The sequence below is a fragment of the Brienomyrus brachyistius genome, chromosome 1 (genome assembly GCF_023856365.1).
Source record: "Brienomyrus brachyistius isolate T26 chromosome 1, BBRACH_0.4, whole genome shotgun sequence".
Taxonomy (NCBI): Eukaryota; Metazoa; Chordata; class Actinopteri; order Osteoglossiformes; family Mormyridae; genus Brienomyrus; species Brienomyrus brachyistius.
Genome location: NC_064533.1, coordinates 6,427,893 through 6,572,071, shown reverse-complemented (window position 1 = coordinate 6,572,071; position 144,179 = coordinate 6,427,893). Strand labels below are relative to the sequence as shown.

Below are 144,179 nucleotides of genomic sequence, written 5' to 3'. Positions count from 1 at the left end.
AGTACACCAAAACAGTCTTTGGGCAGGAAGGCTTGTCCCCGGCAGTGGACGTGACACACCCATTTCTGTCTGGTCGTGGCCGGGTCTTGAGGTTCCTTGACTAGCCCGTACATGGTACACGCGCACTGCTGAAGCTGGATCGGATAGTCCAGTCGTGGTGCCGCTGGCAGCTCCGGCTTAGAGGCCGAGCCAAACACCAGCAGTTCATGGCCAAATGTGAGGGTGGCGGGGGTGTCGCTAATGCTCTCCTGCACTGTTGTGTGATAAGTACAGGGGAAGGACCAAGGGAAGGAGGGCGTCCCAGTCACACTGGTGCTGGTCGACAAGGATCACCGTTTGTGCAGCTAGGGTACGGTGGAAATGCTCTAGTAGCTTGTCCCTCTAAGGATGAAGGTGGGCAGTGCCAGTGTTAGGTGTCAACACCTCTGCCAACACCACACCCAGAACTTGCGGCTTGAAATTCCTCCTCTGGTTGCTGGCCATCTTCACTGGGGTCTTGAAGTGGTGGAAAATCTGCTGTAGAAGTTTCATTGTTGTGGTGGTGGCGCAGTGGTCTGGAACTGCATGTACCTTGGGCCACAAGTCCATGACCATGAGTATGTAGCGGTTCCAGGCATCGGTGCAGGGAAGGGTGTCCAGGATGTCCGCCCCCATATGCTCCATGGGGGTGCCCACTAGGTACAGCTGTAGGGGAGCACAGGACTGCCAGCTAGGACCCTTCCAAGCCATACAAGCATAACAGCAATGCATTAACAGCCTGGTGTCCTGCCAGCAGCCAGGCCAGTAGAAGTGCTGCAGCAGCTTCCCCAGTGTCTTCTTCACCCCAGAGTGCCTGGCTCTGGTGGTTCCATGCACTGACTTCAGCATGATGGGACACTGACTCCAGAGCACCAGCAGCTGCAGCAGTTCCCCTGCACCATCTTGCAACCAGCAAGTCCTTATGCGCCTCCACAGTGCCCCATTGGGAGTGGTAGGCTTTGGTCTCAAGGCAGAGGATAAGATCGCCTCACAGGCTGGTTACCTGCCCTCGTTTTGCCATTCCCTCAACCTAGCCAACACGGGGTCACTGCACTGCTCTGTAATGCGTATATGGGATTGATGCCCTGGCATCCTTGTCTGGGGCTGTGCAGGCAGCAGCTGCTGCTGTGGCAGGCTGGTTCCACTTCTCTGCTAAGCAGCAGTAGTGACAGGTGATGCTAGAACTTGAAGTTGAACTCCCCAGTGCCTCTAACCAGCCAGCAAGTAGTCCCTCTGGATTGCGGAAGCTCAGGAGCCAGTTAATGGATGCATGGTCCATCCATAACCAGACTTGTTGGGTGCAGAGGTAGGGACAGAAGTTCTTGCAGGTCTGCACCACAGTCTGCAGCTTCTAGGCACCTGCCTGCCACCAGGGGCAGCCGGTGCAGATGCAGAGGGATGGGCTCAGGCATCTCCCATATCAATGTTATGTTGCACGAGGGCACTGGGCCGGGAATCTTCATTCCTGGCAGTGAAGATGTCCTGAAAGAAACTCCACAGCGTGTTGAGATAGTTCAAGGTTACTTTATTGTCATCAGCAGCTTCATACATGTACAAAGAATGATGAAACAACGTTTCTCCATGGCCTCGGTGCAACATATAATAACATATAGTACACTGAACATCACAGTAACAGGGCGTGCAAGGTGCAAACAGACAGTAAATAAATAGTGCAAAGATAATAAATAGCGCAGAGATGTAAACTTCATATGATTTGTGCAGTCGCGCAACGCAGTTGGCGGGATTTACCCCAACATGAGACACTACATCGTCCCGCTACTCCACCGTCGATTTCTGACTGCTGTACTGCCACAGTCTATGCTGTCTGAGGAGACGGTCCCGCCGCGGTGCTACTGTTCCCTGCTGTCCTGGCTGGAGTTGTGGCTGTGTTGCTGGTGGAGGCTTGGCAGGGGGTCCTGTCCACCAGGCCGTCAACATACAGGCTGCAGGCCTCACCAATCCGTGGGATTGAACTGCAGCGTAGCTCCACCTGCCTGGCATTTCTCAGCTGCTCTTCTGGGTGAGGGCATGCTGCTTTAGCGAGGCAGTTGCAGGTGATGTAAGTGTGGAGGACCAGCTCCTCCTCATGCACTACCTGGGTGGAAGTGAAGGTAGATGTACCACATGCAGTCCCCATACTTTTTCTGGTGTGCTTCATCTTCCCCTCAGACTATCGCCGGCCATACTGCCGCTTCAGTGGGTTGATCAGGGCCTCACAGTCAACTTGTTCCCTGGCAGAGAGGCTTAGGACACAGTACCTCCCCTTTTGTGACTTCACCAGGTCCCGGTTCCAGGGGCCCTTTCCTGTCATAGCCCTTCAGTTTTATGGGGGTCTTAGCCGCGATTTGATGTTTCCCCGCGTCATGTTGTTCCTGACTGTGGCGCTGTCGCTCGGGCAGGTAGGGGGCGGTAGTGCCATCAGGTCACCCCAGGAAGGGGTAGTGCTCAGTTCCTAGAGGTCTCCTCAGGTTCACTGCACCCCTCAGCAGCAGGTTTCCAGAAGCTCAACAGTTTTCTTGCTGAGCTCCTCTACGTTCTGTCAGGGTCAGTGCCCGTCCGACCCTGTCCTATGTGTCTCGTCCCTTTTGGCCAGCAGACATTGCTGGTCATCCTGTTTTCCTCCACTCTGTCTCATAACCCTTCAGTTCAGTCTGTTTTCCCTGATTCCTGGGCCACCATGTAGCTCAATGGATTGAGCGTATGGCTCAGAGACTGTTCCCCTCCAGTCATGATCACAGTTGTGTAATTTGTAATTGGGTTTTCCTTATTATCTGTTCCGGTTTATCTTTATGTCTTTGTTTTGGCTTACTCTGCTTGTGCCTTTCTTTTTGCTTGTACTTTTGTTCTTAGTCTTTCCTGGTTTCGTTAGTCTCTGTGTTAAGGTTCCATAATTACTGTGCTCTTAACTGTAAGTTACTCCACCTGTTGCTTATTGTGCAATGCATGTGCTGATTGTTTTATTTTTTTTGGTTATGCTTCGCACCTGCCCGTTGTAATCTGTGTAGACTTAAGTGCCCATCCTCATTCTATCATAGTTATCGTTACTCCATGTTAGTAGCCGTGGTTATCTCTCAGTCTAGCTCCCAGTTTTACTCTGTATTAAAGTCTGTTACTCTGTGACAGATTTTTATAAAATTGAGTCAAAGATACAAGTTTTATCACATTTGGTCCCCACAATGTAATGTATATCTGACCTACTGTACACACACACACACACACACATTATCTACAACATTAAATACTACACATGACATTACCATATGGCACAATATCAACACAATACACACCAAATATGCACAATTATTTATATTATGTGCACTTGGCCGCCACGTTGTCCGATGCGCATCCCCAGTGCTACAATACCATTTTCATTGTTCATCACACTGCAGAAAATAATACATTTTGCAGCATGTAATCATCTCTTCAACTGGAAACGTGATTCCTCTCCTAGCAATATTTACCTTTTCACTTTGCCTACAGTAGGTGGGAAATGTCCAGCAATGTCTTTTACAGGCAGTTTATGCTGCTTTTCTGTGGTAATGTGAATAATTCTCTACACGCCGCAAAATTAATTGTTTGCTGCATTTATAATGCAGAATAGACCTATTGAGTTGAACCAGCTTGTAAAAAATACTGAGGAAAACAAATAAAAAAATGGTGGGGTGGGGGGGGGGGGGGAGCACATGACAAACCAGCGAGTCATGACGTCTTCATCAGCATTTTAAAAATAAACATGAAAAGCAGCAAGTGGTCATAGGCAAAGCCTATTGCCAGAGGTAGCTGTAATGCAAAATCAAAATGATAAAATTCATGTTAAGCTGTTTTTGTCTTAATAGAAAAACATGTAACCATACTATGAAAAACAGTGATACAAGAAAACTACAACATTTCTCTCAAATAATGTTTCTCTCGCATTTCAGAAACCTAATTTCAAATTCACATTTTGAACATAGTTTGGTGATATAGCCTGTTTCACTTACACTGATTCATGTGGGGGTGGCATGGTGGTGCAGTGGTTAACACTGTTGCCTCACACCTCTGGGACCCGGGTTCGAGTCTCCGCCTGGGTCACATATGTAGAGTTTGCATGTTCTCCCCATGTCATTGTGGGAGCTCTTCCAGGTACTCCGGTTTCCCCCCACAGTCCAAAAACATGCTGAGACTAACTGGAGATGCTAAATTGCCTGTAGGTGTGCATGTGTGAGTGAATGGTGTGTGAGTGTGCCCAGTGATAGGCTGGCCCCCCCTCCTGGATTGTTCCCTGCCTCGTGCCCATTGCTTCCAGGATAGGTTCCGGACCCCCCGCAACCCAGTAGGATAAGTGGTTTGGAAAATGGATGGATGGATGATTTGTGTGGCACATACTATTAAATTTTTTCAGTTTCTGTGGAAGAATTAATGGTTAAGGGGTCTGTCTTTGAGTATTAGCATGGAAATATGTTATTGACATCTTGTGTTTTTGTGTGTATCTTGTAAATTGTCTATAAAATTTAATTACAGTTTTCTGCATTTGAAAACAGTGTTTAAGACCCGCAAAGTATGAGAGAGGTTTGGTTTCCTTAAATTGTTGTTTCGGACATTGAGCTACATTAAGCACTTTTCCACATTAAGCATTTTTACTCCAATATAGGCTTAGGACAGTTTTCATGGCACTTTTGCTGCATCCTTTGCTGTGGCAGTTAGCAATGTAGTAAGTACACTATACTTCCAAAAGTATTGGGACACCTGCCTTTACATACACATGAACTTTTATGACGTCCCATTTGTAATACACAGGCCTTAATATGGAGTTGGCCCACCCTTTGCAGCTATAACAACTTCAGCTCTTCTGGGAAGGCTGTCCTCAAGGTTTAGGAGTGTGTTTATGGGAATTTCTGACCATTCTTCAAGGAGAGCATTTGTGACCCATCACTGCGAAATGAGTCTTATGGGTGCAGTTCTACCAGTGTGACTTAAGACTCATTTCGTGGCGACGGGTCACATTTGTGAGGTCAGGCACTGATGTTGGACGAGGAGGCCTGGCTTGAAATCTCCGCTCTAAATCATCCCAAAAGTGTTCTATCGGGTTGAGGTCGGGGTTCTGTGCAGGCAAGTCAAGTTCCTCCACACCAGACTCGCTCATCCATGTCCTTATGGACCTTGCTTTGTGCACTGGGGCGCAGTCATTGTCATGGTTCCGGGCGGGTTTTGAGTGGGGACGAGGCATAGTGCAGGTTGGAACAGAAATGGACGACCCACTGACGGCTCACATGACAAACAGGAACATATTAAACAAAACGGAACACAGTAAGAACACTACAAAAAACCAAAAGGACCACAAGGGGTCAAAAAACTAAAAGGGGGTAAACAAAGACTAAATTTACAAAGGGAATCAGGAATCAAGTAGGCAACAAACCATCACAGCAATCAGGGAAACACACAAGGTCAGGCACAAGAACGGGCAACAGGTGACACAGATTAATTCAGGGAACTGAACAGGGAAACTAAGAACTAACCAAGAAAACAGGGAAACAGAAACTAACAGTGTAGAGTATCAGACAGGTAGAAACACAAGCACGGGCAGAAAGAATTTAACCAAAACCAAATACAAAGTCACCAGACATGGGAGCTAGAAAGTCATACTGTACAAAAGAAACACTAGGGAACAAAATACAAAAAAAGGAGAAGGCAGGATTTGAAGACAGAACAAAGGGATTTGCAACTCGCCACATGCTCAACACGTTCAGCCATCTGGCTGACAGGAAGCTGAGGACACACAAGGACTGACAACACGAGGGACGGGATGACCAGCAATGCCTGCTGGCCAAACAGGGAAGGGACACGGGGTGGAACAATCGGAGTTGACCCTGACAGCCATGTTGGAACAGGAAGGGCTGCCGTCCCCAAGCTGTTCTCAGAAAGTTGGGAGCATGAAATTGTCCAAATGGCTTTGAATGCTGCAGCATTAAGAGTCCCTTTCACTGAAACTAAGGGGCCAAGCCCAACCCCTGAAAAACAACCCCACACCATAATTCAAGACTGGACTTATTGCACGGGTGGCATCCTATCACGGTACCAGGTTTGAATTCACTGAGCTCCTGAGAGCGACCCATTCTTTCTCAAATGTTTGTAGAAGCAGTCTGCACATGAATTCAATGATTTGGAGGGCTGTCCCAATACTTTTCACAGTATAGTGTATAATACTGGTAGCATATGATTCCGGTGTGTTCGGTTTGCTTAAATCAACATCATTAAGTAAACCTTTATGCTGTTAATCTCGCAAAAGTCAACATAATTATTTAGGAGCTGCAGCATTTTTTTGAACAAGTACAACAATCAGCGAACATCTGCGGGACTGAACAGACAGTATTTAGGTTAATGTGAGTACATTGGTCTTCCTGGACATACAATGCCAAATGAGAAACACCTGCGTAAACGGACTGCCTGTATCCCCCTGCAGCCCAGAGCTGGGCATCCGTATCTGGGATGGGGTGCTTTGATTCCCCCTGCACCCACGGGGTCCAGCGTCCCTATCCAGGATGCCGTGTCTCTACAGTAGGTCCGGCACCGTTATTTCGTGTCAGGACAGCCAGTCTCTGTAAATTGGATACGGAATTTTAGTCAAGCAACTGATTCGTGTAGGCTACACTGCAATATTTTTACTGATTTATGTTTCATGGAACTGGGGGAAACCGCAAAGCCATGGATTTCGTGGGGATTTTGCCAAGCATTGCCTTCAATGGTTTTACAAACACAAACGTGTTTTCTTTTCTTTAATTGCATGCACATGCGATCACGAGGTTAAACAACAGCTCGCAGGCAAGGGGTCCATAATAGTTTGGGGTTGCACAGTGACAGAATTGAAACCACACCATGATTTCACCTGGTTTGCAATAGAATCTGTTAAGTCAGTCAGACGTTAAAATAACAAGTGATCAAAAGGTTATTTGACTTATAGATTGGGCAATGAAATTAAGTACAGCTCAAAGCCACATTTATTTTCTTTGCTTTGGTGACGAGAGAAATGTTATTAAAAACGTGTCTTAGCATTTTTAAGGAGGTGGAATTTGTACAAGTGTCCAGATTTATTTGTACGTGTGTTATACATTTGAACAGGTCTCACTTTATCTACAGTTCAGTCAGAGCTTCATTAAACATGCTTTGGTCATTTCTGAACTTTAGTGCCAGGTTACACCAGCTTCAGTAGGTGAAAGTGGTTCTGGCCAGCAGCCCATCTACTTATCCATTTAAGATGTACAGTAGAAGGTCATAGGTTTGGTTTCAACATTGGGTGGCATCAAATCAGCCCCCTTAACACACATGGTACTTTCACAAGTACTTTGACACCCACATCCCTACCATCTACACCCAAATCTGCTCCCTTGGATGCTTCACACCTGCGTTTGTGTGACAGCTTGTCTAGAGGCTTCCTCGTCCCCCACTCCGCATGTCCGACGTGGTCCTGATCTTCCTTAAATGTTTAGAAGCTGAGGCCATTTGCCTAGCAGGGGAAAGGGAAGGAGAGCTGTCACGTGAGGCGAGGTGACAGCAGAAAGATGCAGCTCTTACGGTTACTGTTGATATGAATGATTTCCTGCACATTATTAAGCCAAAGCAAACGTTTCTATTATTTTGGAATAATGAACTGTTAAAGATCTCGCTTAAGATCTTGACGAGGTCCAGATCTCATGCTGTATCACGTCTTATAAATGAAGGCGACAGCCAGTCTTGATGTTTTCTGGACAATGTTAAATGACACAAAGCCATGGAGTGTTTATTCTATTTGTCGGGCATGGGAGAAATTTGGGGGGGGGGGCAGTGCCCCCCTAGTTGCCTGATTCGAAATTGCAATTAATTGCCAATTTAGATATCTTTTGCTACATTCACACTGTTATGTATTCAAATTAAAATGATCTAAATCCCTACGTCGTTTTCGAAACTACTTCCATCCACACTGTTTGAAATGAGTAAAAACGTCGTAGCTGTTAGCCTACACTGGGCGTGCAGAAATCCAGTCAGTGACCAGTATATTAGTGTCTTTTTGTGCAAATACAGCATGTACACTGTGTATCGTCGTCTTTAGCTGCATGTATGTCAGCAACAGGGAAAGTACTTCATATTCACCATGTTGGAATACTGTTTACTTCTGTGTAGGTTGACTAAATGATCAGTTACACTATGGGTGTTTCTCAATACCAAGAATGCAAAGATCATAGCTGTACCTGTTTTATGTCATTTTCCATTGCCGAAGACCAGTTCCAATACTAAGAACATAAGTACTGAGGACGGTAAAATTCCCCAGATGTTGGTCTTGTTCCGCCCCAAATATCAAGGATACGAGACCAATCCCATGACTCATTGCGCCCCATGTTCATTCTTTGAAGGCAAGTTAGCAAGACCGGTCTTGCCAAGACCACAAGTAGTCTTTGCATTCTTGGTATTGAGATTCACCCCATACTTTCGGTCTTGTGAACCTGCCTGCAAAGAACGATTTTGAGTTGCATGGGCAGTAACGACACCCATGGATATTTTACCATCCTCTGTGCTTCTGTTCTTTGTATTTGGAATTGGTAAGGGTGGGGCTACGTGTCAGGGTGCGTGTGGGTGCGATCGCTCAGGCTAGCGAGCAAGGAGCAGGCAGGCGGAATACGGGGATAAACTGGGGATTTATTAGAGTAGCGGGTAGGGCAAGACGAAACAACAGCTCGAACATCGACTAACATCAGTGACGGACAATCAACTCAGGCAAGACAGGGACTGAAATAGACAGGACTGGGCAAAAATAATCGGACACAGCTGGGTACGATCGGGGAAGCACACGTGGGTAATCAGGGGGGCGTGGCACACACGAGGATCGTACGAGCTGGGCGTGACACTAAGGGTGCAGGTTTGGCAGATGGTCTGCGGTCCTTTATTACTTGAATAGTTGTAATTCCAGGGATGGGAACAAGTCACTGCTTTGCGAGTCAGTGTCAAGTCTCGAGTCAAATCATTCCAAGTTCGAGTCAAGTCTCAAGGCATGTGCTCTCAAGTCCAAGAATTTCCATCGTCTTTGTTTTCGAGGCACAAGTCATCAAATTTGTGACTCAAGTCCAGTTGTGAGTCATGAAACTTCAGTCCCTGCCTATGTCAGTTTTATTTACCTTCAGTGATTAATACTTGCTGCAACAAAAACCCGCCGCAGTACATTTTTGGTTAAGACCATCATAAGCAGAAACTGAAAATAGAGCCTCCACTCTATCCCGGTTTTCCTCACAGTGTTTGTATGTCTGTGTATATGCAGAAAGTGATGCATCCTTTCCAATGATCTCAGGAGACCTTGCATTCAGCCATATGAAAATGCAGACAGCAGAGAATTAATACACACTGAAATTATAAAATTTACGTTGTGGTATCCAGAGGGGAGACTATAACCTCAGGTCTTTCCATCAGTTTTGCCAAGTCAAGTTCCAAGTCATCAGATTTGTGACTCAAGTCCATGTCGAGTTGCGAGTCAGTGACTTGTGTCCCCTCCTTTGTTTAATACTGCAATAATTTAACAGTTGACCCTGTAGTGACAGTGTGGACAAAACCTGAAAATGGCAAATGTAATATCGGCATTTTTAAACCAAAATATAGTGTGGAAGTAAAACTGGACATTGGTAGGCCCGGGAGGTTGGCATATTGGGTCTGTTATGTCTTAGGCCTTAGGCAAGAAGAGATTGTTTTGAATACTGTGTGACCTCGCTTCGCGATAGCTGCCTGCAGTAAGTTCCGCAGACCCAGAGGAAAGCTCGAGCCTTGGAGAGGCAGACAGCGGAACAAAGGGGGAGGGGGAGAAACCACTTGCAGGAAGAGATTCGAAGCTGCCCCAACTGGTGCACAGCGAGTTATAGCTTTATAGAATAGTTGTGGCAGACAATATATAGCAAGCTATGCGGTAGTGCAAATGTATAAGTAATCATGTTAATCATATTAATCATATGTTAACCATGTATTGGCAGTGATTCAATGACTATATGTCAATACGTTAATCATTAATCAAAGGACAACCAAGTATTTACAGTGATTCAATGTCATGTAATCAATATCTATATTCATATCTCAAGTAGGAGCCTAGCAGTCGTGACATGTTCTGGTAAACTGAGCAAAATGAGTGGATTTTACCTTGCCACCAAGGTGAACCAATAGAATTTTAGAATTGTGTTTGTTATACGTTTGAGCTTGGTTCATTGGTGTTTTGTGACCAATCAGGATTTAGACACCCGTATTGGGAATTGGAAGTTATGGTTTATCAACTGGTTGCTCTGTGAGCTCCGGGCAATTTGGTACCGAATACCAAAGTGTGATGAGAGTGCTTTGCTGGAATGCTGGAATAAAAGAGATTTCCTTTACCTCATCAAACTGAGAGGTTTGAGACTTTCATTCTAAGTGTTATATTTAAAATTTTTCTACCACAATAGCAGTCTGGATATAACCAATACCAGTCAGAGAAAGGAAGACTTCTGCATCACATAAATTGCATTTTAAGTGTTTTACCTGGCCAGCTAACAGAAGGTATTATGCACGGATTTAGCAGTTGTTTGTTTTGGTAAGATTTTCGGATGAAGTTGTTTACTGTCAAGTCTCAGTAAGTCAACGGTGTTGTAACGGTGTTGTCAGGTTATAATTGTATTCAATCTTGGCACTTTGTTGGTACCCAGTAGGCAAACAAGGTAATAGGTTTTGTATGTTATCAGATATGTGATTTAATACATAGGGTAAGCAATATGTGTTCCATCCCCCCTTCAGTGCATACTCCAAATTTCACCATGTTGTCATGGTACTCCAATTCTGCAAAAGCAATCTGCGGTAATAGCATGTTTGCATTAGTCTTATAAAGATAGGCTTTGTTTTGGTTTTAGGAAACCACAAGCCACTTGGAATATCGGAGAATCTACAGTATTAACTGCTTTTATCACAGAAGTGAAAGTTCTTTTGCATCCGAGTCCAAATGTTACTGCGCTGAAAGGGGGTCAGGGAGGGGGTGTGGGTAAATCAAATGTGTGCAGTGAAAATTACTGGCTTGGAAAGCGATTTCTAAAAGGACCTCCAGTGAGACCGTGGCTCAGACCGCGTCCAAGGCAGCACAGCAGTTCGCGACACAGCCGCCAGAGCCTGCGGTTAAAATCCGGCCGAACATCGCAGGGCCAGCCAGAGGCAGATTATAGTGTGTTAAGTCTGCTGGTCGACCACTTTGATTATACCCTTAAATGAAATGTGCGCAGTTATCCAGAGCTACTGTTAAGACTCTCTAGTGAGACATTTTAGCAGACACTTTTGTCCATAGTGACGTATAAGTGAGGCAGACAGCACATTACAAACATATGACTGTCAGGGTGTTGATTAGACATAAGTGCAGTTAGGCTGAGCTTCCAGTGGGTGCCCAGTGCCAGTGTAAGCAGTGGTCCACTGCTATTCCGTCATTATTGTATTATATTCTACTCTATTAGAGCAAAAGCTGCACAGCATCGTCCAAACAAAGCAAGAACCTAACAAGACTGCTATTACAATCAGCAGGAAGTGCGAAAGGCCATTCAGTGAACATTAAGCATATAGCATTTTCAAACGAGAAAGCATCAGCTTCCTTCTGAGCCTAAGCTTTTGAAATATACTGTATGTATATGTTAATATCTAATTACTCTATTTGTGACATTGATTTGGAATAAGAACCAGATGTGCGTATTGGTTTTCAATCCCTAAAAACCTTTCTGTGCTCTAAGCAATTTATAGCCATGTGGATTGTAAATGAGCAAATGGAGTCTGTGTCAATGTGTAGTTTGATTTAAATAAATAATTAAAACCTTAAAAACTAAATTTATTAGAAACATAGGCAGTTACTTGTGGATACGCTTGTAAAGTTCCCAGGCTTGCAGTGCAAAGACTGAGCATTAAATTATAGACCAGGTACAACTATATCCTACAAGTCATGTACAGTATGAATGACCAAGATGACCGTAAATGAGTTTGCACTTGTGTTCGCTATACTGGCAAATATCTAGAACTAACTTGCCTCTAAGTCTAAATGAAAGACAGCTTGAAACACAGCAGAAAAAAATGAAACGTTCATACTGTAAGTAGCCATTCAATACAGCTTCACAAGGTTTTTCTTGGTAAACAGACTTGGCAGGGGGTATGCAACTGGCAGATGCTCTTACTGGGATTCAGGTCGGGCCGCTGGTACTGACCACTCGTGTCTGAACAGGCACGATGATTTTAACTCTTTCCTGAGTCACCCCGCCAAAGTCTGCCATCTCACTGTTTTGGCTATGGCAGGTGGGAGCAGAGCAGTAGATGTTAGATCTTGCTCCAAGATCTAGCTAAAATCTTAAAGGACATCAGCCTCGTCTCAGCTTTGTCTGCAGTCTGAAGATCGCATTCGTTTTTCAGCCTCGGAAACCCGTGTGATCTTAGTCCTGCGCTTCCTGTCTGAGGTCACCGTCCTCTCCTCTGTAGTTGTGTTCACGCATTTGTCCTTGCCGTCACAGCTCATAAGCACACTGACAGTGAATCTGGCTGCTCAACGCGCTGCAAATGCGACGTGAAAGGTGCCGACGGCCGCAATTATGATCTCACACTTTAAAAGGAGCATAGAGCACTTTATGCTGGATGGCCCTTAATGATTGCTGATTGTTTCTGACAGTAGGGATTTTGCAATATAAATTGGTTTCTCCTCTGAACCTCATGCCTGGTATCTGATTCCGGAGCTGCAGATTTAAAGCGGCCTTCATTAGACGTGCTTTGTTTTTCTGCAGGAACGGGCAAAGTCATTCTGGTACAGTTACGGGCTGTTGTTCATGTCCTGGCTTTGGTGAATGTCCTGTATGCAACTGACAAAAAGTCTACGCACTGTACTGCGATGGGCCGGGATAACAAGAAATCGGATCAGTTTGTCCAGTATTTAGAGTCTGGGAGGTCAACTCATAAGCATTGTCTGACGTCAGAGCATCAGCGATTACGTGCGGCAGTAATGATTTTCGTGTGTGTCGTAACTATCTTCCCTGTTGTCTCTGTCTTGAAGTGATAAAGTGTAGCATCGATATAATCGTAATATAAAACATTTTTTTTGTTAAAATATTATTTTTTTTACCTTTTTCTAACATGAAAAGCAGTGTGTTTGCATACTAAAGGGCAAATGCCTTGTTGACTGAGGAATGTGCTTTTACTTTTTTACTTAATTAGCCTCCAACTGAGTGAAGGACTTTCTCTGGTCATTAGGTTCACTAATACAAAGCAAACTCCACTAATTTCACCTGGTGCAGATGTGCATTCGGTCTCCAGGGGGAGGTACTAGATATTACACACAAACACAAGCCTTTCTTATGGTTTGTTTAGTTTTTTTTTTTTTAACTAGATGATGTCTTGAAGACCATCTGCTGTAGGGCTACTCAGCATCGTCTTATAACAGCCTGCGCTCGAGGCTCGTAAATAGCGCCGCGGAACTGAAACACGTTTGCCGACGTGCGGCTGAGTTGCATTGTGGGCCGATGCGCAGCATGTAATCGCTCCACGCGCCGTAACTGCCCACATCAGGAATGAAACCCAGTGTTTCACACAACGCTCTGGTGACTTTGTCTGCATGTATGTGGCCGTCTTACTAAAGCTGAAATAAAAGCTTCAGACTTTGTCCCAATATTATGATCTTAATTTAAAATATAGTACCCGTCCTTTTTTCTCGCCTTGAGGTTAAGAAATGTTCTCGGATGTTCTGTGAGGAACGTCATTTCATTGATTCCCCAAATGTCTCCAATTGTGTAACTGTTGTTACTTTCACAAAAATTCAAGTAAGCAGACTGTACATTTGCGTGGACAAAATGTCATGACGTGTGAACATCATACAAAACCGAAGATGTGTGCTTTAGGAAAACTGCCTATATATGTATGATAGCTTATATGACATATTGATAATTTAGGTATTAGAAGGACATGCAAATTGCCATCAGCCTCACCGGGAGAAGTGATGTGAAGATGGATTTTGTTTAATTTTAAGTGGAACCAAATGTGGACATAAAAGAAAATTCAGGAATTGTGCGATTCGGTAACCATAGGCACCGTGCATATCCCTTTAAGCTTAAATCCGGGGGGGGGGGGGGGGGGGGGGGGGGCACCACACTGAGCTGCATTTTCACAATAACGAAAAAGTACTTGATCTATTCCTGTCATGTTGAAGGTTTGACAGAATCCCATGTTTAATGTTCCTTTGTTCTTTAATATATATTCTTGATTATGACTTTGACACTCTTTAATTATGAGGTATAAAACGTGTCTGTTAACACCACCATATACATGAAGGCTAGACTGGGGAATCCCGGACAGGGGGTGTGTCCCCCCCCCCCCACTGCATCAGGAGATGCCCCCGCTCCGAAACGTCCCCTGGAGCCCAATGAGGAGACGAAGGAGATGCTGCACTGGCTTTAAACGTGGGGGCTGAACATGTGGGAGGGGGTGGGGGTGTTGGTGGCCCTGAACCTCCCTCTGTAGTGCAGGGTGGTGGTCTTGTGTGCATGGACCCTCCCCACCCCTTCTCTGAGGTCAAAGGTTTACTCCCCCCCCAGCACTCTGAAAGCAGGGCATTTGCAATGTGGGTGTGACAGTCGCTGACTGACGCGTGGAGGGCTAGCAGCCAAGCGGGAGGGGCCCTGGAATGCACACCCCCCCCCCCCAGCCTCCCGCCCTCCGGAGTGTCAGGAGAAGCCGGCAAGGGCTGATTCACAGTATTTGGAGAGAGGCTGACAGTTACTGGAAACAGATCCATCGGGAGACTGCATCTCACCCCCCTCAGCCACCTTCTCCTCTGCGCCTCCTCAGAGGTCCAACCATCGCCAGGGCGACTCCCGCCGTACGGACAGCTGGCACCTGGCAAGACGCTCCCCTCCTCAGGTGGACACTAATCGCAATCCACGCCGACTGGATGGAACCGATCCACCCCAGGAATTGAGCCCAGATCTCCAGAAAACGAGCGTCTCACTCTCTGAAGTGACCGGAACGTCGTGATGTCGGTCCCGGGGCATCTATGCGCTTCCCTTCTGCTGCTGGTGGGGATGATCTTGCGGAGTACGACCCCGGCGTTTGGAAGCAGCTCCCCCAGACTGAGGCTGTCCCACAAAGGTAGGTGACACTGGGGGGTAGCACAAGAAGGGCACTTGGCGTGAGGATGAGGTGACCTCCTAAAACTAAGTCAGAGAGATATTTGTTCAAATCCCACAGCATTCCGTGCAGTGTGTGTCTTTGGTATCCACTTGTTTATGTCTGTTTATATCTAATAAACGTTGTCTGTAATCCTCAGTGGTGTGTACTGTCTCGCAATCTCAACCCTGTAATTACAGTTAAAAAAGACCTGGAATTTTCCATGTTTAAGTGTTAAGTAGGCAGTTGGTTTGAAGGCAGGAATGGTGTTTGGAAATGCTGCCCTAACTTGGAAACAAGTTAACACTCGTGGAAAGGTGTGCACGACGCGAGACGAGAGCTGCTTTGTTCTGGTGTCTGTCGCAACTGATGGGGCATGAGACAGGTGTTAGTATGGTCGTGTTATCTTTACCTATCACCTCCATCGTATCCCTGCATGTGCAGGGCATCTCTGGGAGTAACAACATTCTTTTAGTCTAGCAAAAGTATTCGTAAGTGAGTGAAATGTTTGCTCTGAAAGGTTGGGGAGTTTCACTTGGATATGTGCTTGAGATGTGGCACGGTGCCCTTTACCCCAAGAAATGGGGCACTTCATAGATAAGGTAGCGTTGTTGTGGTAAGGTGCCCCCCCGACAGCGCACATCAAAACAGAGCAGCACGACAAGTGCAGTTTTAGTGTCACTGTCCGATCGGCAATCAGAAACGCCTGTTGTTGAAATCGTCTGAGAATACGAGCCTGTTTCATTATTTACAGCTGGTAAAACTTTGTACACAAAAAAATTGCACCAAAAATTTGAAGGGCTTGTTCTGTAAGTCCATAGGATGAATCTGAGCTTAGCCTAAAGCGAGGCAGTATGTGTTTCCTGGATGATCTGTAGATTCATCTAACATTTCCCAAAATGCATAATCATTAATGATTAAGAGATAAAAAAAAGTGAATCACCGATTCACATCCTTGGGTAAGGAGAAGTATGTATGATTTCTGTGTCTGACTTTGAGTCAGAGTTCCTGACACTTATAATGAATGATCTTCGCGGAGGTTTGCATGCATCTTTAGGTTTCATATGGCCTAATGTGCTGCCTAAATTCTTATAGCGTGCTAAGTTTCAGTTGTTGGAAAGAATGGTTATGAAGGGTGGCTTCTCTTGTTGTGTGTTCTCCGGGAATATGAGGGGTTCTCTCCCTGTACGTGCTCAAGCAAGCCAAGACCAATTCTCTTTAGTTAATACGGCTACCAGGACCCCCACACCCCTCTTCTGATACATGCTAATCTTGGAATGTGCCTTAATTGCCTTTAAGTATAATGCTGTTTTGGTGTATAACTGTGTGTATACAGTAACTTCCCATTAATGCGAACGGTCTGCTCCCCCCAAACAGCCAATCATATGACTGCAAATGAATACATCCGTCACACAGACAGGGTGTATGAGGTTTTGAACGTGGTGTGATTGTTGGGCCTGCGTGTGATGGTTCCAGCAACTCCGGAGCAGGGACCCATCCGGAGAATCCATACACTGTGAGAGAGGTGAATAGAGTAAGGCCAGACTCGTTAAAACTAACAGAAAAGCCACAAGTGCAATAACTGCTCGGTTCAACAGTGGTGTGCAGAGAGAATTCTCGGAAGGTACTTGTTAACCTTTGAAGCGACCCTGGAGACAAAAGGGATCCTATTGGGCACGACACCAGGCTACCTAATAAAGTGGCCACTGAGAGTATGTATTAATTTACCAGAAGTCCTTTACTTATTTTTTGCTGTTTACGTAGCTAAAGCTACTCCGGTCAAGTTGCTTAAGGGCCCAACAGCAGCGATCCACTATGAGCATGAACCTGAAATGTTTCAGTACCTGTTGATATATCTAGCATGTGTTTGTATGTTAGGGTTTCATTTCTGTATTGATTTAAGAGGTCAGTAACAGAAAACAGGCCAGTTATATTCTGTCAGCGAGCCAATATGTGAAATGGAATCTCACTGGGATTTCTGGTACGTCATACATTAAGGTCTTGGCAGGTCCACACCTAGAAGGGAATCCATCTGCAGCAACAGGCACAAACCTTACGGTCGGTAATGCTTGGTAGCGGTGCCAGCATATTTTGGTTGTGTTGCAACCCCCGGCATGAAGGCGTTTCTCTGTGATGTAACAGTTGAGATTAATGCCTCCGTTTGGACATTATAGAGTTAGTTACGTTGCTCTATCAGCTCACAGCTGGAACAACAGCAGGTGGACAATGCAGTGAAGTTATTACCCTACTACTGACAGCCGGCTTTGAGTACATACGCAACACGCGTATTGAATTATTCTGGTTCCCCAGGACATCTTTTCCACACCCTGAAGGGTGTTGGTTCAGGTGGAGGGTGAAGCATTTCGCTGACAGGCTCAGATGCCTGTGATTTCATAATGATAGGATCCGACCCAGAAGTCCATTTCTGCTCCATCTAGCAGGGTAGATTGTTATCAGTCTGGACACGTAAGCCTCTGCAGCACAGTTAATCCTCTCTAAATGCCTGTGATGAGTCCATTCTACCATCCAAACTTCTTCACTGAGTCGAACGGCCTTTGCAGTGCCCATGATCAAACACATATGAGATTAAACTGTATTGTTTTCAAAATAATTAGTCCAAAGGATGTTCTGACAGGAGAAATGCAAATTATAATTCAGTAACGATCCGTCGCTTATTTTGAAGGACCCCAAACACGCTTCTAGTCTCAATCACCCTCATCTTCAGGAATGGTTTGGCAACAACGATCCCATGATGGTCCTGTAGAAAGCAATGATCTCGTTCACACAAATTCAGATTTCCTGCATATACACTGTAGGAGTGCAGAGCATGCTCTCGGTTAGGCAGCATCTCTGCAGAGCAAAACGAAGTCCTACAATATGGAGATATTTAAAAAACAATACAGACGTAACATTTATGTCATTTCATGAACTCCCAGCCTTGCGGGTGTTGTTGGGTATTTACGTTGCCATTGTCTATTAAGGGGGAGATACGCTACATCTTGTCCAGCGCCGAATGTCAGATCTGTTCGCCTTCAGGACAATGAACGGGCAGTCAGTGAGGTGCCTCCTAACCCCAGGCGACTCCAGCAGGAAAGGCTGGTTTATGGAAAAGCTGCTCCCATCCAGAACCACCGACTGAATCTCCCTGGACAGTTCTCCCTCGCCGCTCAGAGAGACCCCAGCATGGCTTTGGCCAAAACCAGTTTTATGTTCCCAGTGGTCATAGTCCCATGGTGAGCTGTTTATATTAAGGTTTTTTTTTCGTGCTGTCAGCTTATTTTCCTGCGGTGTTAGGCTTCCCTTAAATGAAAAGTGACCTTTGATAATCATTCCCCTGCTCTTATGCATTTTTAAATGACCAAGAGGAAGTTCATGCCATCCCAATACCAATTAACCTTTTTATAGAATGATCTCACATCTGTTTCTCTTAATATTACTGGCGGCGTCCAGATAATGCTTCACTTCAGCGGCTTGAATTTGAGGAGCGGGTTCTGTATCACTGCCGGTTTCACACTTCCTGCCGTGTTCCTTGAAAAAATAAATCCCAGGGCTCTCTTAATGCGGACCACGGGTTCAGAGCCGCTCCCGCGGTAAGAGAGCAACCATTGTCTGCTGAGAATGACAAAAATGAACTAGGCTGAAAGGTGAAGGAGTTTATCCATGCCTGAGGAATCACACTCTGTAACTCTTGGGATGCCTGCCAGACAATCAGAGATGAATGGAGTGATGGATGGATACGTGGTTGGAAATATGAATATTTATTTTTTTACAGGGAAGCTATTCCTGGCAGACTCGACAGTGTAGATTCTTCAGTCTAAGACATTCGAATTGTCGCATAGCTTTTCTGAGGTCTCGTACGACGCAGCTCCGTGTGTTGAAGACACATCCCTTGGTCTCATTTTAAATTCTTTATGCTTTGCTTGATGATAAACTGTCCGGTAGCAGGTGCCCATCGATTGCTGTTTTAAGTGTAGCTTCACGTACAGAACCTTGAAACCATCCAGCACAAGTGATCGGTCTGGTCGCACCTGAAGTCGCAGTGCAGGGCCAATCAGAAGTGACAGTGCAGGCCCAATCAGAAGTCACACTGCAGGGCCAATCAGAAGTCACAGTGCAGGGCCAATCAGAGGTCACAGTGCAGGGCCAATCAGAAGGCCCATATGCCTCCACAACCTGTTTTCAAATTACAGATGCTCTGCAAGGTAAGAGAACCGCTGTATTAAATTAGCGACACTTGATCCTGCAAACGTCATTAACCTCTTCCACATTTTGCCTGCTGGCCAAAGAAAGCCTGCTGTGACATAATGATGTTTTGATAAAAACGGTCTCCGTCATAATTAAGTTGTACAAACAAACCATCTTTCTCCTAAAAGAAAAGAATGTGACTTCCAAAAGTTCTGCAAGAAGCTTTTAAAGCCCATCTTGTGTCCTCCTCCAAGACTCAAAGCGGTTAACCACTGTTTATTTTCAAGGGTTTTCCACATATGTAAAATGTCAAGCTTTGCGTTTCTTTAAACCTCTTTTACACACTTAAACCCTGCCCATAAGTACAAGAAAATGTGACATATTTTGCTACTTCACTGTTGCTTAAATATCAAAACTCTCAAGAGTGATTCCTCTCAAAGCCGAAGTGTTCCCTCGAAGTTCTCAAAGATATTTCTGGTCCATGGTCCAACACTGAACAGTTACAAAGCTGCAGGGGTTTATTTGAAAGACTGCTTCACTGTTTTAAACCATCGGGACTGGACAGTAGCAAGATTTCTGATTTCAGTCTTGGTGTTTACTTTGAAAGGATACTATTACGACTAGACCAGTCTTGGTTTCAGGTAGTAATTACACGTGTGCCAGTTTTTCAGTAAATTTCTGTTATTTTATACTGAGATACAAAAACAGTATTTTGCCTGGCTCTTAAATGATTCAAGGTTAGTATTGTACTGTTCACCAGCCAAGTTTAATCTGAGAATGGCTTCAATACACAACCTCTATTACCGACAATGAATCCCCAATTTAACAATATATAGTATTTAATGGTGCATGAACAATTTTTATAATTTCCCATGTATCAGGACTATGCACCCTTATTTCCAGAGGCTAGATATATTTGAGAGCCCCACCCTGATTATAGATTTCCCCCAGTTAAGTGCTTTTTAGACGAAGCATGGGCTTAACGTACAAGTGCATGAATGGGGGGTGTCCGGTCTCACAGATCAGGCTTCTCCCCAGGCTTAAACAGCCCCTAATATACCAGCAGCAGGCGGTCAGACGCTAACGTGGCGAAATGATCTCCCCTTGACTTCGGGGATTTTAACGTTTTTACACGTTTTTGTAATTATAGCCCAGAATGGAAAACACTAGACTGCGGACCCCCGCTGCATAGTCAGCCCCGGCGATGTGTGGCGATTATATTTCTGCAATTCTGTCGTTTCCCCGATGGTTCGCCTGAAGGTTTCTGCCCAAAACCATGTGGCTCGCAGTCGGTCCCCGACACTTGCTGCTGCTGCTGTAATCGCTGCAGCCCATCCTCATCATAACCATCTTGATCTTAACACTCGCATTCTCAAGTATTAAAGCGGCAACGCAGTTCGGCATATTTTAAAATAGCCCCAAGTGTGCATATAATATGGAAACTTCGGATTTAGAATCATATCCTGCCCTTTCGCGGGTCGCGGGTTCATATGCAGACGTTTACCCGAGTCCGCATTTAATAATCCCAAGCGTGTTCTCCAGCAACCAAACACTCGTTCTGCAACAAAAATGACCCATAAATCTTTACAGATACGGGTCGTAGGATATTGTATATTTGAATAAGTTATTTAATTAGAGGAGTTTTAATTTCACAAACAGGCAGTGGACTCTGACATTAGCGCCAAACCAAATAAACGTACTAAGGATCTATATTCTTAGTCTTAACCGTAACAAGCAGCTTTTTAAATGCACTAGGGAGGATAATATGCAAATTTATAAATGTGTTGGCCATTACTTGCACGGCTCAGATTTTGTTTTCTTTGTCTATTCGGATTTTTTTCCCCATTGGGGATATTTTCATCCGGTTTTGTATGGCTTCGTGCCTTAATAGAACCTCTACCGTACCGCAGGGTTCGTCGTGAATTTGTTGTTCTCTGTTAGTCGAATCGCCTGATGATGTTGCTTGTTTTGCTGGTATGTTGTTCCAATCCTTGCATATCCTGTGTTTTTTATAATCTTCCAAAGGGTTTCTTTTTTGTGTGCTTGCTGCTTTTTCAGAGCCCACCTTGGCTTTCAGCTAAACATTTACCTTGACAGGTCCAGGCTGTGTTTGGAAAATGCAATGCTTGCAAGTTCAGTTTTAAGGTAGTGTTTACTGTGCTTTCTGGTTTTACCTGCGGCTGATTCAGCTACAGTATGCAGGGACCTAATTACACAACCACTTAATAAATGCTATTCGATGTTTTGGACTTAACTAATAAAGTTGACCTGATGGTCTCATGTCTGTGTTGGCCTGTAAGGCAGGATTTGCCAATTCCGGTCCTGGAGGGCCAATTTGCAACACAGTTTTGCAGATTTCCTTGCTCAGACAAACCTGCTACACCTGGTAAATGGGTGCATAGGATGAGTTTGAGTAGGGAAATCTGTGACCTGTGTTGAATTTCTGCCCCCATTTTATCACGTATGCTGTTTGAAGTTCTCCATCCATCTGTCCAACTTCTAACAGTTAGCGGTCAGTAGTTAGTGGCCAGATGTAACTCCAAATAGCTAGAAAGAGCACATAGGTAACAGTTTCTACTGAATCATATTATTCGCATGTCAAGTGTTAATATGAATCAGTATTGATTGGATTAATGAAAGTAAGAGTGAAAAAAAATGTGTGTTCGTGTGTGTATGTATATGTATATCAGTCTTTAGTGAAGTCTGCATTGTTTAAGCGTTCATGTTTATTCTCTTAGTTTAAGTCATTTGGTTTTAAGTCTGTTTTCAAGTGAGTTTGCTAAAGAGCACAAGTTTGTTAACTGAAGACTTTGTAAACCCGCAAGTGTTGATGGGCATTTGCAAACTGAGATACAACTTCTTGCGATCTCTCAGCGGGTTTAGATGGAGGATTCTTGCCACTTTTCTCTTTCTCCCTGGGGTTTGCGATTCACTCTCACTACAAACACTCTTGAGATTTTAGCGTGATTAAAGGTGAGTGTTTGTTTTCTTGGCTTTTTGTTCAGTTTCTTCTAGCATCCCTCAGTGCATCAGGCCGCAGTGTCGAAACGTGAGGGTTGGGGGGTGGGGGGGGGGGGGGGGGGTGTCGCTTAACCCGCTGCACCGTTTCCATTGAAATAGGGCCCTATTTTTTACATTAACGGTCCAGCAGGAGAAACCTACAGAGCAGTTATTCCCATAAATCCTGACTCAGTTGTCTGAATCCCTGCAACCTTTAACCTCTGTATTTTAATACTGAACAGTGAAAATGATGAATATATTAGTTCATATGTGTATTTTCAGAATGATGTAATCATTTACTGGCTTAGTTAATCGTTTATCCAGTTGTTTATAATTATTAATATTGTTAGTTTTCTTTAAGTTTTCGTAATTGATAATGGATGGAATGTGGATTGATGAGGAAACTGGTAAAGTTACCTTTAGATGATAAGCAGCTGGCCATTTTGAAGATGTTTATGCAAAATTCCTTGACCTGAAAATAAATAGCATTTCCCCATCTGACAGAAGCATGATCAATCTTTGGATGTGACCCTTAAAGTTCTCCAGATGCTGTCTTGTACGGAGCAGAGATCCGCTGTCTTTATTTACATCACAGTGTCTGAGTGTAACTCTCATCACGTGTGGCATTATTTCACTAGTCTACAAATAAAATTGAAGTTTAGTGTGGGGAGCTGTGCAGGAACCTGTAAACCTTCTCGTGATGGTCTCCTGGTGACTGTTCCCAGGTTTGTTGAAGCTGCTGTTTTCTGTAGCTTGTCGAGATTCATCAACAGGTCTTTGGAGACGGGATCGAGCCATTGAATGCGAGAAGGTCTTATTGGAGATCCCCCCTCCCCCCTTGGTTGATACAAATCTGTAACGTATCAAAAAAAAAAAACTTCACAAAATCACAAAACTTCGTCCTCTCCTTCCATATCCAGGCATGTCTGCCTGCCACTCGATGGGTCCCTCTGACATTTAAAGACTGTCCCAGTTCCTTAGCATTTGGAGAATGTTTCCTGTTTTTCTTCTCTCTCAAACTGCAGTTTGGGACAACAAGCTTTTTTTTTTTAATTGATGTTTTTGCCCCCCCGGGGTATTGTTGATCCCCTTCCAAATTCCACTGGTGCGTACATATGCAGAGCTTCTCTGCCCAGTCGTCACTCTTCATTGCCCCGGGGCTGGGAGTTAGTGTCTTACTGTCTAGTGCCAAACAGGTTTGCTGAATGTGAACTTTCATTTGCTGCTGGTTATCCCTCCTCCTCGCATGCGGCGTCGCGTCTGACGGTTTGTCCTTGGCGAGGTCACAGGTGTTTCGCCTACAGTTCAGACTGTGCAATTGTTCCAGATCTCTCTCGTCATTTTCAATGTTTTTTCTCAGTTTAAAATCACTTTACAATTACAGTCTGCTCCCTGAGATTGTTTTACCTTCCAAACTTGGTTACTGGTGTTACCAGTTTGGCAATGCTAAAAACAAGGATTAAACCTCGCTGGCCACTACTTACATCTGCAAGACTGAAATCGGCACATCCTGACCCCACAGCTTCCCTTGAGTTCCGGAGTCTTCCAGAGGAAATATTCTCAAGTAATATACCTGAACCGCTAGCGCCCTTCGCTAGCTGATGATGTCAACCCCAAATTAAGTTAAGGACAAGAATTGAATACGTTTTCCAAATATTATTCTTTGTCAGAATAAATATTTAAAGTTAAATGAGTTATACATGATGGAAATCTTGATAAGTTAATTCAATTTAATTTCCATTCACTTTATTTTTATATAGCGCCCCTTTCACAACACATCCGCCCGTCAGCACCAATTCACCCATGACAAGAGTGTGTGGCAGTACACTACTGCATCATTTGTACATTAATTGTTACTAATAATGTATTTACACTGTAAGGAATCTTCACTAACTGAGCTAAATTCTCTGACCATAAATATGGAGATATATTGTTTGGATAGTAACTGTAGAATTCTTTTATGAGTTGATTTTTTCACAGATGTCATGTATGGATGGATGTAAAGCATTATTTAATATTTATGAGGCGCACAGCAAGCAAAAAATACCTGAATCGATGTGAAATACTAACATTTTGTACCTTTTTTCAGATACATAAGGTCACCTTAGAATATGTGCATATGCACATTAGCTTGAGTGATATGCTTACACAGTGTCTCCCCTGTCAGATAAAGCCGGCCTCACGCGTGAACCACACCTCCCCGTTATTCTGTGTGTGACTCCATATGTGTAATACACATGACCACAGTCAAACCCAAAGTCATTCCCTTCCACCCTCCAGAGCACCGACCCTTGTCAGCTGAAGAATAAATTTGCCATTTTATGAGTGAGCGTAGAACCCATGTAATTATCGTCTTCCAGCACCCCGTGCACTTTGTGACTCAACGGTTCTGACTCTCTTGAGCCCTTTGAGATCCAAAGTGTCATTGCCCTTTGCTAGCTGACATTTACGGACCTTTTCGAGTGAGTGCCGAGGCCTGACTCATACTCACGCGCACTTACCCAACTCCGGAAGTAGGATCTCTTTGGTACGTGTGGCAGATGGTAATTGGTGCTGATGGGTACAGGCCAACATGGGACCACACCCTCCTCCCCCAAAAATGTGGACTCAGATCGCTGGGTCCAGTTTCCCTCTATACTCTTTTCCCACACAGTGAATGACATCAGTCCTTCCTCCAAACTTGTTTATATGTCAGACTTTGTAACGTTGACAGAGGAAACGCTGTCAACTTGTTGCTCTGAATGCATCTTGTTCGTATGGGTGCAAGACTCTGTAATGCTCTTAACTTTTTTTATATAATATGTTGTCCACATGTTCTACACACCATGACTAAATACTGTTTACATGTTGTCATCTAATTATCGCAACATAGCCATACGTAATGGAGACCCTCAGGGGGGAGCACAGAAAATGGGAGATATGCTCTGTTTTCGATTTTGTTATTCTGTTCTGCTTGAATGACGTTACTGGAGCCTTAAGTTCTGTACTGGGTTTATCATTTGAGAGTCATTCTGTGACAGTTGTCAGATCTGTGAAAGGATTTCACCCTCCCACGCGGTAAAATGCCGCTCAAAGACAAAAGAATAGGAACGAATCAAAGCGCAGACAATTAGCAAATCATGCCAAACGCGTGGTGTCTTTCCATTGTCTTCATCATGACTTCCAGCCATTTCTATCCTGACAATAAATTCCCCTTCTTCCTCGTTGAGCGCAAATTTGTAACCCGATAATGTTAGTGAAATAGCCTTAAGCCATGCAGTATTATTGTTCAAAGTTTGTCTTAGATCCCCTTTTCATGCAACACTAGTACCGACAGGTTCGTGTCCAGGGATGCAAGACCAAAGGTCACAAATGAGTCCGATTAGAAGCAGGCAGACCTGTTTACAGTATCGGCCGCGCTGCAGATTCATGGAGTGCTGTGACCCCTTTGATGGCGTGACAGAGTGAGAGTTCCCAGACCACCTAATTACAGTTTGCCTCACAGGTTTGCTTTTGGGGCTGCTATCTGCTAATATTCCTCTGTGGATTCAACAGACCGAAGATTCATGACTGATCTGGTAGATTTTAAGGGGGGGGGGGGGGTGCCAGCAGATCCCGGCTCTGTGATGCTGACAGAGTTTGGCCCTTATGGGGAAATAGTTGGGGACCCCTGGTCGATTGTCACATATACAGTCAGTCACATGACACAAAGAGAATGATGCTCTGCGGTGAACACAAATAAAACACAATTCCATCCATCCATTTTCTATACCCCCCCCCCCCCCCCCCCATGCAGAGTTACGGGGGTTTAGAGCCTATCCTGGAAGCTATGGGCTCAAGGCAGGGAATAACCAACCCATCGTAGGGCACACACAACATTCATGAACACATCCACACAAATATAAACTAAGATGCCTCAATAATACAATAAATATGAGCACAATTACAAGAACAATTATGACAACAGATAATTGGCTAGTCCTGTATTTGACTTGATATGCACTACCTGTGTGTCTTGGGGGATTTTATGGTTCCTATGGCTGGACGACACGACAGAACGATGGGGGAATGCCTCAGTCTCATTGCCTGCGAGTAATCCCATGTGCTTTGGTAATCAGCAGTATTTTATAAGGATTCTTTGATGTTCTGCGGGAGCCCTGATGGGTATGTCCCCATCAAATCCCGCTAAGACGTGCCTGGTTCAGACAGAGTCTGTGATTGGTTATTGAAGTGGCCTTGAGGAGATTGGTGATCCCGGACAGCGAGCGAGCGGGAGGACGGTGCCGAGGTGATGGCCGTGGGTCGGCGTGGAGCCCCTGAAATCGCAAACACATTGCCGATGGTCCTTGTATGATAAGACCGTCGGAGGAAATGAAGGATCCCCAGTGTTTTCTTGGCACTTCAGACACATGCTGTCAATATGAGAGGAAATTCCTCTTTATTCGGTTATGCAGTACATATCTGTTTGCTTGCACATGGCAGACACCGTTTTAGCGAAATGAATAGCAGATGAATCAGAGTTTTAACGAAGTGAACAGCGGATGAATCAGAGTTTTAACAAAAGAAAAAGAAGACAGTTTCAACAAACTGATACACGGTGAGTTTGTATATTTGCTACACTTCTACTATTTTTCCATCCAGAGATCTTTGTCTCTCCGACAGAGCTATGGCATCTGAACAGGACCTGGGCATTTGACAGCCCCCAGGGGCCCCTGAGCCCTCGGACCATGCTGCTGGATGAGCACGAGGAACGGCTGTTTGTCGGGGGCCGGGACGGCCTGTTTTCGCTGAGCCTGGAGCGGGTTAACAGCAAGCACAGAGAGGTACTAAACCGCCACACCCCCTTCCAGGCTGACGTCTTGCGTATGCATGTGACTCTTTGAACTTCTCATTTGCTGATGACCTCATCGCGGCTCCGCACCACCCTGTGAAATATATCGCGTAGTGGACACAGGACGCCAGCCATTTTGAAAACAAAATCACTGGCTCCTCTTCGGCAGAATTCCACCCGAGGAGGGCGGCCCTGATATTAAGAAACTTCCACTGACTGATGAATAATAATAATGATAATAACAATAATAATAACAGTAATAGAAGCAGTGCTGTATCTTTCCAGTATTGTTCTTTCACCAATCGAGGAACAGAGCTGAAGTAAAAGGGATTTAAAAATGAACACCTTCAGTGTTAAATTCAGTGGTTAAATACTGTGTCAGATAAGTGGTTTAGCTTGTTCTAATAAAAATACAACTGGATATATATCAAATGGTGTTAACGTTGCTATAACAGTGTGGGAAGGGAATGGAAGCTACGTGGAATGCACGGACCCTGAAACGCTGAAAGATGGTACATTCCCAGTGAATGCTTATAAATAAGGGCTCCTCGAATTCTCCTCTTTTAAAGGGGTGGGGGTTTTCATTGATGTGCGTTGTATGAGTTTCAGACCCATTTTGTCTTTTATGCCTCTGGGGCTTCGTGGTTTCGACCCGCCACAGCCCATCCCGTTTACCTCGCAGGACCCCCCCTTCCGGAACTTGCTTCTTCCCCACTGCGGTGGTAGGAGGAGCCGCTGTGTCGTGTTCCTTGCCAAGCCTCTGTCTCTTGAGGGCCCTTCATGCTCAGGCCCGTTTTCTTGACTAAATGAAAATATAAGTCAAATAGAACAAGTTTCCTTTATAACACGGAAAGAGTGTGTAACAGTGCATGTCTGACACCCTATTAACTGGTGATAGGGTGATGGCCCAGTCACACTACTGCATGACTTTTAATGCACTAGCTAACTGTCCCATCCCATGAAACGGAACAGTATTTAATGTCCCTTGCAGAAAGAATGTCTCAATTGTTTTTCTGCTGTTATGACCGCTAGAGGAGGCTACTTCGATGAAACAAAGATATGACTTTCTTTTACCTAATAAAGGAACTCAGTGGTGAACATATGGTGAACATTTACTTGATAGAAAAGAATATTGAGTGTATTTTTAGTAAAAGTGAGTAACATGCAAATGTCGAAAATCTGTGTGTGCAAAAGCTTTTGACTGGTAGTGTAAGTCAGATTTACCTTCTCATGCCTTATACCAAAAACACAAAAACTATAAACTAAAATATACTAGTAATACATACCAGAGAACACATTCAATAAAAGAAGAAATAGATTTACTTTTGGTTGTGTGTCGCATTTGGTGTCATCGCTTCTGTAAACCCTGTGTGCCTCGGATATATTTTTTCCGTAATCAGGATCTACTTCAGCCATTTTTCTGCATCCAGGAGCTCCCTGTACTGTGTGTGCCAAGTTTACGTTCAACTTTATTTTCTCCATGGGGAAATTTGGCTTGGGAGTAATGCATGGCTGCTTTATACAAAAACACATTTACAGAACATCACAAGAAAGTGTATATAGTCTGTGAATTAAATTGCCTTTTGGTAAGTGCTAAAAGAGCTAGCATATTTACAGTAGAGCCAGTCTACTATTGCACATTTAAAAAAAAAAATAAGTATGGGAAAAAAACGTAGCATGAATGTATGTCGTGTGTGTCTCACTGCAGATTTCCTGGGCCAGCACAGCAGGACAAGTGGATGAGTGCTTAATGAAGGGGAGAGAGAAGGTGAGATTCCCGAAAAGGCTTCCCGTCGTCTTTATGGGAGGGGAGCACTGTTTATTGGAAGCTTAGACCTAATAATAGTTTGGCCCCGAGTGCTTTGCGACAGTCACAGCTTCTCCTATCGAGGGTCACGGTGCAAACTAAACAGCTCAGAGGATAATTTTGTGCAATTAATGAATTATTAGCTGTTATCCTGTGCAAGGTGTCCCCTGTGTGGCCTGGCATAGGTAGTTGTGGGAGATAGATGAGTGGGTTATCAAATATTATGCCAAGCTTAAGATCACCTCATTAGCCGTGACTCAGAGCCTGAAGATGAAGGATGGAAAGTTTGCTACTGGAAAAGGACAGATAAACTCGGGGGATGAAGCTCTTGTTGATGCTGTGGGAAATTCAAGTGGGGGGGGGGGGGGGGTGAATATAGAAAGGCCCCAAAAATTAGATGTGGACATGGGTCTGTGTCGCATCAACGGGCAGTTTGTACGTTACAAGGTTGTGCCGAGTAATAACTGTGGAACACCTGGTGTCAAGGAGCGATGAGAAGAATTTAGGGGGGGGGGGACGCGTCTGCTTTCCTGCGTTTGGAGACAAGGAACCTCTCGCTCCTACAGTACGCTTTAGTTTATAAATTGATAAATTTGGTTTACACAGTGTAAACTGTTAGCTAAAAACCTGATCTTATCAGTGTAACGCCATACCTAGACTTTATAAAGGAGACTTTATAAAATACTTAGGGCTGAAACTTTGGAGTAGCATGTTTGACGTTTGGGTATAAAAATGTGACTAATCTGAAAGTAATGCTCACAAGTCAAGTGGTTCTGCGAAAGAGAGAGAGTCAGGTGAGGATTCCAGCCCGGTTTTTAAAGGGAATCCAAGGTTTAAAATGTTTAAGGTGTTAAAGTGTGTAGCCTCAGGGCTGAAAAAGCACTTGCTTCTTCATCAGGCGTGAAGGCATCTCACCTTAACGCTGCCTCACCGCATATGACAGCTGATAATTCTCTTCTGAAAGCCTTCCCTAATTTTTAGCAGCCCGGCTAAGTGTATCTCTGTCCGTCAGTCTCAGTAGAGGTGATCTTCGAGGTGTTTGGCGGGCAGTGAGGTAATGAGGTAATGAAGCCCCCCAGGGATGGAAGCCCTGCAGATGTGAGGCCATTTCCATAACCTGGCAGTTGCTGCCCCTGTTTACCAAATTTCATTAAAATATCTTGCTACAACAGTGATTGTCTTTGGTAGGAGAGTCAGCTCAGAAGCGTAATATGAAAAAATAGATAATAAATAGTCTTCATTCACATCATTCTGGTGAGCATCCCACTGTCTTGATTAGTCAGTAAAACATTTTCTACGAAATGCTAAATAGGTTCAGATCAGCGGCTGAACCTCTGGAGCGTTGACTGTGGATTCCCTTTATCGCCCTCTCTTGGTGGAGGGTGGTGTTACACCCTGATTTCTGTTAAAATTCATGCTTTGATGTTACAGCCTTTAAAAAAACGATCAATTAGTCTTTTTTTCTGAGCAGAACAGCTGTTACGCAGCATGGAAATTCTTTGGAGCTCTTTTTATGAATCCCACTTTCAGGGTGGTGTCCTGGTAGCCTGTCCAGCCCCCCCCCCCCCCCCCAGTGTTCTGTGCCCCCCCCACCAGATTAGGATGCTTAGAAGATAGATTAATGGATGGATGGATGTTTCCTTCTTCCTGGTTGTACAAGTAGCTATGATTCAACTCGATTCATCATCTTGCCCTTACATCCCATAATGTAACTGTCGCCTGCCCTTGCCTTTTGATACATGGAACGCATCACTGGTGTCCTCTAAGGATTTTTCCGGAATACGGACAATGTATTTTCCTAGTCTTTTGTAAGAATCGGATCGCAAAGAAACATAAGCCTGTAAACATACTGTATGACAGGCCTTTGCCTTCTTTTTAAAGCCTATAATTTATCCAGTTGACTCATTTTTCTCTGTAAGAGGATAAAATATTTAGGAAGTATGTTGGACAGCTGGCCCTGGAGTTTTATTGTTTCATTGTTTTGACCACATTTGAATTTAATCTTTTTAACGACACGTTAACAGTGCCTGTACTGTCCGTGCTGTTATTTCCCTGCAAGGCAGACCTCAGTTAATTGGTTGTCAGGTGTCACGCTGAAGAAACGTTACAAGTACTTTTTTAATTCCATGGATAAATAAGAAGAGAAGAATAAGATGAGGCAGCTATCAGGGGAGATTCTCCTCAGGCTAAGATCGACAAACTTTAAGAAAGAAACCAGCCTCTTGCTGCATCCTTTTCTGGGTTTTGCTTGAAAGGCTTGTTTTTTTGTGTGAAGTTTTTTCCCCCAGCTAAAACAATGACCCCACAAGCACTGAGACAGCCCTGCTGCCTCGAACAAACACGATTCCCTCGGATTTCACGGCATCGACGGAACCATGCTGCTCTTTATACAAACATTAGGATCAGATCGAAGCTCTTAGAAACCTCGCAAACCACGGCTGGTCGATCTAATGCAGCTTTTCTCCTTACAGGCTGAATGTGCCAATTATGTAAAGGTCCTTCATCAATACAACAGGACCCATCTTCTGGCATGTGGAACAGGGGCCTTCGATCCCATCTGTGCCTTTGTCAACGTGGGACGTTGGGCGGAGGTAGGAGGACGCATGGAGCCGTTTCTGCCTTTTCCATTCCTGTCATCTGTAGCCAGGCCGGGAATTTGAACTATTTGCTCGATTTTTGCCCCTAATCTGCTTTCTTTAGAAGTTAATCATTTGAGTTTTGCTCCTCTAGTGGCCAGTGTTTGTAAATATCAGTCTGCAGGGAAGAGGCTGTAATCGAAAGTTAAATTTGCCTCTGGTTCGGAATCCATATGAACCTCGTTCTGGATACTTTACCCTCAGACGATCTCGCTCGGACTGAGGCGGAAGGCCTGTTCACAAAAGCATTCTAAGGAGGATATATTTCCTCTTACGCCCTTAGAAAATGCATTTTTTTAATCCTTCCTGGTCTAAAATACCAGCTACTCCTGGTGATTTTTTTAGCTTCTGTAGCGGATGCATAATCTTCAGCGTGATTGCCTCTGTTCTCGGATGGGGGGGGCGGCCACTTCTGTTGGCCTTCACATCTCATCATTTAGGGGTGAGGATCTGCATCAACAAGGAATGACAGCATGCATTCTTCGAGCCCTGGAGACGGTCACAGAGGCCGCAGACAGCGGCGAGCGGCTCACCTCCGTCACTTTTTGTTGAAGCCTCTCTGCTCGATCATTTCTGGGAAGCGACAGGCGTCCGAAGCTGTCCGTGTGCATCATTTTATATGCAGAGTAGCATTGTTTTGGGGCGGTTGGGTGCTGCCGCGGTGACAGAGCATACAAAGACTGTGGGCTCCTTTCCTGTTATTCATTATCCCGGGGGACAGAGTGTAAATGGCAGCCAAGCCACTCTGTGTGGTGCCAGACCCATGTTCCGACTAGTGGGGGTGAGACCAAACCGCCCTCTACTGCGCCGGTCAGCCATGGGAGTGAGAGGCAAGGGCCAGCAGGGACCAGAAAGTCAGCTTCAGGCAGCTTAGCACGAAGCAGAGGCCAAGCCTCCTGGTTGAGGACCTGCCGGCCCTTCCCAGATTCAGGTGTTCCTCTCGGTCGCATCCCTCGCCGAATTCCCAGCCCTGCCTTCACGTTGGGACGGCTGGCTCATCTTTACATTCTCCTGATGTCCGCGCTGGTCCTCCTAAATCAGAACCACATTGGGTTGAAGGGCTTTTGGGGGGAATCGAGGGAATTGGAGTTGAGTTCTCGCCTCAAACCTCTAGAATTAAAGAGCAGAGGGAAAACCTGGTTTTCGTATGACAATGTAACATGCTTAAAATCCATCATGTTTCCCTTATGTCTGTCGTCTTCTGGTCCTCAGACCTTTAAGATCATGATTACTTGACATACATTTTCTGCCTCTAATATATCACTTGCAGTAGCGTTTGTCCTGTGTCACTGAGAGAGCTTAAACAGATACATGCTGGGTATTCCTAACCACAGAAAAGAAAATTAAAATTCAGCCTATCTGGACTCTGAATGACGAACTGCAGTGAGAGTAGATCAGACACAGATCACAGCTAATGAAAGCTGTTTGGTTATGGTGGGCGATGACCCAGTGCCTTCCTGTAGCCATCCCGACATCTCCAGGGTCGTCCATTTGTCATGATCCCCCTTGTGTTCGATTTCCTTGTGAGCTTCCTGTATCAGAGGTGAAGCCATGCTGTGATTTTTAGGCCAGATATTTATCAGTGCGCAGAGGGGTTTTTGTAACTGTACCTAAAACGAGATCAAAAGCTACACGGAACAGAGCTGTTTTGCTTTGTTGTGCGTTCAAATCTTCGAACGTATCGTATGCGATTCCGCGAAGGTCACATGGTCAGCCGTCATACTTTGGGTCTAGGATCACATGGGAAGTAGCAGCCAGCCACTTGGCTAATTACTTACCAAGACACATGTGGGCTGCAAGGTGACTTCAGGGTCCTTGGCGCTCTGCCTCGTGAGATAATTCATGTCTCGGAAAGTTAGAGAGGAGGCTGTGAGGGGTAGGAGGGAGTGGGGGGGCCAATCAACATCCTGTGTGATTTCAGTGCCTCAGGAGACGACAGGCTGGTCACCTCTGTGGTTTTCGGTCAGTGCCCCCACTTCCCTCCCCCGAGTCTCTGTGTAATAGTATCCCCTGTATTTACATTTGAGGTTAGCCAGACCTACCTGCCATTTTCCCTGGAATATTTATACCTTTTCCGACGGTCCCAGGTGCAGGAACGTCCTGTCTGCATGGCCTAATAAGCTGATTCTGCTGGAGAAAGACGCTTTTAATTTTGGACCCGTAAGGTGTTTTTGGTTAACGGTCTCTGCCTTCTTCCTGATTTATCGGGAGGCCTGTTAGCTGGACCCCCCTTTCTGGGAGGGGGGTACGATGAGTTACAAAACGATGCTCCTCCTTCTCCTGCAGGATGGTCTGTTTGAACTGGAGGCCAGTCACATCATGGGCGGCAGAGGAAGGTGCCCGTTTGACCCCAACAGCTCATGTACCTCCATCTTCTCCAGTAAGTCTCTCCGTCCTTTATGTGAACCCCCCTCCCCTCACCCCTGCCCCCCACAAGCCACCACAGAGGAACGCAAACACTGTCCAGCTCACCTGCGCCTCCCTGTTCGTCCGACACCTCCACTCATGGCTGGCCCCGTATTCGGTCCAGAGTGTGGCCTTGCTTAATTTCTCTCGTCATTCCTTCATACCAGCCACTCTCTCCAAACCATGATTGAAAAATATACCCCCTCCTTGAGATCTGGGTGGGGGGAGGGTGATGAGGTAATGAGTACCTCTCATAACCTGAAACGGGAGCAATATTAATCATATCACGTGAAGCGGGGTGAGGGCAGTTCATTAAATGTCTTTCTAGGAGACATACTCAAGCATGTCTATTTATAGCACAGTCATTTAATGCTTCATGTGAAATAAATCTGAGTCCCATCTTCAAGGTTGGGGGTGTTTTTGAGATATATTTTTTGCATCGGTGGTTGTGTCATGTGTGCCCCCCCCCCCCCCCCCCACCATGACTGTTTCACACTCGTACCTTAATTGATTGACCTGGTTTGTAGTCGTATGAGGGTCCGTCAGCCAAGATCTCAGAGGGCGTCCCCCCCTACAGGAATAGGTACAGATGTCGAGCTATCAGACGCAAGCTGGATAGAGCCTGTTTACTTATAACCGAAAATAAACCGAGCGGCGAATCGACCGTTCCTGCCATATTGGAAAATCTCTCAGGGATTGCGTCGGGTCCCAAGGGCCCTGAATGCTTTTCTCGAATGTTGTTGTGTTAATGGCTACTGAGATGTGAAGGTATGGAAAGAGGCTGCCCAGTGATATGAGCTTAAAGGGCTTTTGATTTGATTATAGGAACCCTATACTGGATAAGCAAAATCTTAAAGAGAAATCAATGAGTTTGAAATGAGTTTTGGGTATAAGGCTGCCCCCTTGTGGAGGCATCGGTTACATGTTTGTGTTAAGTTGGCGTAAAAGGTGTCTTAGATGTTATTTCTTTTTAGCAGAACCTTTTGTCCAAAGCAATGTATTTTTTTGTGAACAAAGCAGGGTCTGACGATTCCTGGAGCCATTAATGGCCTTGCCCAGGAGCCCAATGGTGGAATAACTCCTAGTCTGACATTTGGAGCAGTGACCTTACGATCAGAGGCACAGTGTCCAAGCCGCACTTCGCCCTCTTAGACCACTTACTGAGGGGGTTTGTGTGCATTACTGCAGCTGGTCGCTGTTGTTCTGCGTGGATCGGCAGGAATTCTGATGACTGTCCTTCCTCCATATCCCACTTTATCAGAAGGACAACTGTACGTGGGCCTCTACACAGACTACTGGGAGAATGACGCGGCGCTCTGTCGCCACGGTGATGCCAGCTTCACCCGGACCGAGCAGAACCACAGGCAGCAGCTGAACGGTAGGGCGCCGGGAGGATAAGAGGCCGAGATCGCGAGTCGGCTGGGTGCGACTGCTGTCCACTCAGCTTTAGCGAAATACCATCCTGCTGGTCGAAAAAGCTTTTAGTGACTATGCCACCTGCTGGCTTTCTGGCAGCTCGAGTGAACATTACTGGGTTACTGAGTTTTTTAAATGGCTTTTCCCAGTATGTGTAGCAGTACACTGTGGTATGCCAGAGTGATGATACTATCCCAGATCTTCGTCGCCCCTCTCTGGTTAGCCAACGTGGGTGCGCTTTCAGAGCCGTGGGAGAGCAGATCATGCTGTCAGCAGGTGTGGTTCTTTAGACAGAACACCTACTGCTCGCATAAATCACCAGATCTGCTGGGTCGTTCGTTCAGACCACCCTTGGCCAACAAATGAGCCACCAAATCTTTTGCAAATATGTACTGAAGCAGGACCTCAGGGCATTATGGGAGATTGACAGAGGACGACATCACCCCTGAGCAGAAACAAAGTACCGGTGGTCCGCTTTTAGCTACAAGGCTCCCAAGGCCAGCTGGTGCACAGGATGTAAATATTATGAAAGGCAGATCATCAAGATGGGAGGGTCCTCTTGTAGAGTCACAGAATCAATTCATCAGGAGCCGAACCTGAGCTGCTCTGTGGGGTCTAAAGTGATTAATGATTAATAGATGGGATGGAGACATGACTCTCCCAGGATTAATAGATATAAACTCTGGGCGTTTTTTTGTTGTCCAAATGTGACGGTAAAATTACATCAGCCCGCTGTGTTTATGTTTACCTTCATCTTCCAGAGCCAAAGTTTGTAGGATCTGTCATCATCCCCGACAACGATGACCCGGACGATGACAAGGTGTACTTCTTCTTCATGGAAAAGGCCGCCGACACCGAAGATGGTAACAGCGTGGTTTACAGCAGAATCGGCAGGGTGTGCGCGGTAAGGTCGCGTAAACACACGTGGGTGATATCTGCTGAACGAGAAGCCTTGATACTCCTTTGACATGTTGCTGCTTTACATTTCGCACTTGTATGAAAATGCTTCCAGCGCAGGTCCAGTGTGTTCATTCTGAATCTGAAACACACTGGCCTTCATCCTTCAGTGCACAAGATTACCCCCCCTCTCTGACTTTAATTCCACCCCCATCATTTTACCCCAACAGAATGACCTGGGAGGACAGAGGATGCTGGTGAACAAGTGGACCTCATTCACCAAGGCTCGCTTGGTCTGTTCCGTGCCTGGGTCTGACGGAATGAACACGCATTTTGACGAGCTCGGTAAGGAGCCTAGATGAGGGGGGTTAGTGTGGGGACCCCTCACCAACCCCCCCCCCCCACCACCACCACCACCTGCAAGTGTCCCGGCCCCCACCCACTGCTTCATACACACCCCAGCCACCCGGCACTGTCTCACACCACACGCAAAGTGATACTTCAATATATTTATTTCTCCTTGGCAAATGGGTGTTAAATGACAGAGATAAACAGTCAAATCTCATGATGAAGTGCCGGAAAATTCCGGCCATAGCCTCTACAGAACATGTATTGTGCTCTGGGGTGAATTTCCCACCGCATCTCTGACTGGGGGGAGAGCTGGATGTTGGAGCGTGAGAAACACTAGAAATGTAGAGACCCACTGTGGGCTCTGGGAGCACCATTTGGGGGGGGGCTCTGGGATCTTCCCCTCCTGTGAGCTAACCCCGGTGATGGGGGGCTGGGATCCTCCCCTCCTGTGAACCAGCCGCTGATCCCACTTGGAGGGGGAAGGGGGGGCTGGGATCCTCCTCTCCGGTGAACTAACCGCTGATCCCACCCTGGTGGCGGGGGACTGGGATCCTCCCCTCCTGTGAGCTAACCGCTGATTCCAACCTGGTGGCGGGGGACTGGGATCCTCCCCTCCTGTGAGCTAACCGTTGACCCCAACCTGGTGGCGGGGGGCTGGGATCCTCCTCTCCTGTGAGCTAACCGCTGATCCTACCTTCGTGGCAGGGTGCTGGGATCGTCCTCTCCTGTGAGCTAGCCGTTGATCCCACTCTTTTTCCTTTCAGTGGACGTGTTTGTGCTGAAGAGGAAGGATGACAAGAAGCCAGAGATCTTCGGCCTGTTCAGCACAACCAGGTCAGTGTCACAGGAGGCCTGCAGGGGGGCGCTAACATGATGGTGCAGTGCATCTGCCGTCACCAGCAGCTGGAATTAGCACCTTCCTCATTTTAGCAGACCTTCAGGTTCCTTGTGATAAACCTGCTTGCTTCGGGTTTAACTGTCACCGATGATCTGTTGATGCCCCATGATCTGGAACCCTGGACCAAACAGGGGGTGTTATGCTGTGTTGGGTAGAATGCTCACCATTACTAAACCAGTCAACAAAACCATTTCTGTCCATCTGGATGATTTTAGGTTTTCTTTTAGGACCCGGGTTCAAGTCTCCACCTGGGTCACATGTGTGTGAAGTTTGCATGTTCTCCCCATGTCGTCGTGGGGTTTCCTCCAGGTACTCCGGTTTCCCCCCACAGTCCAAAAACATGCTGAGGCTAATTGGAGTTGCTAAATTGCCCATAGGCGTGCATGTGAGAGTGACTGGTGTGTGAGTGTGCCCTGCAATGGGCTGGCCCCCCGTCCTGGGTTTTTCCCTGCCTCATGCCCATTGCTTCCGGGATAGGCTCCGGACCCCCCGCGACCCAGTAGGATAAGCGGTTTGGAAAATGGATGGATGGATGGTTTTCTTTTAGGTGTTTTCCACCTTTGCCTAGTCGTCATAAATAGAAGGTTAATTACAGAAATCACTGAGTGGCAGATATCATGCTGTCCACACTCACTGTTTCTCTGACGCTTTTCTGCCTGTCCTCCCTGCACAGCAACATCTTCAAAGGCTACGCCGTGTGTGTCTACAGCATGGACGAGGTCCGCGCCGCCTTCAATGGGCCGTATGCACACAAGGAGCGCCCCGACCACCACTGGGCCGCCTTTCAGGGGAGGGTCCCATTCCCAAGACCTGGATCAGTATGTCGGCTGCCTTAGAGGCACATTGATTTGTTTGCTATGATATACAGATCTCCAGCACGTGCAAATATTCTCCAACAAATGTCAGGAAAGATCAAGAAAAGCTTTACCGAAATGCAGAACAAATATATTCATCTCTGCGTAAACAGTAAAGCCCATTTTTTATTTTAAGGAGCACAGCTGAACAGCAGAACATCATTCCAGGGCCTGGTTTGATGTGCAGATATGCTGTGCAGAGTAAAAGCCGTGTGTGTTTGAATACAATATCCAATGGTGGAACAGGTGTTTGGGAAAATGCTGTTTTAGAGAACACAGCCTCTAGGGGGTTCTCTTTAAATTAACTCACATGTGCACAGATTAATTAGTGGTAAATGCTGATTATATTCCTTTGGCTGGAAGCTGGTGCTGATCAGGACCACACAAGCATTGTTTAGTTAAGGACTCTTCCTGCTAAGGAAGGACCAATCAGGCCTTAGTTAAGGACTCTCACTGCTGTTTAAGGACCAAACAGGCTTTAGTTAAGGACTCTCACTGCTGTTTAAGGACCAAACAGGCTTTAGTTAAGGACTCTCCCTGCTGTTTAAGGACCAAACAGGCTTTAGTTAAGGACTCTCCCTGCTGTTTAAGGACCAAACAGGCTTTAGTTAAGGGCTCTCCCTGCTGATTAAGGACCAAACAGGCCTTAGTTAAGGACTCTTCCTGCTAAGGAAGGATCAATCAGGCCTTAGTTAAGGACTCTCCCTGCTGATTAAGGACTAGACAGGCCTTAGTTAAGGACTCTCCCTGCTGATTAAGGACCAAACAGGCCTTAGTTAATGATTCTTACTGCTGGCTAAGGAAGCCAAAGGTTGTGTTCATTACTTTCTTCTCAGCGCTAACCGGTGCTAGCCTGTGCTAACCATCATTAGCCCATGCTAACCAGTGCCAATGCTCTCCTTCCCAGTGTGCCAGCCAGATGAACGGAGGCCAGTTTTCCAGCTCCAGGGAGTACCCGGATGAGGTGCTGCGCTTCATCCGGACCCACCCAGTCATGTTCCAGCCTGTCCAACCTGTCCATCGCCGGCCCATCCTGATCAGAACTGACGCCGAGCAAAGGTTCACACAAATTGCGGTTGACCGGGTGGAGGCTGAGGATGGACACTACGATGTGCTCTTCATCAGCACAGGTGATGGGTCATGAGGGGCCTGCCAGTTGCCTGAAAGGGCCTTCAGGAGACTGACCCTACACATCAACCACAACACTCATTAGCTTAATACGTCTGCCTAAATACACTGGCATGCTGTTCAGGGTGTCCCCCCGCTTTGTGTTTGCTGGGATTGGCTCGGGGGTTTCTATCACCCTTTGCCGGATAAGCGATTGAATGGATGGATGGATATTTGTGAATGACTATCCATCTGTCATTCCTGACCACTAATCAGGCCGTGGTGACAATGGATCACATCCCAGTGAGCATAAAATAACATTCTGGATGGGATGCCAGTCCATCACAGGGCACACACACACCATGGGCAATTACGGGCGATTCCTGTAGCTGCATGTTTTTGGAATGTGGAATTCCGTGAGGGAAACCATTCCCAGGCACAGGGAGACCACAGACACAAAGACCTGTGGGCGGGATTCGAACCCACAGCCTTGCGGGTGCCAGGCTACACTCCCGGCCCTGGGGTTTCTGTAAGCCCTCCCTCTGTGGATGTGCACCGATTGGCCTGGATGGCTGACTTTTCCCAAATGGTATGAATAAGATCATCCGTTCTTTTTGTACAGGCTTTCCATCATATCCGTCTGTGATAAATTACATTGTGATATTGTGTTTTTAAGCCAAGGCTAAATATTCAGCACCCCACCTGCTGTGAGCACCTGCTCGGATTCTGCTTCCCAGATCCTCCAGGGTATTTTAATCTGTGTAGGAAAACGCACACAGACTGAGGCGAGCAGACTGAGTAGGTCCATTCGCGGGATTATACTGGTGCCGTAACCATGGTTACTGTGTCAAATGTAAATAAACATGTGATCTCTGTAGCCCCAGTAAGATCCATTTATTCTTGCAAGGGTTTAAATTGTTCTCAGCAAATATGACATGGGACCAAATCTCAAGAGCTCGATTTGACGTTGGTCTAAATGTTTATAATTAAAAAGTGCATTTGACTGTTACCTAACCCATGATTTGTGACTGGAGTCTTTTTCCTTCAGACAACTCCGTGGTGTTGAAGGTGATCACCATCCACAATAAAGAGACCAACATCATCGAGGAAGTTGTTCTGGAAGAACTCCACGTTTTCAAGGTATTTGTCAGCGATGGGATTTCACTTTCCAGGCTGTGTGCTCATTCTCGCCATTTTCCCGGGGTTAATTACTGGGATTAGTGGTTAATTTTGCATACCAAAGTGTTTTCTCGTACTGACAGGCAGCAACATTCCCAGGATTTTTAAACGCACTTTATCATTTCGTTAATCTCCTGTTCATGATGATGAAGATGATGTTGACGTTTGGCTTTTTCTCTCTTTTTTTCTCATATATTTGCAGGTTCCTGTGCCAATCACTGAAATCCTGATTTCCTCGAAAAGGGTAAGTTTCTTTTCATTTCGACTCAGTGAGCTGGTCTCTCAAACTGCACACTCTCGACCACTAGATGGCTGCGTCGAGCAAGAATTCTGAAAAACGCAACAGACTTTAAGTTCCTCTTTATTTTGCTTTAAAATGTTCGACCCCTAGAACGGTGTATGTCCTTTCACTTGATTGAACAATCAGACGCAGATTCTGAAATTTTCCTGCTTCCCCGCTGCGATGTGATTTTCCTTCGCGATCAGTCACCAGCGTGCTGCGAACGGATAAAAGTGACGTCGTACGTTATTCGTGTGTGCCGTAGGCCGTCTGTGATTGGGACCGCGGGGGGCTCCCTCTCACAGATCCCTGGGTAAATTCAGTCTGCCTCACAGCCCTCCCAGTTTCCAACAGGACCACGGTACAGCTGATGAGATTTTAACGCCCTCCGCTGTCAGCAAAGGGACGGAAGCAGAACACAGTGCAGGAAACATTTCATCCCTCATTATGCTGTAAATCATGAATTTCAACTGTTCTGGATTTAGCTTTAGTTGAATATAAACTTGTTCCCAGAATAGGCAACCTGTAGTTAATCACTGCTACAAAACACACCGTTTGCGGACCTAAACAGGTCCCTTGTAGACCGCTTGGTTCACTACTGTCTCATTTTCCTTCCTGCTCCCTTCTTGTTAAACCCGGATCTCACGTGACTACATCCTCATTGATCAGAATCTTTCGGACGTGTCTCTGTATGGCAGGGTTCTGCAGTGGGCAGGCCTCACCAAAACGTGCCACATGCGTCAGTGAGGTTTAGCTAAGCCAGCGTTGCCATCCGCCCACCCCACCCGATTTGTCAAATTTTATGATCAGCGCCCAACCCGACCCCCTTCATGGGCATAACGGAGCAATAACACGGCCGGTGGTCCTTGGCTTTGTGCTGATGATAGAATATGACCCCCCCAGTGCATGTTGTCGTGCTCATCGCTCCTGCGTTAATGACCCACAGCAGCGGCTGTTCGTCGGCTCGGAGCTGGGTGTGGCCCAGGTGCGGGTCCATCAGTGTCGCCTGTACGGCTCGGCCTGCGCCGACTGCTGTTTGGCTCGCGACCCCTACTGTGCCTGGGATGGCGCGACCTGCTCCCGTTACCTTCCCGCCGGAATCTCCATGAAGCGGTGAGTTGACCGCTGCCTTTTCATCTGACACATTTCTTCCCTGCACGTTCGTGCCGCAGTGAAGGCAGCCTGGCGATGCGAGCCGCCCCCTGTTTCTGGTGGTTCGGATCCTCCATCCTCACCTCTCAGTTCGGGAATTGTGTGACGCTCCCTTACTCCGTCATCGTACATCCGTAGGGAAGGCTCTTACTCATACCTTCCTCGGCTATGTGTGTGGGGGTGAGGGGGGCATGCTGAATAAAAAAGGGCTTCGGTGAATCATTCGGGGGGGGGGGTGGGGGCAGACTGCCTGTTCTTCCATGCGGGACCCCGTTTCTTTTGTGTGTTTCCACAGTACTGGTGACCAAAGCCCTGCCAGAGGCTTAAATGGATGCAGAAAAGAATGGAGTTTAATGTGGGGCTAATTAGTTTCTCCTGATTAATCCGCTTAATTCTGTAATGGAGGGCCAGGTGACCCTGCCCCAGGCCGTCAGACCATTCCGGATGACTGACACGGGGCACCGTAAAGGGGCGAGTGCAGGCAGGCGTTAAGGGACGCCCCTCCCCCAGCCGGCTGCACTTCCCAGAAGGCTGTGTGGCAGACTAGGCTGGAACTGGCAGTGATTTGCTTCCAAAACAAAATGATCGCTTGCAGTACAGCAGCTAGGAGTGTGGTCTGATTTGCACCTGTACGCGGAAGGAGAATTCCTTTCATCCATCCATCCATCCATCCATCCATTTGCTTATCTAGTACTGCGTCACAGTGAGCATGGAGCCTATCCTAGGGGGCGCCCTTAACAAGATGTCAGTCCATCGCAGGGCACAAGGCACGGGCCATCCTGAATGAGATGCCAGTCCATCGCAGGGCACAAGGCAGGGGACACACTGAATGAGATGCCAGTCCATCACAGGGCACAAAGCACGGGCCATCCTGAATGAGATTCCAGTCCATCGCAGGGCACAAGGCACGGGCCATCCTGAATGAGATGCCAGTCCATCGCAGGGCACAAGGCAGGGGACACACTGAATGAGATGCCAGTCCATCACAGGGCACAAAGCACGGGCCATCCTGAATGAGATTCCAGTCCATCGCAGGGCACAAGGCAGAGGGCGCCCTGAATGAGATGCCAGTCCATCGCAGGGCACAAGGCAGGGGACACCCTGAATGAGATGCCAGTCCATCGCAGGGCACAAGGCAGGGGACACCCTGAATGAGATGCCAGTCCATCGCAGGGCACAAGGCAGGGGGCACCCTGAATGAGATGCCAGTCTATCACAGGGCACAAGGCAGGGGGCACCCTGAATGAGATGCCAGTCCATCGCAGGGCACAAGGCAGGGGACACCCTGAATGAGATGCCAGTTCATCGCAGGGCAGACATTCATACACACTGAGAAGCCAGCAAATACCATGCAAAGAGCCAGGGGTGGGGTTGAGCCCCCTGCATGGGAGGTGTGAGGCCACATCAGGGGCATTGCCACAAGGTGGTTGGGGGGAAGGCAGTAGGGCCAGACCCCCTCATTCAGACAAGTGTCACTCCCCCCCCCAGTTGACAACTCTTACCATTACCAACACCCCCCCCGCCCCCCCCCCCCCCCGTTCCACATTTTTCATCATTCACACTGCCCCCTCCCCCATGAACATCGGGGGTCCACCCTAGCACTGCATTGTTACGCATTTAGCTGCCACTCTGCCAAAACTGCACACAGGCACTAATTACCAAGATGCTTAGAATGCATTTTTGAGCAGCTAAGTGCGGTTCTGTTAAGGCGGCTAAATAAACAAAGGGGAAGACTGGGGAAAAACCTGTGTAGAGCAAGAGCATTCAGATGACTGCCGTCTTTAAATCGTTACCCCCACCCTCCCATCATACTGCTAAAAGTACCCCTCGTCGTCCATCAATGTCCATCTGCACTTCTGTGACACTCTCGTGGTTAATGATTTATATATATGGCAGTTTCCAGAAGCTTCTGCCCTCCAGCATTTATTCTGGGCCTGTCTTCTGACAGACAGCCTTCACGCTGGCATATCTTCCCGACCCTCGCAATCTCTCTATCGCTAAAGAGGTAGGGCAGGAAGTTGCTCGATCGTGGCCAGGGTTATTAAGCACGCAGCAGCTGAACAGCCTGGAGGATGGCAAGATGCCCAGCTACCTTTGTGTCGATTGTGCTGTGCACTTTGGGAACTGAAGGGCGCTTCAGAATGGGAGCACATGAAGCTCCAGCTTATTTGACTCTTGCCTTCTGATCCATGTCGTTTACCTCTTATCTTCGGTTCTGTGCTTATTTACTTCCAGTCTAGGTCTGGTCTGAGGACTTATTTAGACCTAGTCTTTAGCTTAGGACTTATATAGTCCTAGTCTTTATCCACCCATCCATTGTACGAAGCCACTTGTCTTTTCCAGGGTCACAGGGGGTCCAGAGCCTACCTAGTCTTTATTTTGGGATGTACTTAGTTCTAGTCTTCAGCTCAGGACTTATTTAATTCTAGTCTTCAACATGGGACTTATTTAGTTGTAGTCTTTAATCCAGGCCTTATTTAATTCTAGGCTTCAGTTCAGGACTTATTTAGTTCTAGTCTTCAGCTCGAAACTTATTTAATTCTAGTCTTCTGCTCAGGCCTTATTTAATTCCTGTGTACAGCTCGGGACTTATTTAGGTCTAGTCTTCATCTCTGTTTAGCTCCATTCTTAAACTCCACTTCCAGGCTGTATCTCAGGGCCTAGTTACCTCCAGTCTTCACCTAAGATGTTTCTTAGATCCAGTCACAGCTTGTGTACTTCATTTTTTCTCAGTTCTTCCTCTGTGTTCTTCAGGCGCGTCAGGCGGCAAGACGTTCGCCATGGAAACGCCATTCAGCAGTGCAACGGGATGCAGATAAATGGTACGTGTCTAAAATGAAAAGAGCGGCATTTATGTTGCATTTTAGAGCATCTGAATCTGACTGAGTGAGGGAGTGAGAGCAAAGACAGCCTGCTTTAAAAGCATTTAAACAAGCAGAGAATAACAACAGTCAAAGTTACCATCCTGACAGTGTGAGATACAGGGGCATCAAGACTCTTCACTGTTTTTAACAGAATTGGAGTAAACAGAGGAGAACTGCTAGCTTCGGGAAAACTTGCTGAAGATTTTAGGATGTGGGTTTACAGTACACATGCCATTCTGTTACTTCAAAATTAAACATCAGCCTAGATTATTCCTGCAGAAATATAAAATATACATAATATATATAGAAATAGTGTATCGAATATATGCTTTGTCTACTGTAATCTAGTCCAAATGAATTGGGATTGTGTAACTGTCTGTTACAGTTTGGCTCTTGGTCTTTATTTTCCACCTCTGTTCCTTCACCGGAATAAACCGGACATGTGGTCATTACTGATAGCAGTACAGCATCATGAGTAACATGTGAACAGAGTGAAAAATAGGTTAAAATGCGCGTGGGAGACATGACGTGAAATAAGGGCGAGGTTGGCAGGTTAGGGAGGTCGAGAGCTGATGTTCCTGGAGAAACAGCCGGAGTGCCTTTAAATGTCAAACGCCATGATCGCATTTGGAATATACAGGTTTTTTTTCTTGCTAGGTCAACGCCTTGCGACTCGGTTAAGTGAAATGAAATGTTAAGACGTGATAGGAAACAAGCTGGGGACCCCAGGGGTGATCTTTCTGGTTTCAATACTCCCGACGACATGTTTAGGCACCCTTGGCTGTGTAGTTCGACACAGCCGAGGGTAAGGGCTCGAGCCCACCATCAGCTGGTCCCTGCGGGCCGTATGTCATCACTAGAGGACTCCATAATGATCCATATCTTGGAAAAAGCAAAAATGAAAGCTCGGCTGTGCATACACACAGATCATCGGTAGACTGTAGTGTCAGAGGGGCATGGATACCCTGGCAGATTCGGGGGGCTCAGCTCTTAATAGGGTCCCCAAAGTCTCACAGACCCTAAGTCAGGGCAGACAAAATGGCCACTGGTGGGGGTGGATTTACTGCAGGAGCATTCGGAGCTGCTAGCAGAAGCGTATTTCCTCCACGCAGCCCTTCACACCTCAGGTTCTGTGTGTCCTCCAGATCGACATGCACGCTCTCGTACAGAATCATCGTCCTGTGGGCCATCCTTCATGCCATCGGATCATCCACCCGTTCAAATTCCGTGCTCGTTTTTAGAATGTGGGATCGCAGTTTGACTGGAGCTGAATCTGTGAAGCGCAGGGCACTGAACCAGAGACAGGGGACGCCGTGTCACATAACTACCAGTTTTTGGACTGCAGCAAACTGGAGTGACCAGAGGAAACACACCCAAACACAAGGAGAACATGAAAACATCCTTCGCAAAGAGCAAGGGGCGGGAACCGAACACGCAATCCTGATTGGCTCCTGTGTTAGCCTATAAGCCGGCACCCTGCCATCATCCAGTGAAACAATCTAATTATATCACCCAGTATTTGCCTAATGTATTATAGCCCCTGGCATTATAAAATCCTGGAATGGCCCCTTGGTCCCGTCTCTTGTCGGGGAGGTTCAGGCTGTTTGCTCCCACAGGAGGGCAGCTGGAGAAGCCCGAGGAGAAGCTGGTGTACGGCGTGGAGGGAAACGGCACGTTGCTGGAATGCAGCCCGAGATCACTGCGGGCCAACGTGGTGTGGCTGGCCCAGAGGGGGCTGGACACGGATAAGGTAGGGCTCCGGGGCACACAGCGTGTGGACAAGCGCCCCCTGCTGGGGTGACCTGCACTCTAACGATACACCTAAATAAAAACAAAGTACATTTTTATGTCCCTCTCCCAAAACATTTCTACCCATTTGTGTACAATGGTTGATGATGCTCTTTGTCAGTCTTAAAAATCCTGCCAAACTAATATTAAACTTCCGCTATTTGTATTTGAGAAAACTGCACTGCATTGTGGTATATAACAGTTAATCATTACCGAAGTTAACAAACACATTAGACAATCAGTTTCACCTCTGGCAATTAATCACATAAACAATTTTGTTGCAATACCATTAAAAAAAAGATTTTAGTCTGTTTATCCAGTTCAGAAATTAAATTCTGGCAGCAGAACACTGACCTCCACTAGGGGGACCTATACTGTGGGGCCGGAAATCACATGACCTCCAGATGTGGTCCGGACATGATGTTATGCAAACTTCGGGAACAGAGGCAGTACCTCCAATAGGAAGCTTGAAATATTTTTAACCTCCACACTAACACTGCATATGACCCAAGTGCAGCATTTGAAACTGATTTTAATCATCTTATTTAAAATATATATTTGTTTTTTTCGGTGATATTAATGCAAAATCGGGAACTGACGTTACTCTCATGTAAATCTACGGGAACGGATGTCAATAGTCTATTTTAAATTTGTCACTTTGGTGTGAAATTCTCACCTTTACGTACCTTATGATATGAGAAATATCCAACTTCATAATTTTAAAGGAAACAAGGTGCGAACAGTAGTTGCTCAGTTCTCTTCACTAATGGCCAGGTGTGGAAATCAAGTGATTTCTGGTCCCACATTGGAGATCCCCCAGGGTTTGCAGCCTGACCCTTCTCGGGTGTGTACGGGAGGTGCATTAACGGCTGGGTGTTTCCCCACGTGTCCCCAGGTGAAGGTCGACAGCAGGCTGGCTCAGACCCCTCACGGCCTTCTGTTCCTCCAGCTGCGTCGGACAGACTCTGGGGTCTATCTGTGCCAAACAGAGGAGCGAGGATTCATCCACACTGTGGCCAGGATCTCCCTGGAGGTACTAGAGGAAGAACGTGTCGAAGAGCTGCTCCACCAAGAGGGGGAGCCCAGGGGAGAGGCCCAGCACCGGACCCCCTGCCCCCTCCCAGGGGCCCCACATGGCTCCACCCCCAGGCTTTGGTACAAGGAGTTCCTGCAGCTGATTGGCTACAGCAACGTCCACAAGGTGGAGGAGTACTGCGAAAGGGTGTGGTGTTCCAACAGGGGGCGCAAGAAGCTGAAGTCCTTGAACTCCAAGTGGAAGCTGTCGCAGGCACAGGAGAGGCGGGGCAGGACACGCGTGGACCACCAGCGCTCACCCAGGCACGCTCCGGCCACCTGAAGGGCGGCGATGTTGCATAAACCTGCCGGAACCAGCAAAGCGCTTAGAAAGAAGCAGACAGAGGGACAGATCGGGACGCGAACACAGACTCAGCACTTAAAAAGTGCCAGCTGTACATGTTCAATACGACGTTTTGTGCACATTTTTTTTGAGTCCCTGTTTCTTTAAATTATTACCGTATTGTACATGTATGATGTAACTGAGGTAGATTAGATGTGCTTTCATAAGTTAAACTGGAAAGCCTACTGCTGTATTCATATTTTAGCCGTTCGTTTGTGTTATTTAATGATTTTCATTTTTTGAGTGTGTAAATATGAACATCACTTTGTATTTCACAAAGCATTGACCCTGCGATGAGCGTGATTGTTAGAAACGCAGAATAAGATTGATCAGCAAATACATTCTGTCTGAATTCTGAATAAACTCTCTTTCCGCTTTATACCAGCCCATGCTCTCCACATGTTTTTACAGAATCTCCTTTGCGATGATCCAGTCCCCTGTGCCGTATGTAGATAACTTAATGATGGTTTTGTGTTTGGGCACTTGAGATGTGTGATGATGTTTTTTTCCATAGTTCAAAAATTAAAAAGTGACATGGTTCCTGTTTGTTGTGGAAATATTTGTATAAACTGACTAAAGATTCAGGAGCTGTTTCACTCTTGAATACCATGTTACAGTGAGATGTAACCTTGTGTGGTTTTATTACTGTGTGTCTGATCAAGGTGCTTTTAATTCTTCTTGTGACTATTTTCCTGTTTGTCTGGCTGGCAGGTTTTTGTGAATGTGTGCATTTCTCAGTGATGTTCTGGCATGTTCTCCAGGCAGAACTACAGTAATTGTACCCTGAGACCAAACTCCCTCCCATCTTGCTGCCGTCCCCATGACCTTGCTGCTCAGCTCCAAACAATTGGTGAGGAGGACAGACCCCGAGACCTGAAACCAGACCCACCAAATCAGGTCTTTCAGGGTAAATTTAGTCCATCATTTATGTGCAGGAATGATGAAGCCTGCAGGTCGTTTACTTTAATTGCGGTGAGCGCCGGCGACTCAAAGCACCTCCATCACCTGTGCATTCAATGCGGCCGTGCACATAAAAATCCCTCTGTGCATCACCGACAGCAGCTAGGCAAGTGGCTACTATATGAGCCTCGCATGCAGTGGTGCACTCGCTCTGCGTTGGAGTTGTTTTATGGTGGTGGAATAACTGAGAGAATAGACCGGATGTCGGTCTCTTGCCACTCAAGTTACATAATGCGCTAAGTCTCGCATGTCGAATTCTACGGCGTGCAGAATCATCTGGATGTGGGGCATGAGCTTCAGGGTTTACGCCGAGATACCTGCATAATTACACATGCCTGCTAAACACAAAATCTGATCGGACGTAGATCCAGCCACTTATAATGCTTCTGATAATCTTCATAATTACAAATATTGCTCAAATTCCCTAAAAACAAGTGCTGCCTGTGAAGTTCAAGGAACATCTTTTCCTCTCTGTCCCTGAACGTCTCCTTAAAGCATTTCCTGCCACATCCAAAAAGCTGCCGCGGTGAGATAACTGGGGGAAACCAGCGTAAGACCCGCAAACCCGCGTAAGTGTCACTCTCCCACCACGCAGCTGGAGGACACCTCTGCGGATTATTACGGAAATAAGGGAGATTCTTAGCTTTTGGCAGCAAACAATCTGGCATGTTTCACGCTGCTGTACACTGTGGCTCACAGACTACTAAAGCCTTTTAAAAACCCTTTACAGGGACCTGCTTGCCACATATGGCAGTGTGAGGCTCAGTGGGTTAGGGCTCATGTCTGTGATCAGAAGGTCGCTGGTTCAAATCCCAGAGTTGGCAGAGTGATGTCACTGTTGGGCCCCTGAGCAAGGCCCTTAACCCCCAAATGCCCTAAGGACTGACTAACCCTGTCTTCTCAATGGTGTGCTGTCTTGACTAAACACATCTATTAAATAAAATATAAATATATAAATCTATAGGCAACAAAGGCTTTGCTCCTTAAGCAAACATTTTTATCTAGCTATTTATAAAGTCATGTATTTAGTGTTCATGCCTTAACAAGACTAACGCAGTCACTGAAATTTAATATGAAATAACAAATAATATAGTGTTTTGACTTCCCGAATCATGCTGTTTATTGACAACGGCTGGGCATACACAGAAATAGCGGACTGAGAGATTATCTGTCCAGATTTCTCCTTCCCAAAGTAGTTTCCGGCATGTTCTGCTGTTGATCCAGCGGGATCTGATGTAATTTGATTCGATGGTTTATTGAATGGAAGACTCAAAAGATAGAGGAGATGTACTCCAATGAAATACTGTAGATTTTTTAGTGTTCATCGGTACTATATAAAGCGTTTTAGTGCAGTTTTTATAGCCTATGATAGTCACAGATATTGTGTGTATGTGTGTCTGTGTTTGCCTAGATAGATCTGCACAGACTAAGTACCCAGAACTCTCTCTGTAATCACCATGGTGACCGCTAGCCAGCCGCTGCCTTAGCTCAGTGTCTCCCATGGCGACCGCGTGACTTGGGGGGCGGGGCATGTGTGTCTCTGCTGACATTCACCAGGGAAGACCATCGAAGGGGGACACGCCAAGATGTCCGTGTGGCCCTTGTGTTGGGCCCGATGGGGGGTTGTGGCTCAGTCATGGGAGACAACCCCCCCCCCGAAGGGAAGACAACCCTTCTGTTCCCATCAGCCACTTCCCTCAGCCCGCCACGCTTCTTCCAACGGCCCTCCGGTAAACTTGCGCCTTTTAACACTCCCCCGGTGATTAAACGGAGCTTTGTTTGTGCTCAGGAGGCTGACGTCAGCCGTGCAGGTTGTACCCTGCCGGTAGTGGTGGGGGTGGGGGTGGGCCCCACAAACACAAGACGGGAAGGTGGCTGAGCAGGGGCAGGATTTACGATGGCTGCGGGTTTGATGTCGGTCCTGATTCTGCCCTATTATATGTGAGGAAAACGAGGAAGTATTAGTTCATCTAAACCTGGAAACATCCACATAAATAAGATGTGTATATACCATCCATGATTCTGTGCTGGATAAGTGCTGATGGATGGATGGATGGATGGATGGATGGATGGATGGATGAATGGATGGATGGATGCAAATACTACTACTACTACTACTACTACTACTACTACTACTACTACTAATAATAATAATAATAATAATAATAATAATAATGAACCTGCCAGGATATGTACATCTTCAATGAGCATTAATATTTCATATTCACTGGGCTGCACTTTATATAGTCTTTTCCTGCAAGGACTGGTTGTGACTTTTATGGCAAATTAACACCAACAGACTCTTGCTTTCAGACTCTTGTCACAAAACAGCACTGCACTGGGCCCGTATTGTGTCAGGCGTCGATGATTGTTCGGAGGCACAAATTCACCCGGTGAAGTTTCCGCGGCCTTGTGGGCTTTTTTATCGACCCCCCGGCTGGATGGCAGCCCCTCCGGGACCCATCCTAACACTGATCACGTCTCCCAGGTGACCAGGCACCTCGCCGCCTCTGTATTCCTTTATCTCGCCCCGTTCTTTTTTGCATAGACATGGCTGGAAGGTGGAGAAACGCGTCGTGACATATCCAGCATCGGGAGCGGACATTGGCAGTTTTCTTTAAAGGACAATTTACGAGATCTGACTGTAACGGCAGCCTTATTCGGCACTTATTTGGTCTTTAGCAGTTCAGTGTGGGCGGGATTAGCATCAGCTGCCAATCACATCACTGGCTTAAATCAATGGAAACAGATAAGGTGTCCAGCAGTAACAGTCAGTGAGTAAGAACAATGGCATCTAAAAATTCTTCAGAGCAGAAAGGGGCGGGGTTATAATTGTGCTTCTGTTCCTTTGCCGGCTATACGATGACCTCATAAATTATAAGCAATTTTTTTTTTGCCTATCCTTCTACCCATAAGCCTTCAAATAGCCGTGTCTCCTGCTAAGGGGGTGTCCCAGGAACAGCGACAATGGAAGCCATGGAAGAGGACCATCTTTATAAGATGCCTAATCCAACCACCGCTGGCTCCTCTAGATCCAGAACAGCTACAGTCCTACTTTAATGGTAATCCTAGCAGCTGCAGCATCCTGAAGCTGTTCCAAATATCCCCAAACAGCAATTTAGACAGAAACAATTCAATTAAGCTAATAGGTGGAACCCAATTCTCTATAATGTTTAAAGGGGAATGCTAGCAAATCAGAAGAAAACTATCCATCCATCCATACATCCAATTTGTATACCCGCTTGCTCTTTTCAGGGCCACGGGTCAGGAGCCTCCCCCAGAGGCAGGGAATGATCCAGGACGGGGCACCGACCATCACAGTCAAACGAAAACTAAAACTGTCAAATATGCTAATTAAATTCAGTGAAATCTGGATTCAGGGAATGGAAATCATGTTGAGTTCATCATATATCTATGTTAAGACTGCTACTGACGGAACGTTATGGAAGGTTTTCGAAAGGTTCTGTTAGGATGGATTATTGTGTTGCTAATCGCTAATGAATTGATCCTGCCTCCCGGTTCCCGGTGGTATCTCGCCGGGCAACACATCATCGTTCCCACCTTGGCTTTCAAAATCATATTTCTCAGTTCGCTGCGTTCTGTAGTACTAGGACGCCTTAAATTTCGAGGTGCGGTTTTCCTTCACTTGCACAAACATCAACAGCTGATTAGGGTCAATCATTTCTTTGTATTGATCAGATCAATTGTAGGAAGAGCTAATGGCTGTGGGAGCTCTGACAGGGTAAAGGTGAAATACTTCCTGTCCTTTACCTTTGATTGTTCAGTGAAGCGACTCTTAGAACTGCAGAATGACGTAACACATTCATGTCGCGCACGGTTCAGCCAGATAGCCATGTTTGTTAAGTATAATCCGTCACTGTAGTGCATTGAAGGGGTGTAAAACAAAGAAGGATGTGTGATTTTGCCATGAACACCTTATCCTTTCTGTAAGGCTGCCCTGTAGTACTGACTAACACTGTGTCAACATATTTGATATAGGACAAGATCAGCTAAAGCAGGATACACTTGGCCTTTGTGTAACCTCTTGGCTTCCTGTTATCTGGGATATTGATGACCCAGAAGTAGCACACCCAGAAATCTTGGTGACATACATGCTAATGTCATCAGGAGCCGGTGAAGATGATTATTGATGTGTATCTTCCCCAAGCTGAAAGCCACACCAGAAACCGATGCCTCTATTGTTTATGTTGGGTTTCGTGTTGAATAATTACTATGGACTTCTCAGATCCTCCATGACCTCATGCATGAAGTCAAGGACGTTGCAGGTTCTGATAGGTTAATCAATGTCTCTGCAGGTGCTCGGGCAAGGTAAAAGTCTCACAGTGTTGTCTGGTAGTTAGGTGTCTAAATCCCCTAGAAAATACCTGGAATGCAGTCACATGAGAAGCTGTGGTTTCCTAACGATATGTGTGAGGACATATTGGGGGGGGGGGGGCCGTCCATCATTTCCCAGGAGCCCCAGGACAGTGGCTGTGGCGGCTTGCAGTGATTCATTCCACCCGCTCCTCTTACTTATAAAACTCGGCGGAGGTGTTGCTGGGCACCTATCCGTCAGACCTAGACGTAGAAAAATCCCAATTTCCACGAAGAAGCAGGACTCTTATATTGTGTTTTATCACATTATATCTCCAGTTATTCCATAACTCATCCTGTTCTACACGTGGAATCACATAAATCTTACTGCTGCCTTTCTCTGGAAGAAACTCAAAGCAGGAGGACAACCGAATGCTGCTTTAGGCAAAGTCTACCTAACAATAGTTATACATTTTTCCAGGCCAGATAATATATTAAAGAGTAGACCTGCGTTTAATGCATTTGTCTCTATTTTAGCTATGTTATTCATGTTATAGGAAAAAGCCTCAAGGCAGTGATGTAATACATATCAAATATCGTCGTCACCACGTTTTTTTTAAGATTTTTGACTCTTTAAAATAGCCCCTTTATGCTTCGATGACAGCATTGCAGATTCTTGGCATTCTCTCAGCAAGATGTAGTCGCCTGAAATGCTTCTCCAACAATCCTGAAGGAGTTTCCACAAGTTGACTGGGCGCAAGTTAACTACCCAACTCACAGCACTCCATCTCCTTGCTTGTTCACAAGATAATACTTGCTATATAACTGTGAGGTGTGCTTAGGGTCGTTATGTTATGGAAAACCAAACGATTTTTCTGCAGGTGTGTCCAAACTTTTGACGGTCTGCTTGTAGTTTACTAAAACATACTAAAATTACCAATAATATTATTTAGTCTTTAAAATTGTGTCTTTTAGAAAATCCAGGGTTTACACTGAATATCTAGTCTACAACTGGTCTCAGCAGTAGCATTTTTTTCCCCAGTTGAACCTGCCTTGTTCAGTTTTAAGAAAATAGCCTGAGATGTTCGATTTATTTTGGGCAATGCTGTGTCCTCTGGGTATCTGTAGTTGAGGGGTAGAACTTCATTAGGAGGTCTTGTTTTGGGCTGCGGCTATTCGAGTTGGAGATTGAAACTACAGCACGGCAGCCCTCCGGAAAAAAAGCTCACTCTGTCTCTATCAAACGAACTCGGAATTCTGACTGCAATCTTGGTCGAACGAGGCGTAGCCAGCTAACCGACTGCATGCGTCAGGTACCTATGAAAGAGAGAGACGATTGTGTTTTTTTTTTCTGAATCAGCAGCTGGCTGAGTCACAGTGTTCGTGACGTGGCTCCCGTCAGTAAGCGTGCTTTACACACCTCCGGAGTCACTGTTTTTCATCATTTTAAAAGGTGCTTGAGGACACGACAGCCTGGCTGAGCATGTGACCGCCTTTCACACGTTTTAATGAGACTCTCCACCTCTCGGTGTGCTCCGGGAGAATCCCGGCCTAAATGAATTCACTGAGAAGACCCCACCCTTTCGGAATATCGCCTTCATTCAGGCATCTAGAGAAATGATTTTGCCATCATTGCCCGGCATATTAATATCCTTCAAAACTTGACACAATGAATACCTGTCTTTATCCTCTGCTTGGGATTTTCTGGCACAGACAAATGACACATAAACCTAAAGTCTCCTGGAGGTGGTACCTAAGTGGGTGAATTATGGATTTTTCTATCGTTTTATGGCCATCTGATGTTTCAACCCCCATTTCTAACACACACACTCAATTACTCACCGACAGGAATTTACATAAACTACTTTAGTCAGCATTTTGACAATCTTACTGCAAAATCAAAAGATTTAACGATTTTTTACTTCATTTTTTAACATCATCCAACTCATTCTGTCAAGCTTGCTGGTAATTAATGCTGACATCATATGTACTGGTAACTGGTGTTTCCATAATGCCGTATTATAGTTACCGCGGAATGTCGAATGAAATGTGATGGTTGCTTATCTGGCTTTTGCTGAATTCTTCTCATAATCTATTTATAAACACACTGAATAAACCATATATAGGATTAATCCTGAATATACTATAAATGGTGCATATTTTGAGTAAATTGAATTTCAACCCTTGTGCATTTCTCAGTCAGCACAGGGGGGAAAAAATGAGTTCATGTCTCATTTAATAGCGGGTGGAGGATGGTTCATGGCATGGAGGGGCAATTTAAATGCATTGTATTCTTCTTCCAGGCTCTCGATTGGCTGGTCCGCAGAAAGCACCCTAGGGGTGGCTACTGATAGGAGTCGTCTCCTGGGACTTCACAGAGGGCGGTAAGGGACACTGTCCCTTTAAGGGTATTTTTAGTTCGACAGTTATCTCTGGTCACTGGTCAGGAAAATACGTTAAACCCAGTATTAGACCTGCAGACCTCTAATAAGGATGTATAGGGTTTGAGCAGCTAAAACAGCACAACTGAAACAGTGGTTTGCAACCATAGACTGGAGCTGCCTCACTGTGGACTTAGCATGTGTCGGACAGGAAGAAGGCTGCTGTGGAGACCATCTGAAGGTATGCAGCTTTCATTCAAATTACAAACAGTTGTGATTTCATGCTCCCTCTCATTCACTATCTATGTGTCTGCATGCGTGCGCGTGTGAGGGTGTGTGCATGCACCATTAGTTTTTATCTGGTAAAAGATGATGTGGGGATCTGTGATGTGTAACCACCAATGAAATGTCCTTTTTCTTTTAAAAAAAAAAAAAAAGCATTGCAGATTATGCAGCCTATATCTTGTCCATTTTTATATGTTTTTTATTCATTTATATTTGGCTGCTATATATGTCTGTATATTTATCATTTTTATGCTAAAGTTCATTACCCATAGTTTCTCACAGGGATATTTAAAATTAATGAATCCGGCACAGCCTGTGTGATCAAGTTACCATATTCATTACCTCCCAAAGGTGCAGGCGCTGTCACAAAAAATGGGACTATGGGATATATCCCACCCCCCAGTCCTGTAGTTTATGGTCACACAGCACTTCCCACACAGTAACAAAGACCAAACACAGGAAATCTGGGTTAAAAAGAGATTACCTTTTATTTATTTATTTTTCATTTTTGTTCATTTTATATAATTTTTTTGTCATTCTTTTTTAATATGGTCATTTTTTTTCACCAAGGAGTGGAAAATTGCTTAAAAAAAATTATTGCTGGCTGTGAGTTTGCCTGTGAGCGTGAGAGTGTAAATCCTTTTTGCATCACGGGGTTTTATTTTTTTTTTTTTAAAAAAGCAAACAAATAATTCTTCTTGCTTGGCTGACCAGCACAAGGGGTGTGAGTCCAAGAGCCCGATGTGATGATTCATCAGCAAAGACATCCAAAATGCACTTGATCTGATTTCTTTTTAAGAGAGCTCAGTGAAGATAGTGTACACCTCAAAAGATGAAAGAATACCACACTAGATCTTCTAGTATATGAAAGGCTTCATGGAAGAAGTTATCACAACGTGCAGTGGAATATTTAAAATATGTATTTTCTGCTTAAAGTCTTTTGGCTAGCTTTCTGATCCTGCCCACACATTAAACACCGGGGAGACACCACAAGGCTGTCCGTGACCCGCCCTGCTGCAGACAAGGTGGGGTGCCATCATCCAGATGTGGAGTGTGAGTGAGTGGATATCATGCCCCATAGGGCATGTGAGAGTCGGGGGTGCAGGGCCCGGTTCTCAAGCCCCGGGTGAAAGCCTGCGAGGCTCAGAGTACAATCTGTCAGGCCGGGTGTAGCTCCAGGTCTCCCGCAAGCTTCACAACAGGTATGATGCAATTCAAGGCCACGCCCCCCCTGACTCATTCCATCCACGCAGAGGGGAAGGAGGACAAATCCGCCCTGCCCCCAACCCGCTCCTTCAGAGTGTTATCTCAGCCGAAGCAGATGAAGGGGATTTAGCGAGCTGTCGCAGGTCGTGTTTTCCCCTGCGGGGGCACTGTTTTCAGAGAGAAATGCTAGTCACGGTGGCTGAGCCACTCAATGGCGGCCTTTGTTTACATGGCTCGCCCCACGACTTGGCAACTTGCTGAGCGGCAGCGGCACCGATGGTGGCGTGACTTAAAGACGACTGGCAGCTGTCGACTCTCTTGAGCAAGTTTTACTTCTGCGGTTACTTTACGGATGGAACCAGATGCATCTAAGGACGCGTGGCGATCTTATTCACCTTGTATGATATCAGGAGTATAGAAGGCATAATAAATGGGTTGATGTTGCCGAAAATTATGTGTTGATTCTTATTACAGTGCTGGTTGAATTGATAGGGTGAAACTACCTTTGTGATATTGTGCTATGCCCTGTCTGAGACAAAGTGAAATTAGCTTGCTAAGTCAGTGCCCCCCAGAAGGTGGCGCCCTAGACAGCTGCCTCTCTCACTTAATGGGTTGACCAGCACTGATAATACCATTATATACGGGACCACCAAAAAGGGGGAGGTTCCCTGTCTCTGGCTAAGTGCCTGTCTCCTTTGTGAGCCTTGTGTCTTAGAAACTCATGCAGATATTGCTACTTCAGATAGCTATTTATCCATCCATCCATTTTCTGTAACCAGTTGTCCTATTCAGGGTTGCGGAGGACCGGAGCCTGTCCCAGAGGCTATGGGCCCAAGGCGGGGGACAACCCCGGATGGGGTGCTGACATGCAGGCCACACTCACGCACCTTCCACTCACGCACCTTCCACTCACACACCTTCCACTCACACACCTTCTACTCACGCACCTTCCACTCATACACCTTCCACTCACGCACCTTTCACTCATACACCTTCCACTCACACACCTTCTACTCACACACCTTCCACTCATACACCTTTCACTCACACACCTTCCACTCACGCACCTTCCACTCACGCACCTTCCACTCACACACCTTCCACTCACACACCTTCCACTCACACACCTTTCACTCACACACCTTCCACTCACGCACCTTCCACTCACACACCTTCCACTCACACACCTTCCACTCACACACCTTCCACTCACACACCTTCCACTCACGCACCTTCCACTCACACACCTTCCACTCACACACCTTCCACTCACGCACCTTCCACTCACGCACCTTCCACTCACACACCTTCCACTCACACACCTTCCACTCACACACCTTTCACTCACACACCTTCCACTCACGCACCTTCCACTCACGCACCTTCCACTCACACACCTTCCACTCACACACCTTTCACTCACACACCTTCCACTCACGCACCTTCCACTCACGCACCTTCCACTCACGCACCTTCCACTCACACACCTTCCACTCACACACCTTCCACTCACGCACCTTCCACTCACGCACCTTCCACTCACACACCTTCCACTCACACACCTTCCACTCACGCACCTTCCACTCACACACCTTCCACTCACACACCTTCCACTCACACACCTTTCACTCACACACCTTCCACTCACGCACCTTCCACTCACGCACCTTCCACTCACACACCTTCCACTCACACACCTTTCACTCATACATGCACACCTGCAGGTAACTCTAAATAACCTCAGCATTTTTTGGACTGTGGGGGGGAAAACCTAGAATGCCTGGAGGAAACCCCACGATGACACAGGGAGAACATGCAAATTCCACACACATGGAACCCTGGCAGAAATCCAAACCTTCATCCCCTATCTATCTATCTATCTATCTATCTATCTATCTATCTATCTATCTATCTATCTATCTATCTGATTTTTTTATATATTGATTTTCTGTTACTGGTCTTTAGAAACACACCGCCCACACAGTGTGGGACTATGGGGAGCTAAAGCTATGAATGACTCAGTCCACTCTATAGCACTGGGAATTATTATGGGATGCCAGCTCTGTGTGATTCACAAGAAATACCCAATCATTAGAGGCATTTGTTTTTTTTATATCTTAAAACCAGTGAACAGGCAGTATGCATATCCCCAATGTAATAATGTTTTGGTGAAAAATCTTAATCAGTAATAATTAGTCTTCCAATGCTTAGAAAGTATTTATCATATGATTCTAAATTAAAATGTAAATGTACACAGAAAGTTCTAACGGCGCCAGTGACTGCTTTGGGCGGCAGTGAGAAATCTGCTTTTCTCGTTAAGTAAATTGGACAGCAATTGCTAGAGATTAGACTGATAGCCAGGTAGGAATTTGTCCAGCGGGGAGAGAGAGATGGAGAGAGCGGAGTGACAGGGTTATAAATTCACCACAGTCACTATATCCATTGTGTATCAATTCTGCTAGAGAAAAAAAAGTAATAAATTATATGTTCTAGCCACTGTCTACTAGTCTTAGCTAAAAGGGTATATCAGGGAAAAAGCTTATGCTTTCTGGACCAGTCTGAAGGCAATCAGTTCTCTGTAGTGCTGCGTACAGCAAGCAGGCGACAAGAAAAGCGACGCCAGCCAGGGGCCGACGAACGATCGGGCCCTTTTGGCTCCCATTGATTGTGAAATATTTTACTGAAACAGGGGCGGCATGGTGGTGCAGTGGTTAGCACTGTTACCTCACACCTCTGGGACCCGGGTTCAAGTCTCCGCCTGGGTCACATGTGTGTGGAGTTTGCATGTTCTCCCCATGTCGTTGTGGGGTTTCCTCCAGGTACTCCGGTTTCCCCCCACAGTCCAAAAACATGCTGAGGCTAATTGGAGCTGCTAAATTGCTCGTAGGTGAGCATGTGAGAGTGAATGGTGTATGAGTGTTCCCTGCGATGGGCTGGCCCTCCATCCTGGGTTGTTCCCTGCCTCGTGCCCATTGCTTCCGGGATAGGCTCTGGACCCCCCGCGACCCAGTAGGATAAGCGGTTTGGAAAATGGATGGATGGATGTACTGAAACACACCAGCGTAACTAGAGGTGATGGCTGACATACGGTACCAGCCAAGAGTCTGGACACACCTGCTTTTATTGCACTTAGTTATGTTATTCACCTTACAGTGAAAGGCCTCAAGGCAGTGAGGTGATACATATCATACAAAACTGTAACGACCAAGACAAATGTTCATCATCTCAAAATTGTCTCAAATTTTAGACTATTAAAAGTAGCTCCCTTTTGCTTGGATGACAGCATTGCAGCCTCGTGACATTCTCTCAGCCAGCTTCCAGATGTAGCCGCCTGGAACGCTTCTCCAACGCTTCTCCAACGGTCCTCCAACGGTCCTGAAGGAGTTTCCACAAGTTAACTACCCAACTCATCCCAAACCAGCTGTGTAAGCTGTAGGTCGGGGGGCGTGTGGGGGCCAGGTCTCCTGTCACAGCACTCCATCTCTTTGCTTCTTCACAAGATAATATTTACTACATAAGCTCGGGGTGTGTCGCTATCCTGTTGAAAAACAACTGTTTTTCAGTAGGCGTGTTCAGACTTTTGACTGGTACCGTATAGTCCAGTGAGAGAACTCAGTTTCACTGACTATCTCCAATGTTGATTCAACATGTGAAATGAGCCAAACAGCACCGACACAGACCAATCGTTTCCAACCGTGCCACACATCCTGGCTTGACAGGTAGTTGCCACCTCTCATTGGGAGCCTGACAGCTTCCAACGGCCAAAAACTAGTTTGCCGTGTTACAGGATTAGAGTGTCTTTTTCAAACAAGGCGCTAGGTAACCATAATGCATGTGGAGCTCATTGACCAGCACTGCTGTCTCGGTACATCACCGTGCCGAGGATCAGCATTTTTTCCCTACGTTGATGGAGCAACCTTTGACGACCCTCAGTTGTACGCTTGATACACAGGATTACTTGGGCTCGGTCATTTGGCTGAAAACAAGCATTTTAGCAGAATTAATTTGGAAAGTCGTGCTGGACCTGGCAACGGATTGGAGAGATTATCAGAATGAGCCAGGAGAAGCTTTTGCCCAGAAGCCTCATCTTTCATGCGTTGGGTAGCCGTGGTTTACGTGGTTTGTCACAGGAGGGTGACAGACTTTTGCTGGAACAGATGATCTGTTGATATGGATAACAATAAGTGTGACCTGCGTCTGAATCAAAAGATGAGTGGATGGATGTAGCCTCATGATATGTTGATAAAGAGCTTAAAATAGAGATGTCTTTTGTGCAGAAATAACGGTTTATTTGGCATAACAAAGTCTGTACCACAGAACATGCATGCAAAACAACACGTTGAGCTTTACGTACATTGAATCACATAACCATTCTGTAAGTAAATATTAAACTAGTGTAAACTGTAAACTTTTCGAACTTTTTTTTTTTTTTTAAGAAATGTGTCCTGCACGTGAAGATGACATTAAAAATGTGCTTCACGGTGCGCCTTGAGCATGCTGCCCCGCTTCTGTGTACATTTGCTAGCCTTCACGGTCGCGTTTCCGAGCGGCGTGTCTCTTTAAATCCTGAATTCGTGCTGCGATGTGCGGTGATCGCCTTGTCAGGGGCGGAACATGCGCCGTGGATGCGGGGAAAGTAGGGGGGGGGCGTCGAGTAGCTCGGCAGACCTCCATGCCCAGCAGAAGGGATGCGAGGGATCAACAAAGGCTGCCCAGGAAAGATGGAGGGCTAACCTGCATGCTCAACAAGCGGAGAAGCCGTACTGGCACGGCGGCGTTTTGATACGGGGGTGGAGGAGGGAAAAAAGCACCACCTTCTGTGTAAATCTTACTTAATTTCGGAGGGGGGTCGAACATGGGGAATGAGGCGAGCCTCGAGGGCGGGGAAGGGGGGATCTCCGGACTACCAGAAGGGATCGCTCCCGATGGCAAAGGGGGATTCATCCAGGTCCCCGCAGGAATGGAGGCGGACCTGAGCAAGCTGAGTGAGGAGGAAAGGAAGCAGATCGCCGCCGTGATGTCGAGGGCGCAGACGAAGCCGCCCTCAAACGCCAAGGATGCTCCGTCGCCAAGGCACGGGTCGCTCGGCTGTTCTTCGTGCAGTTTGCATCCTCCATCTCGCTCCCTCCATCCCTTACGGGTCGTGATTAGTAATGTCGTGATTAGTGCGTTTCAGAATGGCAGTAGTGCAAGACGAGGAGCCTGGGCTCACACCCTTATCCCCTTTATACGTTTTGTGATGCTGATTAAATGCATTGCTGGGTGCAGCGAAGGGGACACGCTGAGATATCCCGGGGACTGTCAGCGATAATTGCTAATGGCTTCTCTCCTCCTGAAAAATTAGAGCTGGCATCCACGGTGATTATGGGAGTAAAATAGCGTCCACCTTCTCCTCTCCAATCTCTGAAATTATTTATCTCAGTGGATTTGTAACGAATGAACGGCGGTCGATCGGTGCCTCGTTTATCTTTATAATGTGTTCATGCAGTTCATTAAAAAAAACAGGATCTGCTTTGATACCAACCATTTTTTTCTTATTTTATCGCAAATATCTGCCTCAGTGGCACTTTGAAGAAATCGGCCTGAATTCTGGGAAAATCCCAATGTCATGTTATTTGTTTAAATATAGATTTTATATAGGACAGCATTTTATCAAAACCAGACCGTTTCCGACATTCCCCTTTCTGTGATATTACTGTAGTTTATTTTGCGATCGCCAGGCTGTGCGTTTTTAAACGTCTACCATTTTACTTAATGTTGATCGCTGATGGCACATGGATGATAACAGAGGAGCGGAGTCAACCGAAGTAATGAAATAATTAGGCCAGCACCTTAGTGATGAAGTTATAAAACAAGTACATTTATCGTAAACGTGTATTCAACGTAAAATGTCTAACTTTATGTGATTAATTTTGCGTAATCCAAACGTTTCTACGTTTAACTGAAAATTACTATATCGTTGGTGCAGCCGTAGTGAAGTTGGGGTGCGGGTAGGATAACTTAAAGTAGAATAAAATGTATATACGTATTTTAAATATAGCTGTTATCTGGAGTGCTCGTCTGCATGGAGAAAATGCATTCCATTGATCTACACCACTTCCAGACTGTGGGTCTCTGTCCAAGGTGCTGAAATGGATTTTAAACAGGCAGAGGATGATTCATAGTGGGGTGGGATGTTAATGGAAGAACAATATCAGATGTTTCTACAAGCTGAAATGGGCTTACCCTGGCAGCACGAGCCTGATTTTTGTTCTGTTGATCCCTAAATGTAAATTTAAATGCATTATATAATTTTTTACCATCTATTCTTCCCATGGAAGAGAGTGTTGACTGGGCTTAAACTGATAACTTCTGTTTATTGTTAAGATAAATTATTTAGGGTGCATAGTGAGCTTGAATTTAATGGGAAAACAACGGAGAACATTTACAGGTTCATAGTAGCGGGAGAACATTGATTGGGTATTTCCGAGGCAGGTATTTGCGTAAACTGCCCTCGCAGCATTTCAGGTATGTGGTTGACTAGGCCTGTCACCTGTTGTTGATGAAGTTGAGTCATCTTACTCCAAAGGTGCAACACCCACACATTCTTCTCCAAATAACCAATCCAAAAAATCGTGCAGAAATTAAACCCTTGTTGTTTAGTCTGCAGTGCGTGTAGAAAAAAAAGATTCAAAACGACATTGTTTAATGGTAGTGTAAGCATGTTGACACATTTATAGTAGGTGTGATATTTTAAAAATTCCGTGTAATGAATTTATTATGTAATGATAGGTTGTGAATTATTGTGAGAGATAAAACGTTTCACTGTCCTTCTTTAAGGAAATCGGATATAGATGCAAACCATCAGGCTCAGCAAGCAGCCAAGCCTCCCGCCCAGACACCCGCTGGGATCAGCAAGAGCCGGACCGTCGATGCCTTCCAGACGAGGCCCACGGCCCGCCAGGTCCCTCCGGGGAGGAGCCCGTCTTCTCTCAGTCTTCTAGAGTCGCGCTCCAGGCAGGAGGCGCAAGAGGAGCCTCGCTCCACCATGTTCTCCTCAGGCTTCTTGAGCGGGGCCAACCCCCTGAGTGCAGTTTCCTCCGCCGTGAACAAGTTCAGCCTTTTCGGGGACGACGAGAGCGAAGAGGCCAAGAAGCAGAAGGAAGCCAAGCAGAAGCAGGCGAGCAAGCCTGCCGACCAGCCACCCCGTCCGGCTGCAGACTCTCAGCATCAGGGGTCACCGAAAAAGGGCCAACAACAGGGACCAAAGCCTGGTGGCCCCTCGACGGGGCCCGCCAAGGCCGGGGCTTCAGCCTCAGGACCTACGTCTGACAAGGTCTGTAAGCTGTGCAAGACCACGCAGCTGAACCTGCACACCAAGGAAGCTCCCAACTATAAGACCTGCACCCAGTGTAAGAGTGTGGTCTGCAGCCTGTGCGGCTTTAGCCCTCCAGACTCGAAGGTAAGAGGCTCCCGCTTAACTCCTGCCCGGTGATACGTCAGACTGTGTTGTGGCAGCGCAGCTCTGACGCGTTTTTCTTGAGATGGAGGCAATTAGCGATGTGCTAAGTTGAAGAGCAAATTTATAAAACTCACTCAGTCCACTGGATGCATTTTCAAGAAATTTTATGTGGACTTTTTGAGTTTTGGAAATATAACGAAAGTTCTTCTTTGGATTGCAAGAGGACTGGGTGAGTTTTGCTTGCTACTAGCTTGCCACAGACCACCACAGACCTGTAGTTCCTCGCTGGTTCCTGTTGGGTTAACGTGGTCCGTGTTCATCGACATGTGGAAATCCCATCCATCGCGGATCTGCAAGCCTCAGCCCTCCCGCACTCGCGCTCCCCGTTGCCATGCCGACACACTCCATCAATATCATCCTTCTACACATACAATGTCATACCAATGGTATTGCTCTTCCATGGCCTGCTGTAAACTGCAGGTTTGTGTATTCTGTAAATTCCAAAATACACCTACAGGATTAGTAATGACTTTCAAAGCTGTTTATTTCTTGCCATTTTATTTTTGATTTCCCGGATCTGAGTGTATAATTGATGTTAGTTCTAGGTGGGGCAGGTAGATATTGGATTCTTTGATGATCAGGTAAGGAGCAGTCTCATCTGCCCCTTGGGGCAAAATGTAATATCTCAGAGTTTCTGCATAGCTGTTTGCTGATGGAGCATTATCTGGACTCTGCTGGTCGTGTGAGTCTTTTTCCGACACTGGTTTTACCGGAGACATTTTTTTGCTGATAACGCTACAGCATCCTTTCATATTTTATTCAGTTTTTGTTTCTCTCCCTGGTGGGCAAGAGCCGGGATCATGTGGGTTTCGGAGAGATCGTGATTATGCACGAGTTGCGGACGGAAGCTACGCTATCTTGGGGAATTTGCCTCGGCTCTCTGGGCGTCTTTTGTGAAGTTTATACGCACTCGATGGATTGTAAAGACGGGAGAAGGCGTGGGAGGACTTCGCTGAGCTGCCAGATTCCATGAAGGAAGGCTGTGTCTTTCAAAATCTACCGATCGACAAACACTACATGTCGGCCCCTTAGTTAAGGTGCTGTCAGGCCCTTCCAGCTGCCTACCTGTGTTGACTATATATACTTTGTGACTTATGTATTGTGCTATGTAATGTACTGTGATCTATTAGTGTTTCAAATGATCTTAATGTGGTCTGCGATAATGACAGCGCTTTTAAACTGTGATTTAGAATTTTACAGAAATCGTAGTATCATCGGTTAATTACTTTTCCATAAATGCATTTATGGACACATAATTGGTTGCCGCAGCACACGGCAGTGAAGCGGGGCTCTGAGGCTGCGTCGTGGCGCATTTGGCATTCAGATAGAGATGACTACAGCTACTACACACGCAACAACTCTGACATGAACGCATGCTGGGGTCCACCTGCGCTCGCTCTCCCCCCAGGGCACGGCGTAGCCTTGGTAACCATAGCCATCTGCTCTACGCTATATTGATAATCTCTGTGGCGACGGAGTATGAAATGCCAGCAAACCGTTTGTGTTGATGGCCATAAAATTTGGACCGGGGTGGGGAATGGGGGGGGGGCAGTGAATCAACAGATGAGCTATGACCCCCTCCCTTCCTCCTATCCAAAGGTCTGCTCCTTTACCAAGCCTTTGCCTCCCCCCTCCCCCACCCAAAACAAGACTCCGCTTTACTGGTTAAATGAAGTGTGATGGCTGTGCATCCCATAATTCTCTGCCTGCTTTGCAGTGGATGCAGACAATAATGAGATCATAAATTCCTAATAAGTACAGTGAAAGCTTTCTGAAAGATAAACACAAAAGCAATTATAAAGACGTACGGCTACGAGTCACATTGTATGTAAATGATCTTTTAATATGTGAGCATAAAAAAAAAAACACATTATTTAGACAAGTTTCCCTTGTTTTGCTGTTAGGAATGAATGTTGGATATTAGCAGGAAATAGTAAGGAAGGATGACATCACTCTTTTTTAACCCCAATCTTACAGGTGGAGGAATGGCTCTGTCTGAACTGCCAGATGCAGCGAGCCCTTGGAGGGGCAGCCCCGTCTGGACCACCCGCGGCGAAGACTCAGCCGTCCAAGCAGCCGCCTGCGTCCCCTCAGAAGAATCAATCCCCCGCTTCTGCGCAGCTGGTCAAGTCCGAGCCCACCAGGACCACAGAGTCCAAGAAGCCCTCACCACTGGTGAAGCAACAGTCGACTATGGAGGCGACCCCTCCATCTGCAGCAAAGCCCTCTGGACCGATTCCCGAGCAGGCCAAGCCCTCCTCGAAGCAGGAGGTCCAGAAGGCTGCAGAACAGCCAGGCCCGGCGGGAGGCAAGCCACCCAGTGCTGATGCTCGCCCACCTCAGCCCGCCGGTTCGGCTCAAGACCCACCCAAGAAGCCAGCCCAACAGCAAGGGCAGCCCCCGGCTGCCGATCCTAAAGCGGGCCAAGCAGCACAGGACCCGGGCAAACCAAAGCAAGAGTCTGGCTTCTTCGGCCTGAGCTTAGGCGGCTTCTCTGAGCCTGCGAAGCCCAAAGCACCGAGTCCACAGCCGACCGAATCTGTCTCGGGGAAGATGTTTGGCTTCGGCTCATCCATCTTCAGTTCGGCATCGAACCTTATCTCGTCTGCCGTTCAGGAAGAGTCCGTGGCCCAGAAGCCGGCAGGACCGCCAGGGCCGGGGGCGACGGCTGCCCCTAAAGAGCCTGTCCCAGCCCAGCCTTCTGCCAAGGCCACCCCAGCAGCAGACACCAAGTCTGAGACCACACAGAAACAGGAGCAGGCCCAAGTAGCCAAAGGCCTGCAGCCTGGTCAGGACAAGAAGCCTGCCGACACAGTGAAGGCAGGCCAACCTGTCCCAGGGCCTACAAAAGAGGCCCCAAAAGCTTCTGCAGCTGTCTGCCCGCTCTGCAAAACAGCGCTCAATGTGGGATCCGAGGGCCCCCCCAACTACAACACCTGCACCGAGTGCAAGAACACCGTTTGCAACCTCTGTGGATTTAATCCCATGCCTCATCTCGCTGAGGTAAGACACAAAGATGAGTTCATTACTGCTGATGAAATGCTTCCTCCGTTTTTGTGTGCCAAGCTCATGTATAAACTGGTTGGGCCGTGTATATTGCAGTTTAAAAAGCCTTGCCGGATTTTGAGATGACTTGCTTGGGGTTCTTGTGGTCTGCTGGTTAGGTTTTCTCATCGTCTTACGTGTGGAGCCCAAGGTTTGCCTGGAAACATTTGTGGAGGTGTCATTAACTGTGTTACGGCTGCATTTGCGTCCTGGGTGCGATATAATGGGGTTTCTTTCTGTCACTATGCTTCACCAGATATTCTCCTGGTTCCTGGGGTTATGCAGGGATAACTCACGTTTCACTGGAGAGATTTACAATTTTCACCTCTTTAGGGTCACTGGGTTGGCTGGCTTACATTCTGCCTGGGCTCTCATCTGTTAAATTGAAGTTGGGTTTTTTTGTGTGTGTAATACCAGTTTTCCAGATGTACATTTTTCTTGCTAATTGATTGCTCTAAGACTTGCTGGGTATGGCTGGCCTGTGGGCTTCGAACTCTTCCATTAATGAACTACTTAAAGATTGGCTACCAGAGTTGAAAGGCTCAGGAGGTGATTACCGACATCTTTCATTAATACAATGAATAAAAAGCCAAACAAAAAGCCCAATCACAGATAGGTATCCAACCGCTCATTCAGTAGATTCAGAGATTTGATATCCTACTGTAGATGGTTACTTTCAAGAAATTGAAAATTTTACAGTGAAAATATGTTCATATAAAAAATGTTTGCGTTTGCATGAAATCAGATGTCTGTATAGGGTGTAATTTTTCAAAAAGGATCTCGCCCGGAAACCTGATAATTCCCTGATCTTGTTGGGAAAACACTGACCTCTTGGTCTGAGCGACAGCATAACTGACAGCTCCGCAATATGATTTCAGTGATCCTGCAGCCACAGGCGTCAGTTTAATTTATGATAGATTCGGGTTGGTGAAAAGGAGAGAGGAGATAATGGCCACAGGACATGCTTATTTCGGGATTTCTCTGGACTCGCGAGTGAGCGTGACAGTCATAGGCAGCTGAGTGTCGTAGGCAGCCGAAATTTCGGAAATGGTTGCTGTTTGCCTGTGGTGCTGCCGATTTTCCGTCTTTAATAAATACCTTTTGGCGTATGGTCGTCACGGCGCCCTTGTGCGCTTGCGTTACACTCGTGATTATGCATAATTAGTAATAATAGTAATGAGGATGGAGCGGCAATGCAGTATTAGGCAGTGACGTTGTGTATATAATTAAGGGTAGGAAATGACAGTATCTGACCTCATTTGTAATCCACTATAGCTCAGACTTGTCTATCTGCACCTCCATGGTTCCTCTGCCTGCTCTGGGCTGGCAACAGGATTTGTGCAATGTCTCTGGTTCCTTAACCACCTTCCAGCAACATCTAAAGACCCATCTCTTCAACACCTAAATTGGCCTCGCCCCACCCCCCGGTCCTCTTTCACTATCTTTGCGGGCTGTTCCTTTGAAATAGTGGATCTTAGCAATTCTGGAAGCCTTGTTGATTGTCTCACTTAGTCTTTGTCCCTGCTGGACCCTCTTGGGGATTTTTATTTGAACAACTCGGCTCATATTTGGTTCCGCAGTCTCTAATTTAGCTCTGGTTCCCGTAAGCGTCTTGTGCTTGTTACTGGTCTCTCACAGGAAGCTCAGCCTTGCGGCACTTGTGCCTAAGTTGGTTGCCTGATAGATTCATGCTTGTTCAGGATTAATTTCCTTGCTATTTAGTATTTGTTTCCTTGCTCATTAAATTGATGTTTTTTTTTTTTGCGCTGGAGTTTTGGCATCATGGAGATGGCAGGGGGGGGGGGGTGATCCTTCCCCCCCATCACCTTTTTTTCCAGCAATCCCCTGGCCCCAGCGCGGAGGCAGTGCCATGTTCAGTTGGCAAGATCTGTCCCTCAGGGCATGACCCGCACAAACTCGGCCCGCGCTCCACTCGACTCCACGGTCCCGCAGCATAGCGGCCCATAAACGTGAGGCGAGCCGAGTCCCGTTAGTGAACTCGCTTCAGATCAGTGTAATTAATGAGTCTCTGGAGTGCAGTATGTCCTGCGACTTGCACTCGAAGCCCACGTGTTGCTCGGTGTGTCTGTGTCACATGACAAACGGCAGTGGGTCATTAAATATTTCTCGTCGAGGGTATAGCTGGTTTCTATTCCTTTCGGCTGCTGATTATATATATGCTTTTTATTATATTTAGTGTAGTTTTATGAAATTATGCTGTATTATGGGTGACGTGGTGGCTCAGTGAGCAGAATTGTCGTCTCACACCTTTGGGGCTGGAGGTCCGAATATCTCCACCTGTGTGTGTCTGTGTGTGTGTGTGTGGGTCAGATATATATCACATTGTGGGGACCAAATGTCTCCACGGTTTGATAAAAACCTGGAATTCAACTGCATAAAAACCTGTGACTGCAATCAAAGACTTAGAAATGGCAAAAGTCTGGTATTTTGTAGTTACTTATGGTTATGGCTGGGTAGCGGTTAAGGTCGTCGTTTTTGGAATTAGAGTTTAGAAATTAACAGACGGTCCCCACAAAGATATGATTACAGGTCCGTTTGCATGTGTGTGGAGTTTGCATGTTCTCTCTGTGTTGAATTGCCTTCTTCTCACAGTCGAAACACATGTCATTATTCTTATCTGAGTCTCTATAACTGCCAATATTATATAAGTGTGTGCATGTTTGTGCCCTGTGATGGCCTGGCTTCCTGTGCTAGATGTACCACGTACCACAACTACCCTATGCTTCCCATGACGGGAATGACCCTGACCGAGATAATTATTTGGAAGATGTATGGATATCACGTTTTGTAACGTAACCCCTACTCCCACTCCGCAATGGCCTTTTCCTGCTCAGATCACCTCAATCAGAGCATGACTGGTGAAAGCTGGACCACATCTCCACATGCAAGTACCTCAGCTTTACGTCAAGAGTCATTCACCTGATCCCTCATGGCACTCAGCCATCGTGGAGGAAGAGGACCCCAGTAGCGTGACCCACACGGCAGTGTCTAAATTGCTCTCGGGTTTTGTGGGATCTCCGGTGTCCATAGATCTGGCCCGGGTCCCTGCTCACACACATCGCTTTGACTGCTTCCCTATCTCCTTCTCCTATACTAATCTAATGTACAATAGCGAGAAAAACAGCCATTTTCTCTGCAGCATCTGTCAGTGTGAGCGGTGTTTTGCTTGGTGAGTTAGGGTGCTGTGTTTTGTATCCGAAGGTCGTCGGTTCAAATCCCAGGGTGATGTCCCCATCGGGTCCTTTACCCCCAGTTACCCCAGAGCCTGGCTGACTGACCCTCCTTTCTCAGAAATGAGAATAAAATCCCTTTGAATAAAAGCATCCACCAAATGAACTAAATGAAAATATTGTCTCCTGAAATTGTGCAACATATGCAGAAAATGAAAAATGGCATTTCTGTGCAGGCATAAACAAAAAGAATTGGTAACTGGTAATTAATGTCAACAGGTGTCCAACCAGCACCATTAATGCTATTACAGATGCTCTCCGTAGGTAGTGTTTGCTTTAACCAGAAGAGAGAAACTAGATTCACACTGCTGCCCCAAAAGCTGATCGCTTCTATCACGTCCTACTGATTCAGGCTGTAGCCAAAAATAAACCGGAGACCAAACTGCCTTGTCCTGCCTGCGTTTAGCCTGTTCTGTCTTTCCTCTGCTACAGGCTGCGTTTTCATTACACCCCGTTGTGTCAAATCATTTCATATCTGCTAGAAACTCTTTTTATTTCTCTGGCACTTCACGGCCTGCCGACGGTTAATTTGACTGGAGCTCTGTGGAGAGCATCCTCCGCAGTGTTTTGACTAAATTGCAGCATGAATGTCCACACAGTCCCACGAGTCGGCGGGAAATCTCCCCCACGAAGCCTTTGATGCAGGAAAAAGGGAAAGCCGAGAGATTTTTCCTCGAAATGAAATTAACCGACGTGATAATTCCTAGATGTGGCCCTTTTGGTGTACGTCAATGGACTGCAGTCTCGCTAATAGATTTCCTGGCTGGACTAAGCTAGCTAGAAGCTTCTCCTCTATGTTTTTCTGTTTATACCCTGGACCAGTAATTATCTGTTGTGAACATAGGAAAACCATCTTGTTTTCTTGTTTGTAGGTTGGGGAGAGTTTGCAAAGTCTGAATTCTCATATATAATTTTCTTCAACCACGCAGCTCCTGTCGCTTAAAATTAAGCCTCCTCCACTACTCTGTGTTCCCTGCATTGTTCGGCGGCTCCAGGAAGCAGGCCAGCGGCACCATGGCGATGGTGGAATGTCCCTGCTGTCTGCGAACGCGTGCAGGCGTTTACTGGGTTACATCCATGACGTGCTGATTGTAGCACAGCGAAGCTCGTGTTAGCATGTTAGCAAAGCTCTTCTTTAATGGGGACCTGATTAGATAGATAGATAGATAGATAGATAGATAGATAGATAGATAGATAGATCGAGCGATCGAGCGATGGATGATTGATAGATAGATAGATAGATAGATAGATAGATAGATAGATAGATAGATAGATAGATAGATAGATAGATAGATATTGCATGCTTACAGTTGCATAACACACATTTAAACAGTAAAAAAGACATTTAGTCAATAATAATTCATAACAATACATAATGAATGACAATAAGCAGACGCAGTGCATTCCCATCTAGCTCTCCATTTAGTTACAAGCTTCCAAATTATGTCTTTTTCTTGTAAATATTAGTTCTCACTCGGGGTGCTGTTAGATGTTAAAATGCCAGTTAGGTATCTAACTCAGCAATAACGTGCCTGCATGAAGTATGATTACTCCATTAACTGTGAGTTACAGGCTGTAATGGGCTTTCGTTAACAGCGGATCCTGCCACACTGGTGCTGGGACACGGAAGCTTCTAGAAAAAGAAAAGGGAAGATATAGCCTGTGATTCTCTGGCCTTTAACGGTAAAAAAATGACATTTTACTTCTCCACCACTTTGAACTGGACACCTTATATTTGTTCTGGAGAGGGCTGCATTTCAAGGATGGTGTTAGGTTACTGAAAACGTACGGTCAATAGAAACTAAAGCGGCGAGTGATAAATGACTCTCATCACCGTCACGGGTCTGAAAAGACTTCGCGGTCGCCTCCCCGTTTCACGTCGAAGGCTCCCAGTAGTTAACAGTCCTGAGAAAAGGCGGAGGAGCTTCTGAACAACACATCCTCCATCATTCTGCTTCACGGTCCCTCCAGTGCTCTTGAGAAACACTCCTGTTTACATGAGGTATTAGGAGGGCTTAGGGAAACCTAAAGCCAATAATGGCTTTAGTGTTCCCAAGGCAACAGAGGCTCAGCACTGATTGGCAGGTTCTGTGATTGGCATCTGGGAGGGCCAATGAATCCCATCTGATTCGACAGAGCCTGGTAAAGCTAAACAAACAATTTCTATGACCCACTTAGTTTTAGGAAGCTGTTTTCGTTGTCTGTGTGGCTTTTGACACATATCTATCTATATATATATATATATATATATATATATATATATATATATATATATATCTGTTGCTAAATAAAGCTTGATACATGGGGAGGATTTGGTGCTCGACAGACAGACCAACTATTTACCATGTTGGTAAACATGCCATTTGGTCTCCCAGGTACCATGAATAAACAAATTCCGGCTTCAAGGAAACTTTGCATTGTCGTGTTACGGTCACGGCTGGCTTTTGTGTCAACAAATGGTGGATTCTTTTCCCGGTTCCATGGGGATCTTGCTCGACGAGTCAAAACACGGTTTCTGGGAATGGACTGGTACTGGTGCACCGATGTTATCACCGCAGCTGGCTGGGTGCTTGCTCAGTGCTTCCTAGCCTCATGAGACCACGTGAGCGTGGGGGCGGCGAGGCGGATTAGGGCTGTCGCACCGGATAAGCAGCTTCTCCCCGGTCGTATTCCTCCTGCCGCTGAGCCGCTGCCAGCTCGGTCTTTGACACCTCCCCCGTTTCCGTACGGCTCGGAATGTCACCACCTGCGCTGGGGGCGCCTGAGAGCGAATGGCGCTAAGTCCCGGGTTTCCGATCGGCCCTCGTGTGACAATCCGCGGATAATTACGACAGAGGCCAGGTCCGCCTGGACAGGACCAGAGCTCGTTCTCGCTCCTTACACCGCAGGGCTGGTGGCCGAACGTGCTGGCGGTGGCTTGAGACGAGGAAAAGGGAGGTTTTTGGAAGGAGTCCGGGGCGGTTGATGGAAGGAGGCGACTCTAACAGCTTCTGCTGCCAAGTGATAAGGCCACCAGACAGGAACACGGAGCCTGGAGAGAGGGTGTTACTGTCACTCCCCTGGCTATTCCTCCTGCACTGGTTGTTGTTTGCAGGATGTTCTCAGGACCATTTAGTACGGCCTCCTGTAGTAGTAATGAGAAATGTCCTTGTCCTGGGAATTTATTCTCAGATACACTAATGAGGTTCTGCTGAGTCCCGGTGTGTGTCAGCACTAAGGTGTTCCAGTTCTCTGGTCCTGCTCCTGTGACGGCTTCCCTGCTTCAGAAGAAGAGAGCTTTTGGCATCCTGGAGTGTCCGTGACGGGAATGCCATGAGGGGGAACAGGGCGGGGAAGCGTTTAGAGAACCGTAGGGTGATGCAAAGCGCCCGATTAACCCTGAGGAGGGCAGCTTTGAGTTTGTCCGTCAGTGTGATTGGCTAGAGGTTACAAAGGCTGTTTGGTCCCTTACCTTTAAGAATATGGCATCCGCACCTCTTGTTTGCCAGGCTATTGTAAATTACATATTGTGTTTAAACTGATTATAACAAAGAAAAACAATTATGCTAATTTCTGACTTGATAAGATGTATTTGCCACATGTGTGGTAATCTAACGGATAACAGGAAGTGGCTCTTTTATTTGGAAGATAATGATCCCATCTGGAATTGATGGTAATTGCTTAGCTGCTGTTACTTGTGTGCTTGTATCCGTGGTTAGGAGACCTATGAACCTCAGAGAGGTATGTCACATATAGTGAGGACTGGTTATCTTTCTTAAAAAGCAGCCACTGAATGTATTTGTTAGTCACACACAAAAACGGGCAGAAAACCACGGCTCTGTCAACAGGCTGCGGTAATGGAGGCCCCCCTGGGACAGGCCCTCCTCCAGGCCGACCAGAATCCTCTGTCACCCTCTATCTGTCCCCCTCCCTGGCTCCAGCTGTCCCTTTCATGTCGGGTCGCCAGCAGCTCATTCTAATTACATAATAGATGAGTTGAGCTCCGTCGCAAAGCCACCTCCATCACCGACGGCAATACAGCGGATCTGTGCGCCTGTCCAGCGGTTCTGCCGCATTTGCCTCGACGTTTTTCCATCTCCTGCCTTCCGCTGCCGCCATCTCAGGAAGATGAGTCTCTTCCGAGGTTGCATGTTTTGCTTGTGCATTCAAGCCGCTTCACCCGACGCTAAGCGTGGGGACAGGTAAGCATTTCGTAAGTGCTGTCGGTGCTGGTCCACGAAGGTGCAGATGCGACCGGCGAGCTGATGTCGGCTCTGAGCCTGTCCGCGTTGCAGGCTCCTGAAGCGGACAGGTGGATCAGTTGTTTTCCGCGCCCTGGTATAGACACAGAGGCGGGGCGGCATCGGAGATCTTGCAGTGATAAAATCCTGCTCGTCAGCCAGGACAAGAAGGAGTCGAGTGTTCCAGCTGGTGTGCTGTTGTGTCTTCTAGCCCCCGGGGGGGGCGAAGCATGCATAAACACAGGCTCGGCAGGCTGTCTGCTACAGCAAATAGGGCACATTTTTAATCACGCACGCAGAGAAGCATCTCCGGGGCACGTTTGTGCACCGGTGGTGCGAGAACAAGCCTACTGGGAGGCTTCGTATGCTGTGTGTGGAGACTGAAGACCTGAGGCGGCATGGATTTCGCTGTAGCAGAATGTAGGAAAGCGCCGTTAGACTCTGAGTGTGGCAGGAACATCATGGACAGAAGATTTACAATCTCTCTGACGCATCAGTGCTTATTTTTTCGGTGCCAAGCCTGCAATGCTGTACTGCAAGTCAAACTAATAAGCCCTGTGGGCTCATTGGAGGGGATGGATCATGTGACACCCGTTACAATGCTGAGGATGGTATCCTGTACCAATGCAGAAGATGACCGGCATGCCGTAGAAGGTGGTCAGACAGACAAAGGCCACCCAGCACGCTTATCATAGAATGGAATTTAATATTTTTTTAAATATTCAGTATATAAGATTTCTAGATGTTTATAACCCTACTGCCAAATTTGTTTGAAGCATCATTTTAAATATTTGCTATTATCCGACTACACATAAAGATTTAAGTTCTGATATAAAAACCCAAAATAAAAATAATCACAAAACCCCCAGTTCCTTGGTTTTGAGTCCATCTAGTTCTGATTTCTGCGTTTATGACAGCAAAGGGACCAGACGTTCATGAGGAAGGTCTGAGCACATATCTCTCTTCTACACCCTTCAGCAGCAGGTACTATGCGTGATTTGCCCCCCATTTATTTAAAATAAATCTTTGTCCAACAGTTATCCGGGGAATTTCACGTCCACCTTTCATCACGGGGGGGGGAGGGGGGGGTGGCAGCTGTCTTATGGGTTATACTTCCGGTTCTGCTTCCCCCATATCATCTGAATAATTTATTGGGGTTCGCCCGATGTTTTGGCTAGCTAAACAGCACCTGTGCAGACTGGTAACGATTGCGTTACCGTGGCGATACCGATACAGATCGTGCCCGCTAATATGTACACGATATGGCGAGCGTATTGCCGCTCGGCGTGAGAATACAAAGCGGTGCGCTGTGTTTAAGGTTTGCGACGGATATGGGGCCCCCGTCGGCGTGCCCACCCTCTGAGGATGTTTACGAATCTTCGGCAAGGCAGGGCACTACCGGAAAAAAAAACTCGCTGCTGTGTTTTTTTCACACGCGTCTAGAAAAAATATGGCAACCCAAGGCATACGTAACTACCTCTACAGGGCATGATGAAGTGAAAGGGGCCCATCTTGAATTAACAAAGTATGAGCTACTTGGGTCATGGGGCTCATTCCGCTTCTCAGAGCCTTTTCAGAGGCCCGAGTGCGCTGTTTTCCGGAAACATAAAAGGTGCTGTATTTTTAGAAGCCCAGGAGCACGGCGTGAGAAGCTGCAGGAGCTGGGGCTCGTCCATTAGGGCGGCTCTTAAGTCGTCAGCGAAAACGACGCTAGCCAAAAGCCGGGCAGCCATGTTTCTCTTAGCTGAAGCACAATAGCTGAGCTTTTACACACTGTTTGATTGTACTTTTTGGGTCACAAGGCCTCGGGTCAGGTTTCCTCCTCCCTCTGTGATAAATTTTTGTCACCCCCCCCACTGACATCATTACCTTATTGATGAGCCTTCTTGGCGTTTAAGAGATGCAACTCCTTCCCTTTTCTTGTTTATGGAAACCCTGCATCATAGGATCCCGGCGGATAATACGTATCATGTGACTGTCATTATCCTCAAAGTGCTTTTAGCGTCGATCCATGCCGTCTCCATCACCTCCCCTCCGTCTCCCACCGGCGACCATCATCCCAGTATATCCCCTCCTTCCATTAAAGCCTCACCATCTATTTATCGGGCATCTTCCTCTTTGTTGAAGACAATTATGAGTCGAAAAAAGGAGGCAAGCGCCGGCCGGGATATTTACGGCTTTTCCGAGATTGCCCTCATAACACAGCCGGGGGGGGGGGGGGGGGGGTGGAGCGCGACACCTTGCGACGCCTGTCTCTGCGGGCGAAATTAGGCGAGTATTAAAGTTATAAATCGTGTCGCAGCGTTTACTGGGCGTTTCGGGGGCGTCGGTTACATAACGGCTGGGGAAGCGGCCATCAGCCGCGATGGATCTGAGAGATGGAGCTCGATGTCGTGGTTTCCGCCAGCCGGTGATGGCCTTCTTAGATGGGAGCGGGGTCCATACGCTGATTTATCATCCCGGGAGGGGACCGGGGGATTCGGGGGGGGGGGGTTACCTAGCAATGGTTCAGCCGCTGTCTGCCTAAGCAGCTTGGGGAGTGGCCCACGAGGGCCCAAGTCTCACGTTAATCACCAGGAGTACTTTTAATTAGTATCGGGCCAGACTGGTGGAAGGCGGGGCTGGTGTCTGACAGACGGACGGGAGGCACAACTCCGGGTCATGGCATTTTGAGCCGGTTTTTAAGCTTTCCCAAATGAAGAAAATGAGTTTTTCCGGAATGACCGAGGGACGCATACAAGATGTAAGGCCCTGTTAAGGCCTTCTGCAAATAATTATATGACCTGGAACAAAATTACTTCATTCAGGTCCCCATGACACACAACAGTCCCACCTGGGCCTTCTCCAGGCTCTCAATGAGAGGCTGGCCAGTCCACTAACGGCATGTCCCAGCTGTAGATAATTCAGCTTGCAGTAAAACTCCATGGACTTTGGCCTTGGCAATGACCCTTGCTGGCCTCTCTCTCTCTCTCTCTCTGTCTCTCTCTCTCTCTCTCTCTCTGTCTCTCTTTCTGTTCTCTTTCTCTCTGTTATGTTTCTTTATGGTTGCCTTTATAGCTCAGAATAACAGCCCTCATGCCACGCCACGTCTTTCACACCGAAAACTCTGCTTATTACCGATTAGTGAGTCGAGATTCCCCATTATGAAAGGGCCTGGTTTATGGTGGCCCAGCTGCTGTGCGCACCGCTGAAAGCCCCCGATATTACCCAGCAACCCCCCCCCCGCCCCGCATGCATGCTGGGAGATCGATAAGGTTGGTAGTGCTGTTCTGTTGAACTCGCTCCTCTCTAATAAAGCCCCAGTCGTTATTTTAAATCACTTCCAACGTGATATCAGAACCGTCCCATAATTTATGAGGTCTGGACTTGTTCGTTACATATGTTGGTTTTAATGTGTTTTATTGTGTTTATTATAGCAGAAAGAACTTGTAATGTGTTTGCACTTAATATGACAGATAATTTGTTTGGGTATTTGTTTTTTTATGTTTGAGTTTCTAGGACAGAACTTTGTTGGCAGATGAATGAATGCGCGTGAATGTTATTTGTTTTTTTCAATGAGACGAGAGCTGAGCTAAATGTTCAATGCTGTTTTGCTTAGAAATTAAAAATGAAGTTAATTTACAACCACTGTAACCCGAATCCTTTCTGCGCGCCCTTGGAGAAGCGGGGGAGCAGTACATCAACAAAATAACAGGGTAACAAATGAGTGGGGGAAATGAGGTGCTCCTTTTTTAACCAAAATGATCGCTGACTCTTCATGACTTTATATATATGCAAACGCCCTTTACTGGCAGGACAGCATACATACAAGGGTACAACAGCAGGAACCTTCCTGGTCCTGACATCCTTCAGACATGTATGTGTCATTTTTGTCCCTGTGTTTCGTAGAATATTCCAAGTCAGATTAAAACAAATACTCAGGAGTGTCCTCGAGCCCCTTTTTCACACCAGTTCCAGTATCTGTTATGCAGATCGCTCACATTCAATCGTTTTTCAGATACGCATGAAGGAGCCCCCGTGATAGGGACACCTGATTGGCCAACCAGCGCGGTAACCTAGCAGGAAGTCATTCTGTCGGTTGGTGAACGTAGCACGGATCCGCGTTAGTGCTGCCAGTCGAAGTCGTATGAGAAATCTCGAGACATTAGTGGGGATTTTACTGTTCGAAACATTAGTGGGATTATGAAGTCAGATTGCCGAGGCCTAGACTGCAGCCTACCCCATGCTTCCCATAAGAAAACCAAACATGGCGCTGCAAAGCTAATATGCTGGAGCAAATTTAGGGGTGGAGCCACAGGGGCACTGACCGCAGTTAAAAGCTGATTGGCCACCAGAGTCCCCTGTCACTCACCCATTCAAACATATCATTGCTTAATGTTAAGGTTGGCCCTTATGCATGAATTACAGGTTCTCGTCCTGTATGACCTCATCTTAATAAATATCGTAGAATCACCACTAACAGTGTGACATACACTAAAGTAAGTCACATGACCCTTTGGTGTGTTATTGTTTAGATTAACTACCGCACTCGTTTACTCGCCTTTCCTTGGTGTTATTATCTAACACAAGTAATCTAACACAGCTAATCTCGTTTGCACGGTCTGCTGTATTGTGTCTGAAATAAAAACAAACCTGAAAAGACCGAATTCTGTATGGGCTTTTTTCTGTATGTCTTATGTACACAGTGAGAGGAAGATTAGCAATCTATTGCCAGCGTTTCCTTCTTTGGTCATCTGCGGAACGGGCAAAGGGTGGGGGCGGGGGGGGGGAGGGGGGCTGAACCATGTTGGGAGAATTCAGACCTGGGGTGCAGCCCCCACGGGCACAGAATCCGGCGTGCCATCTTTGCTGCTGCCATCCTTCTTCAGCCGTAACTTACGGATGCCAGGGACCGGCTGCCAGTTCCGCTGTTTTTGGCAGCCAGTCCAACTGCTCTCCCTGTGGACGGGGCGACCGGTCAGAGGGGAAAGCACACGGACAGCCCCGCGGGGCAAAGGGCAGGGGGTAATTAGCGCGGGAGTGTGACTGACATACCGAGCTGAGCTTTGATCATCCTCGGCGTTACTTGAGTTCAAGCATCAGCTCAGAAATGCTTCGGAGGTGACCGGTCTAACCTGGGGCCTCGGAGCTCACTATCATCCACAAGAAGAGGGCTTTCAAAATACAGCATAGCTATAGAAAGCGCTTCATTGTGTTTTAGAAAGTAAATCATCTGCAGCTGTCTTTTTCGTTACAGTATATATCTAAAAAAGCGATGTTAATCACGCTGACAAAGCGGCCATCACGCTGACAAGTTGAAACATTTTGTGATTAACCTTAAATCAGCTGCGGTTGAATGGTTTGAAGCCTGGGTTGGAGGTCACATGTTCCTGAATGGCTGTGAGGTGCAAAGCATCAATAAGAATGATAGCCAATCAGATAGCCAATTGGTCCACAGGATTTGCTCAGCCTCTGTGGTGTCGTTCGTTGATTCTGACTAAGAGAACGGCGCTGTATTGCGTTTCGACCAAGCAAAAGGGAGGTCTTGGTGACTGGTCATGAGTCATTGACTTATAGTCCCTTCAATATCACTCCCAGAGGGCCCTCATAGGAAATTTTTCCAACGGGAGAAAACTACAGTAATTTTATTAAATGTATATATTATCATTTTTATTATTTTATACTTCTTATATTCATTATGCATGTACATTTACATTTCAGAATATTTCATTTTCTTGTTTTATTTCATATGTTTAATGTTAATTATTTTGGTCCTAAATCTTCCAAAGGTCTGACCATCAGGTGAACGAACTGAGCAACCTGGCCAATGAACGTAAGGAACTGAACAAATCGAAACGAAATGACTGAATGAATCAGAACAGCGACGCAAACGATCATGTTCACTTGAAGGAACCTGAGTTGTAGTCTCCGTCAGGTTCTTCCAAGCTGGGGTTGCCAGAAGCACTGAGATTTCCAGAATGGTGTCATGTGACTAGAAATGTGTGAAAGGAAGAAGATTGACAGGAGAACCAATCATGGGACATTGTCGATGCTTCTCACGCCCTGTCAGGTAGGAGATGTAGCAGGTAGGAGTTTGATATGGGAACGCTAATTCAGGTGAAAATCCTTAAGGTATAAAAAACATAAGCACCATACAAATGTCAGAAATTGCAGGTACATTTCAACCTTTAAACAGACAGGATCTTGTCAGAGTCTCCGCATTATATTAATGATAGATGATTTCGCTGAAAATGGTGCCGCGTGAAGCAGACAGTCCCTTGGAAAAAGGGACAGATGGGTTGATACTTTTTCATTATTTCTTGGAAGAATCTCCCTTTCGATAATAAGACCTTCCTGTCATTATTAGGCGAACTAGCAGCAAAAAATGTGTCACAAGGAGTAATTATTAAAAAGCAAAGCAGAATTATACCGCATTTCATCATATTCCCAGGGGTACAAGAGATTGCTTTTAAAAAGAATGCGAAGGGCACATTTCAGTCAGGCCTGAACAATAGTCTAACGTCACAGGTTTACTGCCTGTGTCTTTTACTCTTAGAGTAAACCCCAGAATCAAATACTGGTGCCACAGCAGTATATCATATATCCGTTGCTGGATGACTGTAATAGTGGTCACGGCATTAAATCTTCCCATGCCCCAGATTCTTAGCCAATCAGAACGCGGGAAGTACATCGAGGTTTGTGTAGGAACCCAAGGATCAGAATCCGAGCATGCTTTAGGGGTGACCAATAGTCGACTACTCATACACCAATCCCCACACCCTACACACAACAACGCTGTGGTCACTGATGGCCCAATCCCGAACAGCTTACCCAGGACTTCCTCCGAGCCAGACCCAGAGCCCCCAGTGGGTGGACGACAGCTGGGTTTTAGAATTAACTCTTGGAGAAAAAAGGCTTCCACAGCCCTTGGGGGCGGGATTGTTGTGTACTGTCAATCACAGACTTAACCTGTTTCCCATTGGCCGGTTTACTGCTTCCTGTTAAACCATCTGTTCACTGACCTCTAGCAGTAATCACATCCATGTCATTATGATATTCAGAATTAACAATATGCAATGTGGGAAAATAGGATAACAAACGTCATGATTCTGTCTTGAAGGTTAGGAGGTGTTAGCCTGACGCCTTCTCATCTTTCCTTGTTCTGCTGTAACAGAATTCCTTTACTGTCATGGAGGCCGGATGTATTTTCACTCACACATTCCCAATTTCACCTACCCGTACAGAGAGCTGCTCCAGATCTTCCTAGTGGAGAAACACACGAGTAGACATTCTACATCCTAATAGCCTCATGCAGGTATACAACAGTGTTTAGCGGAGGAGGTACAAGGCCCACTTCCCCTGTCGTTATAGGAAGTTCTTGTATCATAAAGGTCGATATTGTCAGCAGACGTGATAAGTAAGTCTATATTTAGGCAACGGTCTGAAGATTAGAGATCTGGTATCTTCCAGAACATTGATGCAGGGCCTGCTAATCTGTTATAAACTGAGTTTGTTTATCTGCCGTCGTCCCAGTGGACAGCCTGGCCGAGTATGAGCTTGCAGAACTCCACAGAACCAGCCCCAGGCATCTGGTCGGCAGAACAGGCTTGTTGACTCTTTATAGCAACGAATTCACGTACTGTATGTGATACTGAGAAAACGCTACCTGCTCCATTTGAAGTTCCCTCTTTATAGTGTCGTAGATAGTTTATTTAAAATGTATATTTTACAATTATGTATTTTGCTAGTGTTATTTTATACCGTATTGTATTGTTCGGCAAATCCGATTTGCCGCTTCGGGCAAAGCATTCAGATGCACATAAAGCCTATTGTATTTCCCCATTGATCTGTGACCCACTTTAGAAGCGGCTAATCTTAAATTATTAAAGCTGGAGAAAAAATCATCTTGGGGATATGATTCTATAATAAAATCAATAAACTGGTCTCGTGTTGAGCCAGGTAACGTGCAAAAGCAGGTATGAAGTAAGAATAGTATTATTTATCACGCAGTTTTTACTCAGCTACTTATACAAATGCTTTGATTTTACTGTTTAAAATAAGAATAAATATCCTGTATTGAAAGTGGTCAGCAAGCCAATTTAAGAATTTAATAAGAATTTACATGTCCGATATGTCATGATTAGTAAAAACATTCTATATCCTGATAGCCATGTGCTAGTAATGGACAATTTAGTTCATTTAATAATTTTAAGAAATGTTTAATATATTTATATATTTAATTGAATCTTAATTGTTTTAATTGCCGACGTTGAGTTATCTAGTGGGGGGTTAGGGAGGGGGTATTAGAGTCAGTTAGTTGTTTCCTTTAGCCACTCTTGAAGGAGCTGCAGGCCTGTACATGCATATAAACGAGTATAATGTAACAGAAAAATCACAGTTCGATATGTACCCTGCTTTCGAAGTCACAGTGCGGTACGTTTTCGGTACAGCGGGAGATAAGAAACAAAACATAAATTGGTTATTTTTTCCTTTATTAAACTGAACAAAGCATGACTGTTGAATTAAAAACTATAATAAAAAAACTAAAATTTACTACAAAGTAAATCCAAAAATATAAATACCAATATAAATTTTGTTTAGATATATATCAAAGAGGTTTCTCTGTATTCCATAATTCATCGGCCAGTGTCTGCACGCTTCATCAAGTCCGCTATTTCTATGTTTAATTGTTGGCATGAGCACATGGCCTTTTTTTAGATGTTTGAAATGCATAGACTGCAGAATCGGACTAAGGAAGTGTGCCCAGTTTGCTCGTTCTGTTTAGCTGCATGTCCTGGAAACATGTTGCCGTACGTCATGCAGTTTTACTCTGCTGGCTAATACATAGTAGTGCTATTCCATGAAATATTTACTGTATAGTTATAAATCAGTTAAATTCTGATTTATGTCTCATGATAGGTTAAATCTATATGTGATATATTTTTGGAACTGAAAGCTAGTTTTAAATGTTATATGTTTTTCGTCAGTTACGTTTGTTAGATAAATTTTTACCTAAAATTTACAAGGGAAAAAAAAATCTGTCTTGAAAATGCATTTTATACATGTATACATATACATTTTATTTTACGAACCACAAATTGTACCAGTATTCCTGTTGTGGAATAACTTGATCAGTGACAGAAATGAAATCGATATGGAGGAGAATGTGGTCCACTTCACGTGTAAATATCGTACTCCATCTGCCTTTCATTCATATTTCAAGGTTGCGCTAATATTTTCTGATAAGAAACCCTCACTGGATTCGGAACTATAATTATTGGGCCTGGGTAACCTTCAGATGTCTTCAGTTGTCCAGTGTAATATAATCATTCGAAAGGAAATAATTTTTAATTAAATAAGGTGATACCATCCATCCATCCATCCATTTTCCAAACCGCTTATCCTACCGGGTCGCGGGGGGTCCGGAGCCTATCCCGGAAGCAATGGGCACGAGGCAGGGAACAGCCCAGGATGGGGGGGCCAGCCCATAAATAAGGTGATACCTATGGGATATTTATGAGACCAGCAGAATGTTCGCTGACAATACGTTTGCCTTACGCTAATGTGTCTTAACATATTTCCTTTATAATTTTTGCTGATTTATTTTAAATTTTTTGTTCTTATTGAGACATTTTATCTCCTGCAAATATGGTAGTTTTCCTCAGATTCTGGAAGCTAAACAGAGATGGACCTGCTTAGTACTTGGGTAGGAGGGAGGTCCGGTTATAGCCTAATTGCTTATGCTTGACTTGCTTGACCAAAAAGTAACTTACATATTATCCAATAGTCCTTTCCATTGCGCTTGCAAATTTTTACGAAGCATTTGGAGATTTTTCCACAAATGACCATAATTGATCTTTGTTGCATTTCCAGTGATTTATTTTGTGTCAGTGTCATGAGAGTTTTTAAAAAGAAGAATCTGTCAAGAGATAAATAATCGCGTAAGCCGAGTTTAATCACTGAGCTCACTGAGAAAAATGGCAAAGAAAATGAACCATAATTGTCACCCGCCGTTTGTTGAGCGTTGTCGATTTGTCCCGCCTGCAGGCTCTCTGGGCTGATTGAAGGTGTAATCACCTTCCTGCATGGCGTTTGGCTTCGGCTTATGGTCGTCCTTCTGTAAAAAAAAGGTAGCTAAACCAACAATGTATCATTATAATCTCTGTCAGTCACAGCTGTAATAGTTGGTCCTTGATTTAAACCAAATATGAATCATAATTCCTTAATATCTTGACATTTGATGTGTTGATGGGGATTTACAGTTGCTTATGAGGTTCAATACTTCTGCACTCTTGTTACATGTATCTGTCACTTGCGATTTTGAACAGGAAAGGCAGATGTTTGTTTTTGTTTATGTTTGTTCCATCACAAGAACCAATTTCATTTTACTGTCCGCCTGAATGGACTGTACGGTGAGACCTTGCTCGATTAGGATACAGGTCGCCAAGATTCAGACGCGGTGAGGGAAAGTGCAGTCGTGGGGGGGGGGAGGGGGGGGGGGGGTTAGCTTCCAGAGCTTCAGGGGAAATTATGGGACAAATGGGCTTCGATCTGCTTCAGAGTTCACAAGGTGGCCCCAGAAACAGAGGTCTGAGTGTCCTCGGGCACATTTGCCTTTGCTCAGATTTTCAGTGACAGCGCATACGATGCAAAAAGGTACAAGGGTCTGCACTGAAATGGAAGTCATGCTTCCAGGAAGGAACCGACTGGTGGAACAGCTTTTGTGGCTGGGCTTTGCGGGAAACCGCATAAATCTCCATGCAGTGATTTAGGACAGTTTAAGAATATACATATTTATATACTGTATATATAGATTGTCATAATAATGAAAGTAAGCCGCACCATGTGGCTGACCTTAAAGGACACCCCTGAGTCGGGATGTATAAGCCGGTATGCTGATGGTGCAGAGTAGGAGGACTCTAAAGTAGGGGCTAATAGTGACGCGACTGCTAGTGAAAAGAAAGAGGGGGGGTGGGGAATTGAAAGGGGACCCGGGGAAGCAGGAAAGAGGCGGCGAATCACTGGCCTGACTCTCGACTCCCTCAAGCGAAATGCCTTTGCACGCCTGGCTTCCTGAACCTCTCCCTGTCTCACACATGGCCTTCGAAAACGCAAGCGGCTAATGGAAACTGTACTCATGACATTCTTCTGTCGATGGCACTGAGTGGTCTGGACAGCAGTGGCGACGGTGCACGCCAGAGGACAGCGGACACCGGATCAACAGGAGGCGCGTGTGGACACAGTCATTCCACCATAAGGGCCAGGAAACTGGGGGGAGCCACAGATTCAGTTTACAGACAAGAACACACCTGATAGCCCCAATGGGAGGTGCATCGCCCTCTCCCCTTTGTGAAGGTGCATCCGACAGGCCGTCTGCCAAAAATGGTTACCTGAATGGCTGCCAAGGTGTATTTATGGTGGAATCAATCACCAATGGTGTGCCATTGAGCGATGTGCCATTGAGCGATGTGAAATAGAGTGATGTGAAATAGAGTGATGTGAAATAGAGTGATGTGCCATTGCCATGACCCAGATGTCGTGAAACCGGAGTCAGGTGACTGTTACGTTACCCTCCGCATGCCCCTAGCTCCTATGCGATAAGTAAGGCATACCCGAAAATGGTAATGCCCCAAATAATTAATATTTACATCTCCAAGGTGTAAATGATTAATTAACTTGCAAAATTATGCTATCTAAAATTAGCATGTGATACTTCTCGGTAGGAGCCGAATCCTGATCTGGAGATGCTTTTGAAACCCAGCTTGGCCGTGTGAGCCACTCCCGTAGAGGACTGCTCCCGTAGGGTGGTCACCGGTCAGAGAGGACATTGAGGAAGGTGTGATGATCGCAGAGAGGAAGGACCTGTGAGCCAGTTGCCCATCCAGCAGCAGATGAAGTTTATATAGCAATAATTGAATTTTGCTGCTAGCTGCTCAGGGAAGGACACTGTGGTAATATGGTTTATTTCAATCCTCCCTCACAGGTCTTCACACCAACTGCTAACAGCTAAGGTATCTACTAAGAGACCAGCTAAGGAACATGGCTGGCTGTGCGTCCACTGTGGGGGGATAAAGTCACGTAGAGCTTCTTGGTAATGGGGGACAGAGATTTCCACCGTCAAGCTGACTGCTTGCATTTGAAGGATTTTACACCTTTTTTTTTGCCTAAACATCAGTGCATAAAGAGTGGCTGAATGCAATTAGCAAGTCAGAGAGACAGTGAGGTGCTGCTCTGCTGGAGGGGTCTGACGGGGGGGGCTCTGGACCTAATGCTCTGCTAGAGGGGTCTGACGGGGGGGCTCTGGACCTAATGCTCTGCCGGAGGCCGTTTGGAGGTCAGAGATAACTGCTTAATGTTTCACAAACGTACCAGACTGATCTGCCCAAGGGGCTGATGGGTAACTAAAACAATGCTGGCAGATATTAGTCTGAATAGATGGTGCCTTTTACATCGTAAGTAGAGATTCAAGGGAATCGAAGGATGTTTTTTTTTTTTTTCTTCGAGGTTTTCTATGTTAGTTTGGTCCTCCTGTCAGAGGGCTTGGTGGTTTGTGTGAGAGGCCGTCTTCTGTAGTTCTGCGTAAAGCTAATATTTCCTTGCAACCCACCATCCGGGATCTTTTCATCTCGGAGCTTTTTCTGCGAAATGTCGCCACAGCCGGCATCCCGCCGGTGACCTTCCACGTGGAGCTCTGAGGGAAAACAGAGGCAACCTCCCCACCCCCGAAGGCTGGCAAGTGGGCTACGTATCGTGAGGGTCGGTTATCCTTCCTGGATGGAAACGGCACAAACGGCTGCTCCTGCATCGTGCCTGAGAGCTTGTGGGAGTGATTGTGTAAAACGGAGGCAGGCGGTGGTGCTGAGGATGTTGGTGGGGGGGGGGGGGGGAGCGTGTGGATGCTGGATGTAGAGGTGCTTTTTCGAGCAAATGGCTCCTCTCCCCCTCGCCTGGCGGAGGGGGCTTGTGAGTTCGCAGGACAAGCACATGCCGGACAGGATTAAGATCCACGAAATCTGTCCAGAAGCCCAGCACAGGCCACAGATGTGTGTCACCCTCGTGACGTGATGCAGTGGATCCATGTATATAGCAGCTGGTTCCTTGCAGAGATGTGTTTGCTCAAGACTGGCCCAGAAAGTAGGTGGAGCCAAAATTAGCATACTTACGGGATAAACAGTAAAAAAAAAAAACAAAAACAATAATTATGTTGCCATATGATGTAGTTTGTTAGCTGACTCTGTACGTCGCTGCTCAGTTCTGCTTAATTTCTCGTAATTCAAGCTTCATTCCATCCTGATGATTGTATCCGAAGCCTGTTTCAGATCATTTTTATTAATTAATCATTTTGAAGAATTCTTTTTCAGGTCTGAATTGTGCTGCGCTCCATGAACTATACGAAGCTGCGTACCTGTCCGTCAATAAGCACGCCTAATGTCTATTCCAGGTTGAAAAGGGGAGAAGGAAAAGACTTACAATTCAATTAGGCTTTAAGAATATGTAATTATTCATTATTACCTCTAATTACCCAATGTTATGATTCTTTGGGATTTGCACTGTCCCCTTTTAATCTAATGAAGAGGGAAAAAAAGAGAAAAGTTATAGAGAACGCAAATAGGAAAATTAATGAATGAATACATATATTTGGCTTTTTATTGCTCCTAATGAAGTTAATGTGGCTTTTCGCTCCATTCTACTGCAGAGTAACAAGCAGTTATGTCAATATTTACTCCACTGGGAGCATCTTTCCTTTTTCGCAGGGAGAGTGGCTTTGCTTGAGCTGCCAGACGCAAAGAGCGATTGCTGGGCAGATCGGAGACATGGACGGAAAGCAGCCGTCAATGCCAACGCCTGCAAAAGCACCAAGCCAACAGCCTGCTGGTCCCAAAGGCCAGGCGTCCCCGGCGAAGCAGCCGGCTCCACCTCCAAACGCCTCTGTCAAAGCTCAGTCCACACCACCCAAGCCAGCCCCGGAACAGCCCAAGGCTTCACCTTCTCTGACCTCTCTCTCCGCGGCCCTAACGAGCGTGTCCACAATCAACCTGCCGCTATTCCAGAAGCTTAAAGACACAACCCAGACAGAAACCGCGAAGGCAGCTGAAGCGACAAAGAAAGACGAGAAAATCACAGCTGTAGAGCCCAACAAGGTACTACCAGACCTATTTGCACATGAATTGCAACGACCAAAACTTGACAGGAAGTGTCTTTCCACCAGTTCTTGTAGATGCTAAATATCTTGCTGTGGTTAGTTACCAAAGAAAGGTATCGCTACTACCAAAGTTTCATAGGTAAATCACCCGTAACACAGGAGCTTTTGCAAAAGTGGGTAGTTTATGAACTTTTTGTATACATTATGTAGAGAAAAACAGTTTATGTAATGCAGAATTTGCAATGTAATGTGTTTGTTTCCTCTCATAATTCTGAATAAGGCATGAAATTGAATCTGTACTTAAGAGAAGATCTTTACACTAACAGGGGATAACATTAAGTTTTCTGTTTCACAGGAAAAAGAAGGAGATACAAACTCAACAACCAAGAAGGAACTGTTAAAGCAACCTGTCCAACAAGAAGCTCTTAAGCAAGAGGCGAGTCCTACAAGCCCCTCAGACTTGGCTAAGTTGGAGAGTACAGTGCTTCCAATATTAGAGTCTAACACAAGTACCACTGATAAACACAAACGGAAATTATTGCCAGTCTCACCTGAATTAATGAGCTCTACAGGGGGAGGCTCGGGAGATATCCCACAGGATCTGACTCCCACCAAGGAGACATCTAATGATCGCAGAAAGGTACTTGAACTGAAAAGCACTACTCTAGATGGGAAACGGCGACAAGACTCAGTGGAGGATAGCAGTGGAAGTGAACCCTCACCCCTCCCGCAGGGGGAAAGAAACGTTGGTGCAGGGTCCTTTGGCAGTGAGGACCTTAGGCTGTACAACCCAGGCTTGGGGGATGATGAGGACTACATTCGCAGGCAGATCATGGAGATGAGCGCCGATGAAGATGCCTCCGACGAGGATAATTATGTCCGGAAGCAGATCAGAGAGCAGGATCAACATTTGGAGCAGGATGAGCGAAAGGGTAAAGTGAAAAGTGCATCGGGAAAGCCTAAGCGTTTGCTGAAAAAGAGTAGTACTGCCCCAGAGGAAGAAAGCAAAGATCAAGGACAAAAGGACATTTCTGACCAAAAAACAATGGAAACCAAGAGTCAAATGGAGGACGAACTGTCAATAGTCGGAGGCCTTCGACGTTTTAAGACTATTGAACTTAACAATACCACGGCAACACCATATAAGGAAGGTGCCCCTATGCAACATAGTACAGAAGAAGACGTGGAGAGTCTCACTGATTCTCCCGAGGACAGATCAAGAGGTGAGGGCTCGTCAAGTCTACATGCATCCAGCTTCACACCAGGAACATCACCGACTTCAGTGTCTTCTTTAGATGAAGACAGTGATAGCAGTCCAAGTCATAAGAAAACGAGTGGAGAGGGCAAACACCGGAAGGCCAGGCACCGGCAGCATGGACAAATGCTCCCGACTATTGAGGACTCATCAGAGGAGGAGGAGATGCGAGAGGAAGAAGAGCTTCTCAAAGAACAGGAGATGCAGAGAGATGTGGATCATCAACAACAGGCAAAGAAGAGCTCCAGCAAAAAATCTAAGAAGGACAAAGAGGAATTACGGGCACAGAGGAGACGCGAGCACCCAAAAACACCTCCAAGTAATCTCTCTCCTATTGAGGATGCTTCCCCGACTGAGGAGTTACGGCAGGCAGCAGAGATGGAGGAGCTCCATAAGTCATCTTGCTCAGAGTATTCTCCAAGCATAGAGTCAGAACCTGAAGGATTCCAGATCAATCCAGAGAAGATCGTTGCTGTTCAGAAAGTGTACCAGCTACCAACTTCAGTGTCACTCTATTCTCCCACTGATGAGCAACATGAAATGACAAAACAAATCTCAAAAAAGGAATTAAAAAGTGCAGATGAAGCGTATGAGGCAATGATGCTGAAGGCAAAAACCTTTCAGCGCAAAGACATGGAAGCACCAACCGAAAAAGAGACACTTTATGGAGGCATGCTGATTGAAGATTACATTTATGAGTCATTAGTTGAAGAAACTTGTGATGAAACAGTGGCTAAGAACTATTCCACAAAGCAGGAAGAACCCAGTGGGATGTCCATGCAAAAACCTTTGAAGAAACTAAGATCACCGGATGAGGTATATGAGGACATGATGCAGAAAAAGAAAAGCCTGATGCCTAAAGAAGTACCTCAACAAAAAGTCCCAGTGAAACAGCCTACTCCCACTGCCAAGATTCGCCATGTGGCTGATTCCACAGGTGAACCAGTTCCACTGACAAAGGATGGAAAGTCGTTGTTAGATGCTGAAGCTGCATATGAAGAAATGATGAAGAGGCAAAAAGTTAATTTGACACCAGGAACAAGCCCAACACAGTCAGTTCCAGGGTTGCGAGCCTCACCAGAAGTTGTGATTTCTTCTGGAAATGGTACTGAGGACACTCAGGGACAGTCTGTAACCTCTGTTAAACAGGTTGATCCTCTGGCATCCTCTGTTTCATCAGATGGCATTCTCCATAGGGCACTCTATCCCATACCTGACCTAAAAATAACTCAGTGTTCTTCTGGGGAGGAAGATGTGGAAGAAGAGTACAGTATTGGAGTACAGGAAGCTGATTCCTCAACATACGTTCCACAAGCCATTCAGCGTGTTAAAAAAGACAAACAAGCATCTGTCACAGGAGCACCAGGTACATCCAAAGGGCCTACAGATGACGTACAGCCAACTATTGCTGATGTTCGAATGCCAAAAGTAGGTCCTCCTCCAATTTCAGTTCCAGTGGCAACTTCAGCTCCACCTCCTGCATCAGTTGCATCTCGAGTGCCAGGGATACCTCCAGTTCAAGGTCCGACTTTACCTCCTACACCAGCTCCACGTTTTGCTCCTACTAAATCTCCCATCCCCACTCCCAGTACAGTCTCAGGTTCTGTGCCAATTCCGGTAATACAAGCCAGTCCACCCCGAGCTCCTCCTCCGCCACCACCATTACCACCATTTCCCCAGTCTGCTAGAGTGGGGCAGGTTCCCACAACAACTCATTTGGATAAGAGTGTTTCTTATGCCTCTCCTCCAGATTCCACTCCTTTGGATTTCACATCGCAGTCTGCAGCTGTAAACCTACAGTGTGCAGTGGTTGACCTCACTGTGTCAAAGTCTTCTCCTGATGCCACTTTTGTACCAGAACCTATTTCAAGGACTACTGTTGCAGCGTCCAGCTTAGATAATATTTCTTCAATGGCCCGAATGTCAGAGGAGGGAAGCCCCATAGCCAGGACAAGTGGTTACCCCTCTTCTATTCCCTATTCATTTTCCAGCTCTACACCTCTTACTGCTGTTAGTTTTTCACCCTTACCCACCGTGCCTCAGTATTCATCCATCGTACCTAGTGTAATATCAACAGCTGCTACTACCACTATTTTGGTGGCTGCTCCGCCAACATTTGCTCCTCCTGTGCCCCCCAAACCTATTGCACTGATCAGAGGCTCATCCCTGGAGAGGGTGGATATGTTTGCCCCTGGACTACCCCCCCCACCTCTACCTCCACCCCCTCCCTTACCTCCTACCACTATGCCTAAGCCAAGTGTCTATCCAAAAAAGAAGCTTCCCTTTGGCACCCCATCGGCAGTGTCGGCTGTGACAGCATTGCCGGATTTGACGGGTGTCACAATGGCATATTCAACTGCAGCACTTGCAAACTCCAATGCAGCACTAAGGAGCTCTGTGGCTCCAGTCTGTAGGCCACATGTTCCTCCACCTGTACCACCGAAACCATCATCCTTACCAGCTGGTTTAATGTTCAGTCACAAGCCAGGAGAAGTCATTAAACCTCCCGTTGCTCCAAAACCTATGGTTACTCAGTCGGCATTGAGTAATCAAACCATAGCAATGCCACTACCACGACCTGTAGCCCCTCCAAGCACCATTGATATGACACTGAATCTAAGTGCCCCACCAGAGTGCAAGTTAGCCGCAGCATCACCAAAATCTCCTTTGTCTCCCAGATATTCAAACTCTTTACATGAAACTTATGTAGTCATTACACTGCCATCAGAACCTAGCACTCCCATTGAGGGAATTTCAACCCAAGCTCCCATTAGTCCCGGGTTAGCTTCCCCCACAAAACACACATCATACGCAACACCTCCTGTTGTTCCATTGGCTTTAACTCAGTACACAAAATCACTTGAGTATCCAGAAGTGTTTGGACCAGAGAATCTAGTTTCAAGTATGAGTAACGCCTTCTCTTCAGTTTCAGCATCTGCACAGCCTACTGTGGCTTTGCCTAACCTTCTAGCTCAAGTTATGACCACAGAGCTACAAAAAACTACAGTGTCTGTTGTTCACGGACAGTTAGCTACAAAACCCCCTACACCAGCACCAAGAGCAGCCAGTGCAACAGCTACGACTTCACCTGAAACAACAAAGATATCAGTAACCGAAAAAGAAAATGGAAAGACATTCTACTCTGGGGATGCTGTTGATCTTCGAACGTTAAAGATCAATGAAAAGGCTAACCAAGGTGTGGATCTATCGGCACCAGAATTAAAACGACCATGCACTGACAGCAATGGACGACAGATGAGTACTGTGCATTCTACAGTCGTGAATCTAAGTCCAGAGGCCCTGCCATCTTTAACTCAGTCAGTTGTAACTAGCAGTATAACCATTGTTACCTGTACTACCACAATAACTCTCAGTGGCAATGCTCCTGACAAGCCTCTAGACTTAGCTCAGTCGACAGCAATCGCACCTCTGCAGCTGACAACATCCAAGTCATTTGAGCCTGTTGCCCAAATAATATATCGACCCATCGACTCAAAGCCAAAAACCACTTCCACTGCAGAATTTCCTGTTAATCTGTCTTTCGGATCTACTACCAGCAAAGAATCTTCAAAGTCCCCTGTGCAAGTTACCCCACCAAGCATAGCTAATGGCACTTCTGCTTTGCTTGCCCGTATAGAAACAGGACCAGATGGTGCTGTGGACTTGACCACATCAAAACCAGTTCAAACTATGGTAACCGTCAGTGGGCCTTCGAAGGTGGTCACTGCAGTCCTTGAAGACGATGGCAAGCCTGTGGACCTTACAGCCGGACGGCGAGCGGTTTGTTGTGATGTTGTGTACAAGCTGCCCTTTACTAGAAGTTGCACAACACAACAGGTAGCGACGACATTGCCTGAAGACAGGTTCGGCTACAGAGATGACCATTACCAGTATGACCGTTCTGGACCTTATGGCAGAAGTTTTGGTGGTATGAAACCATCTATGTCTGATACTAATTTAGCTGAAGCTGGAATGTTTTTCTATAAAAGCAAAAATAGTTATGATTATAATCGAACTACAGATGGTGCCATAGACCTGACTTCTGGAAAAACATCTGCAGGTCAGTATAATTTGATTCCAGCAAAGTCTTTATTGAAATATTCATATAAGTGGTCTGTACTTCTTCCTTGTTGATGCTCTTCATTTGTTTCTATTCAGTTTTTTTTCTTAATTTTTTTGCCTGACTTTCCAGCAGTACTGTGTGTTCGCCGTATTATTTAATACCCCCATTCTCCCCCTTTTGTTTCATATGCAGATGCATGCATGTGCCTGCGTGTTGTTCCAGAATGCTTTGGCTTCGCATGGGGATAATATAGCCGTTCTGGAGGTCTTTGCATGCTTTTCATTTTTGTGTTTTATTCACCTGGTTGAGCATGACTTCACTGAACAGTTGTACCGAATGGCATTTGGACTGAGATGCATCTTTGTGGAACTATGATTACAGATGTCATAATGGACTACTCAAACAAGGGAAAGAGCAGATATTCCAGCTTGACCATGCCTCCATTTTCTCAAGCCACAGTGACTCCTCCTGTCGGAACTCATTTTGGTGTCAATAGTGTCTTGAGGTCTTCAAATGGAGTTGTGTACTCATCAGTAGCAGCACCCGTCCCTTCGACCTATGCTATTACCACCCAACCTGGGTCAATTTTTAGCACGACCTGCAAGGATCTATCAGGAATGCACCCCAGTGACACCATGCCATCTCTGTCAACATTACAAAATCAGCCCCTTCCACGGTCATACAGTTTCTTATCAACCACAATGACAGAACAAGAGGAACCTATATGCTTAGAAACTGGTGTCTCAAAGCAGGGACTACCGACTACCTTCTCTGAAGGTATTCCTTCAGTAACAACAGTCCAAGATTCATACACAGATGGATCACTCGAGGCCATTGCAGCATCTTTGGAAGCACTGACCTCTCCAGGCATTTCAGCAGCAGATGATAGCCAGCAGCAGCAGCAGTATCAGATGGAGCGCGAGTTCCTCGAAATGGAAAAAATGAAGCAGTTGCGTCTAGCTGAAGAGATCGAGTGGGAGCGGCAGGAAATCCACAGGTTCCGCGAGCAGGAGCAGCTGATAGTCCAAAAGGAACTGGAGGAGCTGCAAACGATGAAGCACCAGATCCTTTTCCAGCAGGAAGAGGAACGTCAGGCTCACCTGATGATGCAACAGGAGACATATGCACAGCAACAGTTACAGCTGGAGCAAATCCATCAACTGCAGCAGCAGCTCCAGCAGCAGCTTGAGGAGCAGAAAATTAGACAGATGTACCCATATGGCTATGATGCTTCTGACGGCACCTCCCCTCCGACCAGTTCAGAGCAAATCCCCTTGGATGCACAGTATACACAGGGAGAAAATGGTCAATACTGGCCAGTGCAAGATGACAACACAACATCGACTACGGTCACAGGCCTTGACTTGCAACAAAAGGCAACATGGTACACTGTGCCCTCTGAGGGTATTGCCCAGTACATCCCAAATGTAACAGCTTCTGAAATGTCTCTTAAAGAGTCAGAGGGCCCAGAAAATCTCCAGATTGCCAACAAAATTCCTAGGGCTCCATGGCAGTATGATGAGCATAGTGTAGACTTATCCAGTCGGAAGATAGTAGACAGTGGTGTGCAGACAGATGATGAGGATGGGGTGGACAGGGCTTACACGGGAAGGAAGAAGAAAAATAAGAAGAGTGTGGACAGTAGCGTACAGACAGATGACGAGGATCAAGACGAATGGGACATCCCTACCCGGAACAGACGCAAGTCACGCTCTAGCAAGTATGCTGATGGCGAGAAAGGCAAGCAGGCCTCCAAAGTTTCCAGCATCGCGATCCAGACTGTGGCCGAGATTTCAGTCCAGACCGATTCTTCTGGAACAATCAAGAAGCCGTCCGTCAAGGCTCAGATGGATACTAAGATTGAAATCATCTCTGCACCAGAGAAAACGTATACTGGGGGTAGTATGAGCTGCCAGACAGGGATGGATGACGATAAGATGTCTCCACCGAAAGACAAGAGGCGCCCAACGCCCTTGGAGATCGACTACAACACTCACCTAAAAGCCGATTCTTCTTTGCAAGTGGTGCCGTCACCTCCAAAGTCCCCCAAGGTGCTCTACTCTCCCATCTCACCCCTGTCACCAAGCAAAAACCTAGAATTCGGGCAGTATGACAAGTCTGGCGATGCGAGCCCACAGAAAGCGGTGGTCCCCGAGTCATCGAAGACTCCCCCAAGTCCGAGAACTTTGAAGGTCATGCAGCGTTCCATGTCGGAACCCAAGTCACAGAGTCCAACAGCAGAGGACCGATCAGCTTCCAACTTCCAGTACTCAGAAGGATACAGTGTGAGTACTTTTATACAAAATGCTGTCTTGAAAAAGACAGTTACATAAAAATGCTAAAATGGCACACTTTAATATTGCTGCTTTTTAAATAAAATAATGCTTGTTGTATTAAAAACAAATAAACGAGAACTCTGCATAGGAATATTTCACAGTATCAGATAACAATTACAGATGGGTACTCACCTCATTTTAGTTTTGCTGGTTTGAATTTAGAGTTTCCCACCTGTGATGTGTCTAATTTTAATATCTCGCCTTCCTCCCTCATGGTTTAGCAGACGGAACAGGAGCGAAGACGTTCCTGCGAAGGCAGAAATTCACAGCGCAGTCACACAGCCGCTAGATCTCATTTACAATTCCTGCCTGCAATCTTCAGACAGAACAAGTCGAAAGTGACTGAGTTTTGGGGGAGATGAATGTAAATAGAGTATTTAATCTCGGCACATGATAGTCAATGGGATGGATTCGTGTTGATTAGTGTTTGTGTAGGAGGCTGTCCACACCTCCAGAGCTTCGCTTCCCAGGTGGTTAATTTCCCCCCTCCAGATACCAGCCCCAACAGCTGCCCGGGTTCCTTTTTAGATGTTTCCCACAATTCAAACAATGCGCTTCTGAATTATTAATCACATGCTTGTGTGTGACAAATAGATTTAAACTGACAAACTGTAACTGACCATTCTAAGCTACAATATACAGTATAGCCAAACATAAGCCATAAGTCATTTTCACCTGTACTGAAATAGAGAAAACCTGTACTCATATAAAATTTGACATTTTTTGACAGTTTTGAAAGCAGCATAATAGTCATTGTTTGAAGTGTTATTTTTGGATTAGTTGTAACAAACACAGAATGCAGAGGTTATCTTAATGTTTATTTCTTGATCGGTTAAAGGTTCCTTTGAATAGTACTTCAGCTCTCAAACAGTCATCATTCTGTGTACAGGCTGTCAGTTACGGTTCTTCAAAACACTTATAATACAGTGGTTTTACGTGATTTACTTTAAATTTTCAGCTTGAAGTCTTTGTGATGTTATTGTACGCTAAATAAAATATTATTTTAGAATAATGTGAAGTAAAGTTTTGTGACCTAATTTCCATATATTTCCTGTTTCCAGGGCAAATCGTCTCAGAGCAGCACCCCGTCAGGCACTCAGAAGAAGGTGAAACGCACGCTGCCTAACCCGCCGTCCGAAGAGGAGGCCACCGCGGGCCAAACCGGTTACAGTACCGGCTCGGCCCGGCGCCGACTCTGCCGGAACACTACCATGGCGCGGGCCAAGATCCTCCAAGACATCGACCGAGAGCTTGATCTCGTAGAGCGAGAGTCCTCCAAGCTCCGGAAGAAGCAGGCGGAGCTCGACGAGGAGGAGAAGGAGATCGACGCCAAGCTGCGGTACCTGGAGATGGGGATCAACCGTAGGAAAGACGCCCTTCTCAAGGAGAGGGAGAAGAGGGAGAGGGCATACCTGCAAGGGGTAGCTGAGGAGCGAGACTACATGTCTGACAGTGAGGTCAGCAACATCAGAGAGGGCAGGGGAAATGGGCACGGGTTAGAGAGGCCAAGAACTGCCCCGCAGTCAGAATTCAATCAGTTCATCCCACCACAGACCCAGTCTGATGCGCAGTATGCCCAGCAAACAGATCCTTACAATCAGTACCAGTATGCAGCCCAAACACAAGCTCCCACTCAGTACCCCCAGCAGACACTCTATCAGCAACAGTCCCTCTACCATCAGCAGGTGTCTCCTTACCAGACTCAGTCTATCTACTCCTCCGTACCCACGCTTTCCTATCCCCAGGCATCTCACCAGCAGTCTCAGCAGCAGAACTACCAGCATGCCTCTCAGATGCTCCTGATGCAGCAGAAGCCAAGGCAGACGACTCTCGCTGAGCTGGAACCAAAGATCACCACCACTTACGAGGTCATCCGCAACCAGCCCCTCATGATCGTGCCGTCTTCCACAGACAGCACGTACGCCACCCACCTCGGGAGCAAGTATGGCAGCCTTGACCTAAGGATAGGACTGGAAGAAAGAGGCAGCATGGCAAGCAGCCCCATGTCCAGCATATCTGCTGACTCCTTCTATGCAGACATTGACCACCACACCCCCAGGAATTACGTCCTTATTGATGACATCACCGACCTCACCAAGAGCTCCACCGGACTCTCATCAGGTTACGGCATTCCTGACAAGGACCTCACCAAGGCGGACCGGCTCCTCCGTGCCGCCGAGGTGCGACGCTCCGCTGAGATGACAGACTTCCTAGGGCCCCTACAGGTGTCCTCCAGGCTGCACCCCTATGGAAAGGCTGAAGAGGAAACCATGGAGGAACCATATGAGCTGAAGCTCCTGAAGCAGCAGATAAAACAAGAGTTCCGCCGGGGCACTGAGGGTCTGGATCCCCTCACGGGTCTTCCTCACTACTACCCAACTGACAGCAGTTACAGACATTTTCCAAAAACAGAAAAGTACAGCATCAGCAGGCTGACATTAGAGAAGCAGGCTGCAAAGCAGCTTCCTGCATCAGTTCTCTACCAGAAACAAACTAAACATAAGAAACCACTCATGGATCCTAAGATTAGCAAGTTTTCCGGTATTCAAGAAAGCAGGGATCTTGAACCAGATTACAGTAGCTACTTGGCATCAAGTGCCTCCTCAGTAAGCAGCCTCGCCTCAAGGGCTAGACTCATTCAAGATGACATTACATTCGGACTGCGAAAAAACATCTCTGAGCAGCAGAAGTATCTTGGTTCCACACTCGGGGCAAATCTTGCACAGTCTCTGAATTTAGGGCAGACGTTAAACCTTAGCCCCACCATGAGATCTTCACTACAGGATGACGCTGCGTACCCGAGCGGTAGCAGGTCAAGACCCTCCTCTAGACCATCGTCTGTCTATGGACTTGACCTTTCCCTCAAAAGAGATCTGTCCAGCTCATCCTTAAGACTGAAGACGGAGAGCGAGCCATTGGATGTTTCGTACACATCCTCTGGGGTCAGGAACAAGCCCACCAGTCTACCTATAAGCCAAAGCAGGGGACGAATTCCCATTGTGGCACAGAACTCCGAAGAGGAGAGTCCCCTAAGTCCGGTCGGTCAACCAATGGGCATGGCCCGGGCTTCCGCTGGGCCCCTCCCACCCATATCTGCTGACTCAAGGGATCAGTTTGGTTCGAGCCATTCTCTCCCTGAAGTACAGCAGCATATGAGAGAGGAGTCTCGAACCCGGGGCTATGACCGGGACATAGCCTTCATAATGGACGACTTACAAGGTGCTATGTCCGATAGCGAAGGTAAATTGGATCTCAGAGTGCTGTCGCACTGCAATTCTGTGGATTTGCATTTTGTGCATGTTCCCGACCATGTCCGCGTCTGTCTGTGTAAGCTTTGACTTCCTCGATGCTCGCTTTCATCGGCGTCTGCTTTTATCTCTGTGTTATTACTGTAAACGTTGTCTTCAGATTTACTGTCGTGTGCCTTTGACGCATGCCACAGTGTCTATGGTTTCCCTTAGCGCTAAACGATATTTGTCATTCTGTGCCTGAAGCGAATCGATACAAAGCACTCTCACTTTTCTTTTCCACGTCGCCTTGACCTGCACGCTTAACACTTTTACTCTTTTCCTTTGCCAACTCGCCTCTTTGGTATCCCATAGGTTGTATATGTACATAGCTGGTTAACTATACCTACAGGTAGCTAGTTGAACATACAAAAACAATTAAGTGCCTCCAGACCTCAAGAAAATCTCTTGTAATGTTGGTAAGAAAAAAAAAAAGACGTATATGGAAAACTCTGGGCAGAAGCTGTTGCTGTAACGATTTTGGATTTTTTATATTTTTGTAAACTGTGTATTTTGAATGAAGATATAGTATGCTACAATAACATGTATAATATTTTTTGTCAGTGAAACTGATTTATCTTTCCAACTAACTGGTTTTTTGCCCGTGTCTAAGCGAATCAATCTTTTGTCATTAAGTGATATCCCATTTTTATATTTAGTGCTGCTGACACGGGATTAGTCGTCTTCTGATGTTTCCATGCCGTGATGTACTTCTCTGGCTCTTGCATATCAGCATCTCCGTATTTCTGAAAGCGTGACTTTTATCCTGCGAAGACACACCTGCCTTTAAATGGGATTTGTATGTTTTTTTTCCACATGATCATTCTATGTTTTGTGTCATGAGCATCTATAAAAAAAAGGGGAGCGTCAAAATATTTGTCTTCTCTATCACCCTCTCCAATGACGGCGCATTAACCGCATGGTTCCAATCTGTCGTTCATCCTTCACCTGTTTTGTCTCCTGCGGATGCATGTCGGTGTTCATAATCAGTCTGTGTCACAATAAAGCCACGTTGACCTGCATGTCTTTGTCTGTCTGGAATGCTTCTGTTCCATCTGGACGCATGGTCTCTTTTGATGACTCTTAGAACCGGATGCAAGTTTGGATTTTAAAGTAGGGCTGCTGCATGCTTAGTAGTCTGTTTTATCACCTTCTACTGATATGTTCTACATATATAAATAAATAGGCCCACGGTAGACTGTTATTGTTATTCTATGCTGTACACAACATTTTCCAAATTACATTTTTGCAGTTAATAATACTAATTATACTTACTGAATTTGTAAAAGTATTTGCAGCCCTACTTTAAATATGCAAATATGTAAATCCTGTATGAAATCCAGTTGAAATTCTGAGTGTGGTTTTGCTGATGGTAACTGAGGCACTGTTCTAAATTCGCACTACTGGTGTGTTGAAATCCTCTCCTCCAGTGTCTAATTTTGTTCATAATGGCTACTGCTTTGTGTCTGTAAAATGTGAGAGCACGCTCGTTGCATGGGAGCGCAGGCAAAAAGAAAATGCATTACCAGCATGCCGTTTACCTGCAGAGTGCGGAAATTAAACGCACACAGGTAGCTTTTAGCGATTAGCCAGTAATCTTACGATTTGCACTGGAGCTGCGTTTAGCTGTAACTTGACAGCAGCAATACCTTCACTCACATATTTTTTAGCACATAATAATGGGTCGGCAGTATGTCTAAATGTGTTATGAAGCCACTTTGTTGTGCTTATTCGTTTTGTTCCTTTTCGATTGACTCTTCCTTCTTTTGTCGTTATATATGTAACGCTGATGTTCCCTTTCATGTTTCTGAAGCCCAGAAGATCTTCCACATTAACTCGCAATATGGCATCAGATAATCTTAGCCGATGCATGCCAGATAATCACGTGTGTGTCAGCGTCCACTGCTCGAGCCCTGCAAAGAAAAGGACGAGAAACGTTTAGGCTGGTAACGTAGATTAAAAACAAATGTCATACAAGCTATATAAAAGTGCTAATTTGCCTTGGTTGCAGCACTAAGTGACTCCCTGGTGACTTTGAACAGAGATGATCCAAGACTCTCTCATGAGAATATCAAAAACGGTAGAGTATTAGTTGAATTATACACCACTGGACCATTACCTCTCACCAAATAATCATCTGTGATAAAGTTAATATTTCACTAAGTGTTGATTTGCATTTCCATAATACGGTATCAGCGCTACTTGAAATCCCCAAAGATAATGTTTATACACTGTAAAGAGCTCCTGTAAATGGGATTTTGACATTGAGAAAAACTGCTTAATTGCCCTCACTTGCTGTTTCCTTAATTCCCTCCCCCAATGTCCCTTTTGCTGATCTGAATTATCTGGTAAAGCCTTTATATGGGGCTGTGAAAGACCGATAACGTATTCATTCATTTAAAACCGGTCCTTATGTTTCACGCAATAATGCATCAGTTTGGTCACAGATCACAGCCGTCCACCCCTGGTATTAAAACGTTACGGGAATCTTTTTGTGGTAGAAAATTTGCTATTTAGTTTGATATAACTTTGCATCACAGCGGGAATCACTAGCTGGGATGTAGAAGGTGAGAGTTTCGATAAAATTTACAAACCCATAAGACATAACTCTCCCCTGTATGTCTCATGGTTTGAACCCGCACCTTTAACTCATCGATATCCATATTCATACGCACCCCGGAAATCACCAGTTTCCCGGCATTTTTACATACCTGGTACAGTCATGCATACGTCTGTCCCTGCAGCAGGACGTGTGTGAGTGCGTAACATACTCGTCTTCAAGGTCCCCCCGGTGGTTCCCATCGCAACCCATCCGAAACCATCGGATCACGCCATGACTGACACATACCCCCGTACTGATTATGGAGGCTGTTGACATTGTGTGTCCTTGAGCTGCTTTTCCTTTTCTCTTTTGAAGGAAAGCAAAGCAGACAGATCATTACCGTAGACTGATAATTAGGTGGGAAGATGCATAATTAAAGCAATTAATTCCCTTTCAAACTTATTTTCTAACAGCCTTTCAGACATCATATATTTAAACTTGTTTCCTTTTTATATATCTCAGAGGTAAGGAAATTCATAGAACAGGGGCGAGACATGTTTAATTCATTCGATTTGCCCATCAAATATTAAAATGATGATACCACTAATTCTTTACAGTTTGTTACTGGAACAAGCTGTTTGATTTCATGTCTCTGTCCACTGATTTGGCTTTTACTGTAAAGCACAAATCGTAACATACCAAACCTCCTGAGATCGAGGGGAGAAAAGTACTTTAAAATTATTTTGGAAGGTCATCATCACAAATAAAATAGGCCTAGATACTTTTTAAGATAATAAAACCTAAATACATGTTGTAGTGAGAAGCAATATGCTATCAGTAATTGGCCGCACAATGGGCCACTTTAAGAGTTTATTTTTGGTCGGGTTATTTATAGCTGGTATTTTGGGGGACAAAATGTTAGCATGTGGTTAAGAAGGTGCGATACTTTAGCCAACACAAGTGACAGATAATAACCCAGCTGTGGAGAGCCTCTCTTCCTCCACTCATGAGTTGTCACTAACCTTTTTTCTGTATGTGCCTCATGTGTGTTTTTGTCCCATGTCCTGTGCATGATTTGTCGAAACGAGCAGTAAATATCCCAGCAGGGGTGGGAGACCAGACAGGGTGGGGGGGCTACCTGTGCATGCATAGTCACTCAACACAGCGAACCATGGCTTTTCTGGGCCGGGTCGGGACCAGTGATGTCTTTGACTTGCTTCCCAAAAGCTTACCACCTGCGGAGGGAGGAGACTGACTGGTTCGACAAGCCCCGGGAGGCGCGGCTGGAGGACGGGCACGTCGCGGAGCGGCGACAGGGGCCACACAGAAGCCAGCAAGGAGACGTAAGGGGTGGGGGGGGGGGGGCATCATGCTGGCTTATAGCACCTGTCCTCTGCACCGTCGCGTTCCAACGCGACAGAAAACTAGAACTGGTCTTGCATTTTGATTTTTAGTTTTTAATTATTAAATTTAATGGCACCACTTGAACAGAAAATCCCTAAATATTTTAGTGCTGTTAGGCCAAATTTATTCGTTTTCACGACAGATATTATGTCCCTGGAACATTATATCTGTGTACATAACAGGTATACCGTATATGATTTTTAACAGATTTGAGTAAGATTCTGCTGACGATAGTCTCGGTTTAGTCACAGCGAATGGCTGACGCGTCTGTTTCGCTGCAGGTAAAACCAGTGCAGTACCCGTTCCCACACTCCAGAGTCAGACTGCAGAGGGACTCCAAAGATCACAGTGTATCAGGTAAACTTACTTAACATGCCTTTTTTTGTCTACTTAATTATTTTAAAATGGCTTCATTATACGCATGATACTTTCCCACAAACTTCTAGAGGGTATAAAGAGAAATACGCAATATGAATATATGAAAAAAAAAAATGTTTTTAAAACATTTGGTAAATCCTTCCCACTGGGGGAGCACCGCATGTATGTTATTTATACAGCAGCAGACCGCCTTGGTTCTCGGCCCGGGACACCAAGCCTCCCGGGCAGCATGTTTACCTCAGATTTCACGCTGCTTCCTCCGTGTTACTGTGACTATTCTGGCTGTTATCCACAGCGCAGTCATTAAGTCCTTAAGAGGCAAATATCCATGTCCGATTACCATATAAAATTGTAAATCACGCCCTTCATTTCTCATTTCATCAAATTTTGCTTTGAAACATTCGAAAAATTCATTTACCCTTGTATCTGAGCATAGCTTTAATTGCATGAAGTCAATTCGGCAGTTGTACTTTGGATAAAAACCTTTCTTTGTGTCTTTTTGTTCATAGGAAATGGACTGGGAATTAGAGTAGTGGGGGGCAAAGAGATTCCTGGGAACGGCGGGGAGATTGGAGCATACATTGCCAAAGTTTTGCCGGGGGGAACCGCAGAACAAACCGGAAGGATTGTGGAAGGTGAGTGTCCTGCACCCTCTGTGTCGGTTCTCTGATTGGCTGATGGAAGGTTCGCTGTGCGAGATGCTTGTTTAAGTGTCGGGAGTGGAGAGAAAGTGCAGCCTGTGCTGCCGTCAGAGCGGAGCCCGTTTGTCTCTGCCGATCCCCCCGCAGTCTGAATTAAAGCCATGCCCCCCCCCTGGGTAATGCATTTTTCTTCAGCCTTTTTATCTCAGCTGCTGTTAGAGTCAAAGCACTTCCATTATTTGAGAAAAGCACAGAGCTGCATATATATATATGTACAATGCGTGCCTCAGAATTGCACTTCCAGGATTTATGACTTCTTTAGCCCCCAAATTTTTATTGACTCACACTCAGCAGAGACTGTCTGTCGTGCCCTTTGTATCTGCGAGTGACATTTTTGACAGCACACAGTGAAGACGTCTGGGCTATTATTTTTATTATTTACAGTATAATAGAAATATATCAGAAAAGGATACAGCATTGCCATGGTTTCCATCCATCCATCCATTTTCTAAAACCGTTTGTGCTATTCAGGGTTGTGGGGGGTCTGGAGCCTAACCCGGAGGCTACGGGCGTAAGGCGGGGAGCTACCCAGGATGGGGCTACCATGGATGCATGTTTCAGAAATCAAATTTTTCCATTTATGTAGATATATGGGCTTGCATGGTGGCTCAGTGGGGTGACCGACTGCCTCCCAGTTGAGGGCTTGATTGGCACAAGGCATGGGTACACCCTGATTGGCCCTTCCCACCACCTCAACAAACGCACAAAAAACAGGTGTTATTTTTTTTTTCCAAAATTGCATTACGGACAAGAACGTTTGAGTCATTCTGGGAATGGTGGCTGTTCAGTCGTAAAATAAGTGGGAAGGACAGCAATGACACGTCAGTTTTTGAAAAGTCACGAGTAGAGCAGGCGTGTTACAGCACCTGCACACCTGCCGCTCTGCCACATCTCGATAGCGTCAGAATGGAGCACATTCCTGCTGAGGTGCAGGACATTGGATCGCTGCGGGTCATCTGTCCACCGTGAAGGCCGGTGTCACTCGGCGATGGCAGCCCTACATCCCAAACAATTTTCAAATGCTTTCTTGGATGAACTGGAAGATGCAAGTTCTGATTAAAGGTTCTAGGTTAGGTCACATTGTGCAGAGAGTGTCCCAGCCAACAGGGGGTACATGGCATGGATACACCCTGCACGGGATGCCAGCCCCTTTAGCCAAACTGTGTGTCTTCAGACTGTGGCAAAAACCATTGTGCGATACAGGGAGAACTCTACACACCAACACACTGCAGAGGTGGGATTCGAACCCACAGTCCTACAAGTCAGAGGTAACAACGTTATGAGTTACCCTGCTACCTAATGATAATGAAAAACAAACAACAATGCAGAATAAAGCACAGGGCCGAGAGGCGAGCTTAATATTTCATGCTTATATCTGCAGTGTATTAGTGGGTCAGTCAGAGCACGGAAGGATTTTTAACATTTCACACCCAGCTTGTCTGTGCGGTTTGTTGACCTGCAAGATCAGACTGCTGCTGTTATCATAATTCATGCGGCAAATGTGGCGCATTTGATGTGGAAAAACATCATTTTGTGTGCAAAGTACTTAGCCGCTACACATTGCTGATCTTCGTGAGATACTGCATAAATGCCTAACATCCTTCTCTTTCGCAAAAATTTAAGAAAATTATAATTATAAATTCACCTTATTTTTTTTGTTTTAGTTTTATTATGGCTTACAATTCACATAATATGGGGAAATGTCTTTTTAAACATTTTTTCTATAAAATTTAGTGCTATTCACACCTCCAAAACGTCTTTATTTTTACTGGAGAATTTTCCCGGCGAGCCCAAGCCGGCGTAACGGCGGGAAACCGCAAACCCAGCCGCTTTCTGGAAAACAAAATGGCCGTCGTGGCGGCCATCCAGCCCCCAAGGCTCCTGGCAGGAAGGAGCGTCTCTGTCGATGTACAGATCCTGCAGGGCCGCTGAGGCTTAAATAATGAGGTTGGAGGAGTCGGCCTCATCTGATTCGCTGCCACTAACGAGGCAGATCTTACACCGGAGGGCGTAGCCTTCCACAGAGCCGTTCAGCAGGATCCGTTTCTGCCTTGACCTGAGAAACGCTTGTTTACATGTCCATTACAGGCATCGCTGAGGTGAAATGCAGAGAAATTCTGCAGTATTGGGCAGTCCTGATAGGCCCTCAGCCGGGCGACAGTCCTGATAGGCCCTCAGCCGGGCGACAGTCCTGATAGGCCCTCTGCCCTCAGCCAGGCGACAGTCCTGATAGGCCCTCTGCCTTCAGCCTGGCGACAGTCCTGATAGGCCCTCTGCCCTCAGCCAGGCGACAGTCCTGATAGGCCCTCTGCCCTCAGCCAGGCGACAGTCCTGATAGGCCCTCTGCCTTCAGCCTGGCGACAGTCCTGATAGGCCCTCTGCCCTCAGCCGGGCGACAGTCCTGATAGGCCCTCTGCCTTCAGCCTGGCGACAGTCCTGATAGGCTCTCTGCCCTCTGCAAGGTGACAGTCCTGATAGGCCCTCTGCCCTCAGCCAGGCAACAGTCCTGATAGGCCCTCTGCCTTCAGCCTGGCGACAGTCCTGATAGGCCCTCTGCCCTCAGCCGGGCGACAGTCCTGATAGGCCCTCTGCCTTCAGCCTGGCGACAGTCCTGATAGGCTCTCTGCCCTCTGCAAGGTGACAGTCCTGATAGGCCAACTGCCCTCAGCTGGGGCAACAGTCCTGATAGGCCAACTGCCCTCAGCCAGGCGACAGTCCTCATAGGCCCTCTGCCCTCAGCTTGGCGACAGTCCTGGTAGATCCTCTGTCCTCAGCTAGGTGACAGTCCTGATAGGCCAACTGCCCTCAGCTTGGCGACAGTCCTCATAGGCCCTCTGCCCTCTGCAGGGTGACAGTCCTGGTAGGTCCTCTGCCCTCAGCCAGGCGACAGTCCTGATAGGCCCTCTGCCCTCTGCAGGGTGACAGTCCTGGTAGGTCCTCTGCCCTTAGCCAGGCGACAGTCCTGATAGACCCTCTGCCCTCAACCAGGCGACAGTCCTGATAGGCTTGATTTATGGGAAGTTCAGTACTCTGGTGTTAGCCTCCTATATTCTACATCTATCATGTTCCAGGAAATTTATTACAACTCAGTTGTCTACCTTCTTGAGAACACTGTATATAAATGACAGCACCCCAATTAGTCCATAACTTCCAAAGCATGAGGGATGTGTAATTCATTTCATATCTCCTTGCCATGAAAATTTTCCTAAATTGGACCTCAAGTTGTACCCATCAAACTCTATGTTACTCTTGACAGAAAAACCCTTCAGAAGGTCCCCGTGCATTAATACCAAAGCTGATGCACATTGGCATGTCTTTCAGAGTGTGGCAGATTAATATATGCATTCTTTCCTCTTTTAAACTAAGTACTGTCTTCTAGTCTGATAAACTCAGTGCTGGGATCATTCTCTGTTTTGTAAAGAGGTTTTGTTTCCTGTTTTCTGAAGAGAAGATATGAACGATATACACGATAATACATTGCTTTGCTTGTTATAAAGAATTTGGCTGAAGACATTCAATTCAAATGCGTTTCCACTATAATACCCTTTGGCATTTTGTAAAGGGTGATTTTGAGTGTAAGGATGTAGCTTAGGTCTCTCGCTGTTGAGATGTGGCAGCCATCTTTGTTCGACGCAGCCTGAAATTCCTTTTGAGTCTCCCTTCTCCCCCAGCTTTCCCTGATCGCCCTTTTCCTGATTACCTCTGCCGCTCTGTGTCACGTTGAACTTCGAACCCATCAAAAGACGGCGTCTCTCCCTAAAGGGCCCCAGTGGCTTCTCGTGAGTGATTAAAGCAGAGGAGAGTGAGATAAAGATCACAGGAAACAGGCATTGACGCACGCGCGGCGGATCCCACTCTCCGAGCACGTCAGACACACCATGCTTCTGCATTTTCTGGGCATTTTTTCAAGCCTAGTTGCAGTTAAAATACACGAGACCACAAAACCATCCCAGCTTTTAGAAGCTAATGTCCCAGTTAAAGGTAATTTCTAGTATTTTAATTAACCGTCACAAAAAAAAATTTTTAATTCTGCTCTCAGCCTTTATTCACACGGATGAAATGACTGAGCAGATTCCTGGTGAAAAGGCAGAATGTCAGCTTGAATGTGTTCATTAATGTGGGCGATAAACAGCAGAAGCTTGAATAATTCAGCAGTCAGCTCATTTTAAAAGGTATCGCGCATCCCAAACAACAAGAAAAGAGCAGTGAGGAAAAATGAAGTGAAATCATATAAAATGTGTTGCCTTGGCTCCAAAATGAGACTCTGGTTTTGTCAGCGTGTGCATGAATCGGGGAAGGAGTTCAGCCCACGTGACCTGCCATGTGTTAATCTCCCGATGCTGTTTACTGCAGCTCACAATCTGCGTCACGCAGAAGCGACCAACCGGAGACGCACTTTCAGCTGTGTAAGTGCTCAGGCCATAGCAAGTGCCTCCTGTTTGCCATGAGAGTTTCCTACACACTTCCTGTCTTTTCTTTCCCAGCATGCCTTCAACGAGTGCAGTGATTATTAACTGTTATTGACTGGGGGGGGGAGTGATGCTTGTTTGAATGAGTCACACAAATGAATAAGGAGTCCAGGGGCCTCCTTGCGCCTCCTGAGAGGTGAGGCGGATAATCCTGTCAACGGATGAATGCCCTGAAGCCCACACTGCCCCACAATCTCATAGCTCAAGACCTGGAGATCAACAAGCTGAACTTTAGATGACAGAGACTGCGGTTACTATTTATTTATACAGGGGGTTCAAGCCCCCCTTAGGGAAAGAAATCACTCGCCTGTCAGAACCAAAATAGGAAAAAATGATAAATTCCTGCGCGAGTGAATTACATTATACTTGACTATAATTTTTCTAGCCACCTTTACCCGACACGAGCTGCAGTGCATAGAATTTGCGGTGATATTGCTTTCTGTAAAGGCGAGTGGAGATTTTTTACCGAGAAACATTCAAGGGAAGGGAGATTGCACTCTGTGTAAAGGGACAGGCCATTTCCATGAGAAAACAGCAAACGCAGCTGGCTGTATGGTGCAGCAGAGCGGCTGGCCAAATAATGGTGCGCCCCCTGCTGACCACCCCCCGGTATCTCACAGGCAGTCACATGGTCCAACCTCAGCCAATCCTCAGGCAGCCGGTGGCAATACCCCCCTCCATTTTTACTTGTGTGTTTTGTCTGGCTCCATCTTTGGGCAAGGCTACGTGCTCCCCAGACTATCCCGTTTAAACCCCCCCCCCCCCCCCCCCACCCGGTACCCCTTGGTTTGTCCCAGCGGAAACAGCCAATCCGCTGACAGCTCCCAGCCGTTTACCCTTTTAGATCAGACAGTCCCAGTCTGCTTTGTGCTCTGATTTCCCACAGCAGTCTCTCGACGGAGGAAAGCGACCGAGGGGAGGGTCTAAGACTGCTCCCAGGGGGCTCTCCTCCCCCCTCTCTCTCCTGGCATGTAGGCTGGAGAGCTTGTCGCGCACTCAGGTGTGCCGAGTGGGTGTAAAGGGCCCGCCGCTCTGGTGCCTCAGCCAGGATCCGGTGGGTGGGCGCGTACCCGCCAACCACCCTGCCTCGGCGTGGTAACAGCGCGGTAAAGCGGCTGATCAGCATGGTTAATGCGGCACCACTCTTACTCCAGGCACGCTACAGCTATAAAGCTTCAGCCTGCTCTGGCACTCTGAAAAATCATTTTGCTAAAAATAAAACCACCACAGATTTCTTATTTCGGCTGTTTTCGTCAACAAGAACCAATAAATAATCTTTGTAGACCCCTCCCCTCCCCCCTCTTATCCCTGGCTAGGATGAGAAGCTGGCAGATGGATGACTTCAAGTAAGAAATGGAGAAAATAAAACACGGAAATGAAAGGAAAGTAACTTGGCGATGGGCAGGTGAATCGGGCTCCTTCTTCGGTGATGTAAGGGTGACACTGGGGTGCCGTGCGGCGCCCGGTAAGAAAGGCTCTCGGCTGGATAGCGAACGGAACCACGTCATGCAGGACCGGGAGGAAGGGCACGGAGCTTTATTTGGGTCCAAGAGCAGGGACGGATTTATCAGTAACGGGAGGAGGAAAAGACGCAGCAGATTTGCTGCGCACAGACGTGTCCGTCTACAACCCAGGTGACATGCACTGCACTGAATGGGACTGGAGCATCTGACCTCGTGGATGGGCATAGAAGCTTCTTCTTGGCATGGAGTGAATTCTCAGCAGGAGTGGGTTTTAGGTGCTGGGTTTAAGGGATGGCTCTCTACCTGTCTCCAGGAATGCAGGTGCTGGAGTGGAATGGCATCCTTCTGAACGGGAAGACCTACGAGGAAGTCCACGGCCTGGTGGGGCAGCAGTGTGCGGAGGCAGAGATATGTGTGCGACTGTGAGTTCAAGTCCCTCCTTGATTTAACACCAAATGATGTTAAGTGCAGCGCTTGGCATTTAAACAATTATTCTCCTTTGCTTGTGTAATATTATTTATTAATAAAAACTTAAATATAATGAGCTTAAAAAATTGTGGTTCGATGCTGGGCAAAGTACATTTTACACTGCAGAGCAGGAGTGTGATTTAAGTAGGCAGGCGTGAGCAGTGCTCCGTCTCCATGCGGCCGTCAGGCAGCTGGCGCGGAAAATCACCCGGGGCCCGGCCCACGTCTTTTCCAGGGACCTGAACATGCTGTCTGATCCAGAGCATCCCCAGCGGCTGGAGCTCCCAGACCAGATAAAAGCTGGTAGGTGGGAGGGGGCCGATCCAGATGTTCAGTAACAAAGGACAGACGACATGACTGATCGACAATCCCCTGGGACCACCCCGTCAGTCTCTGGCAGAGGCCTGTGCATACAGGGAGCGCTAAACGCTGAAGCTGGCTTGTGGACTGTTACTTATGCATGCTTGTTTATAACCTTGCAGCTCCTGATGAAAGCTGACCTATTTACCTTGTGACAAACACGCCAAAGTACACTAAGTAAGAAAGGCTTAAATCTCAGTAACAAAAAAAAAGTGTTAGATCACAGCCTTCAAATTTAGAAAGTCTTTGCTACGGAATGCTGTGGAACAAAGCAGATCTACTCTTCATTTGAAAAACTTCAGCGTGTCACAGTTTGAGAAGTATATAGGTTTATCAACTGATGTATTCGCTGTAGACCCCAAACCAGATCCTTCGGGTTTTAGCTGGTGTGTGTTTAGGGGACAGAGAAGTCCTTAGAGAGACAGAAAAGGTTCATGGATATGGACCCTAAATCGATCCTAAAGGTTTATGTTTACGTGTGTGTAGGAGACAGACAGAGGTCCCCGGGGGTGGACCCTAAACAGCTGGCTGCAGAACTCCAGAAGGTCTCGCAGCAACAGGCACCTTCAGCATCCATGTCGGCCTCAGAGAAAGGACTCTACGCCCACTCAGGCACTGCGTCGGCTGCCTCCAGCTCCGTCCCCAGCCCGGGACAGCCGGGATCGCCCTCCGTCAGCAAAAAGCGCCACAGCAGCGGCAAAGTAAGGATCCTGGCCTTCGGCTCCGCCTGCCGAATAGATACAAACCTTTTACCTTAAAGAGGCTGTTCACGCTGACCAATATGAGCACTATCTTGTGCGCAGTGATACTATTGGGGTGTGGAGTTCGGTAAAAGAAAATAGTTCCTACATTAAACTGGTTACTACAAAATCTGTGGATTATCTTGAGTAACCGGGTCATGATTTCTGGTAAGAGACATTGCTGTTACATTTTTCAAATGTATTTTTGGCACTCTAATCGCCACAGAAAGAATTGGATCCATTATATTGGAGAGAAGCCCGATATTTTTATGCCTAATATCTCCAAAACTAGGCACCTTCCAACAGAACAACCTAGTTTTTGGGTGAACTACCCATTTAACATTAACATGCAGTTTGGTTATGAACAAACCAGGTGTGTGACACGTGGGGAAGATCTGGCAGATAGCTTTGATAGATCAGTCCCGATCGAGCTTTTTAAAGAATTTCATCACTTACAGGAGTTTATGTCCTCATATCTATGGGGCGCCAGGTGCCAAGCGCTCATTTTCATATTCAAAATACATTCTGTGCCACAAAGAGCATTATTTAATGAATGAAAGTTTAGGTCAAGCAGACTGGGTATCCTGCATGTAATATGACTTTCTTTTGTCCACTAAATGATTGTGTACCATTCACGAAATATGCATTTTGCCCACAAAATGAATTAATTTCATTCATGAAATGCATTTTGCCCACAAAATGACTTTCTTTCATTCAGGAAATGCATTTCGTCCACGAAATGATTGTGCAACATTCACAAAATGCATTTTGTCCACAAAATCGTTCTTTCATTCACTAAATGCATTTTTTCCACAAAAAAACTTTCTTCTGTCCACGAAATGAAAAGTGCTGGTATCAATTTTGTGCAGAAAATGAAACATTCCTTTTGATTTTTGTGCCGGAAAGAAAGTGAGGTGTTTTGCTTGTATGGACAGAATGCAACGTTACCAGAATTCGTCGTTAAATAATGCTTGACACTTGGCGCCCCATACATATCAGCTGCAGACAGCATCCTACCATCTCATTCCCACACCAAACTATGTTAAAGCTTGCCGTATACTTCAAAAGACATGTGGACAAAATGAAATCGAACATGTAGGAGCGAATAATCTGTTGCATACTAAAAATGACGTCGACACCTTCTTTGTTGACGCCACAACCCTAGAGGGCGCAGAATGCTTTCGATGCAGCAGACCCACATACGGAGCACAAATAAACATATTGTGGTGAGTGTGTGAGAGGAGATGGCAGCTCTTTTAAAATGGAATTTCCCCTCTTTAACGGCCACTATTGGCTAATTACTAGCAGCGGTACAAAGAGGGCAGCCAACAATTTAAATAACACTTAACGAAACACACGGATTCCACGGCAAACTTTACACAGTTATGACATTTACTATTAATAGACATACACGAATACACATAGTAATTCATGCTATTTAAAGTGTGCGAAGTATGCTGGTAACTGCGTTATTAGTCCTGCTAACCAACCCTGTTATATCACATTTATGTCAGGCAGTCATGGATAGCGGGCGGGATCAGAACAAACGAAAAAGTCCGCCTCGGGTTCCTGCACCAGAATAATCATCGCAGCGGTGATTGCGGCTCATACAACATCGTGTCGCTAAGACGACGTAGATACCGTCGATTTTTTTTTCTGACGTATACAGCCAGTCTAACAGGATCAGTGACCTCATTGTCTACGTGTGAAGAAAATGTGCCAATGATTAAACACGGAGCATTGCCACAAAGGCAACTGCCACGCCAGTAAGCTTTACTGGAAATATTCCTCACTTCTTTGCAGACCCGTAATGCGGGGCTACGTCCCTGCTTATGTAAAATGAAATATTATTTATAGTGTCTGACATGAGAAATACAGCACGTTTTCCACCTGTCCAACAAATGACGTGATCTGGTCTCACGCACACGTTTTTACTAACCATAAATTTGAATATTTATTGAATAATATTCCAAACTGCTGGCGTCAATCGCAGACCTTTATCTTCGCATCGGAGTGTCATTGCCCAGGAAACGCAAACCTGGCGCAAACGGTGCCAAGATACAGCATGTATTCAGACTGATGCCCTAAGCAGGGAAGAGCATGACAGGTAACTGAATCAAATTAGGAGACGTAGAGAAAGTGGGGAGAGAGAGGAGGTTGTGGTGAATTATGAATTATTCACAGACCCCCACTCCGCCATTACCGTTTCCTCCTCATGCTACCTCACGCCGTCCTGTCATATCGCTGATAATGCTGTCAGCGTTTTCAGGCTACCCAGCCAGATCAGCCCCGATCTATTTCAGGCTTTCTCATTTCTGTATTTGTTGTCTGTCTGTCTGCACGTAGCGAAAGGTGTACAGTGTCCTCAGTGGCAGCACAAGGTGCATATTTCATGAAGCGCATTTAAAAATAGCATTTTTCTCTCGTCTCCTACGGCGGAGTCCCAGCTTAATCCTGAAATACGCCGCAGCGTTAAATGCACGCACACCCACCGACACCCCACCCGTCTGCACGCCGCCTTTTCTGACACGATCTGCCGCCAATCTCGAGTGTGTGCCGGAGCGCTGGCCAGTCTGGGCCCGGAATTAAATGCATGTTTGGCTAAGATCGATGTGTTGTAGCTCCTGCAAATAGTTCAGATGAATTATGAGCATTCGCCGTTTTCTGAATTTTACCTATTTTTATCCACCCCCACAAGAAGCAAAGACAGAGAAGAAAGATAACGTGCGAATGAGATGAAGGAAAATGAGTTTTATTTAGGTACAGGAGGTAACATAAACGAGGAGGAAGGACTAAAACAATGTTAATTTCGCCTGAACGCAAGAGAAACATATAATAAACCAGAATGAGCATGAGTTGTGGAAGCGTGTACACCAAGGTGCAAAGTCTGGTGTGAGAGTCCAGACATACAGGCAGAAGCTAGAAAAGTAAAACGTCGGTACAAAATTTATAAGCGATGTGTTGCGTAAATACATGTGTCCTCACTGACCTTTGCCCCGCCTAGACCACACCCCTCTCAGGAAGACCATACAAATCCCTCCAGTTTGCAGATGCGAACTGCTCAGTGACACTAACTCAGTCATTAATCTGTTTATTATTGATTACCGTGTCTTTTTTGGACGTTCCATAGAAATCGAGGTTGACTATTTATTGCAATGCCCTGTAAGAACACTGCAATATTTCTTCCTGAACAATGAAATCTAAGATCGGTATAAAAAAATAATAATGATAAAAAAAATGAATGCATTTGCAAAACTCCTTGTTATGCTTTTGCAACATCCCATCTGAATTTACAACGCTCTAATCCAGTTTACCACCCTGAAGTACGCCCTGTGGTTATGAGGAGTTCGATTAATAAAGTCGGAAGTGTCCTAAAAACAGTGTGTTTTCATTCCTGCTGCACCAGAGCCGCGTTTTCACACACCCTAAATTCACCCTTTTTCAGCCCACGGACGCTGCAAAGATCGCTTCTCATCCCATCACGGGTGAAATACAGGTACAAATCCCCTACTTGTCGTATGATCTTGATACAATGTACTACGGCAGTATTATATAACATGGCAGGGTTCTCCAATTCTGGTACTGGGTGACCAGTCTGCTATACGGTTTGCAGATTTCCCTGCTCAAATACACCTACTAAACCTGGTAATTAGCCAATTAAGGTGTTTTTGAGCAGGGAAATCTATAAATTACTGTCTTGCAGACTGGCCCTCCAGTACCAGAATTATTGAACCTTGTAATATGGCAATGAAACAGTGCCCTGTACAGATTTGTACCTAAATGAATTCCAGATACATTTTTTTTGCATAATTCGCTGTAGTGGAAATATTTCAAACAGCATTACTTTGTTGAGATGTTGTAAATTTACATGGACACATCTATAATCTTTTTGTATACATCTTAAATTATGAAAATAGCCTTTCTAAGAAGATGTGCTGTATAACTTGCTTTGCTTTTTATCTCCTAATGCAATGTCTTCCAGCTCCAAATAAATTATGACAAGCAGCTTGGTAATTTAATCATCCACGTCCTGCAAGCCAGAAATCTGGCACCCAGGGACAATAACGGCTACTCCGACCCTTTCGTCAAAGTCTACCTGCTGCCAGGAAGAGGGTAAGCACCGATGGCTACATTACTTACAGTGCAGTTGCATCGTTCCCCTTTTGGGGTTTTCAGCATTGGCCTTGATGAACACGGTTCAGTGCAATTAACGAGCCATAAACGTTGCAGAAATGCCGTTTCCTTGCCTGTAATTTAACTCCCCACTCAGAGAACTTAAAAAGATACGAATATAGATACGATTCAGCAGGTGGAACCTGTCCTTGGATTTGCAGCTAAATGTTAGATTTAGATTTGGAAATTACTTGGTGAATGTTTCAAAAGACCTCATTTCGAGCATGAAATTTGCTTTGATCTTGATCTCAGTACGACTGTGGTATTTGAGTAAGTGCTCTTTTAAACAATGGGCGGTTTTGGGAACATCTTACGCATTTAACACCGCGCCTGGGAGTGTTTTCAGAAGCGCCCAGATCATATCTGAAGAGACTCAGGCGGCGTGTCTTTGAATTGATTTTTCTGACTCATTTGAAGTTATTTAGCATTTGCACTCCTGACATTTAGTGGTGGACACAGGCAGAGATTTTACTGGGGGGCCCAACACTTTACAAAGCCCCTTTAATATGTACTATTATGTAATGTAAGGGGAGCCCAAAAGGACATTTTGTTGAGGGGGGGGCGGACAGAATTTATATCTATGACACTGGAGACAGGAGGCCGTTTCACAGAGCAGCACTTCTTGCTTAGCCGGATAACTTGTCGGATTTAAGGTAGTCGGGGCTAAATGTAAAGGAATGAAAATAAAGTCCATTTAGCCCAGACTACCTTAAATCCAAGAAGTTATCTGGCTAAGCAAGAAATCCTCCGTCATGGAATATCCCCCAGGTCTTGTAGAGATTATTTTACACTATTTCATAATTATTTATTGTTTAATGCAATGTATTGTCTCCAGTTTGTACAGTCAATATGTCTCCTGTACCTTTATTTGTATGTAAAACCATGTTAATCAGCCTGTCTGTTTAAATCCCACTATTTTCTTAAGCTTGCTTGTTTGTTTATTTTCCTTTTATATAAAATTTTGTTTCTCCCAAACACATTATGAAGGATATCACCACAGGTGACTCTGTAAACATTACTCTGACTACATAAACTGACGTCTGAATATAATCTGAAATGTTTGTTCCTTGGTGTCAGCTGGAAATATTTCCTGATGCAATATTTATTTTTAAATGTTTGCAAACCTGGCCTGAACGCCAGAATTTTAACTGCGAAATATAGCACAGACCATAACAGGATGAGCGGCTGTGGATGATGAGTAGATGCATTTGCTAATATATTTTAATATTATTCTGTTGTTTGAAGGTTTTGACGTGATTTGAATAACACCAAAGACAAATGCTATATGGATTTCAGGCTAGTCCATGATTAAATTAAAACTGTTTTATTACATTTAAATTGTTGCTACTTTAAAAAAATCTGCATGACCTTTATTCTGGTTGATAACATTACCGGCCTCCAGGGGGCGGTATTATGATCGTTTATTGATGCATAAATTCTTATTATTGAAAATGTTGTTTTTATTTCTTTGTGCACCTGAGCTGTATATCTTGTCTTTATTCATGTTTTACACGCCTTCTTGCTTTCTGACTGATGTTTTGTCGAATCTGTAATTGTTTCAAACCCCACCTCCCAACCCCCACACCCCTGGACCTACAGCCAGGTCATGGTTGTTCAGAATGCCAGGTAGTGTGGCACTTCTCTTTGCTTCACTTGCCCCCACTTGGTGTTGTTCATGCCCATACGTGTAGCTGGGTCACGCCTCCAATCCCAGCCCCCATAAATTTCGATTGATTGTCTAATAATGCAAAAAAAAAAAAAAAAAAAAATGTGTGCCCCATTGAACCTCTTATAAACACCCAAATTGAGACATGAATTGGCTACAAAAATACAAATAAAAACGACCTTGTAGTATTAGACAATGCCATCGCCTTCATCGATTGTCCAGCTGAAACCCATCTAGTATACTGACATACTTCTGAATCTCCCCTTTCTCTGGTCCCTGTTGCCACCTCATATGTGATTTAATTTCGCTCTCATTCTACATGCATTGCATTCATCATTCACACAGTATCATAAATGCACTCTTGTTTAATATATACAATTAACACACGCATAAACCTGTCTGCGGAAATAACGACTGAGAAACGTGTGTATCATCGATCACATCACTTACAGTGCAACATTAATATTCTTACCCTCTGTCGTCTGTCTTCAGGTATGTTGCCACCCAGTGAATTTTGGGCCAAAGACTCCCCAGTCTGTTTGCACTTGGTGTCTCTGAGCTGTGACGGCCTTGTACTGAGTTTCTGAAACCTCACCCACGCTAACAATGTGTTTTGCCACAGTGCCGAGAACAAGCGACGGACCAAGCATGCTCAGAAGAGCCTGAATCCAGAGTGGAACCAGACTGTCATTTACAAGAACATCCACTTGGAACAGGTATGGAGTTACCTTAATGTTCATATAGTGTCTTTCTCTGAAGTCAAGGTCCACTGGCCCAGGCCCAAAACCAGAAATGAATTTCATGTGGTGTTCAGCAACCCTACCAAAAGTTTTGGAGGACTTGGGGGGGGGGGGGGGGGTTTCAAACAAACTTCGGGGAGGGGAGGTGATAAAATTTACAGAGGGGATATTTGTCAAAAATTTGTCGAGCAGGGAAGAGAGGGGGTATTGAAAATAATTCTTCTCAGGCGGTATCAACCATCTGTGCCAGCAATCGGAAGGTTGCTGGTTCGAATCCTGTGAATGCCCAGAATGACCCTACTCTGTTGAGCCCTTAAGCAAGGCCCTTAACCTGCAATTGCTTCATCCTGGGTATGACGTTAATCTACATCCAGCCCTGTAAGGAGGTCCTCCAACTTACAGGGAAAATTTGGGGGGATTTGTAGCAGGATTGGCACTCCAGACAACATAAAAAAACTCATACTGTTCCATTTGGACTAGCGTGGTACTGAGGTATCACCTGCTGCATGGCTGCACTTGGGTCTCATGACCCCTGAGGTGGTTCATCTTGTGGTTGCTATGGCAACGTGCTGTAAACATTGTGCACTCCTTAACACTCTCTGGATGCAGAGTGGGGCCCGCCATTTGAATACTTAGACTTTACAGCAGGGGTGTCCACTCTTATCCACAAAGGGCCGGTGGGTATGCGGGTTTAGATTACTAATTTGAGGACTGATTGGCTGAAGAGTCCTTACACCTGGGTTTGAACAGCTGACCTACAGGTTACCCCAAAAACCTGCATACACACTGGCCCTTTGCGGATAAGATTGGACACCCCTTGCTTTAGAGTAACAATACTGTAAACAATTAATCTGAGGTGGCCAATCTTATCTGCAAAGGGCCAGTGTGTATGCGGGTTTTTGCTGCAACTCCCTAATTAGATTACTAATTAGTAGTGTTGTAGTCAAGACCACCTAAATCGAGACCAAGACATTGCCGATACAGGTGGGTATCAAGACCAAGATCAAGACCAAGACACACTAAGGCGAGACCAAGACCAAGGCTGGTCGAGACCAAGACCGAAAACAGACTAGGGCTAGAATCGACATCACATTAATCATGTCAACTGTAGAGAAAAAAAGCATTGCTGTAACGTGTCTTTACTCATTAAATCAAATTCATGTTATCTTTTCGATTATATTGTCCATATGTCTCATTTAAAATCTCCGAAATTTGTCATAGTTATGAGGCCTGATGGAAAATAATATTCTCAGCAATCCTCTACTATAACCATTTTATCAGACCTCGTCAAGGGAAAGAGATGGGATGTACCAGAAAGATGTTCATATTATGTCTCTTATATCAGGGACAGAGGCCTCGGGTAAGCTATGAATATGGCTATGTAATGATCCCTTGCTTCGAATTGAAGAGAATGAGCCTCCAGATTGACTTGCACCTCCAAGACCGTGCTTTCTAATGAATGTAAAATACCTAATTTATTTGAATTATAACTATGCTATAGACTATGTTGTATCCATTAATAGATACACTGGAATTGTCCCACTGTAATCTTTACACTTCGATATCCATCCATCCATTTTCCAAACCGCTTATCCTACTGGGTCACGGGGGGTCCGGAGCCTATCCCTGAAGCAATGGGCACGAGGCAGGGAACAACCCAGGATGAGGGGCCAGCCCATCGCAGGGCACACTCACACACCATGCACTCTCACATGCACACCTTCAGGCAATTTAGTACCTCCAATTAGCCTCAGCATGTTTTTGGACTGTGGGGGGAAACCGGAGTACCCGGAGGAAACCCCACGATGACATGGGGAGAACATGCAAACTCCGCACACATGTGACCCAGGCGGAGACTTGAACCCAGGTCCCAGAGGCGTGAGGCAACAGTGCTAACCACTGCACCACCATGCCACCCACCATTTCGATATCAACATCACAAAAATTACTTACCATATAGCATAGAACGAATGTTTGCCCAACACAATGCCCATAGACAGATGCTATATAAAATCAATGATGATTTATTATGTCAAATAACACCACTGTAATAGTTAAACAATATAACAATATACCCACACAGCAGTCTCCGTCAAGGTGGTTCGACAAAATCGGCATACAGCAGAATGTTTCTTTTTCTGGGATGTTTTGCAAATATACTCTTTGTACTCTGTAAAGCCAAAGTTAATTACTACCGACTTCGCAGACATTTTCGGACATTTTTTTGCCGACTTCGCTATGATGCGATGTGTATGATGTGTGTGGACTGGTAGTGTCCGCTGAGAAAATGTGTACAATGTAGCATTTTTAAAATATATGCATCTAACTGGTTGCATTTGAATTGAGGCACATAATAAATAATGGTACTGTTCTGTGAGGATGCGCTGTTTTCTCTTTTTTTCCCCATCCTATTGAGACCGCTATGTCTGAGACCAAGACAAGACCGAGACCAAATAGAGTTGAGACCAATACAAGACCGAGACCAATAGAGTCGAGACCAAGATAAGACCGAGACCAAATAGAGTCGAGACCAAGACAAGACCGAGACCATAAAAAATTGGTCTCAAGACCAAGACCAGTCTCGAGAACTACAGCACTACTAATTAGAGGACTGATTGGCTGAAGAGTCCTCACACCTGGGTTTGAACAGCTGACCTACAGGTTACCCAAAAAACCTGCATACACATTGGCCCTTTGCAGATAAGATTGGCCACCCCTGCAATTAATAAATAAAAGCCAGAAGACCATGGACATAGTTGGATAGGAGAAACAAACCACTGGGGGTCCAAGGTCTACTGCCTGCCCATCCCCTCGGGCATTGAAACAGACAGGCTTTCATCATTCATAAAATTTGGGGGAGATTTGGGAATTAGCAGAAAGACTGTGATCTGGAACAGCTTTTCTGGCTTTTGGTGCAGCCCTGTGATCTGTCGTTAATGTACCCCCCCGATTGTCACTCATCCTGGTAGCTAAGTTTTTAATTACACTGATGTTCTTCAAAGGGGTCTTGGGCTGTGGAGTTCTTTTGTAGATTCTCCATGATAGAAGGGCGGCTCAGAACTGCACTACCTCATTTTGCTTCCTTTCAGAGCTGGAAGTCGCACTTAATTTGTACAAACTCCAGCATAATTAGTTGCAGTCTTGCAAGATGTTGCCTGATTCTTCCCATGTTGTTGCATTAGGATCAGTACAATCAGCTGTGATGTAGAAAAGAAATCCGAGGCCTGGGGGGATGGTTTGTTATGAGAATCTAGTAAGAGAGGAATGTGGGATATCCAGGGTTGTGTTGAGGATAGAGGTTGAATGCAACATCTCCGGTGTGCCGTCCCTGCCTAACCTTTCTGATTGGTTCATCTTGTTCCATCACAGGTTTAATTTTGAGACATTTTTAACCTGCTCACATTAAGGGTCCTCTAGAAGTATCTAGGCAGTGCTAGTTAGCAGCATTCACTTTCTCATAACCCATGATATGTCTTTAACCCCAGCTGAAGAAGAAGACCCTGGAGGTAACTGTCTGGGATTATGACAAATCCTCCTCCAACGACTTCCTTGGAGAGGTGAGCTGACAGCCAGAGATGCTGGCATGTAGGCCCAACCACGCCAGATGCTAACTCCAGCAAGGGCCCCTGCCAATGTCCACACCCCTGGTTATGGCCACACCCCTGGTGATGGCCACACCCCCTGCCAATGGCCATGCCCATTGTCAATGTCCACACCCTTGGTGATGGTTACATCCCCTGTTAATGTCCACACCCCTGGTGATGGCCACACCCCCTGCCAATGGCCATGCCCATTGTCAATGTCCACACCCTTGGTGATGGTTACATCCCCTGTTAATGTCCACACCCCTGGTGATGGCCACACCCCCTGCCAATGGCCATGCCCATTGTCAATGTCCACACCCTTGGTGATGGTTACATCCCCTGTTAATGTCCACACCCCTGGTGATGGCCACACCCCTTGCCAATGGCCATGCCCATTGTCAATGTCCACACCCTTGGTGATGGTTACATCCCCTGTTAATGTCCACACCCCTGGTGATGGCCACACCCCCTGCCAATGGCCACACCCCCTGCCAATGGCCATGCCCATTGTCAATATCCACACCCTTAGTGATGGCTACACCCCCTGTTAATGTCCACACCCCTGGTGATGGCCACACCCCCTGTCAATGTCCACACCCTGGTGATGGCCACACCCCCTGCCAATGTCCACACCCCTGGTGATGGCCACATCCCCTGTCAATGGCCATGCCCATTGTCAATATCCACACCCTTGGTGATGGCTACACCCCCTGTTAATGTATACACCCCTGGTGATGGCCACACCCCTGGTGATGGCTACACCCCCTGTTAATGTATACACCCCTGGTGATGGCCACGTCCCCGTCAGTGTCCACACCCCTGGTGATGGCCACATCCCCTGCCAATGGCCTTGCCCATTGTCAATATGCACACCCTTGGTGATGGCCACACCCCCTGCCAATGTCCACACCCCTGGTGATGGCCACATCCCCTGCCGATGGCCTTGCCCATTGTCAATATGCACACCCTTGGTGATGGCCACACCCCTGGTGATGGCTACACCCACTGCCAATGTCCACACCCCTGGTAATAGCCACATCCCCTGCCAATGGCCATGCCCATTGTCAATGTCCACACCCCTGGTGATGGCCACACCCCCTGCCAATGGCCACACCCCTAGTGATGGCTACACCCCCTGTTAATGTCCACACCCTTGGTAATAGCCACACCCCCTGCCAATGGCCCATTGTCAATGTCTACACCCCTGGTGATGGCTATGCCCACTGTCAATGGCTACATATACTACTCCATGGTAATGGCTTTCTGGATCCCCAGGTGTTGATCGACCTGTCCAACACGGGGCAGCTGGACAACACGCCCCGCTGGTTTCCCCTGAAGGAGCAGAGCGAGAACATCGAGCACGGCAGGCCACACTCAGGACCGGCAGGGACCCAGCAGTCCCCAAAGCCGTCGGTCATCAAAAGCAGAAGCCATGGCATCTTCCCCGATCCGGCCAAGGGTAGGGGAGTCTTTACATCATCCCGCCCACACCCTGCCCCCCTACCCCGCCAGCCCTCCCCACCACATCCCCCTTTCTGTAGGGACGCTGCTCTGTTTTCAGTTGTATCGTATGTTGTAGTTTTTGCACCATGCAGTTTTCATTCTTGTCAGTGCCATGAATACGCTGATCTCAGAGCGGACCATGTGTCCTTGAGCCCTGGATGCCACTAGCCCTGCTGTCCAGGGTTGAAGGGGCAAGATGGTAGACTGGGGTCTTTCAGGCCCGGCTACCACCAGCAGCAGTCCAGCTGTGTTGTCTACTGTGATGTCTGTTGTGCTCCCTGAAAACTGACTTGGCTGTACTTTGAAAGTCGGCCTGTGGGTGGCGCCATTTGCCCACCTGGGGCAGTTCACAGGGGGTACAACCTTGTAGCACATTTTGCAGCAACAAATGAGTCTGACTTATACAGGCGCTACTGTCACTAAACTGTAAAATGTCCAATAAAAAAAAATACAAGTAGCATCAACTAAAGGCGAGTAACATTAAACACATTGTTAGTTTGCTAAGGGATTCAGGCACGTTTTTCCAAGATGTACTGTAGGGTGTCCCTGAGATCTGCTCTCCCTTATCTGTTCCTGTACAGTGCCGCGCCCAGACGGCGGGCGCCTCACGCCCGTCTTGTTTGCAGAGTGAGCCTTACGTTTGCCCGCGATGCTGAAGCGAATGACCGTCCACGTTGTTTCAGACATGCAGGTGCCCACTATTGAGAAATCTCACAGTAGTCCTGGCAGTTCCAAGTCCTCCTCCGAGGGACACTTGCGCTCTCACGGACCGTCACGCAGTCAGAGCAAAAGCAATGTCACTCAGGCCCAGCTGGAGGACGCGGGCGTTGCCATATCGGCCGCCGAAGGTGCCGCCCATCAGCTCCGACTCCAACCAAGTAAACGACGCAAATAACTTGCTCCGCATGGCAGCTTACCTCCCATCCGTCGCTACCTTTGTCCTCTCGCTCTCGTCTGTTTCCCTCCCCAAACCCCCACTCCCTCCGTCTTACTTCTCGACTGCTGTAAACACAGTCCCCCCCACCATACGGTTTTCTGTTCCTGTATGTCCCTCCTTGTGTAACTGCAGAGTTCACCTCTTGACGATTTCGACAGCGACCCCTCTCGCCCCCCCCCCCCCCCAAAAAAAAGGGGGATGTGTAACTGGCTGTTTGTAAACCATCCAGTAAAACACGGAGTAATTATTAGATTGCGACCAAAATCAAATATAAACCCACTTCATTAACCTTGCATTCAGTGCTAAATAAGTTTGGTTAAAATCAACATAAAATGAAAACTATATTTAAATAGAGTGAAGCAAATATTTTTTTTAATAATCTTGAAATACTAAATAATATTAAATGTTAGTAGAAAAAGGCAGCATATTTTTCATATTGTTTCTCATACACTAAATAAACACAAAAAATTTAAGAATAATTCTTAAAACGAATAATTGTCAGTCTAACTTGCACACTGTGCCAGACCAGGGAAAATGTCTACATGCCAGTAGAGGAGGTCTAACCCAGGGGTCTTCATCCTAAGTTGTCCCCTCCCCCAACCCTGTCCGTCATCTTGTTACTCAAAGCCGTCCTCCCTAACATGACGAGCTGTGGACTTTCTGATAAGCTCCTCTCTGGATCGGGTGGAGGCTGTGCACCCCTCCCTATCATCTGCCCCCTCTAACCGCGTCCATCTTTTTGTGTTGTTTTGATTTTCACGCCTTTTTAATTTTGTCTTCGATAGCCACGGTATAGTGTGGCTATCAGCTGACAAGTAAAAAAAAATAATGTAATCAAACAGCCAGTTTCGAAAATTGCCCGGTCCTTTTGACTTGCTGTGCATGCCATGTCCTCCCCCTGGACCTACGACGCACCTCGGTAAAGACTTCAAGTCCCAGAGGCCTCTGGGAGGGGGCCCTTTGTGTCATGCATGCCCTGACGCGTACCGTAAGCTGATTCCATGCGAGGATACATACTTTGGGTTTTCCATTTCACCCACACGTTGTGGCAGCGGCGCATAAACGCGGGCCGGCAGGCCGTGCCAAGGAGCGGCACAGGCACAGCGTAGAGGGAGTCCTCACTATTCAAAAGACTCAGTCTGACTCTCTGCCCGCGCCAGCCAATGAGAGCAAAGACACAAGTCAGCTGACCCTCAGGAAAGTGATGTCAGACGGAACGTCCAAGGCCAACGGAGGTGAGAGATGCATTCCTCTCGTTGCTGAGAGACGGCAGGCTTAACATACGCCTAGAATGATCCGGTAAAAGATGGAGTAACTAACTAACTAACTAACTACCTAACTAACTGACTAATAATATAACTGTGTTTCCCATATAATTCATGCCGTGAATCATTTCTCCAAAAGTTCCCCAGTTTTTCGCTAATACCATAAAGCACCATAAAATAGCCATCGGATGCCGATCTGACGGGGTGTTCTCCTCGTCTTCTTGGGCCCGATTTGGAGTTTCCTGGGAACATCCGCTTCCTTATGCAGACACCCAGCGTGCTGCATAATCAGGCCCCCCCTCAATTAGCGGTATTAGTGAACCAGGCCCAGTTGGGTCTCGCTGGACGAGCCAAAGGGAGAAAGTGCATGAATTATGGCACCGTACCAAGCCACACATTCCATACGCCATGTCTCCATGTTGACACAGGGCAGTGCTTTTTTATTTTTTTGGGGAGACATAATGACATCGCCACGACCCTATACTGGAATACGCGGTTGTGGAAGCGGGTGGACATTCTAACGTACTGTTAAGTCACCAGTACAAAGTGTCCGGTGCCCTGTTGGAGGCATAAGTGCACAAAAGATGATGATGATGATGGGTTACGTCACGATAGGGCTGACGTCCAGAACCATCCCTGCAGTTATAAATGCATAACTTAACCACTGTACATTTATTTATGTGTGGCTTATTCCACAGACCTAAATAAGAACTAAATAGTTTCTTAAATCTTTAAAATCTGGAATACATTTGAACGTTTCCCTAATATTAAAAATATGTCCTTCTAACGATATAATTTGACAGCAGAATAAATGTGATAAGAACGACACGCTTACATGTGTGGCTTTGTGTGTAGACGTCGTCACGTTTGTTTGCCGTCCCTTACTGGATTTGCTGGAGTGTGTCCGTGCCCCCGCCAGCTCTCTCACTGCGCTCCCGTGTGCTTTGTGCATGCACCGGCTGTCCGTGTCAGTCCTGTGCATCCATGGGTCTGTGTCCCGCTGTGAGCTGCGCCTGAAACCCCCCCCCCCCCCCGCCCCTTTCTGACTGTGCTGTCCCCTAACACAGTGGGGCGCCAGAGAGCCAAAAACAGGGCTTGTTTTTCTATAAGCAGGTTCACCCTGCTGGTCAGGTGCGCTTGTCCTGTAACTACAATGCGGCCAGAAGCCTTCTCCTCACTCCCGACTGGGGAGGCCTCCGGGGCCAAGTCGAGGGAGGGGAGAGAGGGGCAGGTAGCGTAGAGACCTCAAAGGGATGCTTCTGTCTTCTCTGTGCAGCGAGGCCGGGCCACAGGGCACCGGATGTCACAGTGACGACAGCCTCCTCCGGAAGTGGATTCGGTGGCAGCGGTTTCAACCTGGACGGGGACGCGGGCGGCCCCAATGCCGTAGACAGCGCCATCTTTCAGGTCCCCCGAATGTGAGTCCGCCTCCTTTCCTTTGGCTGCAGTTTCTTGTCCGCCCACAGGGGGGCACCACAGTTCTCTGTCCTCAGCAGCGGTTCAGTAGCTGTCATGCAAACACACACGGTTCGTACCTCTAAATTGCACATAGAGTGTGATAATGTGTGTGTGTGTGTGTGTGTGTGTGTGTCATTCGATCCTGACCAGGGTGTATCCCATCCTTGTGTCCAACGCAGCCTGGAATAAGCTTCAGTCCACTCATGACCCCAATTAGAAAATGGATGGATGGATGGATGGATGGATGGATGGATGGATGGATGGTCAGAAACTCACCAGTCAGTCCCCTAGCCGTTTAGCAGTGTGTGACTGTCACATTTCCATAGTGCTGACTTCACCAGTTTTAAGCAGTGGTACTGCAGTCAGGTAACCAGACTTTGCTGTCACCAAAAACAGCCCCCCGCCCCCCCAGAGGAGGCATTAAATCTGTCCTAACAGCCGACAGCCGGCCCTAATCACGTGACACTCCTCGGCCGGAAGCGGCGGCAGGTTTGTCCTTGTGTTCTGATTAGTGGCAGCGATGTAAGTATCGATGTTTGGTTTGTTGGCACCTGCGAGCAGGAGCCGGCCGTTAAACGTTGCTGTTGGCTTTGCGGGCCAATCGATGGCACATCCCCCCCTCCCCCAAAGGCCGGTGTTAATTAAAAAGTCTGAAAAGTCAATTATTAGCTTACTGACCCTTTGCCCCCCTCCCCACCTTCATTAAATTCTGTTTGTGAAGACTCCGTAATGTTGCAGTTGTTGCTCCGAATAATGGAGCGTCTGGATACTGGCAGGACTGTCTTTGTTTACTGTAATGTGCTGTAACTGATGCAGAAATAACGTCGATTTCAGTAAATGACTGTGTCTGTCTGTGTCCCAGAGGGAAGCCGCTACCCAACGGCACAGACAAGACACGGGTACCAGACTCCCTGGGGCTTCCAGACGCTGAAGGTAGGGATGGCCGAGGTCCTGGCCGCTACCAGAAATGCCAACCGTGTTGGCTGGATGTCTCTCGCGTGACGAGGTCTCGGTGCATTAGGTGACAGGCGGCCGCCCGGGATTCCGTCTTCTGCGGGGGACACTGACTTAGAGGGTCAATTTCAGTGGGGCTTCCACCCGTACCACATGGTCCGCAGTGACCAAAAACCAGGAGCTGTCAGATTCAGGCACTGAGGAAGGGAAAGCAGGACGTGTGTGTGTCTGCGTGCGTGTGTGTGGGAGAGTGATTATAGATATGCTATACTAAAAGCAGAAGGTCATGTCAACAGTACTTTGTTACAGTTGGGTGTATGTCATATCCAGAACTTCTGGAATATTCTGGATGGATCTCATTGTGTCACTGTTGATTTCCCATTTCAGGAAACATGACACAGACCTCAGGAAACATGTACATGCTTATTTAACAGTGTCTCTAAAGCCTTACCGGTGATTGCTGATGCAGTCCTCACAGCTGATGGTCCGGTGTTGAGCTTCGCAGGCATGGGAATGAAATCTGGTCCCTCAACTTACAGACAAACTCCATGCATGTGAATAAGGCTGCAGAGATCACACTTCAAAATTCTGCTCTGACAGGCTGTTCTGTTTGGACCAAAACCAGGTCCCGTAGCTTCAGACAAGCGCAGAAGTACTGAATTGTCATCGGTCTGTCACTCCAGATGCCTGCAGCCTAATTCTTTTAACCATGTGATGTCCTTTTAACTAGGACTGACAAAGCAATAGTCTCTGGATTTTAATTACCGGTACCAGCCACCTGACATAGCTTGTCTTTGTCAGACGGGAAAGACGGAAAGGAGAAGATGTCAGATGTTCTGCTTGGGTCTTCATGATGGGTACTCAAGCTAGAGTCCTTGTCAGACACACCCTAGACGGCCAGGACTCTCTCTTCTATCCACTGAGTCTCCTCCCTGTTCAAAGTCTTGCAGGTGCTAGACACTCACCTTCTGTGTCTTTGGTGTCCAGCATGGTGCTCGTTCCAGTATCTGTAATCGGTGCGATCGAGCATCTTTTCACCCATTCCCAGGTTACTAGCCACAGATTTGCTTGAAGCGGCCGTCTTACCGCTCCGGGAAACACTCAAGATTTATTTCTGTGAATTTTCACAAAACCTTTCTATACCCAGTATTAATTTACAAAAGCTTTCTCAGTACAGTAATTTAAGAAGAAAAACTGGTTTATTCTGCTGTAGAGAAGATGCTCTGAAGAAATTATAGACCAGAAAACTACTTCTTACAATAATATATCATCCTTTCTCTCTGCGACAACTGTGCTCGTTCTGGGCACTTATTTTTTTATACACTGCATGTCCTGAGTTACTGGACTACCTCACATTAATCATAGGCTTATCCACTGACCGCTTGTACAGACAGCATTTACATGACACATTATGTACGCTATGCTGAAGTATTGTAGATTATTATTATTATTCCAGTTTATTCCATAGAGTTGCTGCCACCGGAAGCAGCAAGAAGTAAAGAAATCATGAAAAACTTACTGGTCAAGTGGTGAACCTCTCTGTTCATTTTTCAACCTGGAAAGTCAGATGCTGGGAACATTAAATTAAATCCCGAGGCCCCTTTACCGGAGGAATGACACCTTTATGGAGATAACGGATAGCCTTCTGACCCACTAACCGTGCTTTTTGATCCCTTGGGAGATTCATTTCCTTTCGGACGCGCAGTGAATTTGTGTTCATGCAGTTATTTTAAATGTGGAAGCCCTGAGCAATGCGTGATGTCACGGGTGCGGGAACCACAAACGTTGTGTGCCTGTTGCATGTGACCCAGCAACCGGATCGGGGGGTAGAAGTAATTAACCAGGTGAGGATGTACCGGTACGCGGTCGTAGGAGGTGCAATGGAAACCATGTGGTAGACGTACAAGGTTCAGAAGGAAGGCATTGGGGGGGGGGGGGGGGGGGGGTTGACTGCTATTTGCATCCTGACATAATAATTCGCAGAGAAACCTGGTGGAGTGAAGCCTCTGTTTCTCTAAATGTCACTCCAGGCATGGAGTTCAAAACTGCCCCCCCAGGTGGGAAGAGTACCGTTTGAGCATGGGAAGGGTGACATCCATCCGGTCCTCTGCCATCACCCCCCCCCCCAACCATGTCAGCTTACATATCATGTTTCCACAAGCATCCATAAATCGATCAAAATGTTACTAGAAGATTGAAAGTGAAGAAATGTTCATTTTCCAGTGCTCTGTGTAAAGATTTTGTATGATATTATAGCTGTAAAAAATGCAGGTTTCAGAGGTGCCCCGTAAATAAACATGTTAATTATTATCAGCCGCAGGTGCTGATGTGCCATTTGAAGTGAGGTTTTGTCTTTGGGAACCCTATTGGCTGTCCTTGACGGAGGAAGCTGGTTATGTTCGGAGTTCAGGTGATGATTTCCGGAACTCTCTGCCAGGTCTAACGCCATACACACGCTGAGAGCGGCTGTCCATGATCATATGATTCAAACATTGATATGACGGAAATCATGCGCTTTTTGAGAACTTGCCGGATCATTTGTACCTACGCAGGCTTATGTTACCATGCATGGCAATTTGCTTTTCAAAATGCGTTTTTCACTTTTTCCTCACACTTTTAAAAATGGCAAAGCCTGGAGAGTCGCAGGTATTACCAGGGGCACAGGAACAATTTCTTGCTAAGGTGAGCTGCCCACAACAAAAACTACAGCCTACTGTCCATGTATAAACATTCACGAACGATGCCCCTTACAGGATCTATACACTCATGTTTACTTCCCTGCAAAGATTCGTTCTATTCGTCCTTCCTCTTGTCCTCCGAAATGTGACGTAAATGCTGCTTCCCTCCTCAACTGTGGCCAGTGAGAGCCAGTGAGACATGTAAAGGCAATATGTAAGCAAGTATGCCATTGGCTGGAAACTAACCCTGGGTCTGAAGGTATATGCCTACAGTGAACAACGACCGAGAGTGATGGGAATTCTGGCTTTTTGTGAGCCGTCATTTGGCTCAGCTGCGTTCGTTGCCACTTTTGGAATTTATAATTCGGCCAAATTTGGCTATATTTGGACGTATGATTGGTATGTGTGCACATATATCATTTAAATTATACAGTATATTTATAATTTTATAATGTATTTCTACTATGCCACTGAATAGGAAACGCACCCCAGAATCAGAACGAGAGACCCGAAGGAGTAAACGAGGTGGTGAGGGAGTCCGTGAACGGGAGACTCTGATAGGCTACTGAATGAGAGCCGTACTTTGGTCGTGACTGAAATACACCATCTACTGGTGTGGCATATAGCCTACATGTACAGTGACTTTCCGTTTGCTGCAGTTGGATTTCAGAGAAGAGCCCCTGTAAAAATGGCAGGCGTGCTTAAACCTGCGAAGTGCGGCGAGTTCACGCTGTGCCTTTTAAACTCTGTTCGCTGCAGAGCGTCTCTCCCCAAATGCTGCAGGACAGCAGGCCTGCTGTGACATCACCTCACCCCGGAGGACTCAATCACTGACAGTTAAACACTGTGCGCCGTGGCGAGCCGATCGGCCTACATAGCTAATGGTGGAGTGTAGTAGCGAGAGAAAAGTATTTCATTGTCTTTTTGAGTTTCTTTTTTGCGCCGCCGTGCATGAAATGCCCCCGATCTGTGATTCATCCAGTGTCAGTGGCTGTCTGCGCAGGGCGGGTGGTTTGTCGGGAGCGCAGGTGGGGGTGCTGTTGGATGGGCTGCTGGTCTGTATAAATAGACAGGCGAGAGTGTGCAGATGACACCTTGCAGGATGGAGGGGAATCAGGCAGTGCCCTCTGGAAATTGTTAAGAAAATGCAGCCCCAAGTGGGTCTCTGGCTGTTTGATAGAACGTCCCCCCATCTGGGATCTCCAGGGCATTGCGGCCATGGGGGGCCAAGCTGCTGAAGGGAGGGCAGATTTCCGGAGCAGGCCCCCCAGCCCTGCTGACAGACAGCCGATCCAGAAGAAACGTCTGCGTGTGACAGAAACGAACAATACAATTTCTCTCCAGGGTGCAGAGAAAATCCTGCTTGCTGGGATTTATTGATCTAATACCTGTTACATTATTACAGGAAGTGCTACTGAATGGTTGTCTTTGCCTGCAAACTAACGCTAAATCCGGTATTAGTTTGTGTGCATTTTCAGCATCCTTTAGATAAGACCACCTAGAATCACCCAACATTAAATGATACTTGTTCAGTATGACAGGCTACTTAATTATCAGTAATGCAGACGTAAGTCACCAGGTGGAATAGGGAAAGGTGGCTTGTTCGGCCAGAGATTTTCTGCATTGCTGAAAATCGTTCTTACATTTGTAGCATGCGGTGGTGCATTTCCTGGGACTTCTGCTCTAGCACCTACCCTTGAGGGAAGCGCTTAACCTGAATTTCTCTGGTAAAAATATTCCCTCTGCAGGCGGTTGGAAAAAAAACTCTAGGTTGCTTTCGATAAAAAATATCAAGTCACCAAACATTAACAAGCATATCTGAGCGCTAAATTCCTTTTAAACGATTCATTCGTCCAGTCATCAGGGGCACGTTTATCGTTGCAAGTACCATCCCAGTCCACAGATACATAATTCAAGAAAATCTGGTCAGCAACTGTGGTCAGCTGGCTGGAGTGAGATTTTCAATTCAAGACAAGTCTGCACACACGTAGGCCGACATGCATTTACATGCATGTAAGAGGCTTATTACATTGTTAATACATTGTGGGCAGTGGTGGCTTAATGGTTACTTGTAATTGAAAGATCGCAGGTTCGAATCCCTGACGAGCAAGGCACCACTGAGGTACCCTGAGCAAGGTTCCTCCCACCCAAGCACTGCTCCCCAGACACTGAATTAGCTGCCCCCTGCTATGTCACGATATCACATATGGGTTAAATGCAGAGAACACATTTCGTTGTGGTGTGTCAACACTGACAATTAAATTCGAATAGTCTGTAAAGTTTGCAGAATGCCCCGAGGCTTTTGATATAACTAATTTTAGGTTTATATTGGAATAATAAAAATTTGCCTTTTCTTAAATGAGCGTTAGAGTCTGAAAGTGTGTCACGTCAGACACCTGACAGTTGGCAAACATGCTACTGTACCATTAAAGACTAAAAATGAATAAATAAATAGATGAAGATGTCCCATATCCAGAGGTGGAAATTTCAGGTCCAGAAAGTACAAATCCAGGCCAGAATTTTGTTTCAGCCAACCAGTTCAGTACTCTATGACTGAGTCTTTATGCTCAACTAGTTGGTTGAAACTAAATCACGGTCTGGATTTGTACTTTCTGGACCTGAATTTGCCACCTCTGCTCATATCACGCAAGAGCACACGCTTGTTAAACATGGAGAGTGCAGTGCACTTGTGAAAATAATAAAGTTCTAAACTTATAATTTGGTTTTATTGTTTATCACTCCAACATCACGGTTTATAACAGGGGTTATGTGCGGGGTGTGGGGGCGCACCTTAAGACCGAGCATTAAAGCGTAGCTTTGGGGTCCTCTGCTGCCAGCTGTCCCGTTCTGTCCCAGCCAGAGCCCTCTCCCTCCTGGGGGAGGACTCCCCAGAGTCCCCACTCTCTCGCTTTTAATCTCCATTCGTGGTTAATTGTGCAAAGATGATGGATTATCTGTGCAAGCATGGGTGACGTTTCGTCACAGCCCCCTAGAGAGCTGAAGTGCCGTGACTGCGTGTTTTTATCACGTAGGATAATTATTCTCCTCCAAATTATCTTTGTCATTTCGTTTTTTTTTACCCACCACAAACACGCTATTTTGTTTTGAACAATAACATGAAGGTATATATAGCACAGGTGTTGTGTAAGCCTACCTATGGAAGAAACCGTTTTAAAATTCTTGATTACGCACAACGTACCGAGAGCCAAATGAGAGATTCACGGCGCTGAGCTAATAATACTGTTATTAAAATCCAGTGTGAAAAGAAGAACGGGAAATCATGTATCAGTATTAAAGCGTTTGTGAATTTGAAAAGCCGCTTTTATATCTGCACGCCCCCGCCATCCCGACAGTGTTCGTATTTAGGTTTTTCTTTCCATTTTCCTCGCAGGTTGTGAGGTATTTTGGCCTCGCATTTCGGTCACGGCCGAACCCTTGGGTCACGCACCTCTCATCCCTTGAAGAGATAGAAACATATTTTTCTTTATTCTCGCAATATTAGCATAATGACCCGAAGGGCTTTGAAACCTTTCCGCGGATCATAGGTAAATGTTAATGGGTGACCCGGCTTTTAAAGAGCGGTTAGAAACTACAATTACACACACAATGTTGCCCGTGTTACAGCCATTACACACGTTTAAGATACAGGGTACAATAAATGATTTTAACGCATCGGTTAGCGGCATTAATGTTCACACCCTTTCACGTTAACCAGTTCCTTTCAGACGCTTATTAAATCCTATGTGACTGCATGCATTTTTAAAATTCATCCAGCAGGGGTCAGTAACGTTCTAAATGTTTAGATTGCGACAGAATATACGAGTATTTTAGATGTAACTTCTTGAAATAAATTCATGACGCTAACCACGATACATGGTTATAAAAAAATATGAGGTAAATTAAATCGGGAACGCTTTTTTTTTTTTTAGTAATAGCATCTTAAGTTTTTCTGTGCTACTAGGATGTTCTTGAACTTAAGAATTTTGTATTAAAATGGAGGGGTCATCATTTATTCGGTGTTTCATTAAATATATGAAGGTGAGACGAGAACAATAAGTCACCATGACGTGAACAAGGTGATGTAAACACCTAATATATTAATATCGGGGTTCTACTGGCGGAGCAGGGACGCTTTCCTTTGGAATCGGTTCAGTTCTTCTTGGAATGCTGTCACACACATCCAGAACTGTCTATAGTGGGATTCATTATCCAAGAATAGCCTCCAGGTCTTGAAGGGATGGTAGATGTGGAAGCCTGCTGAGCTCCAGATAAAGGTTCCCATAAAGGTTCAGTGATGCTCAGGCCTGGTTATTGGGTAGGTCAGTGTAGGCATTTGACCTTCCTTGAATTTGTTTTTCAGTTTTTCTGGGGCCATTATGATCATGGAATATGGGGACATCATCAGAGAGCAGTATGTTCGTGCTTCGGGGGGCACCTCATGTTCTTTAGCTGTTATATAACCATGCAGAGCAATTTTCGGATTTAATGGCTCCGAGAAGATGGCTCCCCACCCCATTACAGATCCCTCACATTGTGGGCTGAAGGTACCTTTAAGCTTTCTCAAAATATAAATGGGCGATGTTAAGAAAAGGGTGACAGATGACTCATCAGATCATATTGCATTGTTTGCATTGTTCGGCAGTTCAGGTTTGGTGCTCCTTACACCAGATTATGTGTCTCTGTGCAACGGTCTTGGATGTGAGCAGTTTCCAAACAACAGCCCTTTGACACGGGCCAGCTTGGTGAAGCTTGTGACATACAGTTTTTGCAGTTTCATGAACTGGTTTGAGATTACATAGGCTGGCTGATTGGTCATGTCAGAGGGTGGAAACTGCATGGTTTTCCTGTGAATGGTAGTTGTGTATTATGGCTTGAGGTCCTGTGTTTTCCTGGGAACATTAAAGATTCATAATTTTGCATTATTCTCAATCTGTAGCTGAGGAACTAAATTATTCATCATTTGATGAGCACTCTGCAGCAGTAGCAAGTTGTGTCGCGTTCAGAGAATCTGCGTTTTTTTTATTTTACCCTATGCCTCTTCGTTTACTATTTATTTATTGCTCTAGGCAAAACCCAGGTGATGGGAGAGATTAAAATCGCTCTGAAGAAGGAGATGAAGACGGAGGGCGAGCAGCTCATCGTGGAGATCCTCCAGTGTCGGAACATCACCTACAAGTTCAAGTCTCCGGACCATCTGCCAGGCACGGGTCCCGGTTGCCGCCGATTCCCAGGCCGTGCTGAGCACTCGGCGCTGACACGCAGCATACGTAGCATACTCAGCACACGCAGCATACAGAGCATACTCAGCACACGCAGCATACGTAGCATACTCAGCACACGCAGCATACAGAGCATACTCAGCACACGCAGCATACGTAGCATACTCAGCACACGCAGCATACAGAGCATACTCAGAACACGCAGCATACGTAGCATACTCAGCACATGCAGCATACGTAGCATACTCAGCACATGCAGCATACAGAGCATACTCAGCACACGCAGCATACGTAGCATACTCAGCACACGCAGCATACAGAGCATACTCAGCACACGCAGCATACGTAGCATACTCAGCACACGCAGCATACAGAGCATACTCAGCACGCAGCATACGTAGCATACTCAGCACATGCAGCACACAAAGCATACTCAGCACATGCAGCACACAAAGCATACTCAGCACATGCAGCATATTCAGCAAACGTAGCATACTCAGCACACGTAGCATGCTCAGCACATGCAGCATACGTAGCATACTCAGCAGACACAGCATACGTAGCATACTCAGCACATGCAGCACACATAGCATACTCAGCACATGCAGCATACTCAGCAAACGTAGCATACTCAGCACACGTAGCATGCTCAGCACACGTAGCATGCTCAGCACATGCAGCATACGTAGCATACTCAGCAGACACAGCATACGTAGCATACTCAGCACATGCAGCATACAGAGCATACTCAGCACACGCAGCACATGCAGCATACTCAGCACATGCAGCACACATAGCATACTCAGCACATGCAGCATACTCAGCAAACGTAGCATACTCAGCACACGTAGCATGCTCAGCACATGCAGCATACTCAGCACACGCAGCATATGTAGCATACTCAGCACACGCAGCATACATAGCATACAGTACGTTGCTGGCAGCCATGCATGACCACAGGCAGTCCGGGGCAGTATAAAATGGACTGTTGCTGCTTTTAATTTTGTTTATGAAGTTTGTTTATGAGCTTTTTCTGAGGACTGCTGACCTGTGCTCCTTGACATGTGTTTTGCCCTTCTTTTCACAAACAAAACAGACCCTTCCAAGTCTTTTTCTAAAAGCACCAACAGTGGGCGGCCATTTCCAGCCTTGTGTTGGCTGTACAGACGTACTCCATACTGATTCCCAGTTCATCATGTCTGAACGGGGCAGATTCTTTGTCCTAGTGGTCAGGAGTAAACCCTTCCGCAGATTTCGGAGACACTGTAGCCCATATCTCCCCCTTACACAAATACAGCTGCTCTCTTGGCCCACATGAACTTTATCTTCAAACATCATCCACGAAAGCTCCATAAATCTGTTTCCCTCCCGTTGGCCACTGAACGCATTTTTTTCCGTTGCAGATCTTTACGTAAAGCTGTACGTGGTCAATGTGGCAACACAGAAGAGGGTGATAAAGAAGAAGACGAGAGTGTGCCGGCACGACCGAGAGCCCTCCTTCAACGAGACTTTCCGCTTCAGCATGAATCCTGCCGGACATTCCTTACAGGTGACCACCAGGGGGAGCTCCATAGCTCAGATTCTTTTATTTACCTTACGTCTGGCTGATGTCATAGTTTCATGTTTGAAACTAAATACTAATAATTGATTGTTGATTTTTTTTCCTTGTACATGGTAATCAACTGATTAAATAACATTGAGCTTTTATTAGATTATATCTCTAAATAATTTTGTTCCTCACTCACCAGCTGTTCCTGGTGTCCAACGGAGGGAAGTTTATGAAGAAGACCCTGATTGGCGAGGCCTACATCTGGTTGGACAAGGTGGACCTGCGGAAGCGGGTGGTCAATTGGCACAAGCTTCTCGCCAGTTCCACCCAGTCTCAGCCTTAGTGGGCGGGAGGACCTCAGGGTCCTGGCTGGTGTCACACTGGATGGGAGTGGGGGGTGTAGGACATCAAAGCTGTTTTGTGACCCCCCCCCACACCTACCTTAAGGAGAATGGGTGGGTGGGCCTTCAGGAGTTAGCTAGGACCATGTTTGTTTGAGGTGGATGAGGTGTTTGTGGAGAGCCAGGAAATCTGATCCGTTCTAAGTGAAACGGAGAAATGGGACAACCATGGGCACTGAAGGAGGTCGGGCTGAAAAGACGGCATCCCGGGTGACTGGGGACAGGATAGCCAAAGCAATACTGCCGCGGGGATCCAAAACCCCACACCAATCAAGACAAAACCCAAGATGTCAAGAAAAACTCATTCAGCTCTCATATTCCTCATCCCAAGCCCCCCGCCCCCCCCACCACCACCACCACCACACACATACACACACTTACATATCATTAAATCTTAATTTCCTGTCATTTCACTTGTATTTGCCGAGCCAGGACACAAACCAATCGATGAATATATGTATATATATTTTTAGAATATTTTATTGTATTTAACCATTCATGCAGCAATGAAAGATGTCAAATATCGAAATATGGTCAGGGAAATTTCAACTTTCAGTAAATGTATACATCGGACAGGCACTTACTCAGCAGTCCCGTGATTTGGAATCAGGCTGGTGTGCGGAGCCGGGAATGACCTCTCAATCAAAGAATCTGCCTGCTTCACTGACTGATCCCTTCTCACTCCGGACCATGTGTATACTTGGCTGTACATATTTAAAAAATGTCATATATAGGAGGCAAATTGTACAGCGTGAAAGAGCATATTTATTAGAGCAGATATAAAAGAATATTTTGGAAGTATAAAGTGGATTAATGGTGTCACGGTATCAATTCATTAACAGATAGACTACATTATTAGCTGTTTCTGCTACACACTTAATGGTATTTATTTTGTACATAATGGTGTTTGAGTCATGGACAATCCCTGTTCCCAGTGCACACTGGCAGTTATGGGCAAATGTTCTTTGAATGCAAATCACGGAGCACAAACTTTGTATCTTCTGTTCTGCCGTTCAGAAAAGTCCAAATATATCGTCATTGACATAAAATGTCAAGTGGTTAAACTCACTCATAACCCCCCCCCCCCCCCCCCCCGAAATGATTAGTTTGCACTATGTGATGTCAAAGGATGTGTAAATGTTTATCATTTTAATTCAGAAAGCAGAAAGTTGTTGCTTTATTTAAAGGTGCTAGTATCAGCTGTGTCTACAGTAACATTTCACTGGGCAAAAAAACTGCCTGGTCCGAGCAGACACCACAAAACGAACCTGCCTTGTGGATCTACACGGGATAGAATGGGAATGTGCTACATTTTATTTCTGTTCAGTGTTTGTGGTGTTGTGCTCTTTTATATTCACTGTCGGATGCTTTAAGACCTCTGCTGATCACGGTCCGCAGGTAGAGACCCCAGGTTGCTTCTTGCTTCTCCGGCTGCCTTTGCCCTGGCGAGCAGAGAGATTGTCATTTACTGGCAGTTATTGACAGAGTCCGCCGACGCTCTCAGCTTGTAGATAACAACTGCAGGGGTCACCAATTTCGTGTCAAATGCATCATGTAAGGTGATTATCACACAGTTGTCAATGTATCACCATAATGGGTGTTACGTGTGTGCAGTTTTGTCACTTGTAGGTTGCGTTTTTGTGTCTTAAAAAAAAACACCTAAAAATGATAATGCAAATAAGAGATTTAGCGTTTTGTAATGCTGCAGTTCTGGCTCCACTGTGTTGAGTTACAATTCTAGTCCTCCATTGTAATAGGTGTACTTTTATTGCCAAAAAGTGTCATGTGTCCACCCAACCACATGGATGTCACAAAATCAGTGTGACGCTTTTTTAAATGGAACAGACCATATTTTGTGTACTTCGTTCTTATTGCCCCAGAGAACCTATTGTTATACGTGATACAAATCTTCTTTACTGCCCTCTACTGTGGGATTGTGGTATTGCATTGTTTATTAATCCGATTTAACTTTTTTTTTTTTTTAAATAAAAAAAAACTATTTAAAGTAACACTTTCAAAACATGTAATAATCAAACGGTGCAACTTAGATTTATAAGTACTAACCTAATGGATATTCACCGATCTGTAGCCTGTTGTGAAAACTTAACTGAATGAGATAAAACAAAAAAAACTTTTTTGACTGCAGATGAATCTTAAAGCGGCACAACGCGTTATGTCGACAAATGCTGCAGAGATCGAATGGCAGTTTTTGCCCGTGCAGTGCTCAGAGCTTAAGGGTTGGTTCCACGGTAATAAGTAAATAAACAAATAAATAAATACTTTTCACGTGCCAACCTTATTTGTATCCAAAATCATACGTTTAGTTGAAGTGATTCTATGCAACATAGACTTTGTGCTTTGAATGCATTTTCGTAACTTATAAAAAAATTAACAAACATTTTCTCTGAAAAAAAGAATATTTAAAGATATTTTACTTTCCATTTGTATATTGTTCTAAAAATATGTTAATATTTTTGTTTGTTGTTATTTTTTTGTATTCTAACAGATTCGGGGTCCAGTTATCTAGCGCACTTTAAATTAGTGGCACGTGTTTTTTTCTTGTCTTGTCCAGGTCTTTCTCGAGTACTCCTTTGTTATATATAACGTTGTACAAAATGCAGTTAGTTGTTCATTTTGTTATCAGCGAAGCTGGGAGGAGAATATTGGCACAAGCAGCACAGACCACAATACGCGTTTACAGTGTTCGGGGGATATATGCATTCTAGCCGGTGTATTCCGTTTTACCACATGGAGATTGCATGTCGTGAATGCATCTATTTTTTACCACGCATTAATATCTTGGTATTCAGCCTCCGCTCCAATGTCCTTCGACAAAACTCATTTCATTAATCGTCAAAGTGATCATCGTTCTGAACGTTTATTTATCGGTGAACGTTATGTTTAAAACGCTTAAGCATCTGAAACTGCGCTTTTTTATTTCGGAGGATGTGTTTTCTAATGTCCACTCATACTCAACCTTGACTTTTCATTGCGACTTTGTTGTTTGATGTTGATATGGAGACGAAGAGTCTCGCAAATCTATCTTGAAGTGAACTGTGAGAATGTGGTTTCTTTGTAACCTTGTAAATACGTATCTTTTTTTTCTACAAGAAGAGATTTACATTTAATTTGGTCTGACACTCAGCATGTGAATGTGGGGAAAAAATATAAAGTTCTATTTGACTGTACATGTATAGTTGTCCAGTGACGTGATCAGGTGATCATATAATTGGCGCAACAAACTGTATGCTGTTTTTCCATCAACCGTACAGCAGATCTAACCTAAATAAATGAATTAATAAATAAATACCATGAGTAGCTTCAAGAGAATTTAAATGTTTTCACACTGGATGTTGCATGTTTTGGTGGTTGTTATTTTTTTATTATTATTTTAAATTATTATTTTTTTTGCTTCCAGATTCTATTTAAAAAGAGAGGAAATTGTATAAATTTATTTAAAGAAGTATGCTGACTGTACAAAGATATGCTTGTAAAATCTGTCTGGGTTTTCACTCTATGTAAAAATTTAAAAGAGAAATATAACGTCATGGTTTTGTGGTTGTACACAGGATGTATCGAGCTCTTCTGCAAATTGTGCTGTAAAAAAGACGGTTTCCCTGAGTCTAAATAATAAATATATATATGTATAAATTAATCACCGGCTTGGGTATTTAATAAATGTAATCAAAACCAAAATCACACTCATGCATTTGTAAGTGCGCTTGTCAGAAAAAGCCCCTTTAATAATTGCTGTGTTATGGTAATATGGTTAATACGTACAATTTAAGATCATATCGATTTTTTCACACCGATTACTTTCTCCTCTTCCCCAGCAGATGGCGCCAATGTTTGATAAATCATTGAGAGACTGAGAATGGCATAAGTGCAATAAGTGAGCATTTGCTCAAGTATACACGGAAAAGAGAGATGCTAGTAGTCAGTTCGAAAGTGTAATAACGAAGTATATAAGCCTGCGAAGTTTGTAAAACTAAGATGAATATGTGCATGAGAATTTATTACTGACATTTTGTGAATCGGCTGAATCTGAAACGTCGCGCGCTGTCATGCGCGCATAATGTGAAACTCCGATAAATCAGGAGCCTTTGTGTCCAGAAACAGGAGTGCATGCGTTCTCCGTTTGTCCAATGCGACGCCGCAAATCCCCCCTGACTTATCCAGCTCCGGGCATTATGGGATAGCTGATTCTGCATCCAAGATGCTTTTACAAAACTGTACAGCCCATATCTAATTAATCCCTTCAGGGGCTCCTTCACTCCCCGAATATAAATGACTGAGTGCTACAGCATAATAATATGTCAGTGACATTAATAAAAACTTAACATTCATTTTTTAAATGTCTAATATATTGAGTGTTTTGATCTAGCGCCATACCATCGCCAAACTCTTTGGTTGTACTGTTGAATGCTTTTGGGACATTTACAGAAAGAATGATGTTAACATGTAACCATCACCTTCCTTGATATTTGCAGGTGTTCAGTATTACTTGTCTGCATGGCCGTAATTTACATATTTGGGGGATCCTTCCTCTATCCAGATGTGCTCGCAACGCCCCCCCCCCCTCCCCAATTACGGCCTTGGTCCCCCACCCCCAGTGTCGACTCCATGGCTACAGTCTTAAAAATTATAAAGGGTGTCACCTGTCACTATTAAGCAGCTTTAAGGGACAGCTATCCTGTTTCCTAGTGGGCAGTAGCTTGGGTAGTAGTTCATTGTTACACTCGTACGCCTTAATAACGAGTTTCTGCTTTCTTTCTCTCTAAATTTGTAGCGTGGTATTTGTGTGTTGTAGCCAGTGCTTGCGGTTCTTGATTTGCACATAACAGGAGGACTAATATGTGAATGTAAACTCCGAAAAGCTTTACGTTAATCCCCGTGTCCTGGCTGGAATGTGTGTAACATGCTTCTGCAGACTGTGATGGATTGGGTTTGCTGGACGGAAACCCGCTCCGCTCTTACAGCAGAGCCACAGCTCAGCCAAGCTGGCCCTGCTCCTTATTCTGAGCCGGATTCCGTCATCGCGTCGGAAATGGGATGACGCTCCTACCCGGAATCTCCTCTACCTATGCTGGCGCCTAGATGATGCTCATATCCT

At 45.9% G+C, this 144,179-nt stretch overlaps 2 protein-coding genes across 7 annotated transcripts; both read left to right on the top strand.

Moving 5' to 3' along the window:
• The first annotated feature begins 14,708 nt into the window (after positions 1-14,708).
• On the top strand, positions 14,709-48,567 carry sema3e (sema domain, immunoglobulin domain (Ig), short basic domain, secreted, (semaphorin) 3E). Its single transcript, XM_049012699.1, has 17 exons — positions 14,709-15,123; positions 26,968-27,128; positions 28,845-28,904; positions 31,415-31,534; positions 33,866-33,959; positions 35,247-35,363; positions 36,163-36,305; positions 36,529-36,643; positions 37,414-37,483; positions 38,221-38,365; positions 39,309-39,531; positions 40,557-40,648; positions 40,890-40,931; positions 41,914-42,080; positions 44,874-44,941; positions 46,600-46,733; positions 47,667-48,567. The coding sequence occupies exons 1-17, from the start codon at positions 15,009-15,011 to the stop codon at positions 48,126-48,128; spliced, it is 2,328 nt and encodes a 775-aa protein (XP_048868656.1). The 5' UTR covers positions 14,709-15,008; the 3' UTR covers positions 48,129-48,567.
• A 13,404-nt stretch (positions 48,568-61,971) lies between these two features.
• On the top strand, positions 61,972-142,705 carry LOC125742031 (protein piccolo-like). 6 transcript variants are annotated; one of them, XM_049013620.1, is made up of 28 exons: positions 61,973-62,407; positions 64,154-64,775; positions 66,813-67,838; positions 89,085-89,471; positions 89,829-94,788; positions 95,173-97,076; positions 98,189-100,367; positions 102,426-102,494; positions 102,955-102,981; positions 104,184-104,299; positions 104,642-104,717; positions 105,248-105,373; positions 111,685-111,793; positions 112,075-112,142; positions 112,686-112,900; positions 116,385-116,435; positions 116,922-117,052; positions 118,712-118,738; positions 119,401-119,494; positions 123,004-123,075; positions 124,378-124,561; positions 125,289-125,483; positions 126,595-126,777; positions 128,084-128,225; positions 129,128-129,198; positions 136,964-137,098; positions 138,520-138,665; positions 138,865-142,705. In XM_049013620.1, the coding sequence occupies exons 1-28, from the start codon at positions 62,190-62,192 to the stop codon at positions 139,006-139,008; spliced, it is 13,677 nt and encodes a 4,558-aa protein (XP_048869577.1). In that variant the 5' UTR covers positions 61,973-62,189; the 3' UTR covers positions 139,009-142,705. The 6 variants fall into 6 exon arrangements, with proteins under 6 accessions (XP_048869608.1, XP_048869616.1, XP_048869577.1 ...); XM_049013651.1 differs by lacking the exon at positions 126,595-126,777 and having other exon boundaries at positions 61,972-62,407; XM_049013630.1 differs by lacking the exon at positions 102,955-102,981.
• The last annotated feature ends 1,474 nt before the right edge of the window (positions 142,706-144,179 follow it).

Coding starts and splice junctions, on each gene's coding strand:
- sema3e (XM_049012699.1), top strand. CDS start 15,009: ATGTCGGTCCCGGGGCATCTATGCGCTTCCCTTCTGCTGCTGGTGGGG. Junction 33,960..35,246: donor ATGTACCTCCATCTTCTCCA/GTAAGTCTCTCC, acceptor CCACTTTATCAG/AAGGACAACTGTACGTGGGC. Junction 40,932..41,913: donor TCCTGATTTCCTCGAAAAGG/GTAAGTTTCTTT, acceptor AATGACCCACAG/CAGCGGCTGTTCGTCGGCTC.
- LOC125742031 (XM_049013620.1), top strand. CDS start 62,190: ATGGGGAATGAGGCGAGCCTCGAGGGCGGGGAAGGGGGGATCTCCGGA. Junction 64,776..66,812: donor TTAGCCCTCCAGACTCGAAG/GTAAGAGGCTCC, acceptor CCAATCTTACAG/GTGGAGGAATGGCTCTGTCT. Junction 102,982..104,183: donor CACTAGCTGGGATGTAGAAG/GTGAGAGTTTCG, acceptor GCTTCCCAAAAG/CTTACCACCTGCGGAGGGAG.